This window comes from Erpetoichthys calabaricus, chromosome 11 (genome assembly GCF_900747795.2).
Source record: "Erpetoichthys calabaricus chromosome 11, fErpCal1.3, whole genome shotgun sequence".
Taxonomy (NCBI): Eukaryota; Metazoa; Chordata; class Cladistia; order Polypteriformes; family Polypteridae; genus Erpetoichthys; species Erpetoichthys calabaricus.
In genome coordinates this window covers 3,089,034-3,219,150 of record NC_041404.2, presented here as the reverse complement: position 1 = coordinate 3,219,150, position 130,117 = coordinate 3,089,034, and the positions used below count along the sequence as shown (strand labels likewise).

Here is a 130,117-nt window from a genome sequence, read left to right as displayed (position 1 = left end):
GTAAAAGTTGTATTTGATTTTAACTACAAGTTGTAAAATCCGAGAAGATTCACGGAGGTCATAAAACTGCCCTGGATCTTCCCATGGAGTATTGAATTTGTGAGCTTTCCCCATACAGGACACTATAAGGTGATGGAAGAGATGACTGAACTACTTAACTGATAACGTGACAAAGCAGCCCTACCGCATTTAACTAAAGAATTCAAATTTTTGCATATTTAGAAAAATGGATAAAAACTGCTAATAAACATCATACATTACCGTGAATAGCCTTTTTGTGCTCATCACGGTTGCTCTAAAACTTGTGGGTTTTTTTTCTTTGCCCCCTTCCCCATCCTGACCTATCATCTATGGGGGTGGAGCGAAAGCTTTACTTCGTAAAAAAAAAAATTCGATCTCCGGTTTTCGTCTGATCTTGACATTCTAGGGTTCCCCGATATCGAAAAACATTGATATCTCGATGATGGGTGTGTGTCTATCTGTCTGTACCTGTGTGTCACAGTTTCTTGAGAATAGCCTAGAGGGAAAAACGGCTGGATGGTTATGAGATAACGATATGCTGATTAGCTTTTAAGCCAAATCGTGCAAGAGGCAGAGACACCGCAAATATCGTAATTCTGCAATTAATTATGATAACAACTAGCAAAATACCCGCGCTTCGCAGCAGAGAAGTAGTGTGTTAAAGAGGTTATGAAAAAGTAAAGGAAACATTTTAAAAATAACGTAACATGATTGTCAATGTAATTGTGTTGTCATTGTTATGAGTGTTGCTGTCATATATATATATAATAATATACACACACACATTATATATATACATATATATATATATATATATATATATATATATATATATATATATATATATATATATATATATATATATAAATGAATTATTATTATTATTATTATATACACACACACACACATATACAGATATATCATATATATATATATATATATATATATATATATATATATATATATATATATATATATACACACACATACATACATACATACATATACACACATACATGCACTTATAATAACAGAAATCAATATAAACAACATTAACATCATTATCATATGAGAATATGAAGTAATATATAAGAAGCACATTTCATATAAATATAAATTATTAAACAGTAAAATCTTCTTCTATAATTTGGTACCGTGGCTATTCGTTGGTCTGTCCAGGATTTTAAATGACCTGTAGCTCGCAAACCGTTTCACCTATTGACTTGAAATCTGGTACACATATAGTACGTCACGTCTGCTATCCGCTTTATGGGTGATGATTGTATTACTCTTTTTATCTTAATTTTATTTTATTGTAGAATCAACTCCTATCTGCGCACACCAGGGCGGCCGTGGGCGGATGCGTATGGTGTATTCACTCGATGTTATCGTGCATTGCGCTGTCACTGGTATTTTGATAAAAGAATTTGAACAACATATAAGAAGCGTATAAATTATTAAACAGTAAAACATTAACATTTAAGAAGTAAAGTTACATTGAGTACTACTGCAGTGCCTTCGGGTATACCTCATTTTTTCTTTGCCCATTACATGCTTAAATGTATACATTTTTTGGTGTACCTACCCGAGAACACGCGACATATAACCGACCGTGGGAGAAGCATGGATTTTAAACACGCGTTGAGTTCATCTGCTGGTCTCCCTCGTGGAATAACTGGTAATGTTTGACTAAAATCTACAGCGAGTAAAACGACATTACCTCCTTTTTTTTTTTTTTTACGATCTCTGAGATGTTGCTTTTTTCGGTTCAAGGCTTCATAAGCTCTTTTATGTTGTATGGTGTACTTATCCCAAACCATCATCTTTGAATGTTGCAAGACTTTCGCCTTGTATGTAGATCGGGGTAATTACATTTATTGCATTCCTAGTCTGAATCACAATCTGATTGTATGGGTGGTTACCTGGCAGGTAACGCTTATGCTTGGTCATCAAGTCGTCTAACATCCGCTACGTGCCCTCTTTTAATTGCGAGAAGCAGATATATATAGCCAAATTCTCGCGCTTCGTTGCGGCGAAGTACTGCTTTTAATTTTTTATTAAGAAGAAACCTTTTTAAACGGATCGAAAATATACCAATAACAATTTGTTAAGGATCTGTTTTTTTGTGAAGCTCCCTTTTCACAGCTGTCGCGCTACGGCGTGTGTTTCGTTTATTTGACAGTATGTAGATCGTGGTAATTACATTCATGGCATTCGTTTTCTGAATCACAATCTGATTGTATGGGTGGTTACCTGCCAGGTCACGCTTGTGGTTTGTCAGCAAGTCGCCTTACGTCCGCCACGTGCCCTCTTTCTGTTCCCAGAAGCAGATCATAGAATGGTTTTAATAGTTTACTTTCAAATAATGCAAAGAGTATGCGACATGTGTTTCTCCCTAATTCTGGGCTCATCAGGCGTACACACTCACTGCATCCCCTCTCGGGAATCGAATCTCTATCGTCAGTGCCAGAGGTGAAGCCCCTAACGTTGCGCTACGGCGTGTGGTTCATTTATACCTCGTATCTTCTCATTAAACTTTTATCTCGCGAATATGTTATTGCAATCCGCAGCGGGAGCGTTTCTATAAACTTAATTAAAAACTTACGTTTTACACCGTGCTTTGTTTCCCTTATGAAGATGCTTGTATGGTTCACTCGCTCGCTTCTTATTGTTTCTCTCCCTTCTCAATTGTTTAATGAATTTTTTGTTCTTCGCTGTTTGCGGCGCCAGAGTTGAAGCCCCTAACGTTGCGGTCAGCAAGTTGGCTAACATCCGCCATGTGCCATCTTACAGTTGCGAGAAGCAGATCATAGAATGGTTTTAATTGTTTACTTTCAAATAATGCAAAGAGTATGTGACACGTGTTTCTCCCTAATTCTGGACTCATCAGGCGTACACACTCACTGCATCCGCTCTTGGGAATCAAATCTTGAACGTCAGCGCCAGAGGTGAAGCCCCTAACGTTGCGCTACGGCGTGTGGTTCGTTTATACCTCGTGTCTTCTCATTAAACTTTTATCTCGCGAATATGTTATTGCAATCCGCAGCGGGAGCGTTTCAATAAACTTAATTTAAACTTACGTTTTACACCGTGCTTTGTTTCCCTTATGAAGATGCTTGTATGCTTCACTCGCTCCCTTCTCAATTGTTTAATTAATTTTTTGTTCTTCGCTGTTTGCGGCTCTTCCTTCATTTCTCCTTACTCAGTTCACAGTCTTTTCACGTGATTACGTGGGAGGCGTGATGACATGACACTCAACTCCGCCTCCCACGGCCATCAAGCTGCCGTCCATTACAGTATATTGTCAAAAATGAGGTTCCAGTTATGACCATTACGCGTTGAATTTCGAAATGAAACCTGCCTAACTTTTGTAAGTAAGCTGTAAGGAATCAGCCTGCCAAATTTCAGCCTTCCACCTACACGGGAAGTTGCAGAATTAGTGATGAGTCAGTCAGTCAGTCAGTCAGTGAGGGCTTTGCCTTTTATTAATTAGTATAGATATAGATTCACAAGAAGAATTCATAGTGACCTACAGTATTTTATGATCAGAAAGATCAGCATCAGAGCGGTAAATAATCACTGAAATGTTACAGAATATTTTGGGTAACTTGGTTCCTAGGGCATAAAGTCTACTGACGCTCCCGTCCAAATTTTTTCTGCCTTCGAGAATTGCCGACACAGAACGTAGCGGAGCAATGGCAGTGACCCATCACAAGACATGCCACAAATATGGTGAATCGCGAGTCTGTTGGTCCAACAGTCGGCACCCATAGTTTACAAAGCTGTCTTACTGTATAAATTCCACATGTCTGAGCAAACACAGCTGGTTGTGAGTTTGACTTTAAACAGCTGTTAGCACACTCTTCATGTTTTAACCCTTTAAACTCAGCCTCATTCTGGTCACTTTTCTGCTTCATCGATTCAACTAGCTACAATAATTTCATCATCCTTCACTTAGCATTCGTCTGCTACCCCTCAAAATAAAGGTCAGACATGTCTCTTTCAGAATAATGTTGTACACTGATGATGCAGTACAATAAGTTGCAAATTTAAGTAATGTTTTACCAAAATAATAACTTTGAAAGTTATTCTTATTCCCAGAAGTGTTGGAATAAACTTCCGAACACTATAAAGTTGTCAGTGAACATGTTAGGAACACATAGAAAATTTTTACGAAATAGCTGCATATAATATGTCTAGTTTTTGCGGATTTATAAAAAACAGGATTCTTTTTCTCTGCTTTTACTGTTTGCTAATTAGTATTCATAGCATACATATCCATTATTGAAGACCCCATGGCCTGTGTACCATTTTGATGGGCAAAACATATACAGCTGGTGAAGAAATTACACTGTGTATCCAAATTACAAAACCAATAGTTGTAAGATTCAAATTTGTCTTTGCACAAAATAAATAAATAAATATAGAAAGTGGAAAACATGGTAAGTGGAGTGTGATGTCATTTTAAAATGTTGAAACACCCATTTTATTTAGTAGGTTATAGTCTGCCCATCAGAGTGTACACAGTTGAATCAGGATGTTCATGAAAGCCACACTGTACTTTGTGGTAGAAACATCTTAACATCTTAACTAAAGTATGCAACTTATCCTGTAATAAGACAAGTTGGATGAAAACCTTTTAGTCAGTGATGAGGTAGGAGAAAAGGCTGTCCATCTGCGTCATTTATTTCACATGCAGTACCAAGCTGAGAAGGGAGCTTCTCTCACAGCAGTTTGTTACAGCATGATGAGGTCAGGTTGGGGAGCATGCACTGGTACAGCACGTTGCCGCACCCACCACGCAATGAAACAGCTCAGCATCCCAGTAGGCAACCCCCCAGGGAGACACACAGTCCAGTCCCACCCAACCGAGAAATGACAATTTATCTGCTGCAGCCAGATGTTATGTGGGCCTCCCCTTGGCCTGGTCCAGCTGCTCAGGTCCTCAGCAATAAGAATCCTGTGAGCCAGCTCACCCTCTGGGAATCGCGCCACATGGCCGTAGTGCCGTAACTGACTCTCCCTCACAGTGCAGGTAATGTGGCTCATTCGGGACTCCGTGAGCAACTTTCATTTGACACAAAGTCAAAACAGCAGTACCCAAAGGTTCTCCAAAGAGACACCAGACTGAAGGAGTCCTTGATGAGAATGGTCCAGTATTAAAGGTGTAGGTTTTATAAGCAACTGAATTTACAGAACATCCATCCATCCATCCATTTTCCAACCCGCTGAATCCAAACACAGGGTCACGGGGGTCTGCTGGAGCCAATCCCAGCCAACACAGGGCACAAGGCAGGAAGCAATCCTGGGCAGGGTGCCAACCCACCACAGGACACACTCAAACACACCCACACACCAAGCACACACTAGGGCCAATTTAGAATCACCAATCCACCTAACCTGCATGTCTTTGGACTGTGGGAGGAAACCGGAGCACCCGGAGGAAACCCACGCAGACACGGGGAGAACATGCAATTTACAGAACAGTGTCGATCAATGCATACATTTACTCTGGTTGGTTCGTTGGTTTAAACCCAAATGATGTATATAAAAAAAAAAAGTGTATTATATTTATTATTTTTATTCCCTTTTGGTTGATCCACCACCCTTGAAATTTCTGTGCCTATGTTACTGGCCAAACCCGATTTTAGGACAAACTAGTTTAGACTAGGTCAAGCCAGTTTGTCCAAAGCGCAATAGGATGAATCAGTTTGGAATCTGAAAGTGCAATTGCAGGCCAAACTAGTTTAGACTGGGACAAATCAGTATGTCCTGGGAGCTCTACATTGATTTCAGGATAATCTAGCTCAGAGTAGGTTCATCCTATCTGCCTGAAGAGGCTCCTGACATGAATTAACCCTTTATGCTATTTCTCAAAAATTAATACTATATTGTAATATGGAAAGCATGTCAAAACACTTTATCCTATATGACTATGTGAACCTTAGGTCTATTTTTTCTTTCACAACTTTAAATAAGAGAATTAATGATTTTATGCATTTTTTTTAAATTTTGCATTATTTTTCAGTCCCACTGCTGGGTCCAAAGCAATGCTGAGCTTAAAGGGTTAAAGACAAAATGCAAAATATAATATTTGCAGGAAACATTTCTCTATATTAGTAACATGACGTGCATTTGTAAGTTGGTTTGTAGAACATTGGGAAATTAACAGCTCATCAGTTAATAAAAAAAGATCAAATAAAAAGTGGTACACAAATGACAGCTAATAAACATAATGGAAATTAAGCAAAATGGCATCAGCTTAGTTTAATAAAGAAAGAAATGTAAGCAACTCCAGAGAAAAATGCCAAGTATGATGAAGTGGAATTTCAAAGTACAACTTACTCAACCAGTGTGTTACTCTCTTTTCTTATAATAAATTAAGAATGAGATGCACATACTTAGAGTAATATACTAGACTTATTGGAAATGTATTTTTATTTTGAGTCCATCCCAATGAATTTATATTGGCTTGCACAGAATGCCTCTGTGTAATAAGTAGGCAGCATGTTCAGTTTTCACATTGTCTTCAAAGAGCATGAAAACTGATAAAGGCTGTGTGTATAAAGATTTTCCTGTGTCACGTGTTATTTTTCGAAGATCTTAGTTTAATATGCTTCCTACAAAATATTTTTTATATATATATATATATATATATAGTGTCATGGATGGCCACAGATCGTGCCCTACCGGGAGACCTGGAGGAGCACAGCGCCAGGAGGAGGGCAAATTATACTCCGGAACATGAGAGATGAGAGGGCAGCCCCCCTGGGTTGCATCAAGGTCACAAACTTGGGGCTTAGACGCTCAAACCTGTTGGGGTCCGTGGCCATCACCAGGGGACACCTGGACAGCTCTGGAAACAAGATCTACAGCACTTCCACCATACCCAGAAGTGCTGTCGGAGGTTAATCGGGAAGCACCTGGAGCACTTCCGGGTGCACTATAAAAGGGGCCGCCTCACTCCATTCAAGGAGCCGGAGTCGGGTGGAAGAGGATGGAGCTTGTGAGTGGAGGAGCGAGGGTGGCAGAGAAAAAGGAAAGAAAAGACTGTGAGCAATATTGCTGGTGGGTTGTGTACCGTGTGTGCTGTATAAAAGGGAAGAGGTTATTAAATGCATGTGTTCTGGACTTCTGGCTGTCTCAGTGTCCAGGCTTCTTTTACTGTATATATATATATATATATATATATATATATATATATATATACATATACATACATACATACATACATATATATATATATACACATACATACATACATACATACATATATATATATATATACATACAGTGCATCCGGAAAGTATTCACAGCGCATCACTTTTTCCACATTTTGTTGTTACAGCCTTATTCCAAATTGGATTAAATTCATTTTTTTCCTCAGAATTCTACAAACACCCCCCCATAATGACAATGTGAAAAAAGTTTACGTGAGGTTTTTGCAAATTTATTAAAAATAAAAAAACTGAGAAATCCCATGTCCATAAGTATTCACAGCCTTTGCTCAATACTTTGTCGATGCATCTTTTGCAGCAATTCCAGCCTCAAGTCTTTTTGAATATGATGCCACAAGCTTGGCACACCTATCCTTGGCCAGTTTGGCCCATTCCTCTTTGCAGCACCTCTCAAGCTCCATCAGGTTGGATGGGAAGCGTCGGTGCACAGCCATTTTAAGATCTCTCCAGAGATGTTCAATCAGATTCAAGTCTGGGCTCTGGCTGGGCCACTCAAGGACATTCACAGAGTTGTCCTGAAGCCACTCCTTTGATATCTTGGCTGTGTGCTTAGGGTCGTTGTCCTGCTGAAAGATGAACCGTCACCCCAGTCTGAGGTCAAGAGCACTCTGGAGCAGGTTTTCATCCAGGATGTCTCTGTACATTGCTGCAGTCATCTTTCCCTTTATCCTGACTAGTCTCCCAGTCCATGCCGCTGAAAAACATCCCCACAGTATGATGCTGCCACCACCATGCTTCACTGTAGGGATGGTGCCAGGTTTCCTCCAAACGTGACATCTGGCATTCACACCAAAGAGTTCAATCTTTGTCTCGTCAGACCAGAGAATTTTCTTTCTCATGGTCTGAGAGTTCTTCAGGTGCCTTTTGGCAAACTCCAGGCGGGCTGCCATGTGCCTTTTACTAAGGAGTGGCTTCCGTCTGGCCACTCTACCATACAGGCCTGATTGGTGGATTGCTACAGAGATGGTTGTCCTTCTGGAAGGTTCTCCTCTCTCCACAGAGGACCTCTGGAGCTCTGACAGAGTGACCATCAGGTTCTTGGTCACCTCCCTGACTAAGGCCCTTCTCCCCCGATCGCTCAGTTTAGATGGCCAGCCAGCTCTAGGAAGAGTCCTGGTGGTTTCGAACTTCTTCCACTTACGGATGATGGAGGCCACTGTGCTCATTGGGACCTTCAAAGCAGCAGAAATTTTTCTGTAACCTTCCTCAGTTTTGTGCCTCAAGACAATCCTGTCTCAGAGGTCTACAGACAATTCCTTTGACTTCATGCTTGGTTTGTGCTCTGACATGAACTGTCAACTGTGGGACCTTCTATAGACAGGTGTGTACCTTTCCAAATCATGTCCAATCAACTGAATTTACCACAGGTGGACTCCAATTAAGCTGCAGAAACATCTCAAGGATGATCAGGGGAAACAGGATGCACCTGAGCTCAATCTTGAGCTTCATGGCAAAGGCTGTGAATACTTATGTACATGTGCTTTCTGAAATTTTTTTATTTTTAATAAATTTGCAAAAACCTCAAGTAAACTTTTTTCATGCTGTCATTATGGGGTGTTGTGTGTAGAATTCTGAGGAAAAAAATGAATTTAATCCATTTTGGAATAATGCTGTAACATAACAAAATGTGGAAAAAGTGATGTGCTGTGAATACTTTCCGGATGCACTGTATGTATATATATATATATATATATATATATATACAGTAGAACCTCGGTTAGCGAACGCCTTTGATAATGAACAATTCGGATAACGACCAAAAATTTCACTAAAAATTTGCCTCCGATAGCGAACAAAATTTCGGATAGCGAACAGATTGCTACGTCATGCACACGTGACCAGCGGACAGCGGCCAGCTTCCCATCTTCCTTTGCGCTCGAGACACGGTTACGAACAGACGTTCATTATCTTTATCGGTGTGCATCCTTCTTATTTAGTGATTTTGTTGCTTTATTTAATAATATAGCCCTCAATCATGGCTCCAAAGAAGATTAAGAGAGCTGGTAGCAGTGCAGTAATAAGGCAGCAGCCAACAATTGAATTGAAAAAAGAAATTATTGCCAAGCATGCACGAGGCATGCGTGTGTTGGATATCGTAAGAGAATACGGCATGTCAAAGTCGACAATCTCGACGATTTTAAAGAAAAAGGAGCAGCTTAAAGAAGCTAATGTGTCAAAAGGAATGACTATTATAACAAAGCAAAGGCCTCAAATAATAGACGAAGTAGAAAAGTTGTTGCTTGTGTATATAAATGAAAAACAGTTAGAAGGTGCTAGCATCAGTGAGGCATTCATTAGTGAGAAGGCGCTGCAAATCTACGAAGATTTGAAGAAGAAAACCCCACAGACAAATGCTTTGAGTGATTTTGTTTTCAAAGCCAGTCGAGGCTGGTTTGAAAAATTTAAGCACAGAACAGGCATCCACAGCGTCATAAGGCATGGGGAAGCAGCTAATTCCGACAAGGCAGGGGCCGAGAAGTTCATCCTAGAATTCAAAAAAATCATAGAAGAAGAAAGTTACGTCCCGCAACAGGTATTTAATGCGGATGAAACAGGCCTGTTTTGGAAGAAGATGCCGAATAAAACGTACATAACGAAGGAAGAGAAAGCATTGCCAGGGCACAAGCCTATGAAAGATAGGCTAACTCTTCTATTGTGCGGTAACGCCAGTGGGGATTTTAAGCTGAAGCCGCTGTTAGTCTACCATTCGGACAATCCAAGAGTATTTAAGAAGCATAATGTAATAAAACAGAAATTGCCTGTTATGTGGAGGTCTAATTCTAAGGCCTGGGTGACCCGCCAATTTTTTGTCGAGTGGGTGACCGAAGTTTTTGCCCTGGCTGTGAAAGAATACCTAGAGAAGAACAACCTTCCCCTCAAATGCCTTCTCCTGCTGGATAATGCTCCAGCACATCCTCCAAACATCGACGAGTACTTAGAAGAAGAGTTCGACTTTATTCAAGTTCGTTATCTGCCACCGAACACAACCCCTTTGCTGCAGCCCATGGATCAACAGATCATTTCAAACTTCAAGAAATTGTACACGAAAGCCTTATTCAGAAAGTGCTTCGATATAACGAACGATACCAACTTAACTCTGAAGGAATTTTGGAAGAATCATTTCAACATTTTGAATTGTGTTCATCTTATTGATAATGCATGGAACCAAGTGACCTACCGTACTATGAATGCAGGATGGATGAAACTCTGGCCAGACTGTGTTCCAGAGCGAGATTTTGAAGGATTCGAACCAGAAATTGTTGATGAAATTGTTTCCCTGGGCCAAAACATGGGGTTGGAGGTGGATAATAACGATGTTGAAGAACTTGTGGAGGAGCACAGTAATGAACTCACTACTGAAGAGTTGCAGCACCTTCAGGCTGAGCAAGAAAAGAATTTGGCTGAGGATATGTCTTCGGAGGGGGAAGAGGAAGGGAAGGAGGAAGTCCCAAGTTCAGTGATTAAAGAAATGTGTGCTAAGTGGGGGGAATTGCAATTGTTTGTAGAAAAATCTTTCCCAAACAGTGCGGTAGGCAGTAGGAGCCTGAACATGTTCAATGATAATGTGATGTCGTATTATCGAAAAGTGCTACAAAAAAGGCAGAAGCAACAGACACTGGACAAGTTTTTTTCTTCAACCTCAAAGCGACAGAGGACATCCCCCGATGTTCTCATGGAGGGGGATTCCCCCTCTAAGCAGTAATTCCACCCCTTCCTCCCCACACCTCCATAAAAAAAAAAAGCATAAAAATAAAAAAAAAAGTGTTTTGTAAATTAGTTTCGTAAAATAAAGTTATGTACAGTAAACAGTAAAATGTGTTTACGTATTAAAGTTACCCAGTGCTATTGTTTTCTGCCATACGTAGCGTATCTGTCATATGCCCCCCCTCCTCTGCCGTGACCCTCCCTTTGCTGTCGTAATCGCCTCACTAGAAAGGTAAGATTCCACATTTTTTTTTTTTATTCCATGCTGTAGTGTCATTTCTTTAGTTTTTAGTTACAGAATTATGTTATGTGCTTATTCATAATGATTTTGTTCCTACACATTGCATTTTCAGTCGGTCATAGCCAAGCCTACCAATGCTACATGTCAGTCAAAACGATAAGTTTTCCTATGTTTTCTTATGTTTAAATGCTTTCTTTAATGTTTTTATTTTTATTTAACATCATTTGTACTGTATTATAACTGTTCCCATTTAAAAAACATACCTATATAGCCTGTAACTTTCATATATCAGCGAGTCAACAGGGGCTAGGAACCAATTATTTCTATTTCCTTTATTCCTTATGGGGAAAATTGTTTCGGATAGCGAACATTTCGGATAACGACCCACTTTTCGGAACGGATTGTGGTCGTTATCCGAGGTATTACTGTATATACTGTATATATATATATATATATATATACATACATACAACAGAGTTACTTTCTCAAATTGGAAGATTAAATGAATGCTCTAAAATTTGCAAATGTCAATGACTGATTTCAAAAATTTTAGAAGCTGGAAGATGCATTTTAATGTAAAACATTTCATAAACATCTCAGTGACACAGAGACATGTTGAATGTACTCCAAAAGTTTCTGCACTTTTTTTTTTAACTCTATTAAGAATTAGAAAAACAAATGACATCACTTTTCTACATAGTCACCTTTGTTTGTGATGCAATTTTCCCCAAAGTCATACCAACTTTTTAATGTCCAATATAAAAGTACAGAAACTTTCTGAATGTCTCTCGTGTGTTATATATATATGTCAGTGAAGGTCGCAACAACATTCAGTCACAAAAAAAAAAACAATCCTTGATGGCATAAACATTCAAACAAAAATCAATCAACATGTAAAGAAGGCCACTGCTTATTTATCCTGGTCTTCCATCAGGTTGATTGCTACTGTATGGGGCTCTGTCTTTTAGGTTGTCTCTCTATTAAGTAACGCCTCCTTCCAGGTAGTTGTCCTATTGTAGCCCAGACACCGGAGACGGCGGAGTCAGTTAGCCTCACTAGTTAGTTTCTCTGAACGGTGGAGTAAGAAAACAACAAGACAGTTAGTGGCAGCGTTCCCTCTTGGTCTGGGGTGGTATCACATACCTGGGAAAAGCTTGGATGGTGATTCTCAGGTACACACTAGTGACATTATATATTTATATATACAGTGGAACCACAGTTCATGACCATAATTCGTTCCAAAACTCGATTGGTCGTAAACCGAAGCAATTTCCCCCATAGGACTGTATGTAAATACAATTAATTAGTTCTAGATGGTACAAACTGTATGTAAATATATTTTTTTAAAAGATTTTTAAGCACAAATATAGTTAATCACACCATAGAATGCACATCGTAATAGTAAACTAAATGTAAAAACATTGAATAACACTGAGAAAACCTTGAACAACAGAGAAAACTAACATTGCAAGAGTTCGTGCTATAGCCTTATGACCCAATCGCTGTATAAACACTTTTTTAAAATGAGTTTTAAGCACAGGGGGGAAAAAAAAGGAACATTTGAACAAATCCGAACTTTATTTAAAAACCAACCACAAGCAACCAAGAAAGTAACATTGCAGCAGTTCACGCTATAGCCTTACAACCCGATCGCAGGGGAAAAAAATGAACATTTGAAAAATCCGTAACTTAATAAACAACCAAGAAAAGTAACACTGCAACAATTCATGCTACGAACCGAAAAATGAACATTTGAAAAATCCGTAATACAAAAACTAGCCATAAACCACCAAGAAAACTAACCTTGCATGAGTCAAGTTCTGGCATGAAGTGAGGAGGAACTGGGTGGAGAGGAGGTTACAGTGCTTAGAAGCCATGGTTAACTGCAAAAGCACATGAAATACTGTAGAGCACAAAGAGTTCACAGGTAAAGCACGCACGTCTGACTGAGAACAATGAACAGGGAGAGGCTGAACACGTGATTAAATACAGTAATCGGCGCGTACGAACTGGAAGGGAAATGAAATAGAGCACATAGAGTTCACAGCAAAAGCACGCACGCACGTCTGACCAAGAACAATGCAACACGTGCGGAAATCATCGGTGCGCACAAACCGAGAGGGAAACAGGCTTGTTCGTATACCAAGTGTGTGATCGTGAAAGTTTGGCGAACTTTTTGGTCATAAACCGATTTGTACGTGTACCGAGACATTCGTGAACTGTGGTTCCACTGTATATATAAACAAAAATATAAACGTATCATTCAATATCATGAAAAAAAAATAATAAAAAACAACAACACTAAGGGAAGAATCCTGGCAGAATACACAGGACATTTTTTCATGATCATTGCCTATTACAGCGTTTCTCAACCTTTAAGTATTTGTGACCCAAGTTTTCATAACAGTTTTAATCAAACCCCCCTAACGTTTTTTTGAAAGGAGCCCAGTAATACCAATTTGTTCTTTTTTAATTAATGATACATCATAGTTGCATATTTTATTATACCTGCTTAACTTTTATGCACATTTATCTAACTCAATATTTTTCTAGTATCAGAATGTAGTTTAAGTTAATTTGTTTTGGTTTCAATAGATGTATTTTTCATATTTTCGATTGTTTTCTTTTTTTCACATCTTCACACCCCCTTTTTTGTTACTTCGCGCCCCCCTAGGGGGGTCCGCCCCCCAGTTTGAGAACCACTGGCCTATCATTTAATTGGTACTCATACATTAAGACTTGTGTTGCTTGGGCATTTATTCTGATACATTCTGATTCTTGGAATACATTTTGTACCAAAATGAAATTAATAAACTGTCAATTATGAAATAACTACATGCAAAAGCACAGCGAAATTGAAAAATTAATCAATAAATTAAAAATGCATAAATAAAGTCTTCTAATTATTATGAAAAGTAATCTATTATGAAATACAAAATCCTTTTATTATTATAAGTTTTATTTCATGATGGCTTTAGTTTTAAAGACTGTTGTAGCAGGGTGAAATGATGATGCAGGACAAAAGCAGGCTGCTTGGAGTGCCAACTAGGCAAAAAAACAAAAACAAAAACATTTTATATCAAAATAAAAGGAATGAAAATTCAAGCACTCCAAAAGTGTATTCTTTGTCGATTTTAAGTCCTTTCAATCAGACATTCTATTTATAAGGAGATCATTTCCGGCTCGGATTAGCACAGCAGCCTGGTCACCATCAAAATGAGACACCATCCTCCTAGAAGGGTCTTCTTTTATATTCTGCGGACCGGGAGAGGCAGGGCTTCTTTTGTCTCGGTGCCTTGTGGGGTGGTTTTTCAAGGCTGTGAAATTTGGCCAAGATGCCAAGACTTGTCTTCATTTGTTTTACTGACAGTTTATTTAATTTTATCTAAAGAAAGAATCCTGCACATGTGAAAGGTTCAAGACTTGTGCATTATTTGGAGTTACCAGTGTGTGATTTTTGCAGAGGGAGGCCAGAAAGAACAGAGGTGTAAAGCCCCCATCAGTTCGGTTTTCTGAACACAGATTTGGAATGACAACATTCTGAGCACAAGTCACCAAAAAACCCAGCCTGCGTGACAGTGGCCTGGATTAACAGGGAGTATGGAAAATTGCTAAGGTACTGGAAGACTGACAGTTCACTCATAAACTACTTTGCGAGCCTAATCTTTTCATGCATAAAATATCTACACCAACAATTATACAATATTTTAAAAATGTGGGTGTAGGTCCCTGCTCAGTGCGAGTCACTGTGCCCCATAATACACTGAGGCTTCATTCAAGGTAGACGTTGGCCATGCATGGATATCATCTGAATTAAAAGGGTCCAATAAATGACTGGAAACAGGTCTGTGTACTAGTAATGCACTGTATTCAGACATGTCTGCATTCGTCAAAGACTTGCATTGACTTTTAAAGATTTACCTGTGTTTTAGTAATCAGCCATCCGCTTCACAATCACAGTCACTTTTTAATCCCGACAACTCTCCACACTCAATCCTGGGCACTTTGATCACTTGTTTCTCACTCTCCCCCATTTAAAATGTACTCCCATCCACTAAAGCACTTAACATGAGCACAGATGATTCAACTCCAGGCATCAAGAAATGATTTATTAACCAGTTTACAAAAGAAAATTTTTTACTACTGTTTACAATGAGATGTCAAGCAAAATTTTATTGGCTAACTGAACCGATTATAATAGGAAAGCTTTCGAGGCAACTTAGGCAACTTCTAAACCCCTGTAATCGGTTCAGTTAGCTAATAAAAGGTGTCATTTTGTTTGACTTCTCGTTGCATCCATTATGGCTGAAAGTGGTGACTTAGCGGATGTCCTTAATATCTGAGTGCAGTCTTACATTGGGGTGACTTTATTATTTCTACACCACCTGGAAGGGAAACGTGGTGTAGTGGAGGAAAATAATAGTGGCCACACAACAGATTGTGGCACCTGTCTTTAATGCCCCAACACCAGCGTGCTGTGCCGAGGCCAAGGGCTCACTTACAGAACCAATATTTACGTGGGTCAGAAACTAAGCGCTGTACTACTATTACTGACAAAGCAGGATGTGATCTCCACCTGTCATGGCATTTGATCTTCATGAACAGTCAAGTACATAATGGTGAAAGCAGGACTGGGCGTAGTTTGAAATTTTGTTTGTAAATACTAGAAAAGTTCCAGTTACTCAAAACACATCTAAGACGTTTCTTTCTCTGACCAGCCACATTTAATAGGGCCTTCAAAGCTTGTAAGAGATACAGTGGCATGCAAAAGCTTGGGAACCTGTGCAAAATGTCTGTTACTGTGAATAGTCAAGTGAGCAGTAGAAGAACTGATCACCAACAGGCATAACGCTCAAGATGACACATTTCTTTTCAGCGTTTTATGCAAAATTATTGTATTGGTTTTGTTTTGTACACTTATACAGTGAGAAAAGGGAAGGGGTGCCATGCAAATGTTTAGGTACCCCAGGTTATTTCAGGCCTCATACCTCTTCCCAAAGTGGTCTCAGACCCTTATTAGCTCATCAGGACTATGGCTTGTTCACAGTCAAGGGCTGCAAATTGCAAAGCTGTATAAATTCTTGGACTCGTCAAACCGTTCCAACAATCAACAGCCATAGGCTCCTCTAAACAGCTGCTAGCACTATGAAAAATATAAGAACTAATGCTCACAAAGCGGGAGAACGCCACAGTAAGATAGTAAAGCATTTTCAGGTAGCTCTTTCCTCAGTTTGTAATGTTATTAAGAAATGGCAGTTAACAGGAACGGTGGAGGCCATGGTGAGGTATGGTAGACCAAGAAAACTTTCTGAAAGAACTGCTCACTGGATTGACAGAAAGGCAAATAAATACCCCCATTTTACTGCAAAACATCTTCAGGAAGATTTAGGAGAGACTGGAGTGGTGGTGCACTGTTCTACTGTGAGGTGACACCTAAATAAAAATGACCTTCATGGTACAGTCAGCAGAAGAAAAACCTTTCCCGAGTCTTAGCCATAAAATGCAGAGCCTGTAGTCTGCAAATGAACATCTAAACAAGCCTGATGTATTTTGGAAGCAAATGCTGTGGACTGATGAAGACAACATAAAGGAATGCACACAATGCATAAAGGAACTGCATGTTTGGAGAAAAAAAGGGTTGCCGAATTCCAGGAAAAGAACACCTCTCCAACTATGAAGCATGGCAATGGATTGATCAGGCTTTGGGCTTGTGTTGCAGCCACTGGCACAGGTAACATTTCATTAGTAGAAGGAAGAAAGGATTCAGATAAATGCCAGCAATTCTGGAAGCAAACTTCACACCATCTGTAAAAAAGGTGAAGTTAAAAAGAGGATGGGTCCTACAAGATGACGCACACTTCAAAATCTACAACAGAATACCTCAAGAGGCGCCAGCTGAGTATTCTGCCATGGTCCTCACAGACCCCCGACCTATACATTATTGAAAATCTGTACACAGATCTCAAAAGAGCAGTGCATGCAAGATGGCCCAGGAATCATGCAAAATTAAAGCCTTTTGCAAGGATGATTGGGTGTAAACACCCTAAGCACGAGCTGAAAGACTCTTAGCTGGCTAGAAAAAGCACTTACAAGCTGTGATACTTGCCAAAGGGGGTCTTTATGAAATACTGACCATGTGAGATGCCCAAATTTTTGTTTCAGGCCCTTTTCATTTTTTTGGTATTTTGTACCTGTGAATGATTGAAATAAAAATGTAATCTTGCTTAAAATATTAAAGAAACATGTCAATCTTTAACTTTATGCCTTTTGGTGATCAGTTCATCTTCTGTTCACTTAACTATTCAAAGTAACAGACATTTAAGTAAGGGTGCCCAAACTTTTGCATGCCACTGTATGATTGCTGAAAATTGTGGTTTAACTGATACTTTCTTAAATGTGTCTCCAAGAATCAACAATCATATTCTTCATTGTTTGATTTTAACTGTAAACATTTAGATGCAGAAGATTAACTGAAGTGACAAAAATATACTCTTCCCTGTCATCATTAATGAAGCAACTACTAAACTTACAGTTTCCCTCTGAATGTATAGAAGAGTCAACAGCACTAAACTGATAATGTAATGAAGTAGGTGTATTTTACTAAAGAACTGAAAATTAAAGTTAAATACTGGATAAAAAGCATACACTACAAGAAAACATTTTATAGCTCATCACAGTGGTTCTCTTGCTGTAAATATTTGAAAAAGTCTAGTAACAACTGTGGGCTGACATTATATTAATGTGTTACTGCATATTGCACTTAATAAAGAGAAAATAATATTCAATATTTAAAAGGAACATTTCTTTATATTAGTAACATGAAATGCTTTTGCATGTTTGTTTATTGAACGCTAGAATATTCACAGCTCATCAGTGAACTAATACAAAAGATGTACAGAATATTAACTGCTACACAAAGAAAGTGGCAGCTAATAAACACAACAAAAATTAAACAAGCTGATGTCTGCTCGGTTTGAAACAACATAAATGTGAGGAGATCAAGTAAAAAATGCAGACAGAAATTTGAGCAACATATTCGACTGTCCATTTGTGTATTATGTCGTCAGAATGTGGACATTTGCTGCATGTTCAGTTTTTTGTGAAAGATTTCACATTGTCTTCAGAAAACAAAATGAAAAAACAAAACAGATAAATGCTCCGTGCACCAATCTTTTCCACTGTGCAACATTATTTTTCCAAAGCTTCAGTTTCCTCTGCTTCCTACAAAAAGATATAAAACATAACAGAAGTTTTACTTTAATTGATATAAATACTAAATGAATGAACAGTTTATACATGTCAATAATAACACAAGTAGGGAAGCTCTGATCAGGTTTTTTAAGGCTGATACCAATCACCGTTATTTTCCTCCTCTCATCCCTTTAAAATTTTTTTACACTAAGATCCTGCATAACCAGACACACAGAAGTCTTATGTCTATATTAGTGTATTTCTATAATTCTATTTCTTCTATTTCTATAATTAATTAGACCACAGGTGGTAACTGTTTATTTTTTTATTAACAAATTTAAGTTCTGTAGGCTTATTGTTCAGTAACCATAAAAATAATAAACCTTCCTTAAAATACACAATAAAATATGTGCAAAAATATATATACATAATACATATGGCATAAAAGAAAATAAAATGCATGATTTTATTTTCATAATTATAAGCTGTTATATATAGATTGTAGAAGACACAAGACTAACATGCTTAACAGGTTTATAAGTAAAAGACATTTTTCTGTTAAGTCAACAAAGCTTGTTTTTTATTAAGCAGCAATTTCAAATTCTTTGTTGCACTTAAATATAGCTCTATGTCCAAATTAAAGGACAAAATAAATTATCTATCTATAATAAAAAGGTCTAAATTCATTAGAGTACCGTGTTTCCCCAAAAATAAGCCCTAGTTATGATCCCGCGCAGGCGACTTTGGATGAGCGATAAACGCCTACCGCTACTGTATGTACACAGATGAATAGGAAATAATACCGGTATTTTGACCCCCCCCGACAAGATGAGTGCAAAAAGAAAGAGCTATTCTGTCGAGTACAAGAAAGGAATTGTGGAGGAGTCCCAGGGCAAAAATCTTACTGCTTTCTGCAAAGAGAATAAGTTGGATATCCGAATGCACTATGAGCAGGCTACATGGACAAGAGGTGCTTATTTAAGGAAAGCTCTATTGCTAGACATGAGAGATTGGGGCCAATTGTTCTAAAGGAAATAGAGTCGCAAGAAATTCATAATGGAATTCGGGGTTTAGAGAGTTATGATGATGTTCCAGAAGATGATGACATGACTGTATTTGAATAAATGTAGATTTCTGTTCCAGAATACTAGGGGGTTGTGGCCCCGGCTCACTTCACTCACCCATCCCCCGGGGCACGCTGCGCGCCAGCCACTTCGCGTCTCTGCTGCTCGCGTTGTGGAGGCGGGGCTGAACGCACGCTAAGGAGCCGCGGTTGGATCAGCCACTGTCTTACTGCTGTCGTGCTGCGTGTTGATCATTTAAAAGCCTGTGCAGCAGCTGTCCTTTTGTCTCACGGCCCTGTCTTGCGGGTCGTTAAAGTGTCTCAGAGAAAACCACGTATCGTCTCCTTCCAGGATTCTTTTTTGTATAATAATGAGAAATGTAGATTTTTGTTCGTGGAAAAACAAGACATCCCCTGAAAATAAGCCCTAGCGCATCTTTTGAAGGAAAAATTAATATAAGACCCTGTCTTATTTTCGGGGAAACACGGTAGCTTTTCCTGCCATTTGTGTAATTGCACAGTATAACTTCTGTGATTAATTTTTCTCAGTTTTATTATCAGTTTACCAGTCAAGTTTTCTTTTTTTTTGTGAAAATCTGATTTAGATTGGCGGTCAATCAATCGGAGCATCCTTAAATAAAATTATAAATAAATGAAGAGTTAAGGGTGAAACAAGAGGCAGTGACAAACACATCACTGTGTTCACAAGCTGATGTTCTTACTTTTATTCAGTTGTTTTTTCTGTTAACATGGTAATTACTGATGCACTATCATGTTTTCAAGAATGGTGTTTAATATACTCAAATATCTAAAAATATATATCAAGCAATACTAATCTGATGCCAATCAGTAAAATACACTAAGACCCCTACATATAAACATGTTTCATTTCAAGAGCACATTCGCAAGTCCAGCAAAGTCAGCCCTGGCCCCCAACGAACACAATTAAACTCCCAGCCCTCAACTCCTATAGAAACATGTACATGTACAGCTATTTGTCCATAACAAAATGCATTTAAAAGTTAATATTTGTATTTTGTTACAAATTTGTGTATTTTAACAATAAACAATGATAATTTTTGTTTCCATTGTTTTCTGTCAGCTGATATTGCTCTTTACGCTATCAGGTAGCCTATGTATGCAGATCTAACCTACCTCTCCTCAGTTCTTATAGAAAACATATTTGTACTGTAGATTACACAAGAAAGTGCTTTTAAAAGTTAATATTTCAATTTTTTGTTAGATTTCTAGTGCATTTCAACAAACAACTTATTTTTTTTATTTCCACTGTTTCCCCATCAGCTGATCTTGGTACAGTACATTCACAAAGTGATTCTTAAATTTACTTTGACTTTTATTTCATTCCAGACAGTATGGGACAAAAGAACACCCGAGATGCTTCATTACTTGGTATTCTCAGAGCCAAAACATCTTTTAAGTGTTGTGAGAAGGAATGAAGACATTACAAAGTGTTGGATGCTTTACTGTACCAACTTGAATGTGCTGCAGGCCTGAAATGCAGGAATGAACATATATTAACAAATAAAATGAAGTGGACCAGACAAAACATATAATATCTTGGGATCATACTGTCTGGAATTCAATAAAACTCAAAGTAATTTTAAGAATCACAGTGGTTTTTTTTTATTTGTATTTTACATACCCACCCAACTTTTTCTGATTTGGGGTTGTGTATAAATGTTTTTTAATTTGTGTTGAACTATACAATTGTGTGTGAGAATAGCTGCAATATTAAACTATATTTTGGATTATTATAATAGGAATCAGACTATTAATTAAGGTAATGTCTATATGCAAGCTACTATAGCTCTTGGATGTTTCTTTTATTCTTACCTTTACTTTTGCCCTGTGGGTCAAACTTGTGCAGTGCTTGACTTTTGCTGTATTCTCATTGGTGTAGAACAAATTGCAAAGTTTGCAGTAGTAACCAACAATCGAAATCACATAATTCACACCTGTAGTTAAAAGATGAAGTTATTTCATGGTTATCTTTTTCTACTTATCTTCTGTATATTTAAAAATAAACTTGTGATGTACCTTACAATGTTCATTCTTAAGAGAAAAATGTATTAATTCACTTTCAAACCTTGTCATTCTACTTTAGGAATACAGGATCCAGAACCTACCCAAAATCAAACCGGGTTGGGTGTTCATCACATGGCACACTCATGCTCACACTCACATCTATTCATACAGTACCAGTTTGGAGTCTCTAAGTAAGCTAACATGAATGCCTTTGGATATAGGAGGAGAAATGGAACAGAAATGGAGAATATGCAAGACCTACAAAGAGTGTCAATGTTTGATTTGAAATAAGCAGTGGGTTTGGGAATTATGAGACACCAGCAATAAACACAAATATAAGTATTTACTACTTAATCTATCCCATTTCATGTTTTATGTAAAATTATTAATTTCAAAAGCATTTTTATTCTTACCTACAGGCTCCTCAGAATTTTCACATATTTCATTCTGCTCATCTTCTTTCTCACTGGTGTTAGTAATCACAGATTCTGGTATAATATCTTCTAAAACAGTTCCTTGAATGATACTTGTTTCATTAAAATACCATTCAATTTTAACATTAAAATGTTATTTCACTTCCAAAACATACACTTTTAATTTGTACCTTTATCAGAGTGATCCATTAATGGCGAACTATCATTTTTGGATTCTACCAATTCATCAACCTGAAACATAAACATCCTGACTTTACAACTGATAACAACAAAATGATCAGCTCAGAATTTACAGTAATTATAATTTTAGAATAATAACAAAAAGGTGGACTATAAAACATATAGATTTGCAGTAGAAAATTCAAGTTCTATGTATTAAATTTAGATTGGAAAAAAATATTTTTACCCAGGATGTAAAAACTCTCAAAAAAAACAATTTTTTTGTTTTACACTTTGTTTCCACTTTAAATAATTTCTGCGTGTTTTACACTGCATCAGTTTGCCATTAAAACCTAGTTAAAATGTATGACTATAGGATTCTGAACTTAATTTTCTTACTATATGCGCATCTTTTTTAGTTTTGCTGATGGCAGATTCTTCTTTTTCTTTTGACAGTTTGCGTGGAGACCTCCGAGATCTGGATGTACACATTCTTTTTCCAGATGGTGTGGTTGTATCTTCTTTACTTCTACGACTATCCTTATGGCTCTCTGAATAATCCCTTTTAGAACGCTTAGGAAAATTGTCTCGTTCTAGAGGAGGAGACTGGGGCTTAAACCTGAAGGAAAAGGGAAGAAAAATTAGTGTAGTTAGTGTCTTTTTCATTATTAAATCATACCATTTTCAACAGGAACTCAGAAATGAACAACAAAAAGAAGGTAAAAAAGAGGAAAAAAACGATGACAAGTTACAAATAACACCGACTTCCAAGCCACCAAAGATAACAAATGACCAAAACAATGCTTCATATTTTAGTATCTGAAATCTGTACGTTTTACAGACATGCTACTTTAAAAATGACAATTAGCCTCCTGTCATTTTACTATGGCTCAAATTATATTAAACCATCAATTTCCGCCTAGAAATTTATTTTAAGAAGACATCAAACTTCAGACGTAACAATTTGAAAGTGATGGCTCCATTATGTATAGTGCTGATGTTTTTGCTACAACATGCAGTTTCTCTTAAACTTTTTTAAATACCTTGCTAGAATATTCCGTCCACATTCAGTCTCTTATTTTTTTGTGTTTAATTATTAATACACGGCATGTATATATTTATATTAGTACTTCCAACAAAGAAGACTAATATTGAGATTTTTAAAACTTTCAGCGCCACAATTAAACTTTCGTACCTCTACTGCAACAGAAATACAATTTGATTTTTTAAAATAAAAACTATTTACTACTTTATTTTTATTATGTACTTTGGAAGTGGTTGTGATCTCTGAACATGCTTCAATCGTTAAAGAATTTGAAGTAACCGACCAAACTTTTCTGGAACACTTGAGGTGCCTTTAGCCACTCCTACTAGAAGAGGAACTTCTTGGACTGTGAGACATTATTCTCAAAGTTCTTTAAATTAGACTAACTATAACACAGAGTTAGTCATAAAATGTATGTTTAGGTCAAATAATATTGAACTCCACAGAGATTTAAAAATAAAAACAAAAACAGAATTATTAAAAACAACTGACCACTTTAGGATAGTTAGTGAGGAATATATACCTACATACACCTTCAATCTTTACCAAAAAGCTCAAATTTCCAAAAGAGTTGCCACACACACACACTTATTCAAGACAGACTAAAACCTGAAACTATGGAATTTCTCCAATAGATCTTATACACTTGGTAATGGTTAATATGGATTAGTGTCAGAAGGCAATTTTGTCTGGTGTTGTTGAATATTCAGTTTACATTATTCACCCGGGCAGTTTGACAGTCCAGGGTGGCTCTGCAGTCCCTGGCACCTCTCCAACACAGAAAACGTCATAGTCAAAGCCAAGAATGAACCGGGCAAATAAGGACACTTACAGTCAAGAGGTAGGTGTGAAGTGTTTCATTCAATAAATAAATAAATAAATATTCAAATAAAACTGAGTGATAAGTGATGGTTAAGATGTCTATAAATAATCCATAACAATGAGGTTAAAAACACAGGCAGGGTCAAGTCTCTTAAATCCATCACTAGCCATGGTGCCTCTCTCTCTCTCTATATATATATATATATATATATATATATATATATATATATATATATATATATTGTTTCTGCAGCTCACTCATTAAATCTCTGCAGCAAGCAGAGACGCCTGCCAACAAACACAGTGGGGTGCTGAGCCTCATCTGTCCCCAATCCACCTCTACCTTCCAGACTAAAGGCGAAATCCAACTCAAGAGTACTCAGTCACTCCTAGTACTTGGGATATTCAGCAGAAGTCACCCCTCTATCCGACCTTGAGCACCGACCACATGCTCCTTCTCTAGGACTGTTTGACTACTCTCAAAGCACACTGACTCCACTTTCCTTTCTTTTGTTTAAACCTCCACTCCTTGTCTCTCCAATCTTTCTGTTCTCTCCTCAGGCTCCTTTTATATACATCTTCTAGGGATGCAGGTGCACTGGCACTGATTACAGCTTCCTACACATGAGGCAATCAAGTGATCTGCACAGGAATGCAAGGACAGCCAATCACCCTGTCAACCTACAGTGGCACTCTGTCATGCTACCATGCACCCCCGCATCCCATGTGAAGCTTGAGCGCTTTTATTAAAATGACCAACTATTTCTTTGCCAATCACTAAAATATATCCGAGACGATGCACTGGGATAGTACACTGCCATTCACTGCAAGCTTTAAAGTATGAGCCATACACGGAAAACTTGGGATCCTACATTCCTCCATAGTCTTTGCAATGTTATGTGCATTGTCTCGTACTACTGTACTACATGAACATTCTCTTTGGGTATTTTCCATGTTTCAAACATTCCTTTAAATGTCGCTGGGAGTGAGCACCTGTGTGTTATCCAGAGCATTCTTGGGCATGCAAGATTGCTTTCTGTAATTCAAAATTTTGTTCAGTCCACTGAGTAGTTAAACTAATAGGGCTTGAATCAGATGTCCATATATCAGTGGTAAAGCTTATGGCTGTAACATCATCAGCAAGGAGTTTGTGCATATGACTTTTCATAATATGATGTAGCTCTGGAAGCACTACATCAGAGAAACAACCCCAACTGGGTATCTAGAAATGGGGCTTGAGATGCTTAACCAGCCTCAGAAATCCCATATCTTCTACAACAGAAAACGGCTGATTGTCGAGAGCAAAAAATTTCATTATCTTTGCATTAACTGTTTTAGCATTAGGACTATCTTTATCAAATTTCTTTGATTTTTTTTAATTAACTGATCAACAGGCTGAGCAACTACAGTTTTTGATAATGTGCAAGGGGGTGCAGGATTTTCCTCTGAGGAATTCTATACATTTCTCAGGGTGGTCAGTGTCTTCAAGTGTGTAATTAAGATGGCGGAATTGAAATTTTATTCTTTGGTCCCTTCATGTAAGACATTAGTCAAACTTGTATTGCATCAAATGGCATGTTATGTTGCTCTCACTTACTATGAAAAACTTATACACAGTAGACAATTTTGCACAGTGGCTCAGCGTTGTCAAAATGTCTTGCTCATCCAGAACACAGTGAACGTGTCATCAAGTAACTGGGTTTGAATTATGGGTCAAATCTGGTCATCGATCTGATGCTGATAGTTATTTTAACCCTTTATGTGCAAATATAGATATTAATCTAATATTACTGCACAGCCGTGCTTTTAATAGAAAATCACAAAATGATTAATACTTCTGAAAATTCACCATCTGGACTTTATTCATTAAAATGAGATGAATAATTTGAAACATTTGAAAAAAAATCATGTAGAAGAATCTGAAAGACATTATTTCATAGCTAAGTCCTGATGTTGGATTTCATAAATGGCACAATAGTGGTTTTATATTTCTAACAAGTGAACCAGAAGGCTTTTCGCTAATAGCAAAGAATCCCTATATTGGATCTTTAAATAATTTGTGCCCGCTCAAGATTTTTAGTTTAATACAGTGTTACATTTAGAACACTAAATTTCAATTGTTGTGTTTGTAAAACCTTTGCAACTTATAAAACCAAATTATATTTTATTACAAGTAAATTTAAGATGTTTATATGAGAAATTAATATGAAAATGTGCCGAATTATATTTTATTATTTCAGTGTTTGATCTGGACATCATGTATTTATTTTTTTTAAAGTAAGGAGGACTCACTAATGTGCACACACCCACACTAACACATCTGTTGGGGAAATTTAGAATTGGTAGTCATTCTAACCTGAAATTTCTTGGAAATATTTGAGGAAAAGTATAGAAGCGAGAGAAAAAAAATGACATGGAGCAAATATGCAAATTTCTCACAGACAGCAGTCTGATGTAGGACTTGAACCAGTATTATGGATCCATGAAGCAGTACTGTTAACCGCTGCACAAACTTGCTGCCTATAGGTTATATATGCTACACACAGATTATGTTTAGAAATGATAACTATGTTTAAGGAAACTAAAGAAGAAGACAATCTGCCCAAAAAATACACTAGAATGTGCAACCTACAGGCCAGTTTCATTACTGAACGAGGATTATAACAATTTTGCAAAAAACAGATGACATCATTCCATCTATAATTTTCCAAGATCAAACATGATTTGTTAAAGGAAGGTGTTTACTTTCAAACCATTCACATGTAATACCGTGTTTCCCCGAAAATAAGACCTACTCCGAAAATAAGCCCTAGCATGATTTTCAGACTGCTCTGTAATATAAGCCCTACCCCAAAAATAAGCCCTAGTCAAGATTATCAGCTGAAAAGTAAGGCGCCTAAGGCTAAGTTTATACTTCACGCGATGCGATGCATGTGCCCGAAACATCCATTAAATTCCGAGGACACCTTGCCACAATATCTCTGAAAAGGGTGTTTAATGATTACATCCATCAATTCGGAGATGCGCCCATTCCAGCAGCATCAGCGCAAGACAGAAACCAAATTCTGTGGAAGGGGCATCAGCTCATCGCAAGGTGAACACAAGCACACACACATACACTGGTGTCATTGTAGCTTCACCAAATCACCAAACCTTTATGTCTTTGGATGGAAAACTGAGCACACTGTAGAAATCCACCAGGAAAACATGCAAACTCCAGGCAGGGATCACAAGGGACGTGACTCTCTGCGAGACAGCAGCGCTACCGCTCTGCCACCCCATATGTGTAACTATTAACAGTATTCACTATTTAAACAAAGTTAACGATTTATCTGTAAAATGTAACATACATATTTTAATGCATTTCATCATGAAAGTGATATCAAGTATAAATCTAAGAATTGTAAATGTGCAGAGAGCTGGAATATCATAAATTTACTGTGTTCTGTGTGGCGATCTATTGCTGCTGTCAGGTCAGGAGGAAGCCCCAGAAGCGCGTAGCGATTTAACAACTGAGTCGGTTTTAAGATGACGTTTACGACAGTCTACTTTAATAATAAAGTAAACTACGAGGTTAAAGTGGACATTTCGAGGTTAAAGCCGAAATTTTTACTTTAATCACAAAATAGACATTTTCATTATGTTGTTATTTTTTTTCTCTGTGGCTCAAATATGCCGCCATACATTCTGATGGTATTTTGTAAAGGTGCAAAAAAAAAAAAAAAAAAAAAGACGGCACAGAAGACAGTATGTGAGACTTCAAAAATATATTGCGTCATTACTTTGGGGAATATGCGACGTTTGAATATAAAAGCACCACAAATGCATTTGTATGTCAGTACGACATCGAACCATTAATCAAACATCGAAGCGTGCACCTAAACGCGGCTGATGTTCCAAGAAATTCAGGCTGGAATTCAGGGTTTGCATGTGGAGAGTTATGACGATATTCCACAAGAAGATGACATGACTGTATTTGGATAAATATACAGTATATTGCTGTACATGAATAAATATAAGACATCCCCTGAAAATAAGCCCTAGTGCATCTTTTGGAGCAAAAATTAATATAAGAGCCTGTCTTAGTTTTGGGGAAACACGATATGTTCTTCAAGCTTCCTGAGGTACTGCTATCTCTTGATACAGGAAAAGTTTTTGGTAGAGCTGAATGGGATTATCTTTTTACTGTACAATATAAATTTAAATTTCAACCAATTCTTATACAAAAAAAATTTTAAAAAAGCAAATTACATAAAAAAAGGAAATTCTTACTGTTTATTATTCTTACATTTGGACAAAATTTTATGAATGACATAAAAATCTGGTCTCTAGGCACAACTTTGAACTATAAGCACTCAGTTTAAAAGACTTGTGAGTGAGAAAAATACTGAACACTGATCATTTCCAGATTTTAATTTTGTGAAAAATCTCAACACTAAGCAATGTAAAAACCTTTGTAAGACTTCAAGATAAAGTTTGTTTCGACTTCCATAGTGAAATTTATATGCCAGCACAGGCACATACATTCTTCCTGAAAACATGCCACTCACAGTGACTGCAGGTAGATTTGGTTACAGTTCAGTAACCAGAATAGGAAACTGGATGCACTCAAGATGAATTTGATGACCTACAACTTAACATGTCAATGTAAGTGCGTAAATTCCATAAAGTAAATACATTCCAAAAGCTACAATTTTATAAACAGTTACAAGTATTGCTAAGAAACTCATTTGGAATCTACCATTCAATTTCCAGTGGATCTGTGTATAAGTGGTTTGGAAATGTACAATCAAATCTGATGCTCTATATTCACTTGCTTGGGACAGTTAACATAATGCATTTTCAATGTACCCTAAGTTCTTGTCTATAAGCCGGACTCATGTATTAGCCGGAGACCAAAAATCATACGAATTTTTAAAATAAAATCGTATCATAGATAAGCCGGACTCATGGATAAGCCGAACGTACTATAACCTATAACTAATAGAAGGGAGGGAGGTCAGTGGTCTCACTCGCGCCCATTTAATTTCTTTAAGGGGGGAGAGAGTGTGAGATATTGCCGTCTCTCTCACTCCCCGCATGGCGCGGTTGGAGCGGCCGGAGCGCGTTCTTTCTGCTCTGGGCGTCGCCGAGTCAACACGAGCGCGTAGCGGTCATTTAAATTGTGATTTTATATGTAAGCATATTTAAATATATATCGCGGATTTCTGCGGACAATGGGTCTTTTAATTTCTGGTACATGCTTCCTCAGTTGGTTTGCCCAGTTGATTTCATACAAGGGACGCTATTGGCAGATGGCTGAGAAGCTATCCAGCTTACTTTCTCTCTCTCTCTCTCTCTCTCTTGCGCTGACGTAGGGGGGTGTGAGCAGGGGGGCTGTGTGCAGCTGCTTCCTGAAAGAAATGCTGCACGGAGCTTCGCATACTTAAAAGCTCAAAGGGCACGTATTGATTTTTTTTATCTGTCTCTCTCTGTCTCTCTCAATCTCTCTCTCTCTCTCTTCCTGCTCCTGACAGAGGGGGTGTGAGCTGCCGCCTTCAACAGCTTTGTACCGGCGGTGCTTCGCATACTTAAAAGCCAAAAACCCTATTGATTTTTTTTTTGACTGCTTGCTTTGCACTCCTTTGAAAAGGAAGATATGTTTGCATTCTTTTAATTGTGAGACAGAACTGTCATCTCTGTCTTGTCATGGAGCACAGTTTAAACTTTTGAAAAAGAGACAAATGTTTGTTTGCAGTGTTTGAATAACGTTCCTGTCTCTCTACAACCTCCTGTGTTTCTGCGCAAATCTGTGACCCAAGCATGACAATATAAAAATAACCATATAAACATATGGTTTCTACTTCGCGGATATTCTTATTTCGCGGGTGGCTCTGGAACGCAACCCCCGCGATGGATGTATAAGCCGGACTTATGTATAAGCCGATATTCTATTTTTTCATTTTCACAACTTTTTTCCTTAGATAAGCCGCGGCTTATTGACAAGAACTTAGGGTACAAGGGTCAATGATTCTGAAATGCCACTTACAAAAACAGGTTATCATAAAACTTTATAATCATGCAAACAGTCAAACCAAATAGACAGGAAATTCTTCAAGGTTGAGTGAAGAGTGTTAATGATTTAAAGCCTTTCGTTTTTACTGAAAACCCTCAACTAAAAAAGATTCCATGCATTTCTCATTCTATGTATAATAATACAAAGTAACAATATAAGAATTGCACAAAAACATTTTCTCACAGTATAGTGCTCAAGGTTTTCATCGTTTTAAGATATTAATGTACTGGGAACGAAAAGATCAATAATACTTGCATTAATAATACTTACATTATTATGAAACATCCCACAAAGAAAAGGGCTATTTCAACTATTTTGAAATAGCTGTCTTTATTATTTATAACTTACCCTTTGGAAAGTTTTGCATACTTCTTGCTTAAAGAAACATATAATATTTTTCCATTTAAAAGGGGAGGTTTCTCCCTGTAAGCCTGAAACATTTTAAAAGCTGCATCCCAGGATTCCATTTCAAGAAATGCCTAAAAAACAAAGCATCATTCAAAATTATGAAAAAAACAACTACCATCTTACCAAAATCATTATTTTACAAAAAAAAACTCTTACCAAGAGGAAAAATGCAGGGCAAACACACTGGAAAATAAAATAATGCAGCCCAGAAAAAAGGGCATTTTTTTATTATCATTGCACTGTACATCATTTTACTGTAAATTGTTCTCTCATTCTGTATGTCATTTAAGTACCACTCTTAACATTCTGATTTGTCTTTCTTTGGAGGTATATTCTTTTATATTATGTTTTCCAGTGTATTTTTTCTGCTTACTTACCTTACTTTCAATTAAAATTATGCTTCACTATTAAATTTTTATTACCACCACACATTTCAAAATACAAGTTATAGCATTTGACCTAATAAACAATGACAGTGAAGTATATGCTGTAATCTATAACCGTTACCCATCAAGAGGGTAATAAAGATGTAGAGAAAAAAACAGAAAAAGTACTATACCTCACCACGCATTCTGAGAAGAAAATAACATATCACTTTTCCAAATGGTTTAGCAAGCCTTAAAACTTCATTATCAGTGTACCATGATGAAGGCAGGTATGTCAAGCAAAGAACTCTCCCTGTAGACTGTAAAGGAATAAGGTACTTCATAGTATTAATTTTAATCTTTAAAAATCTGTAGATATAATTATTAAAATAATACAAATGAAAACAGTATACAGTAATCCCTCGCTATATCGCGCTTCATCTTTCGCGGCTTCACTCTATCGCGGATTTTATATGTAACCATATTTAAATATATATCGCGGATTTTTTGCTGGTTCATGGATTTCTGCGGACAATGGGTCTTTTAATTTCTGGTACATGCTTCCTCAGTTGGTTTGCCCAGTTTGATTTCATACAAGGGACGCTATTGGCAGATGGCTGAGAAGCTACCCAACTTACTTTTCTCTCTGTCTCTCTTGCGCTGACATTCTCTGATCCTGATGTAGGGGGATTGAGCAGGGGGGCTGTTCTCACACCTAGACGATACGGACGCTCATCTAAAAATGCCGAAAGATTATCTTCACGTTGCTCCCTTCTGTGCAGCTGCTTCGTGAAGCGACATGCTGCACGGTGCTTCGCATACTTAAAAGCTCGAAGGGCACGTATTGATTTTTGATTGTTTGTTTTTCTCTGTCTCTCTCTCTTTATCTGCTCCTGATGGAGGGGGTGTGAGCTGCCGCCTTCAACAGCTTTTTGCTGCGGTGCTTCGCATACTTAAAAGCCAAACAGCCCTATTGATTTGTTTGCTTTTCTCTCTCTTCCTGACGCACACTCCTTTGTAGAGGAAGATATGTTTGCATTCTTTTAATTGTGAGACGGAACTGTCATCTCTGTCTTGTTATGGAGCACAGTTTAAACTTTTGAAAAAGAGACAAATGTTTGTTTGCAGTGTTTGAATAAAGTTCCTGTCTCTCTACAACTTCCTGTGTTTCTGTGCAAATCTGTGACCCAAGCATGACAATATAAAAATAACCATATAAACATATGGGTTCTACTTCGCGGATTTTCATCTTTCGCTGGGGGTTCTGGAACGCAACCCCCACGATGGAGGAGGGATTACTGTACTGTTTTGCTGGAATCTACTTAATAGAAAAAACAACATTTTGCTATAGCAAGAAAACAAGCAGAATAAAATTCTGTCTCATACTTTAAGTTGTATATTTCAACAAGAATGGTTAATTCCAAATGGCCCTTTACCTTAACAAAATATAAGCAAACATAAAAGATATATTTTTATTTAATTGTATTTTTTTTTTCCATTTTTAAAGACAGACCATAATGCCTGAATGATAATGCAGTCCTTACATAAGTATTAACTTAAGGGGAAGCCATCCAATGTGTGAATGTAAAGATATAAGATATCCCATACTTTGTAAGGGCTTCTAACAAGTACCTTATATTTCTGTAAAAGAAGGCAACCCTTGGCTCCCAACCAAAATAGTGTTTTTAAAATAGCGTTTTTTGTCCCTGTACATTTATGAGGAACTTAAAAACCACAAACAGGATGGTAATACATACAATCAAACAATCCAGGACTCTCAATATCTAAAAAGTGTAACAAAACAACATGCTGAACCCAAAGGTAGTTTAAAAAATAATCAATTAGTAATCTTATGCAGCTATGAAAGAAACTAACAGCAAGAAATGTGTTGTACATATGTATGTACATACATAGATACATATATACAGTCATGCGCCAATTCACAAACAACTGAGCTTACAGTCAGGGGCCATAGAAAAACAGTAGCGTATTAATTTTCTAGATTTTGCCAAAAGAAGCTGCTAGAGGGCACAAAGGTCATATATCTTTTGTTTATCAAGTACTTGCATCAGCACTGTGAGACATAGAATGATGCACTATTTAGAAGCGGTGACAGAAGTGGTGGTAGAGCTGCAGAAGTAGCAGTCTCTTGGTTATCTGCCTTACTGTACTGATGCTATAATCAATATTATAGCAAAAAAAATCATTGACCTTGAAGAGTCTCACTCCACACAGTTGGCAAATCTTTTTTTTTTTTGTTTGCAATCTGTGCAGATGGTTCACACTTTTTTCTTCCATCAAGGAGATATAAATAGTAATAAGTCTCATTATTTTTATTATTTCACAGGGTCTCATGTGAACTCTTAGTGAGTTCTCTAAGGGTTTTTTTTGATTGGCACCTCCTCCATATAGTTAATTCCTATGCATTTGACTCGTATCGCCTTCCCTTAGAGACCAGGGGCCTCATGTATAAACGGTGCGTACGCACAGAAATGTTGCGTACGAACCTTTCCACGCTCAAATCGCGATGTATAAAACCTAAACTTGGCGTAAAGCCACGCACATTTCCACGGTAACTCATTCCTTGGCGTACGCAATTTATCCGCCCGGTTTTGCAGACTGGCGGCACCCAGCGTCAAAGCAGTGCTACTGTTCCTGTGTGATCACCCTTTCTTAGATCCACATCCATGGCGGCGGCTTTATCAAATACACTGAAATTAACCGCATATCGTTCATAAATTTAATGCATCTGATTGTAATTAACCTGTAACAATATAATGGTCCACAGAATGGTCAAACTACTGTTCCTGTGTGCTCATCCTTTTTTTCTTAGCTCCACATTCCTGACGCGGCTTTATAAATATACTGAAATTAACTGCATATTGTTTATTAGTGTAATACATCTGATTGTAATTAACCTGCTGCAATATAATGGGCCAGGGAATAGCCATAGTATTCCAAATACCAGAACTGCTTTAGCGTTGTTACGCTCACTGCATCTTGTTCTTCTTTTTGCTGTTCCCGTTAAGGGTTGCCACTGCGGATCATTTTTTTCCATATTACTCTCACTGCACCACTCGGAGTATTTATATCACTGTATCTGAGTGTGAATCACAGCAGCAGATGATCGGAAAGAGAATTATCGGTATACAGTTTCAAGTACACACTACCTCAACCACGGCAAAAAGCGTCAAAGCCTTTCCTGTACGGACCTCGCGTTTCAGAAACAGTTTCATCACAAGAACTATAAACGCACTCAATCACCTCACTGTAAACTTGCACTACAGTTATAATATTGCACAACCTGCGCCACTTTATAAAGCGCGTAGATAGATAGATAGATAGATAGATAGATAGATAGATAGATAGATAGATAGATAGATAGATAGATACTTTATTAATCCCGATGGGAAATTCACAGTATGATGACAATATCATTTTTAAGATGAAATGCAGCAAAATATGTTGCTTATAGTATACAGATAAAACTTTAACTTCATTTAAATAATCTGTATTGCTAATAATTAAACATGTGAGGACACGGTGCCGCAGCGCTAGCTAGTTCACGGATAGCTCCTGCCTTGCGCTGTATTCTTGCTGGTGCTGACGCGACACTGGAAGGATAGACGAATAGAATAATTAAACATGTACTACGAAGATATTTCAATGTTCCTTAAAAGTTTTGAAGAATCGGCGTTCTAAGCTTACAAATGGCTTCACGTCTATTACAGAGCTGATTGTGTGGCGATTGGAGAAAGAAAAGTATGGACAGGAATTGGAGGTTAGTACGTTTGAAAGAGACAGTACTTCTGTAATAAATTATTTCATCGAAGGTCACACATGGTGCAACAAGCCTCTTGCGTGAGATATGAACAATCACTGCGCCACCGTGTTCCCATGTTTAATAACATGCTTTCATTCCTATCATCATGAAAATGATATCACGTATACATCTCAGTATTTTAATTATTCAGAGAGCTGTAATATCTCGAATGTAATGCATTCTGTGTCCTGTCGGAGAAAGAGAAAGAACGGAAGCACGTAGTGATTCACACACACAGAGCACATAGAAGATCAAACACAGAAAAAAGCATTTAACATGCTACTTGAGAAACTAGTAAAATAAACGATTTTAAGAAATTTCGAGATTAAAGTTGACATTTCGTGCTTTTGTCCCACTGTGTGCCTATGTTTTTTGTTTGTACCCTAATACGCTTTCATATGACACTCAGACGGTGGGCTACGACTCGCCTTTTCATGGCGACTTTGATATGTGATTTCTTTTTTATTTCGGGCACTGTGCGACTTTGTGAAGTTGAGCCTTCGAGTTTCTCCGACACTCTGTCACTCGATCAACTTTCTTTTGTTGATTATACCACTGTTTAAACCAACAAATAGTACGTTTTTCCTTTGCCTCCACTTGGTATTCGCTGAAATTCTTATATTTTCCCCTGTGCTTTTCCCATTGTCTTTTCACAGAAGGCTATTTATATTGATTTGCATATTCAAAGAGGCGTAATTCTGGGAGGAGTTGGGGCGGGACAGAAGGCGCGTGCACGTGCGTTACTGTTCACGCAAATCGGGATTTATGTAGTGGAAGAACGTGAAAGTATGCGTGCGCACAGATTCCTGCATCTGGATTTTTCTGTGCGTACGCACAATCCCGCTTTTGTGCTTACGCCATGTTATAGTGTGAGTTCTACGCACGGCGTTATACATGAGGCCCCAGGTGTGCATCCGCTGACACTTGGAAATCAGTTTGTGCTACAATGTACCAGCAGTTAAAATATGCATACCACTGACCCATACCTGACCCACAGAACCTCTGCTGCAATGACATACACACTTTGTGACTAACATACGACCAAATGGCTGATCCCAATTACAGCCACATGACTGTATATATTTTGCTCAGGATAATTATAAATGAAACCTTGGTGTTACTATCAGCTATTTCCTTCAAGGGTTTTTTTTAGTTTTAAAAATAATGAGGTAAAATTAAATGGGATTTTTACAATCTGCAACAAATATATAACCAAAAAATAAACAATTACACTACTAAACAACGTAGAGTGCTTACCTTCACTTTTCTGTATGTTTGGGACAAATTAACTTTAACAGGCAGCCCACAAACAAGTCCTTCATTTTCCCTATAGTGATTCACCATTTTATTTGCTGCATCTGTAGAGTCCAATTCCAAGACAGACTTAAAAGCAAAAAGAAAATGGCGCAATTATTTCACTAAAAATAAAAGTTAACAACTTATCTGAAAGAAATTTAACGATAAGAAACAAAATATTGTATTAAATACTGACTGATATACAATGAATGATTCAAGTTTTGAGCCTGAACTATTAAGAGACAGAAAAAACAGTAATAAACTACGTTTTACAGAGGTTTTCTAGGGACAAGTAAAGTAGAAAAGTAACTTGGGCAATGGAATATTCCTCTCCTTAACATTTTGCAGTGTTTGCCAACTTCGGGCATTTATGGTTTGTTCAACTCCATTTGATCTGGAATGAAAAACTGTATCCAATGTATATGTGCCCTGTCCAGGGTTTGTTCCTGCCTTGTGACCTATGCTAGCTGGGATAGGCTTCAGCAGATCCCTGAGACCCTGTTCAGGAATAAGCAGGTTAGAAAATGACTCTCTGCATTATCCAAGGCAAACCTGTTAGTGTAATACACTACACTTTTCGTATACTTCATAAAAACTTTGTGAAATGTAATTAATCGTTTTGTTAGTTTCTTACCTCCTTAAACCTAATCATAAACTAAGTTATTTTTCTATTTTTCATTTTTTCTTCATACATATAAAATTACTGTTTTTTTTTCCCAAATATTGTCAGTTTATGTTTTCCTAAATGGGATGATAAAAGGAAGGCGCATATAGCTATACAGGGTACATACAGTTAGGTCCATAAATATTTGGACAGAGACAACTTTTTTCTAATTTTGGTTCTGTACATTGCCACAATGAATTTTAAATGAAACAACTCAGATTCAGTTGAAGTGCAGACTTTCACCTTTATTTCAGTGGGGTGAACAAAATGCATAAAAATGTGAGACAACTAAAGCATTTTTTAAACACAATCCCTTCATTTCAGGGGCTCAAAAGTAATTGGACAAATTAAATAACTGGAAATAAAATGTTCATTTCTAATACTTGGTTGAAAACCCTTTGCTGGCAATGACAGCCTGAAGTCTTCAACTCATGGACATCACCAGATGCTGGGTTTCCTCCTTTTTAAAGCTATGCCAGGCCATTACTGGAGCGGCTTTCAGTTGCTGTTTGTTTGTGGGCCTTTCTGTTCGAAGTTTAGTCTTCAACAAGTGAAATGCCTGCTCAATTGGGTTAAGATCAGGTGACTGACTTGGCCATTCAAGAATTTTCCACTTCTTTGCTTTAATAAACTCCTGGGTTGCTTTGGCTGTATGTTTTGGGTCATTGTCCATCTGTATCATGAAATGCCGCCCAATCAATTTGACTGCATTGAGCTGGATTTGAGCAGACAGTATGTCTCTGAACACCTCAGAATTCATTTGGCTGCTTCTGTCCTGTGTCACATCATCAATAAACACTAGTGTCCCAGTGCCACTGGCAGCCATGCACGCCCAAGCCATCACACTGCCTCCACCATGTTTTACAGATGATGTGGTATGCTTTGGATAATGAGCTGTTCCACGCCTTCTCCATACTTTTTTCTTGCCATCATTCTGGTAGAGGTTGATCTTGGTTTCATCTGTCCAAAGAATGTTTTTCCAGAACTGTGCTGGCTTTTTTTAAATGTTCTTTAGCAAAGTCCAATCTAGCCTTTCTATTCTTGAGGCTTATGAGTGGCTTGCACCTTGCAGTGCACCCTCTGTATTTACTTTCATGCAGTCTTCTCTTTATGGTAGACTTGGATATCGATACGCCTACCCCATGGAGAGTGTTGTTCACTTGGTTGGCTGTTGTGAAGGGGTTTCTCTTCACCATGGAAATGATTCTGCGGTCATCCACCACTGTTGTCTTCCGTGGACGTCCAGGTCTTTTTGCATTGCTGAGTTCACCAGTGCTTGCTTTCTTTCTCAGGATGTACCAAACTGTAGATTTTGCCACTCGTAATATTGTAACAATTTCTCGGATGGGTTTTTTCTGTGTTTGCAGCTTAAGGATGGCTTCTTTCACCTGCATGGAGAGCTCCTTTGACCGCATGTTGTCTTTTCACAGCAAAATCTTCCACATGCAAGCACCACACCTCAAATCAACTCCAGGCCTTTTATCTGCTTAACTGATAATGACATAACGACGGACTTGCCCACAACTGCCCATGAAAAAGCCTTTGAGTCAATTGTCCAATTACTTTTGAGCCCCTGAAAGGGATCGTGTTAAAAATGCTTTAGTTGCCTCACATTTTTATGCAATCGTTTTGTTCACCCCACTGAATTAAAGCTGAAAGTCTGCACTTCAACTGCATCTGAGTTGTTTCATTTAAAATTCATTGTGGTAATGCACAGAACCAAAATTAGAAAAAAGTTGTCCCTGTCCAAATATTTATGGATCTAACTGTATGTCTGCTGGTTTGGATGAAGGTTTTTTTCTGGTTTTGTGTTCAACTGTAATGACAGGTAATGCTTGATATACAATCTGTACTTTTAAAGAGTGCTGGATATTTTTTATACTTTATCTACTTGAAGCCCAATATAATTAATGATAGGACAAACATGTTTTTGGGAAATTTGCATTGAATAAAACACAAGGTGTTCAGATTTGGTCTGCAGTCCAACTGTTTATCTTAATTGAATTGCTACTATAATGTGACTGGCTGGGTCTCTCTCACAGAGTGGAAAATTAATCAACTGAAGAGAGGACAGTAACCTGAAAAACGCAGGCCACAAGTCAAGCATAGGGGGACACTTGCATAACATAATATAATTTTTGGTCGCTTACAAATTAAGCAAATGCCCTTTTTTGAGTTCAGCTTTAATACTGTTATCAAACACAAATCTAATTTTTTTATGGATTTCTGTAACTGATTGCATTGTTGTACATCTGTACATCATTTATAATCCATACAATGCCTGAAATGTTTTTCTTTTAAATGTGTTGTTTGATTACAATATAAATGACACAATCAATCAATAAATAAATAAATAAATAGCAAAGCTTAGGTATGCAATGACTGTATTTCATTATTTGCAGTAACATAGTTCAGCCTAATTTTTCAGTTGTATTTATTTTATAATGACATTTAGTGCACTAAATGGTCAGTCTATTCATCCAAAGTCACCCTATCCAAGGAAAGGATTTATTTCCACCAATAAATCAAATAAGGTAATAACTGAAGCCATGCTGATATTCTGAAAGTAATTACATTACATTTCTAGTTATAGAACACCTTTCTTTCTGTAAAGTTTGTAAAGTACATTAGACACCTGTTGTATTTCACACTTGACATTGTTCTCAAGGTGGTATGAAGGAAATTTCTTTTCTCACATTATTCTTACTGATAGAGAAAAAGAAACTGTTAGTTTTTCCCAGTTATGATTATTTTGGATCCTTGAGTTCAGAAGAATTGTGATCACACATCTCTTGTTTACTAAATGGAGCCACAGACAGCCTATATATGTTTTACAGTGAAACAACTAAATATTTAATGTTGTGTAATAATGGCCTTTAAATTAAATAAAAAATTCTGTAAAACTGAATTTGGGTGTTGCCACAAAATACTATTTAAACAATACAGCACAAAATTTAGGTGGTAGACAGGTACACTGGACATGGCTTAATATTTTCTAGAGTGGTGTGCCAGTTCAACAGACGTAACTAAACTTGGAGATTCTCTCTTTTGTTCCTCTTTTTCCCCTTTACAGATTCATTTTTTGTCTGCAACACACATGACCTGAATATAGAGAATGCAAAGATGAACAAAAATTTATCAAAAACATACTGTTCCCTGCACCCAAAACCAAGGTATGTATTTTAAGATTTCTGTATTATTATATCTTAGGTTCTGCAAAAGCAAGCTGTGCATCTCAAGTGTACAGTACTCTAATTTCTGAACTACATTAACAGTGCTTGAAAAATGGATGAATAGATGTTACTTGAATAACTTGATTATTGTTGCGATGTGATATTTTGCATATAAGTTGATAAAATATTTTGTATGTCTTTATTTGTAACTTAGTCAAAGCAATGTAATATTAGTGTTACATTAGTGAGAAGCATTCATGTTTACCCCCCCCCCCTTTTAGGAATGAGTGTCTCTGAATTTTATGACACAGTTGGGGGGAAATACCTCAGACAAGTTTGGCTAATGTTTCTCTGCTGCTTCTCAGTCAACCCCCATAGGAAAGCCAGACTGCCTAACTGTCAAGCTTTACCTTAATATATGGTTTTGGGGGATGGCAGGTGTGAAGGTGTTCTATTCCCCCATTGGTCTGAAATATGGCTTTTTGGAACTGGCTTATATCAGAAGACTTTAAGTACTATGATGCCCTATTGGCTCTAGGGGTTGGATAGAAAATCTATAAATTTGCTCACTTCCTCTCTCTTACCAAACTGATGCATGAACTGAAAAGGACAACACAATGAAGAACACAGCTCAGCAGCCATATTGATACAGGCATGCAGCCTGTTCTGAAGAAAGCTGACCACAAAATGATGCCTTAACTAGACACATTTTAAGTAACTAACAAGTCTGTGTGCCGCCTGAAACTACACATCACCATTTATCAGGTTGTATGGTTGCCAATATTCAAATGTACTTTGCATGTTTTTATTATTTATGAATATTATCAATAATACATTGTTTAAATTATAACTTAACTCCTGCTTGTCTTTTACTACACCTAATTGCCCGAGGTTATACATGTAGAAGGGAAGGTGGGGAGAAGTTATATGGGACAATACCTTATAAAAAGTGGTAAGTCTGTGAGATCTGAGACATTCTGAGAAAGGCTACATAATACTACAAAAGGGGAAAGTAGAGTAATATATTACTCTACCAAGACAAAACAATTATTAATGAGTTTTTGGGGTTAATTTGTCATCACTATAGAAAACTTGCATTAAATAGAACCTTCTTGTCATCTTAGTGGTAACTGAGAATATGTATTCACCTTTGTTCAACTACTTACCACTTTCTTTTCATGTAGCACCATATAATTCATCACTTTGCCAAATGGTTCAGCAAGCCTAAGAATCCCTGATGCATAATTGTTTAATCTTTCATAATGTGTTACAGTAACCACCCTTCCTCCCTGCAAAGTATTGGGAAACACCAATTAAGTTAATTTCATTTTGTAAAACATACAGAGAAAGATAAATTTCAGCAATGTTTCTGTAAAACAAAAGAAAATGATAGATGTTTTGAGGATCGTATTACAAAATGATGCAAAATACTCAAGCCTTATTATTATTTAAGCTATTAAATAATCACCTGATTTGACATGCAAAAATATAAGTATTTACATAAAGTCTAAACAGAGCTATGTCATTTTTAAGTTTTCATTCCTTAAACTAGAGTAGCTAAGTATTAAATAAGTCATAAAAATAAACAGCACACTAACTTGTTCTTGCCTCAGTGGGTCCCCTGGAAAAAATACAAAGGAATAATTACCTTTTAATACTGAACAACAGGGTACTTAAAATTAAATACATACAAAACTAATATATCTTCTGATGTCTGCTTAAGAGAGAAGCATAAGGATCCAAAGGCTATATGTATGGTATATTATTCATCAAGCAATGTAGAACTGCCAATAATTATTCAAGATATACAGTAAATGAACTCACGTTCCGCTCATAATATATCACATTTTAAAACTATATTAGATTTAAGCTAGACACAGGTAGTACCCATATCTGCAGTGTTTCCCATTAAAGGAACATGCACATTAGAAACAACTTTCAAATGGCATTACACTTTCCTAACAGTAACACAATTATATATTTTTATCTGATCCTAGTGAATAATGATTAGATTCATATGACAGTTAAAAGTATTTTCTGTGTGAGCATCTAGTATGTGGCAAAATGCAACCAAGCACAAAAGGTACGGCTGAGAATGCAGGTAAGCTGGTTAGACTGACTCCTATGACTCAAAACACATCCTATGGGCAGACTTTTATTATCAACATGCATAAATAACAGGACCAAAACAAATTATGGTTTAGTTATGGAATATACATGAATTTCTATTGGTTTCATTTAAAAGCTGTGGAAGGTAGGGAGAAAAGAGCAAAAAGTAGCTATGTACAAAAACCTTACAAAACATTTACTGTATATGAGGAGTTGATTACAGACTCACTGGTTCTAGCTATTAAAAAATAAAAAGTATATCAATTAAACCCTTTCATATTTATTAATTTCAGTCAGTCTGGGACACATTTTGCAAGCTGGATAACTTCCAATGGACTTGACTGACTTCCTAAACACCCATTTACTCAACCTATTGTAGCCCAACCTGCCTTAACACTAGAATTATCAGAGTCTATGAAAAAACTCAGATCCGGCCCACCTTAAAACCATTTTCACTTCTCTTTTGTCTTCTAAATGTGCCGATTAAGACGAGCAGCAAAAAGCCGGCTATTCCATCCCTCACCATTGCAAAACGTTCCCTAAGTTTTCCCAGTTCATGGCTTGTTTGATTATCTGGGAGTGACTGAACTGGAGTTTTAGAGTGGAAATAATAGATCGTTATTTGGAACACACACATTTCATGTGTGCTCCGTTTCTACAGTAATCTGTGTAAACACATTGTTAAAACAGAAACTTTTTCATATTTTAGCAATAAATGTTACAAAATGTAGGCATAAACTATAGAATGTGTGAAGCCTGACGGCCAAACATCAAATAAACACCTTCCGTGGCATAACGCTGAGATTTGCTGACTCAGAGCACGGCAGCCCTGCCGCGCCGTAGAGACCAGAGTTCGATTCCCCGCTGGGGAGGAAGTTTTTTTTTTCTTTGTAGCCTCAAACGGATATAAAATTTATAAATTGGTATGCACTGTAAATCGTTTCTAAGTTTAAAATGTAAATCACAGTTATTTCTGTTGATTAATTCATGCTTTTTTACTTAGTCAGAACAGAAGCTTATTCAGCTTCTGATCTAACTCTAAGTAACAGCGCCAGTATAAATCACACTGAATCTGATGCTCTTCGTTTTCAAATAATATTGCATTACTTCGACAATGTTTTCTGATTGGCACTATTCGCATCATAAAATGATTTCTTCAAAACGTCACATATATTTGTTTTGAGATAATGAATAAAGCTGCAAATTACAGGTGCTTGTTCAGTGTAATAGGAACCATAGCACAGAGAGGTGTGTACACTGCAACAAGTACACATGTCGTAAAATGTAGGAAGGGCGCTCCTTGGGTGAGCTATAGCGCGCCTTTATGTGAAAACAGCAGTGTCAGATGGGGAGTGTCTGATGATTGCATATAGCACTGAAGTTACTGATCTTTACTATGCTTTCCTCTGCATGTCCTGGAGTACAAAAGAAACAGCATACAGCAAAATGTGGGGACTGGCAAGATTGGGGGAAAAAAAACACGTGGTCGTATGTATCGTGATACACTGCAGAGCTATAGCGCGTCTTTATGTGAAAACAGCAGTGTCAGATGGGGTAGGGAAGGCTCCTGAACGCAACTGAGAGAATGAAAAGTGAATAAAAAAAAACAAAACAAAAACAAAGCTAACCTTTACAAATATCAAATTACACCGGCTGTTACAGACTGAAATCAACTGTATCTTTTTACTCTAAAATAGTAAAAATAAGAGCAGTTCACTTCTCAAATGGGGAGTCGTGCAGGATGGAACTCGTGACCTTTTGATTCCCAGTCAGCAACTGATACTGTTGCGCCACGGGGCCGTCGTAGTAAATGAGTGTCAATGTCGCACACTAAGGCGGCTTTTGTTTTTTTCTGCAGTTATATATTTGAATAAAAGCGCACTTGTTCTGTTATATTTGTACCTTTCGTGAAAGTGTTTCTTTGATATTTGGACTTCAGGCTTCATACATTATATAGTTTATGCCTACATTTTGTCATTTACTACTAGAATATGAAAAACATTTCTGTTTTAAAAATGTGTTTACACAGATTACTGTAGAAACGGAACACACATGAAATGCGTGTGTTCCAAATAACGATCTATTAGTTCCACTCTAAAACTCCACTTCACTCCCAGATAATCAATCAAGGCATGAGCTGGGAGAAGTTCCTGCATGTTCTAAGTCGGTGGGGGGATGGAATAGTCGGCTGTTTTCAGCTTGTCTTTATCTGCACATTTAGAAGACAAAAGACAATGGCGGAGAAGTGCGAATGGATTTAAGAAGTGATTTAAGGTGGGACAGATCTATGAGTTTTTTTGTAGGCTCTGGCAATTCTAGTGTTGATATGTAATGTAATAATCAGTCACTTCCAAATGGTGCAAAAAATGCCAAAGAAAACAACTCCCCAAAACAATTTCCACCCTACAATATTTCTTCTTAACATTTAGCAAAGTAAAATGCAGGTTGTGATGACATTGTTGATTCCCTTCCCATTAGTGATCCAAAGCAGTGTTTGTGACAAGTTATCACCATTTATGACAAAAAGATAAAAAACTGGTAACCTTGTGAAAATCAGCATATTTCTTGCTCCAGCCATCTTAATCCAGAAGGTCTCACTGCCACCCATTAACCTGCACATTACTGTAAAGTGAAGTCTTGTCTTGTCTCTGAGTCTTGTACCCAGCTTTTTTTTTTTTTTTTTTTAATTTTGTGAAAAATAAGAACATGGTAACCCTAATTTTGGTAGTTTCAAGATCTCCACTGACTTTTTTTTTACTTTAATAACAAACTTACTAGAAGATGAATGTTTCATTCTCTCCTCCTCATCACCAACTTCGTCTAATGTTACTAAATCCTCTATGGTATCTGGAAAATCTGGATCAAGAAATTCTTCCTATGAAGTAAAGTTGGTACAAAGCAAAGATAGTTACAAGTCAATTTTGATTACTAAGAGCTTTTCAGGTCTATAATGAGGCAGCTACATATTGCACTAACTTGCTAATATGTCTTAATTCTACCCCATACAATAATGTTCATTTTCCACTTTTGAATATTCCATATTCCAGAAAAATATTATGGTGTAACCATATAAACTATGATAGAGCAGTAATTTTGCAGAGGATATACCAGGTACTAATTTAAATAAAAACACAATAGTAATCTAATTCAACAAGTCATATGGTTCTACAGAATGTATAACATTTCAAAACAAAAACAGCATAAGCTGTATTTTGGGTAAAATAAAAACACTGGTTAACAATGTACAGTCAAAGTAAAAAGTATGTGAACCCCTAGGAATTATCTATATTTATGTCTAATTCCCATGTAAAACATGGTTGTATCTTCATGTCAGTCACAATAATGAACAAACACAGTCTCCTATAACTAAAGATACACATATTTTCAGAGAATTTTGACCATACTGAATAAATCATTCAAACTGTGAAACTGAAGGTTGGAAAAAGTAAGTTAACCCTAAGCTAATGACTTTTTAAAAAGCTCATTGCAGTCAGAATTTAGCACACCTAGAGTCCATTTAATGAAGCAAGTTCAGAGGTGTGGCCTAGAATTACTTTGATTGATAAAAAACACTATAAAGTTTGAGTTTGAGCTTTTGACAAGAAGCATATCCAGATGGGAGTCATGCCTCGCACAAAAGAGCTATCTGAAGAGCTACAATCGAGAATTGTTAATCTACATAAGGCTTGAAAGGGTTACAAAGTCATCTCAAAGATTTTAGATATTCATCAGTCTACTGTTAGGCAAGTTTCTATAAATGAAGACAATCTGATATTGTGGCTACTCCACCTAGAAGTGGGCACCCTGCCAAGATGACCCCAAGAGCACAACGCAAAGTCAGCAATGAAGTAAAGAAGAACCCTAGAGTGACAGCAAAGGACTTGAAGAAGTCATTAGAACTGGCTAACATCTCTGTTCATGAGTCAACTATACGCAAAACATTGAACAAGAAAGGAGTCCATGGCAGGACACCAAGAAGGAAGCCACTGCTATCAAAAAAGAACAATGCTGAACGCCTGAAGTTTGTGAAAGAGCACTTGGACACTCCACAACAGTACTGGGAAAATGTTTGTGGAGTGATGAAACCAAAATTGAACAATTTGGGAGGAACAAGCAGAACTTCATTTGACGTAAAAAGGACACTGCATATCAACATCAAAACATCATCCCTACAGTAAAATATGGTGGAGGGAACAACATGATTTGGGCTTGCTTTGCTGCATCAGGGCCTGGACAGCTTGCCATCATTGAGGGGAAAATTAATTCACAAGTTAATCAATAAATTCTCCAGGATAATGTGAGGGGGTCTGTCCATCAACTTAAGCTCAGAAGAGGCTGGGTGATGCAACAGGACAATGACCCCAAACATCGCAGCAAATCCACAGCACAGTGGCTTCAGAAGAACAAACTCCGCCTTTTGGAGTGGCCCAGTCAGAGCCCAGATCTCAATCCTATTGAGATGCTGTGGAATGACTTGAAGAGAGCCATATACAGAAGGCAACCAAAGAATACGGAAGAGTTAAGGCAGTTCTGTAGGGAAGAATGGGCTAAAATTCCCCTCGCACAATGTACAGGTCTGATCTGCAGTTACAGGAAGTGCCTGGTTGAGGTCATTGCTGCCAAAGGAGGGTCAACCAGTTATTAAATACCAAAGTTCACTTACTATTTCCACTTCCACTGTGAACATTGAATGCGTTTGCAAAATAAAGACATGAAAGGAATTTTGTGTGTGTCATTGGCTTAAGCTCTTATCAGTACCTGTGACTTAGATGAAGATCAGATCACTTTTTATGACCAATTCATGCAGTAAACCAGATAATTCCAAAGGGTTCACATACTTTTTACTTTGACTGTATTTAGCTCTATAGTGAAATGTTATTTTTGTGTGAGTATGTGAAATTTTCTATTAAAAGTATCCCTTGGCTCATCTGCCTCACGACACTGAGTCATCGACTTTTTCCAGTGACACCTACTGATCCTAAATATAACTAAGCAACAGCAGGTGTTTCAGAGTAAAAATGGTCAATTCTCAAAAAACAGAGAGGAAAGTTTAAAAACACATAGGCATACATCGGGATAAGTACTGATTCAGGATTCATGTATATTTTTATATCATTAAATGATACTCAATTGTAATTTAATCATTATATCACCTTTGATGGTACAGATATTGAGTGCAGCTCCCTATTTACACATTTAGGTTAGGTTTAAACCTAACCAAACTGTGTACCAGTTATATAAACTGAATCTGCTAGAGATTTCCTGGGAAAGCAAACATTATACCAATCAGGATTTTATTGTACTGATCCTCTGTAACCTAAGAGCTACAATGGAGTCAAGACACAAAAACTGTAAAATTTGCTTCTGCTAATTTATTTTTTCAAACAGTTAAATGTAAGTGTCACAGTGCTTTCGTTCATTTTTATTTTTAAAGTTACATAATCAGCAGAGCAAACTTTTTTTAACCACTGATGTTTTCAAATGTATTTTCTACAGAGTAAATCAAGTGAAACCCATATAGATAGTGCTTGGACTCAAAATATACCTGTCTAGTACAATTATTACCAAATAAAATTAGTCCATAGACTGCTAACCAGGATGCAAATACTGTATCTGTTCCAACTAATTCCTGACTTTTATTAGATTTCTACCTTGAAAGCATTTATTTCTCACTTTCCATTTGTTTCTGGTGCTATACATTGCATATAATGACCCTTTACCAGCTGCGCACATTTTTCTTCCACTTACATGTCACTGCATTCTGTTGTTGGTGTTATCATGCCACCCTTAGGATCAGCTATTTCAGTGACATTTCTGTGCATGCCTTGCTTATTCAAGTCATCGCTTGTAAATGAAGACATTTAAGATGACAATGCTGAAACACTCTTATGTAGTGAATACACCATTATGAATTTCTGGATAACAGCCTGAGTAAAAATAGTAATTGGCTGAAAGAAAAATTGTAGCCACTTCAGCCTTATTTACATTGAATAGTGTAAGTAGGGTTTAGACATCTGCTATTAATGAAGAATAGTATTTATATAAAAAAAAAACTGCTTTCTGAAATTTCTGACAAATGCATACATATTATGTAAATTGAGATGCAAACATAGACCTACCATAAAAAAACAGCATACTAAAAACATCTAACAAAATGATAAAAGGAAACATTTCTTAGGTTTGTTTGCATGTTAAAAAGATAATTTATGTAAAATCTTATGTAAAGGAAACTGCCTTACTTCATTGGGCACATTCATCTCTTCTAATTTTATTTCCTCTGACTGAATTGCTGACTCCACCGGCTTCGTTGTACTTAAAGACTTTACACAGTCTGTTTCATCCTTATTTTCCAAAGTATCGTCAACTGTAAGTTCCATCTTCACTTCTGTATCTTTCAGTAAAATGTCTTTGGATTTATTAGTCTTTTCTCCTTCCTTACTCTGGGGTTCTGCATTTAGTTCAGTCTCTTTGAAGACTTCAGAGTGTGTTTCATTTTTTTCTGATTTACACAGTGTTTCTTCAAGGCAGACATCCTCTGACTGATCCGACGTAGCTGCCACTTGTTTATCTGGACAGACAGTATGCTGTGAGATTTTATCTTTGAGGTTTTCTGAAACTGTTTCTTGCTTCTCCAAAACTTTATTTTCCAAGATTTTTACATCATCACCTACATTTTTGTTAGCCTTTAATTCCTTCTTCTGAGAAACATCCCTTTTGTTCCTTGTCACTCGTTCTTGTGTTCTGGATCTTTCTTTACCTCGACTCCTGGATTTACTTTTTCTTTGCCTGCTACTAATTTCCCTACTTCTTTGTAAGACTGGGTACACTCTGTTACGGATACAAATAAAACATACTAGTTTTATGAAATAAAAACTTTAATTATGCTAGCAATTTATAACTCCCTTTCTACTGACAGTTTTGCAAGAATATTTGTTCATCATTTACATGATTAATCACAGGAAAAGAAAGCTTATATGAGAGGTTTTTCTATCATAATCCCAGAGAGCTGTTAGTGACTGTACATTATGAATACAGTCTATTACTTAATTAGAAACCCATTACAGCTGCAAGTACAACCTAATTTTTGGGATGAATTTTAGTTACTTTGCTTGTTTTTAAAACAGCCCTGAAATACAAGCAAATTAGTTAAGAACCTAAAAACATCTATCAGACTACTCCACCCATATCCAACTTTCACCATCGAAGATGATTCCCAGAAAAACATGGGAAATAAGTGGAGAATGCAGAATTTCTACCCAAGTTTTTATTACCATTGAAAGAAATACCATGGTCACCCTGTAGAAATCTTGAGCTAATAGCTTGATAACACTGCACAAAATGGGCCAAAGTCACTCTTTCCACATCCTAAAAATCAGTGACCAAGACTTTTCCTGTTGAAAGGGTAAGCTTTAACACTTTTTTCAAATGTAAGCTGGATCCACAGAATGTCTTTCGGTCTCCAAAATGCTGAATTTATGTTTCATCCTCAGTAATAACTCATTATAAATAGATTTCAACCTTAGCCATATGATGGGAGAGCAATACAGAACACACAACTTTGCACACCGCTTTGAGGTAGACGGTTAGGCTTCATAGATTCCAACACGTAAACAAAAATTAATAAAGCTATACAATCTTGACTTGGATACTAATTTTCTGGCCTTTACCAGAAGACACAGTAAAATAGCTCAATAACTAAGAAACTTTTTATAAACAACATGGTTTGAGTATACATTTTTTTAAACTACCGTGAAAGAGAAGGCATCAAAAACAACCTATTAGTGGTAATTCAATAACATACTGTTTAAAGTGTAAATTATTAAACCATACCATTTTGAAGATCAAATATTCATGCACTTGTAAAATGTTTGGTCTGTGTGCCAAAGTAGTAAATGGGAAATTTCGAACTACAACATAAGTTGAAGACATCTCCTACTTTATAGTCATTTAAATATTGCACAACAATAACTAGTGCAACGTTTTACTGAGTCAATCTCTACAGTCCGTTCACATCACATGGACAAACTACCTCACTCCATTTTTCAACTTCATTCAGATTCTCTATGTTCCTATCTTTAAATGAAGCTACATATAACTACAATCATCAGAACAATCCTTAGTCATTTGAGCATTCATAGAAATATCTTTTTTTTTTTGAACCACCACACAAGTATATGTCAGTTAAAAAAAAAAATAAAAAAAACATGAAGCATATATAAAGGTGATGAAAAAAGTATTCACAATAAAAGTTTGTGATGGAAAGTAATGGTACCACTCATACCTGAGCCTCTTGTATTTGTAGCATAGCTTTACATTAATCCTGACATCCTTAATCTTGAGGACATTGTGTGTATAGTATTTTGCCATCATTTCAGCATCTGCACAGTGAACCATTTCCACAAAAGCCTACAGAAAAACAAAAAACTGCAATTCAGGTGTATTTGTAATCCACAAACAGTACTAAAAGATTTAAACAAGAGCTACATTAATTTATAAGAAAAAAGAGTGCTGTCTTATGTTTTATATGGTTATGAAGCCTATTTAAACTCATGATGTAGAAAAGTAAATAATTATATTTATGTAACACCTGTATATACTTGAATCACCAAGGGCTGAACAATAAACAATGATACCACCAATATAAATTACAACACAACTGAATAATAAAAGCCTACAATTTTAAAATCAAGAAAAAAACAAACAAAAGTAACTAACTTTAAACTTAAAACTATTAAGAGCAAGAAAAATTCTTAGCTGCTGTATCAAAGTATATTCTATTTTGTCTGTGCACAGTATGCAAATGCAGTCTTGCCTCTCCCATTTTAAATTAACAGATGGAATACAGTATGCCATATAAATGAGCATACACCATTTGAACATAAATTTATTATCTCTAAATTGTGACTATTTAAATTCACAGAAAGATAGCAATATTTACGTTTATTAAAAAAGCTTAACGTTAAAAATTAAAGACATGTCATCAATAACTGTAATAAAAGTAAACCAAGTAACATTGTGTAAATCGGGGAGTAGAGAAATTATACAAATACTAGCTGTGCTACCCTAAGTAATCAACTTAGACTTCAGCATTAATGTTTGCAGTGCACCAATCAACACAAACCTTGCCTTCCACAATGTTTGGGACAAAAAATATTTTTCTTTCATTTACCCCTCTGCTCTGCAGTTTAAAATTATAAATCAAATAATTCAGACATGATTATAATTCAGACATGATTAAAGTGCACAATGCAGTCTTTAATCTAAGGGTATTTGCATATATTTCAAACACAGCATGTAGACATTACACTTTTTATACATGGTCCCCACCATTTCAGGGAAAAATAATGCTTTGGACAATTGGTATCACAGGTGTTTTATGATTATTCAGGTGTGTTTCATTGCTTCATTCATACAGGCATAAAACTTTAGGCTTTCTTAAGCCTACAGGACTACTTTTGGAGTCTTTCATTGCCATTGTTCAACATGATGACAAGAGCTAAACCAATAAAAGTCAAAGAAGCCACTATGATGCTTAAAAATAAGAATAAAACCATTAGAGACATTGGGAAAACCTGAGGAATACCTAAATCATACTGTCTGGAATATCACTAAAAAGAAAGAATGCACTGGTGAGCTCAGTAATTGCAAAGAGACTGACAGGTCAACTGCCGATGACAGAAGAATCCTTACTATGGTACTCCTTATTATTAAGTCTGGGACTCCTTTAATGGATTAAATACCCCTCTCAACTGAAGGTGAAATTATCACACCTATTCCGAGTGTGATGGCTCAACAGACTCATCTGCTGATTAATGCTGACATGTTTGATTGGTATCTGATAAACCAGTGATGCTGACACACTGTCATCATATAATAGCCTCAAATGTTTACTTTAAAGAGATACAGCTAAATTTGTTATCTTTTAGAGTTTGTTTACTCAGTTATACTGAATACTATAAATAGAAAAACTAGAATAAAGATCCATTTAGGCTAATTTGGTGTTAGGCAGTCATTAATATATTTATGAAATAAACCATGTATGGCCTTACAAACTAATAAAGGAACCTTTAAATCAATTCTAAAAATCTACAGAATGCAATTTTGTAATGACAGGGATGATATGCACTCTTTTATTTGACCTTGTCAACATTTGCACTGCTGTATTGTGAACAATATTTAAAACTTTTGGGAATGCCTGCATAGAGAGCATTGCAACATTCCGTTGAACCTGCTCTGCATCTGAAAGTAAAGTAAAAGTAAATAGTCAAAATGATTTATGGAAGATTGAGGAATGAAAATAACATTCACAAACTCATTTAATGTAATCCAGTAATAGGCATCAGGCCCAATTAAGTAAGCAAGCAAGCCTGTATGAAGTGTCTGCCCACTCTCTCACAGAGCCAAATTAAACCAATAAGGAATAGTCGATTAAACTGACATGCATATCTTTGGAATGCAGCTCTAGAAAAATCCACAAAGACAAGGGCAATCATGCATCTGAACCAAGGATAATGTATCCTTGAGATACCTGTTCTAACCACTCAGTCATTGCTCTGCCCTAGTGAGTAACATTATAGTTTAGCTTTTTCTTACCCCATTTCTTAATATCAGAGTATTCCTGACAGGACCAAAACACTCAGCTACTTCTTTTAGTGCAGCTTCTGCATCATTTACAGGTGGAAGATTGCTGAAATATACCACTGCATAATCCTGGGGCCTGGGCTGAAGAAAAAACATTGGAATCAGAGAAATGTACACTGATTGCTTTAGCTGAAAATGACTTTGCAAGCTAGCACACTAGGCTAGTTTAATTTGTGCCAACTCTTATCTCAATATAGAATGGGTGTCCTGAAACATAAAGCTACATAAGATGAATTCAACATGAAAGATACACATATTTTAGAATTTCATAGAATAAGAGAGAAAAAAAAAAAAAAACTATGCATTAACCTCCTTGGCATTAACAATGAGCGTGTCTCAGGCATGGAATTCCATGCAATTATTGTTAAACTTGCATCAGGTACGGGGTGATGTATAATGATACACTTTATAGTGTTAAGCCTGAATAACTCTCAGGACAGTATTCTGCTCCCATCTAGTGGACGAAATAACATCTTCTTGCAAAAATACATGAATGTTTGGGTGCAGTCTGTGACTTTCTGATTTCTAAAGTAAATCATGATTATTCAAAGTGGGGCAGAGTCTCCAAGGAAAAACACTATGGCAAACAAAAAGCTATAAAGGCAGTTTTAAAATAAAAAAAAAACTGAAATATAAGAGTGATGACAATGTGAATTGGTCATCAAACGTTGACACTGAAAGTGAAACTAATGCATGATACAACATGTTATGAATGAACCGTGATATGCCTGATGAATTCAGTTGCATGATGTTTCACCATGGTGTGGCAGTAGCTGCGTAACAAAAGGCAAAATAACTGATCTAGTGCAAGGACAAGCAAGACATTAGCACCCCCGAGCACTGTTCAATGTTTGAGTCAGGAGAAATGTGGAAACCACTAAGCCCTACACTGTAGTAGCCTGCAGTATCACAAGGAGCACATCGATCATTTAGGTAATGGAAAAAAGACAAGCAGGTTACATGATTTTGGTGATGCTAAATTGACGCTTGTGCTTGCATTCATCCTGTGATGAGCTGGCGCCTCAACTAAGGATTTTTCTTTCCTCAGCCCCATTCTTGCTAGGACAGGCGAGACCCTGGATGGATGGGTGGTATAATTAAACATGTATAACAAATATTTTTCAATGTTCCTTGAAGTTTTGAAGAACCAATATTCTAACCTTACGGCTTGTTTTACATTCATGAAGACATTAATTTTGTGGCAATTGGTTATGCAGAGAAAGAAAACAGAAGGTTAGGAATTAGAGGTTGGTACATTTGATTGGGATAGCACATAGCAATTAACGACTGGGTCAAGGAGTGCCTAGAATGCGAAGCATTTAACATGCTACTGTAGTTACGATGGAATTTGAGAAACATCAATTTAAGATGACGTTTACAACATTCTACTTTAATGAAGAAATAAACTATGATATTAAAGTGGAAATTCCATTACAAAAAACTTATTTTTAACGTTGAAATTTTGACTTTAACCAAGAAATAAACCTTTATCTTCACTGAGTCCCTAATACTCTTCCATAAAAAAAAGCTATTTAAATCACATACAATTTTTTTTTTTTTTTTATTAAAGTTTATCTAGTAGTGGAGCAAACTAGATCTGTTCAAAATGGTGAAACCAACACTTAATTCTAGAGTTGAGATAAAAAAAAAAAAAAAAAAATGTTTCAACCGGTTATAAATCTAAAGCAATTGCACTAGGATTTAGTATCTTGCTCTAGTGTTGCCTTCTTTTAACATATCCAAAAGTCTACAGATAAATACCTTTACCATAAATATTTAAAGCAGCAACAGGAAGGTAGTATCAATTATACATAAAATTGTAAAGAAGTGAATTGCTTACATTTGTAAATGTAATCTTCCGAGATGCAATGCTTTAACAGGTCAGGTTTCGATAAAATAATGTACATGCAGATATCCTAGGGTGTCTAGTGTTCCTGGATCACCATTAGGTAATCAGCTTTAAGGCTGGCCTCTGATATCATAAAGGAGATTTTCAACAATGGATAAAAATTTTTTTATTTTCTTAAGAATTAAAAAAATGTGTTTTCTTTTTCTTCCATGCACAAGACTCTCTCCATTTTTGCAAATGAGAATGGAAGGATTTTTTTTATATACAAAGATCTAGCATTCTTTTTTCTTGTACTTCCAGGTTCCTGATGTTACAGGTTGAGTTTAAAGCCGATTAGTTAAGGAAGGTGAATAATTTTATTGATACATCAGAAACCCGTGATATCAAATTCAGCAATGCGTTCCTGTGACAGTCCAGGTTTGCTCCACAGTCTTCAGCAACTTGAACCTCGAGCCATTGACAATATGTCCTAGGATGAGCTGGGCAAATAAGGACACACACAGCCAAGCAAGAGGTGCTTGATTTACTAACAATAAAGTGCAAAATAGTACAGTGCTTTTCACTCAATAAATAAACAGATAATCCATAAAAAATGATAAGCAGAGGTTAAACAGTCAATAAATAATCCATTAAAACAAAGTTAATTTTTAAACGGCCACGAGCTTCAATGCAACTCTCTAAATCTGCTGCCTCCTCTGCTTATGTCATAAAGGGAATTGCAGCATGAGGTGTTGTCCACTGACATTTGCAGTCAACAATCAAAAACCAGGCCTATGTATTTCACTGCCATTCCCCAGCCCTGCACAGGGAACCCTGCTCCTACTTTTGCCACCTACTCCAAGCATTTGGATTATTCCAGCTAGATAAATTGCTCAGTAGGAGTGATCTTCTTTAGCCCCATTGAGCCCTGGACACAAGCTTCTCTCTCGAGCACTTGTACTTGATCGTCTGCCTACATTCCAAACAATACAGAACCCAATCCTTACTCTCACTTCTTCTTGTCTTTAACCTCCATTCCTTTTTGCTCTTCTTTTGTCTCTAACAGTTGCTACATCCAGGCTCCATTTTAAGCACTGATCGGGTGCAGATGCTGCAATTACCTTCTCCGAGGTGAGAATGAAGCACTTCACCGATCCATTCACATTTGCACAAGAATGCACAGTCAGCCAAGCACTCCAATCAACCTTGGAGAGGTGTGTGCAAGTTCTCACCTTCAAATGCTCCAGTCTGGAGCGTGCACATTCTGGGACTTCAGTTTATTTATATAAAACGCACAATGCCATGAACTTCTCTCATCACAATTCTGTTTTGTTAGTAATACACACACAGAGAAAATCCATACAGAAACTGAGTAATTTTTTCACATTGGCTGCTTTGATTTCAGAGTTAACGCCTTACAATTCACATGAATGATGAAGTGTGCCTTTTATTGCTTGTGTGCAAGTGTTTAGGGGTTGGGAAAGCTGTTTTTTGGTTTGTCAGTATTGCCTGGACTTGACCAAAAAGTGTTTGCTCAGTGAGAATTCTGTGGCACCAGATCAATCTATTTGAAGTCCCTGACATACCCTGTTGGGACAAATTTTTATTTTACCAATAACAGGCATTTTTTCCACTTCAATTTGTAACTATAAACATAAAAAATGCATTTTAAACCTAGGTAAGAAGACTTCTAGTAGGCACTACTGTAAACATTGTTACATATTTTATAATAGCTTTCATGTGAGTAATAAATTTATACTTACAGGTGCATTCTTAGGCCTGTGCCTTGAAGAAGGGATTGAAGATTCATCTAAATGAAAAATAAACATGCAAAGTTTACTTAAGTTCTATTACAATTCCCTTTTCAGGTTTTGGGAGATATCAAAATGGCAATGTCATAAAGTTTCTAATTCTAATATTAACTATATTCTATTCATACACATTCATGTTCAAAGATTTTTTTTAAGAAAAGTTGAGTAACCTGTACTCCAATCACGATTTATTCTTTCTCTTCGAGATGGTGATGATGCAAAGCCCACTGAAGATGATCTATACAATCTTGAATCTGAATCAGAACTCTCCAACGAACAGCCCGGCCTAAAATAAATAATATGAATCTGAATGAAATCATTTTTATATGATAAATCCTGAAATTAAACAAAAATTTCATTCTTTTTGTAACCAAGTGTGAAACATCTGGGTTGTGGATCAAAACCTCCAAGTCAGAGTTCACTGTACTTAGCCGCAAAATGATGCAGTGCTCTCTCTAGTTTGGGAATGAAGTACTATCTCAAGCAGAGAAGTTTAAGTATCTTGCAATCTTGTTTATAAGTGGGGGAAGAAGAGAACAGCAGATTGACAGGTTGATCGAAAGGGCATCCACAGTCATGCAGACGTTGTACCGGTCAGCTGTGGTGAACAGTGAGCTGAGCTGAAAGGAAAAGCTCTAAAGTTACTGGTCAATCTATGTTCCTACCCTCACATATGATCATAACCAGTGGGTAGTGACAAAAGAACTAGATGTCAGATACAAGTGACAGATATAAGTTTCTTTTGCAGCACACCTGAGCTCAGCCTTAGTGATAAGGTAAGGAGCCCAGACATTTGGAAGGAGCTAAAAGTAGAGCTGCTTCTCCTTTGCAATGTTGAGGTGGTTCAGCATCTGATTAGGATACCTCCTGGGGAGGTGTTTCAGGCACATCTAACTGGAAGGAGGCCTCAGGGGGCATGTTAGACAGATTCTCTCTTTTGGCTGAGCTAGGAACACCTCAGTATCCCCGGAGGAGTTGGGAGTTGCCCAGGAAAAGGGATTTCTGGGCATTTACGCTTAGACTGGTGCCCCCCACAACCCCAACCTGGATAAGTGGCAGAAAATGGATTGATTTTTAAACTAAAATGTATACAGATGTTTATTTATAGATATGAACAAAGCTGCAGTATTTTTCCCTTACTCCAAGAAGGCTGACTCAGGTATGGATATTTGGCTTAACATGGCATAATAATGTTTGCAAACCATAAATGATACCAACTGAAAGCATGCTACAGGGAACAGCAATTCAAATCTCAAAAAGAGAAGGCTATGTAAAGCCAATATGCTATATTTTTCAGTCCCAGTGTATTAAATAATTATATAATGAAAAACTATTTTTGCATTACCAACTTAGGTACAATTTTTGTGTTGTGTTCCGAACGAGCCTTGTCTGTAGAGGAAGATTTTTTTTTTTTTTTTATTTTCTTTGTTTGTTACTGCCATCACCACATTTAACCATGTGTGTATTGTAGACCAACTGTTTCAGTGCAACCTCTATATATTGTTTCTTTACAAAATTACTCAATGTTTGATTTATTACTATTTCACACTACTAATTATAAAAAACAGCAGGGCAAGGCTGACAATACACACATAAATCAGTTTATCTTTAAATTATTGATGTTCTTTGCCAATGTTTTGTCTTTTTTGGAAAGCTTACTTAATGTCTGTGTTAATACAGAGTAACATGAATACTATTAAACCATCAAAAAAACCTGTGTTATTCACTATTATAGCAAAAAGAGTTTTGTACTATATGTAAATAATTTCACTCAGAACAGTTCTGCTAAAAATGCCCTCACTGTTTTAGGCATGAAGGATGGAGGGATAAAGTGGGAGAAAACCTTTACGCTACACAACACTTAATTGGCTACATTAAATATAACTCAATGTTTTGGCCTCCCAGGACACTACTTTCCTGGAGGACATGAGCAGTAGGATTGTCATCCATACCAACTTAAGACAGAAGGCTGAAAGACCGCAGAAACATTTAATTTCAAAACTGCTGATGTTTAGACTTTAAAGTGAGAACCAAGTTTGCACTGAAGTATGCGGTCCGCGTAGTTGATTCAAGCCAAACTGCAATAGAAAATGTGTTTATTTTCAAAAATAGCCAGGTCCTCAGGAGTGGCTCGCTTGTAGATGGTGCACTGTGTGGTGCTCTGCTGCAAACATTCTTTCAGATCAACTTAGACAACTGCAGTATATTTAAAAGTATATCTTCCTAGTCACCCTGATCATTTATTAAATGTGATTTACTTAGAATTTAGCCACCTGAAAAAATACCTAATAACCACCTAATAAATCTGTCATATGTTTACACAGGATTTTATCACTGAGATATACTTTTCCTCCAGATCCACAGTATGACAGTTAAAGTTGTCACAAGTTGTCTGTTATGGAATAAATATCTGGCAAAGGGTGAATGTGTAAGTATACTGTACAGGTTGATACAATTCTTTTAAATGAATGATATTTGCAAACTTATAACCTGTGATTTGGTCATACTATACAATCAGGTTTATGTTGATAAATGAAAAAACTAGTTTTATGTCACAGATGCTTTAAAACAATCCTACCTAAAATTATTACAGGGTATTTTCTACACAATAGCAAATTCTTCTTAAATATAAAGCATAATTTTTTCCTCCATCCAAACATAATAATGGAACAAGCAAGCAAGTTTTGCTGGTCAGGCATGTCATTTGAATAGAAATTTAATCTAAATAAAACTATAACTAATTATTTCTTCTACTAATCTAAGAACCAGAGCACCAACAAATTACCAAGTGAGATATTACAGTATTGCAAATAAATTAACATAATGTAGACTATTTATTACAGTAGAGATGCTACAAATCTTATGTAATATTTCAAGGAAGCTAAACAGCTACAAAAACTAAAGATTTGTTAAGAGTGTATTTAGGCCATAAAAAAACATTTTCTCATTATATATGCATATATGATACTTGGAACAAAAGCAGGTTTTCTTACAATAGCCTGTTTTATCTAATGTTGTAACATAATTAGAAATAAACACTAGTATTAAATGGAAAAAGTGGAGGAAAAAAAGAAAACCATGCTGTTGCAAGTTCACATTATCAGATATCAAAAGGACATTATTTAAAGGTATAAAGCTGCTCATCTACTCTAGTAAATGAGAATTCTATAAAGATGACTACAGTGGTTGGTGTTAGGCTGTGAAACTATAGCAAGCGTAGAGGATTAGTGAAGTATGAACCAGCAGTGTGTAATAGAAACATGGGTAACAGCTACTGACTGCCACAATAGTGAGTGCATATTTAGTACTGTATGTTAAAGAGCAATGGGTGAAGGATTGGAAAGGGAGAATAGTCAGGTGTATGGAGGCAAGCAGAGAGATGGTAACCATCAGTCTACACAATACATTCAACCTCTGTTGTATTTATATGTTAAATAGAACCTGGAAATGTTTACATATGGTTCACACGGAAAAAGACTTTTATACTATTAACCTGACTGAAAATTAGTAGCACAATTTTTTATTTAAAAACACTAAAATACTAAAGTTATTAAAATACTGAAGAGACATCTTTAAGTTTCTTTGCTGAAATGGACAAACTGGCCTGTCAAAGTTATAAACATGGAAAATAAAGCTACAAGATAAAAAGATCCTCTTGCAAAATAAAAGACAACTATTAACATTTTGTGTGTCTTATTACTATGTAATGATTTGTGATATTGATATTTAGTCTAAATAAAAACCTGAAATGACATGAATAACAAAGATTCTGTTTGATTTTTAAAGGCAATTTTGCTTTGATTTGCACTTTGCCATTATTATGAAAGTCTGTTTTAATTCGCAGGCCACATAATTTTTAGCAGCAATACAGGACAGCAGTATTGTCATACTATCCGGTGTGGTTGTTTCTACCTTACGGGCTGCACTGAATCAAAATCCACATTACTAACCGAGAATGCTAAACCGGATGGACGCAGGGACATCCGGCAATGGGCCGTGGACGCAAAAGACGTTCTGCGCAGGCGCCCCACAAAACCTATTAACCGTTCAACCGCAGAAAAGGCTCCATATTAACAGTGAGTGCGATCCTCCTTATTACTTATCCATATTTCTAGAAGAAAAAAATGTCTCGGCTCCAAAAACGCAAAGCTCAACTAATTCAGTTACAGAAACGAACCCAAATGGACAGACACACTGAACGTAGACGCATGCAGGGCGCGTCTCACAGTGCTGCATCGAAACAGGCACGGCTTCAAAACGAAACACCTCCCGTCTCAGACATACAGAAACGGCAGCGAGGGGACAAAATAAATAAACGCAGACGTCTACACCGCGCATCTCAAATGCCGGAAAACAAGCAGGCAAGGCTCCAAAAAGAGAAAGCTCAACTGACCGACATACAAAAACGGGCAAGGCTCAATACAAACAATGCACGCCGTAAACTACAACGGGCTTCTCACACAGCACAGGCAAATCGATTACAGCTCCAAAACAACACGTCCCAAATACTGCACATACAACGACGCGCCTCTCAAACGGCACAAACAAAACATACACGTCACGGACATCAACGGCAGACACCTGCTAAACGCTTGCGTTAGCTGACAACGCGTTCAATAATAAGTCCACTATTCAGGAAAATTCATTGGGATTAATGAATGTCATTTGGAATCATTGTCATTTACTTAACTTCCCTGAAGAAACAACTAGCAATACAAGTAATGAATTTACACATTGTTCTCAAATGGGTCAAATTAGGCTGCCTCCTTTACATTCATATCCTGAATATCCACAGAACCTTCTAACTAACGATGTACCTGAAAGTAAAAACTTTATGAACTGCATTAGATCCTACAAATCGCTATCCACTATGAACATAAACAGTAGCACTGCACGTGACATCCGTCTTGCAAAACTGTTAATTATTGATGAATGTACAATGTCATCCAGTCACTTACTCAACACCATTCATAAACTTCTACAAACGTTGATGAATAATAATATTCCCTGCCATGCGCTCAGCTATTGTTCAGTGCACCTTAAAATACGCAGACAATTGGCATTGCTTTCAAAAGATACAGTTAGTACAAAACATGCGATGTCCAGATCCAGATCATAACAATTGGTTATTACAACTGGGAGATGGTACACTAACCAATACAGATAGACTTCACCCAGATATTATTACAATTCCTCAAGCCTTTATCTGCGACGACTTAGTTACAGAGAAGCAATCTCATTAGACCAAATGCCCCTTTTAACACAACGCACTATATTATGTCCAAAAAATATTAATGTGGAAAACATAAATACCCAAGTCACTCCATTACTTCCTGGAGAGACACAACTCTTTCTAAGCTCTGACAAAGTTGACTCTGATCACGACAATGACCATCTTCATTGACCTTACAAGTTCTGACCTAGAATTACCTTTTACACTTAAACGGCGTGTACAAAGAAATTTTCCAATAAACCTTTACACTATGCCACACACTTTGTTTGCTTTCTATTTGCATCATCTACACCTTCACACTATTCTATATCTCATTCATACATCACGCTCTTTGTCATTTCCCAACACCAGGGGTTGGCGAGCGAAGCCCCCTAGTACTACAGAACAGAACAGAACAAAACAAAACAATCTCATTTAAAAATAAAAGAATGATGTATTTTCTGGTATCTTTCTGTAGCTGTTGGTTTATACAAAATAAACATACATTTAAATCAATAGTCCATTCTTATAATAGCAAAGTCTATATATAAAAAGTATTCAATCAATACTTTTCTGGGCTATATTCAACAGTTTTCCAGTATCAGGGTTAAGTAAGACGATAATACTTTGGAGATTCACATTCATGCACAATTTATAAGTTTGAATTATAAAAAAAAAAAAGTTCAGTCTTTAATGCAACTTACATTCTGCCTGGGATCCAGTCTGGATACCTACAAATGTAAACATGAATTGTTATTTATTAGTAAAAAAAAATAAATAAATAAATAAAAAAAGATTACCAATGCTGACATTTTACCTGCAAAAAGGTAAATACTGTTTATATATGAAAACACACAAAACAACTAAACATGATCAAATGAAAGTATCCTTTATAAACCCATACTACAACTTTTCAATTATGATTGAGAATAATCCTTTGGCATCCAAAGTGAACCTCAGCTGCAGAGTTGCACAATTTAACTGAAATCTATTAGTAGAACAAAACACATGAAAATACACTTTAATGTTCAAATTGTTTATACATCCAAATGGTGATCACAACTTTTCAAGCTTTAAAGTTATTGATAAGATCTAAATACTGTGTTTCCCCGAAAATAAGCCCTAGCATGATTTTCAGGCTGCTCTGTAATGTAAGCCCTACCCCAAAAATAAGACCTAGTCATGCTCATCAACTGAAAAGTAAGGCGCCTAAGGCCAGGTTCATACTTCACGCAATGTGACGTGTGTGCCCAAAATATCCATTAAATTTCGAGGACACTTTTCCACAATATCTCTGAAATGAGTGTTTAATGATTATATCCATCAATTCCAGCAGCATCAGTGCATAGCAAGGTGAATACAAGCACACACACATACACTGGTGTCATTGTAGCTTCACCAAATCCCCAAACCTTCATGTCTTTGGATGGAAAACTGAGCACACTGTGGAAACCCACCAGGAAAACATGCAAACTCCAGGCAGGGATCACTAGGGATGCGACTCCCTGCGAGACAGCAGCGCTACCGCTCTGCCACCGTGCCATCCCATACGTGTAACTATTAACAGTATTCATTATTTAAACAAAGTTAACGATTTATCTGTAAAATGTAACATACATATTTTAATGCATTTCATCATGAAAGTGATATCAAGTATAAATCTAAGAATTGTAAATGTACACACAGCTGGAATATTATAAATTTAATGTGTTCTGTGTGGCGATCTATTGCTGCTGTCAGGTCAGGAGGAAGCCCCAGAAGCGCTTAGCGATTTAACAACCGAGTCAGTTTAAGGGTGACGTTTACGACAGTCTACTTTAATGATAAAGTAAACTACGAGGTTAAAGTGGACGTTTCGAGGTTAAAGCCAAAATGTTTACTTTAATCACAAAATAGGCATTTTCATTATGTCCTTATTTTTTTCTCTCTGTAGCTCAAATACGCCGCCATACATTATGACAGTACTGTAAAGGTGCAAAAAAAAAAATAAAAAAAAAGAGCACAGAAGATGGTTTAAAAATATATCGCGTCATTACTTTGGGGAATATGCGACGCTTGAATATAAAAGCACCACAAATGCATTTGTATGTTGGCATTTTGCTTCACCACATCAAACCATTAATCAAACATCGAAGCGCACACCTCGATTGCGGCTGATGTAGCAAGAAATTCAGGCTGGAATTCAGGGTTTGAACGTGAAGAGTTATGACAATATTCCAGAAGAAGATGACATGACTGTACTTGGATAAATGTATATTGTTGTACATGAATAAATATAAGACATCCCCTGAAAATAAGCCCTAGTGCATCTTTTGGAGCAAAAATTAATATAAGACCCTGTCTTATTTTCAGGGAAACACGGCTGAACAATGACAAAAAAAGCTTCAAGTAGTATTCAGCTAATGAAAAATTTCATAATAGCCCTCACCAAACAACATACTGTAACTGATGAAAATGTCACAACGGAGAGAACAACATAAGTTTGGTAATCCTGTACCATACCCTTACTTTTAAAGCAAGGATTCAAATTAACTGAAAACAAAATGGTAGTATATTTTAATATTTACTCAACATTAAAATAAATAAATAAAAAAAGTACACCCCAGCACTTCTTTAATTTAGACTATAAATATAGTAGAACCCTGGTTTCACCATTTCATGTTTGATGTTTTACAACATTTAATGCTTGTTTCATACTAGGTAGGTAAGAGCAAAGTGTGGAGATGAAATGGAACTGCCCAAGATCCAAAGAATACAACCTAATCTGTTAAACATGGTGGTGTGGATGTAATGGTTTGGGGAAGTATGGCTGCTACAATGGCACACTTATCTTCATTGATGATGTAACTGCTGATGGTAGCTGCACAAAATCCTGAGCGTCAAAAAACAACATTTGAGAACCTGCATTATTCACTTATATGTTAAACTCCTTAAATCAAGTTCAACTATTAAACACAGTATTAATGTACTTTTATGGGTTTACATTTTATAGTATTTGTTTTTACAGAAAATGTAAAAAACTGATATGAATACTGATGCTATAGTAGTTCACCAGCTGCCTTAGCACCTTTGGTTTCCATAAAGTCTGCATGCTTTTTTTTTTTTTTATTTTGTTCTTTATTTCGCCTTATACAATTTCTTGTATTACGAATTTGGTAGTTTTCGCATACCCCTTGGGGTCAGAGCGCAGGGTCAGCCATTGTACAGTGCCCCTGGAGCAATTACAGGTTAAGGGCCTTGCTCAAGGGCCCAGCAGAGCAGTGGCCTTTTGGCAGTGACGGGGATTCGAACACGCAACCTTCGGGATACCAGCGCAGCTCCTTAGCCTCAGAGCCACCACTCTGCATGATCTCAAAGCTAACCCCGAGTTTCTCCCAGTGTTCAAAGCCAGTAGACTAGCGATACTAATTGTGAGCATGCTCGTTTTGTCTTCATAGTGCCAACTAATGTGTGAACTTAGCAAGAGATGTGCAAGCTTCATAATCAGTATGTAATGGAATTGGATCAACATTATATACCCAGGTGGGGGAGATTCAGTCCCATCCAATCCTGGCTGTTACAGCTGCTGGGGGTGTCGCACTGGCCTCGCAAAGCATTATGGGGCGTTGAAAAAAAAAAAGTTCTCCTAAACTAGCTGAATTATCAGTAAATAACAAAAAAAAAAAAAAAACAAAGGCAAAGAAAGGAAATTCGCTACAAATAACATTTTGGCAAAATTTGCTGATAAGCACTAATAAAGAGGAAAAACAAGATGGCAAAAATGAAAAAATGGAAGCTGAGTAACAATAAGAACAGAAGTGTTTCCTGATTTCTGTGAAGCAATCTGTTATTTAGAAACTTTAAAAGAATATTTATAAGTAAACACTAGTGAAAAATAATCGTTACTGGAGCTTCCCAAAACAGAAAATATGGAAAAAAGTACAAGCTGAAAAAGAAAATTACAATTTTTTTTAATAAACCTTTGATAATCCATTGTTTTAGCTGATGAATTCCAAAAAACACAACATTTTTGTCATTTAAAAAAAGACTAGTAAACACTTTTTTTTTTTTTAAATAAGAAGTCCATATCAAAAAAATGTATATATTCTTACATATCCAGCAGGATTTGGCATGACTCTGTATGTAATGCTCCATCAAGGTGTCTACTCCAAACCTATCATGAAAGAGAAAGGGAGACATTAAATAAGCACATTTCTTAAACTTTAAAATAATTTCTTTCTCACATATAATACAGCTGCTCCTAAATTATACCAGACAGTATTTTGTTAAAAAGATTACATATATTATACAAATCACTTTATATTTTACTCTTGTCTTAAACAGCTCCAAATGTTTTTTTTGCACAAGACTACCACAGGAAGGCCCTGATCACTCACTTTATAAAATATTGAATATAATACATAGAATAAATATTGAAATGTAGCAAAGATGAAATTGAAATAAAGTCTTTAGAGAAATGCTTTCACAAAATAATTCAAAAATAAAATTCAATGTAATTTAAGAGTACACATATACATACAGTATATATAGTATATTGTTTTGTATTGTTTTTATACAATTAATAACCCTAATGATTGATGTTAAGCACACTTAGGCCTTTTAGATGTTAGCATTAAAAACCAAATGAAGAAAACACTTTTTGCAAATGAATTGCATTGTAAGATATGCCTCAAATGTCAAGACAACATTTGTAAGTGAGCCACTGTAGCATATTCCATGAATTTTAGTAAATATACTTACCTGTTTCTGAGCAGCAGGGATTATTCATTAAAAGTGTCAAACACATCCCCTAAGGTACGGATTCATTATCAATAATCATTACATTGAAATGATCATATGACTATAATATAGACCCATTATAACAGGATGGCGAATGAAAAACAGTATGCACTTGTAAAGCATTTTTTCCCCTAGCAGGCTTCATAAATGCTAAACACTTTCTGACTGCTACACAGCAACATTCACAGCATGAATTATAAAAGATTTCAAAAATATGAAAGACAAAGTCACATCTCCCTTTCAATAAAGAATGTATTATAATAAACATCCAGCATCCCACACTCACTGTGTTCAATTAGAAATTATTCTAGATGCATTTTCTCTGATGCTTCTACAATAAATTACAGATTAAATAAACCATGACCTCTCAAACATCTGTGCTCAAAAACGCAATATTCTTCTGGAAACAATCATGCAAGCACAAAGAGTAACAAGTTAAAAAACATACAGTCTTAACATTCAGATAAGTTCACGGATAAAGTTAACCGATTTAACAGTTGCCGCAGCTTACATTTTTAGTTACTTTATCAAAGAGTTAGATATCACATTATTGTTTATTGAACTTTTTGTACAATAGGTCACATTCATAAAATACATGCAATAACTAGAATTAGTAGACTACATTAAATTCATGACTTTTAACAGCACTTTACAAAATCTTAGTTAAAAACTGCCCAGATATGCTTGTGGTGGATCAATAGCTTTCATAGAAAACAAAATTCAAGCAATATAAACACTGCATGCATCGACTAATGTGCTACTGTTAGTTGTGGAGGGTCCATGAATAACTGTTGTTCAAATTTCTTAAACATAACATTTTTAAAAGGAGTACCCAAAGAAGAATTAAACTCTTTAGGATTGCTCTGATCAGGTGTTTTAAGGCTGATACTGATCATCGATTTCATGTAATTGAATTAGCTATTTTAAATTATTTATTCATTATCACTTTAAAAAAAAATTATACTAAGCTCCTGCATAACATGATGCATGGAAAACTTGTGGTCTATTTTAAAGTGTTAACTTTAATTATAAAAGAATACAAAACTATAAACCATAGGTGTTACCTTTTCATTTTAATGACAAAATGAAATCCTATAGGCTTATTGTTCAGTGACAATAAACATACTAAAATAAATAAAATTCCCTTAAAATACATACTTTAAATTAAAAAATGTCCACAGAAAATAATTTATCCATAATACATAAAGCATAAAAAAGTAAAATACAGCTGTCATTATTATTTCATGTCTTCTGTAATATACATATCTGAAACAAAGCCTAATTTAAAAAAATAAAGCAGTTTCTACCTTTGGTCTAACACTGTATATGTTACCGGCAATGTATGAAAGGCAGGCATTGTATAGAATGCCTAGGCAATACAGTAGACTGTATATAGAATCAGTCATTCGCGGATTTTTCCTTAGAACCTATCTAATAATTATTAGCGGAAACCACAAATATCCTCCGCAATTTTTATGGCTTTTGTCGTGGCAATACTGTAATGTAGAGAGAACAGGAAGCAACTGTAGCAGAAACATGGCTTGGGATGGTGAAAGCAGCCAATAGAATTTGAAACTGCAACTCCCAGCAGTCCCTGCAGTGGCTCTGATTGGTCTTCTGCTGAGGGTGCTGTGGCTACTGGGGTCATAGGATGTCAGCGTGGCTTTTACAAAGGGGGCCGGTGACCCAAAGGCAAAAAAAAAAAAAAAAAAGTTTTTGTAATTTGTGTTTCAAGTTCCTTTCTCTATGCCTGCCTTCTGTTGGGTTACCTGTACTTATTTATTTTGTCCTGGATCATTTCGTGTTTGGCGTTTGCATTGTCTGCCATCTGACTGTGTACATGAGGACTGAAAGTGGATTCATGGCCATCCTGCAAAGAAAGAAGCACTCCTGAACTCGTCTTCACCATTTCAGGAACTAGCGGTAGGACTATCTTTACATTCCCATTCAACGTGCGGATCTCTGGACTATCTATTTTATTATTTTCATGATTTACTGTGTGTGTGTTGTTGGTGCTTTGTTGTATTTAATGTGTAATCGCTGTAAGGGGAACAGGGGTGGTATCGTTGTTTTCAATTATTTCATTTGTTTTCATTACATTCTTTATTTGCTGTTTGATTACTGGATTGCTTTGTTTTTGTCTCTGTTTGTGAGTGTGTGTGGGTCAGGTCAAGGCTGGATGCGTCCCTGGAATCTACACCATAAAAATAAATAAATCTGCGTATTCTCGACGGTGTGAATCTTAGCGGCACCGGACCGCTATAGCATTATTCATTTCTCCTTGCTGCCGATTGACTGTGATGCATCTCCAGCTGAGTGTTCTTGTGTTTTCCGTTTTGTTCCTCTTAACTCTTAAACTGCCACAACCAGCTATAGTCGTTTCCCAGTGCCATTTGCGAGCACGCAGGAGCTGACTTAAAAGTCAGAACAGCACCTGTCCTTTTTAGCTGATTGCTTTGTTTCTCTCTCCTCCCCCAGATATCCTCTGCTCCTGTTGGGGGTTGTGCTCCCCTATGATGTTTGTCTATTCTTTAATCGATAACTACCTGCATACTGAGCTCGTTTTACTTCTGAAAGAGACATGTTTGTTTGTTTGAAGTGTTTGAATAAAGTTCCTGTCTCTACAATCTCCTGTGTTTCTGTGCAATTCTGTGACCCAAGCGTGACACACTGCAGCCTCACTGTCTCTGGGATTGAGACAGCATCAACGTTTACCTGTGTGTTTGCATGCTGCCAGTTCAAGCGCAGTTGGCTCAGTGATTTACTTAATTTCTTCCATGGTGTCAGTTGCATTTTGTACATATTGTTCCAGTAGTTTTTTTTAAAATAGTTTTTACAGTTCATTAGCAGTGTGTAAAATTATCAGTGTTGCAGCAATTGTGATGCTCTTTGCATGGAAAAATAGTGTTCTATTAAAATTTCACTTTTTCTTTGTGAATTGTGACATTTACTTAAAGTGCAGCAAAAAAGTATTTGCCGTCCAGGGATGCATTAACCCTCAAGTATGTAGCAGTTTAAGGGTTAAAACCCCAAGATGCTCTCGAAACGCCCTGCACCTTCTAAGGCTTCTGACGATGAAAACGTGCACGCATGAACTACAGTACATACAGCGGTAACATTGGCATTTTACATTCTAGCACTGCGGGAGACATAGCAGTACAGTATACAGGTTTACCTTTACATTCTTTTTTTTAGGTAATGTATTAAGCCGAGTTTGAAATTAAATTAAAGTGTTTTGGGGGCATATTTAGGGTTTAAACTATAAAAATAAGCATTTTTTTTTAACCACATCCAAAATTTGCGGTTTTTCACAATTCACGGGTGCTCTAGGAACATAACCCTTGCGAATTTTGGGTGTGTACTGTATATAGAATGCCAAAAACTGGACGGCAAAGTATGAAACAATTAATATGTCACACATTTCCTAGGCATTCTATGTGTGCTGCTACAGCAGCCCGTGTTAATATTGTTATTCAACTGTTTGGTACATTCCTACCTCCACCCCCATTTAAGTAATACATTTGGTATGTCCCTACCTCCCTTTTTGCTATTGGCGCTGCTTTTGTTTTTACTTTAGTTCCCACCATATTGTATTTAGGTTAAGGAAATTATCGTCCTTTTACCTTCAAGTTATCAATGGTTCTATGTCCTAATACTTGTATTACTTCTGGCAAGAAATCTACATTAAAGTATACGGATTCACAGCCTTGACTTCTTGGTGAGTAAACTATCTGTCCACGTTCACTACAAACAGTGGGGCGACACACACTCCGTACAGACTGGGTCTTGGAAGAGAAGCCTTGCTAATACGGCGTTCGGGGACAGAATACTATGCAATGCCAAAAGACAAGCCGGCAAAGTATAAAATACTCCTGCTAATGACGTTTCTAATGTCATGTGGCAACAGTAGGTTCATATTTTATATTCTCTTGTTCTCTTCAATAAGAATTTAATTCTTCTTTATCTCAATAAACACCCCAGCAATTAAATACCCTCTCTCAACTATAGCAATACTATGCCACTCAGTTACCTACTAAATGTCAATGTATCAACCAAGGTTATTCTAGTTTTGCGTTATTTTATTAGTTTTTATTTCTATATTTTTTCTGACCTTACTTGGAAATTCAGTTTAGTTTTAGTTTTCCTTCATCATGTATTTTTAGTTTAGTTTTAATTTCACAAAGACATTTCTATTTTTATATCTATTAGTTTCAGTTTTAGTTTTAGTAATTATGGCATGGAGCTCCTACAGAGTTTAGTTTTGTGTCACAATCAGACAGAACTTTACACTTAATAGATTTGGATACGAGTTTAATGTTAGTTGAAGCTTACTGCACTACATGGTTTACTATCTGGTTTTGTTGTTGTCTGATAAAAACAAGCATAATCAAAACTAGATACAGAATAGGAACAATTTTACACAATTTTATAATTTTTAAAATATGTTCTCATGAAAATCACGGGGGCTTAGGAAGAACTTGAATCAGTGTGCAGACTCCCCTAGCTGAGGGAAACAAAGAAAAACAAGCATGTAGTGTCAAGGTTAGGGGAAGTGAGACTTGAATAGCCCAACATAAAGGACAGTAAACCCATAATGAGCAGAGCAAGAGCAGGTAATAGGAGTACGGACAGGCATAAAACAACAGAGACAGTATCTGAGATTAAGAACAATATATACATTATCTAAACCTGTTTATCCAGAGCATGGTCACAGGAAACCTGTAGCCTAACCAAGTAGGTTTGGATGTAAGGCAGGAAAAATCCCTGGTATGCAATATGCATGATAAGGCTGATGTTAAGAACACAAAGAATATGGTATTTCAACTATCTATTTTGAGAGAGAGAGAAAAACATTGAAAAAAGGAGACAAATATTTTAAAATATAAATTCTGCTAATGGATTACTTTCACAATATCAGGCATTTTGAGTTGTGAATAGGAACTAAAAAAGATAGATAAATATAGAATAAATACAAAAACCCATTAGTATGTTTAGTTTTTCATCACTTGGTAGACTCTCTTCACCTGCCTAATTTATTTATTTATATAGCACATATTAAAAAAACACCCTAGTAATGCTGTGGCCAAAGTGCTTTACAATAATAGAATAAAAGAAAAACAAACACAAATTAACATAAAACATAAATAGAAATAAAATATATGAACACTAGGGGGCTCCGCCCCCTGCTCGCTTTGCTCGCCAACCCCTGGCGTTGGGGCATGACAAAGAGTGAGATGTATGAATTAGATATAGAATAGTGTGCAGGTTTGGATGATGCCTATATAAATACAAAATAGAGTGTTTGGCATAGAGTAATGTTTTATTGGAATATTTCTCTGTATACAACATTAGTAGTAAAGATGGTGTCTTGTCTTTGAATGAGTCTTCCTTGGCATGGATCATTTTTAATTTTAACTTTATTGTGAGATGAACGTCGAACACATGAGAAGGCAAAATAAAGTTGTGCATGTCCAAAAACGGGTTCAGAGAGGTAGATGCCAACCTTGTCCATGGTTTGTTCTTGTGATTTTTTGCTGGTCATGGCAAATGCAGGTTTAATGGGGAACTGTCGGTGTTTCAATGTAAAAGGTAATTCTAGGTCAGAACTCGTAAGGTCAATTCCAAGAATGAGAACAGTATTGTTAGCATGTGAATCTGAAAGAACTGTTGCTTGAATAACATCGTGTGTTATGGTGTTGACGACTAACCGTGTGCCATTGCATAAACCCTGTTTAGTGTTAAGGTTTCTTAATAGCATGATTATTGTTCCGTTTTTAAGGGTAAGGTTGTGTTGTGGTCATCCATCCGGGTTAATAGTGATCAAATATTCTAATGGGAAATTCAGATGTTCATTGTCGTCATCAGAGTCAACTTTGTCAGAGCTTAGAAAGAGCCGTGTCTCTCCAGGAAGTAATGAAATGACCTGGTTAATAATGTGATTAACATTAATATTTTTTGGACATAATATAGTGCGTTGTGTTAACCACATATGCGAAAGCAGTATGGGCCATTGCCTTTTGGTGTCCTGTTATGTTCTCTGGTAGATGCAAAAGCAAATGAACTATTGTAGGATCTAATGTAGTTCATAAAGTTTTTACTTTCAGGCACATCCTTAGTTAGAAGCTTCTGTAGATATTCCGGATATGAATGTAAAGGAGGCAGTCTAATCTGCCTCCTTTTGACAACAACGTGTAAATTCATTATTTGTATTGCCAGTTGTTTCTTCTGTGAAGTTAAGTGAATGACAATGATTGCAAATGACATTCATTAATCCCAATGAATTTTCCTCAATAGTGGACTCATTATTGAAAGCGTTGTCAGCCAACTGGCGTAAGAGTTTAGCAGACGTCTGGTGTTGATGTCTGCGACGGGCATGTTTTGCTTGTGGTGTTTGAGTGCCGCGTTGTTGCATGTCCATTATTTGTGACGCGCTATTTTTGAGTTTTAATTGATCCGCCTCCGCTTTGCGCAAAGTCCGTTTCACTCTACGTCGTGCATTGTTTGTATCGTGCCTTGTCCGTTTTTGTATGTCGGTCAGTTGAGCTTTCTGCTTTTTGAGTCCTGCTTGCTTGTTTTCTGGCCGGTCATATGCGCGTTGCTTTGCTCCCTTTTTTGTATGTCTGAGACGCAAGCTCTTTCTTTTGAAATCGTGCTTGTTTTGATGCAGCACTTTGAGACGCGCGCTGTATGCATCTACGTTCAATGTGTCTGTTCATTTGGGCACGTCTCTGTAACGGGGTTACTTGAGCTTTGCGTTTTTTGATCCGAGACATTTTTTCTCACGTATTTTCCGAAGCGCATTGTATGCGCCGCCGTGTATTCTTTTTGTTTCATTCATGTTCGTGTGTTTTGTTCCGTTATCCGATCCGAATAGTTTTGTACCCGTGACCGTGTATGCATGACTTGTTTGTTCCTCAGCGTGCGAAATATGGATAAGTATTTAGTAGGATCGTACTCACTGTTAATATGGAGCCTTTTCTCCAGTTGAACGGTTAATAGTGCTTTATTTTAATGAGATCCACCTATGCTGCCTAGTGTGAAGGTTTTGAGATGACGTATGTTTAATATGGACGTTTCCTTTAGATATGTGGCTTTGGGTGTCACTTCTTATTGATTGGGGGGGGGTGTGTGGGTGAGGATTGTTGTTGAGCGAGCGTCTTGTTTCGTTTTGTGTTCCAGGGGCTTGTTGAATCCCCCTCTTTGTGTGTGTCCCGTCCGTTGCTTGTAGGGTGTGTGGGGCGGTTTTGTGTTCTTTTTTTTTGTGTTCCAAGGGCTTGTTAAATCCCCCTCTTGGTGTGTATCCCGTCCGCCCTTTCTTGCGCCTGCGCAGTACGTCTTTTTGCAGCTACGGCCCATGGCCGGATGTGCCTGCGTCCATCATCCGGTTTAGCATTCTCGGTTAGTAATATGGATAAAATAAAATACATAATAAATAGAAGTAATGTTATATACATTAAAAAATAGAAGTAATATTATATAATCACAAAGAGGAAACCATCAGTATTACTGAAGGTCACGGAATGCAAGTGAATAGAAATGAGTCTTTAGTCTAGTTTTGAACAGTTCAATTGTAGACGACTCCTTTATGTGATGAGGTAAAGCATTCCACAGGCGAGGCGCAGCAGCTGCAAAAGCTCTGTTCCCCTTAGTTTTACACTTGGTACGAGGGACAACCAGAGACAGCTGACCAGAAGATCTAAGCACTCTAGATGGCTGATGTAAAACACACAGTTCACATAAATAGGCGGGAGCAAGCCCATGTAAAGATTTAAAAACTAGCAGCAAGATTTTAAAATCAATTCGGAAACTGACAGGTAGCCAGTGTAAAGAAGCTAATATTGGAGAAACAGAGTCATACTTTCTTGCCCCAACCAGAAAGCAAGCGGCAGCATTTTGGACCAACTGTAACCTGTGTATCAGGGATTTATTAATCCCAGAATACAGCGAGTTGCAGTAATCGAGGCGAGAAAAAATAAACGCATGAGTAGCTATCTCAAGATCCCTACAAGATAAAAAAGGCTTTATCTTACCTAATAGACGAAGTTGGGAAAAGCAACTCTTGACTACAGAATTTACTTGTTTCTCAAAAGAGAGGTTACTATCAAAGGTAACACCAAGATTGCGGACTTGAGGTTTGGAAAAGACAGAGAAAGAGCCGAGAAGTCCAAGACCAATTTGGGCTTTAGCTGATGGACCCACTATAAGCACCTCCGTTTTATTTTGATTTAGATCAAGAAAATGATTAGCCATCCAGGATCTTAGTTCAGATAGACAGTTGTGGAGTTGATTTGTTGTAGAGTTGCAGACAGGAATATAAACCTGAGTATCATCAGCATAGCAGTGAGAAGAAATGTTAAATTTCCTAAAAATAGCTCCAATAGGGTGAAGGTATATGGAGAATAAAATTATTATAAAAGTAAAGTTGAATAAATCGGACTCTGCAGCTGAATGAAGAAAAAAAAAAAAAAAAAATCGAGTGCGTTCAGATAAAGTACCACTTCTGGGTGACGGATTTGGGCCAAAAGTTAATACAGATCTACAACTGTGGTGTAACAATCACATGTCGAATTTCATCCATCTATCCAGTTGCGTTTTTGAGTTATCGTGTTTACACACACACGCATACAATTCCAAAAAATGGTATTTTTGGACTCTGGGAGGTCTATAACGTCAAGATTCATCAAAATCGTGGTCGAATTTTTTCATGATATACTTCGTATATGAGAAAGTAAAAACGATTTCTCCTGTGTGAAGTGACAGGTGAATTGCTGTCAACAAAAAGCAGTCACCTGAGAAATAAACTGAGACGTTACTCACTCATGATTTTTCTGTCCATATAATAAACATTTTGTTGACCAGCACATTTTGATTTCAGCCGTCTGAATTACATCTTGATATACAAGAAAAGGTGGCATGTAATTCGCTTTCTATTTCACATGCTTTACGCACCCGCATTCAGCTTGCTCTGTCACCGCAAATGCTGTGTGAACACCCGCCCTCCATCACCAACCGCCGTTCAGGGGATGAATATGTGCGGGCGGCTCGTGGTTGATGAATTTCTGTTTTAGAGTTAAAACTTACAAGAGTTAAAGACTAACGGCAAGAATATTCATTCAAAAACGAAAACTAAAAATATTTTAGTAAATTATTATTTTATTTCAGTTAGTCTTTCCAGCTGCTTTAATAGTTTCGTTTAGTTTTTCATTTCGGTTTCGTTCATTATTTTATTTCAGTTTACGAAAATGTTTTTTTAATAATAGTTTCAGTTTTGATTTTAGTTTTTGTTAACTAGAATAACCTTGGTATCAACAATAAAATTAAATTACCAAAAGAAATTAAACTATAAATGCAAAATGACAAATGCTAGCATAAAATCACAATCAAAATTACTCCATGAAATGAGAAAAGCAACACGATGTTTCGCATCTAGCTATAAATATTAGTAAAAACTCAGTAATTCCTTATCAAGTTATCCAAATAACTAAGAACTTGGAAAGAACTAGTTTACTTTATAATGAGAATACCAAACAGGACACTACCATTAAAGATATTTGTCTCAAGATAAACAGAAGCAAAAAAGCTAGGAACAGCTACAGTTACAGTATGGCCGAAATTATTGGCACCCCTGGAATTTTCCTTGAAAATGCACCATTTCTCCCAGAAAATTGTTGCAATTACAAACGTTTTGGTATACACATGTTTATTTCTTTTATGTGCATTGGAACATGCACATAAGCACAAAAAAAACAGAAAAAAAGCCAAATCTGACATCATTTCACACAAAACTCAAAAACCGGGCTGGACAAAATTATTGGCACCCTCAACTTAATATTTGGTTGCACGCCCTTTGGAAAAAATAACTGAAATCAAGCGCTTCCTCTACCATCAACAAGTTTGTTACACCTCTCAACTGGAATTTCCAACCACTCTTCTTTTGCAAACTGCTCAAGGTTTCTCAGATTTGAAGGGCGCCTTCTCCCAACAGCAATTTTGAGATCTCTCCATAAGTGTTCAATCAGATTTAGATCCGGACTCATTGCTGGCCACTTCAGAACTCTCCAGCGCTTTGTCTTCAACCATTTCTGAGTGCTTTTAGAGGTATATTTGGGGTCATTGTTCTGCTGGAACACGCATGACCTCTGACGCAGACCCAGCTTTCTGACACTGGGATTTACATTGCGCCCCAATATCTTTTGGTAGTCTTCAGATTTCATGATGCCTTGCACATAGTCAAGGCATCCAGTGCCAGAGGCAGCAAAACATCTCCAAAACATCTTAGAACCTCCACCATGTTTGACTGTAGGTACTGTGTTCTTTTCTTCGTAGGCCTCATTCTGTTTTCTGTAATCAGTAGAATGATGAGCTTTACTAAAAAGCTTCTACCTTGGTCTCATCTGTCCACAAGACGTTCGTCCAGAAGGATTTTGGCTTCCTCAAGTACATTTGGCAAACTCCAGTCTGGCTTTTTTATGTTTCTGTGTCAGCAGTGGGGTCCTCCTGGCTCTCCTGCCATAGCGTTTCATTTCATTCAGATGTCGACGGATAGTTCCAGCTGACACTGTTGCACCCTGAGTCTGCAGAACAGCTTGAATATGTTTTGAAGTTGATTGGGGCTGTTTATCCACCATTCAGACTATCCTTCGTTGCAGTCTTTTATCAATTTTTCTCTTTTGTCCAAGTCCAGGGAGATTAGCTACAGTACCATGTGTTGTGAACTTCTTGATTATGTTGCCCACAGTGGACAAAGGAACATGAAGATCTCTGGAGATGGACTTGTAGCCTTGAGATTGTTGATATTTTTCCACAGTTTTTGTTCTCAAGTCCTCAGACAATTTTCTGCTCTTCTTTCTGTTCTCCATGCCTAGTGTGGCACTCAGACACACAACAGAAAGTTTGAGTCAACTTTTCTCCATTTTAACTGGCTTCAGGTGTGATTGCTATACTGCCAGCACCTGTTTCTTGCCACAGGTGAGTTCAAACGAGCATCATATGCTTGAAATAAAACAATTTACCCACAATTTTGAAAGGGTGCCAATAATTTTGTCCGGCCTATTATTGGAGTTCTGTGTGACATGATGTCAGAGTTGGCTTTTTTTCTCTGTTTTTTTGTGTTGTTCCAATGCACATAAAAGGAAATAAACTTGTATATACAAAAACATTTGTAATTGCAATAATTTTCTGAGAGAAATGGTGCATTTTCTGGGAAAATTCCAAGGGTGCCGATAATTTCGGCCATAACTATATACCCTAAACCCCAACTCTGTTTCTGTCATACATTTTACCACTATGCAACTCTCAGTGTGGAATAAACTGTAGTTTTGCCAAATACTTGCAATTTATGGCACAGTCAACTTCTCTGTGGACCACAGAAACTGAGCACACCAACTATAGTTCGCTTTCTATATCCATTCTATTTTTTGTATTAAATTAAGGTGAGCTGCACATTTCCCACTTTTGTTTTAAAGTTCAGCCAATCTAAGTCACTTTAAAAGCACTTGTTATCACAACAGTGAGTCATATTCAAAAATAAGAGTAACAATAGAGCTGTACATCTACTAGTAGTGTACATGAAACATTAAATTGCCATTTCAAAATATCATGTGGCTGAAATTGTTTTCATAAGTCAGCAGACAGGAACTGATCTGATGAAAAGATTCACGTGCTACATGCAGGATAGGTGGATTGGCGATTCTAAATTGGCCCTAGTGTGTGCTTGGTGTGTGGGTGTGTTTGTGTGTGTCCTGCGGTGGGTTGGCACCCTGCCCAGGATTGTTTCCTGCCTTGTGCCCTGTGTTGGCTGGGTTTGGCTCCAGCAGACCCCCGTGACCCTGTGTTCGGATTCAGCGGGTTGGAAAATGGATGGATGGATGCTTAGTTGTTGGATGTGGAGGATTTGTGGCTAAATGTTGCTTAAATTTCTTAAGCATAAATAGAATATAAAATTTGTGCTGATGTCTTGAGATAAAATTGTTGAATGCATCTGAACAGGAGATACTGGATCACTGTGGTGCTCTGCCGATAAATTACAATATCAGAGATATACTGTATCATAATTTTTAGATAATTTAGCCATTAGGTTAGTGTAAAAGAAATTCTGAGTACATGTTTAATCACTCTAGCATAAAGTGTCACCGAGCCATCTTTCATACATTTCTACATATGCAAGCTGCTCTTATCTTTTTTCTTCTTTTTCAGACATAAATGTCATGTCACTTACTCTTTACCTGCTTCAATTTCCAGAAGTGGAAGAAATGATCTGCTATGATTGAGTTTTCACAAGACACCACAAAGCAGCAGAGTCTAAATCAGGATGGGGGTAAGTCAGAAGCCAGACTGTTGGCACAGACTTACCCCTGCATTCTCGTATAGTATGGGATGATACTTACCTTGTATAGTTATGAATAAAGAATATCATTACTACCATATTTAACTGAATAAATAAATCCACATTTAAAGTATCTTTCTTATATGGTAATACTCAGTCATCTAACCCTACCTACATCTGACCCCATACCACTATTTTGCCATCAAAAGTGGTTGTCGAACAAACAAAACATAAAAAAATACTAGTTGAAGTAATCACTTTCAATGTAAAACTGAAACAGTAAACCAGTTTGTTGTTGTTGTTGCACAGAATGTTTCTGTTTTAAGATAGATGAGTTGCCTATTTGCCAATGATTTTCAATAGGATATTTAGAAATTTCAAAAATGTGTACAGTGTGCTGTTTTTAAGATATCTCAACAAAAATTGAACTGTCACAACAAATTGTCTTGAAGAATAATTGTGCCATATTTCGACAAAATTGGACTACCTGTTACCAAGTTGTTTCTTGGGGACTGAAGGGCAGACAGACACGCATCACAGTAGGTAATTTTTGCATTATATGAAATTGCACCTAGAAAGGCTGCCATTATTGACACTTTTATCTCATTATAGATTCATCAGAAAAAATAAAAACACACAATACGTCCATACTTTGACAGTTGCAACTGCTTTAATATGTAGTATAACTTATTTGAAGAAGTTTAAATGATGGGGAAATGAATTTCTTTTTAATACAGCACCATACATAGGAAGAGAGGCTTTGAATTCATTATCTGACTGGCTTTAGTCATCCTTCCAACCATCCATCAACCATCCAACAAATTGCTGGGAGGAGCAAGGGTCTATCCATGCTGTACGGGTCATAAGGCAGTAAACAACCATGTGAAAGGTGCCAGCCTTGTACACACCTACACATTCATGCATCTTGATTTTTGTTTTGTACGTGTAATTGAAGCATTGGAATAGCGCAAAACTTGGACTCCAAGCCAGCAGAGATAGATGACCTTTCTTGAAAAGAAAAAAAAAAAAAAAAAAAAGCATTTACAATTGAACTCTGATTTAACTAGGGATGCTCCAATCAGGGCGACAACCAAACAGTACAAATCTTTTTTAAAAAAAGTCTATTGTTTACCAAGCAGCAATTTCAAATTTATCAAAAATTCAGAATCAATGTCACCATGACCGGACAGTTAACTTTGTAAGCTGGAATGTTAAAGGCCTGAATCCCAAATTAAAGAGAAAGAAAGTGTTCTCTCACCTAACAGGTCTAAACGTTAAAATAGTATTTTTACAGGAGACCCACTTATTAAGAAAGGATCAGTTGCAGCTGCATAAAGACCGGTCCATTCCAGCTTTACAAAGAAAAATAGAGGCATGGGAATTCTTATACATAGAACAGTCTCATTTGTAGTATCAGATGTAGTATCAGATGTAGTATCTGATCCTGAAGGGAGATATGTGATTGTCATGGGTAATTTATTTAACTGTAAAGTGATTTTGATAAATGTTTATGCTAGTGCTGGGCGGTATACCGGTTCATACCGAAAACCGTTTTTTATTTTTGTTATGATATGGATTTTTCTTATACCACAACACCGGTTTAAATTGCCTAAACGACATTCGGAACGTGGCGCAGCGGGAAACTGTTCAAGTGGGGACCTTTTTCACTGCTACACCGCTAAATAGGTGTGGTAGTGTAGGTATTGCGCGGTGAAAATGGACAGAGAACATTCTAAAACTGAAGCTGTAGCTGACGGTAAAGTTGAACGTGATGACACAGAAGAACTTCTGCCAAAAAAAAAGGAGTCACGTCCGTTGTCTGGAGATACTTTGGTTTTAAAAGGTCAGATGTGGACCATTATGTTCAAATGTGTGAATACTGTTTCTATACTACTGGATAATACTGCAAGCCAAGTTGTACTTGTTTTATTTGTTTTCAATACAGTGTAATGTACCTGGGTACTGTGTAATAGTGTGACGACATGTTGACTTTATTCTCGACATTTCTACTTTATTCTCGCCATTTATGTCAAGATTAAAGTCGACATGTTGACTTTATTCTCATACTTTGTCATTAAAGTAGAACATCGTAAACTAAACTTCATCGTAAAATGAATATTTAATTTACTAGATTTTCTCAAACCCCGTCATAAGTTATATAGCACATTAAATGCTTTGTGTTAAGTGTTCCCCGAGCTTCTTAAACTGACTTCCTCTTGTACTAAGAGGAGGCGCCGACAGCGATCGCCGCACAGAATACATTCACTTCATGATATTCCTGCTCTCTGAACATTTAGAATGCTAAGATAAATACTTGATATAATTTTCATGGTGAAATGCATTAAAGCATGTATTAATCATGTGAGGGCACCGCGGCGTGGAGGTTGCACTGCTGCCTCTCAGCAATGGGGTCCCAGGTGTACCCTGCCTTGCATTTGCATGTTTTTCTGGTGGGTTTACTCGGCGTGCTTCCGTTTCCTTTCAAACTCATGTAGAATGTGGGGTTTTGTTATGCTATATTGACCCTGCTAGTGTATGTACTGCTCGTATTCACCCTGCGATGTGCTGGTGACTCGTTCAGGGATGGGTGCCACCCTGAATGGATGGTATAATTAAACATGTATAACGAAGATATTTTTAAAGTTCTGAACACTTCGTGGGCTAAGTTTATAACTACTTTTAATTTCACAAAGAAGTTTATCGTGTGGTGATTGGTTATGTGGAGAAAGAAAAAGGAAGGATAGGAATTGGGGTTTTGCTACGTCAGATAGAGACAGCACGCGTGGAATAAAGAAAGCCTGCTCAGAAGAACATCCATTGAATTCTGTGTTCGTGTCTCCGACCACCAGATCACAAACCCAACATTTACACAATATTTAAGTTAAACCTGTGCGATACCCATTCATGCATCCAGTTTTTTGGAGCCTCGTCACACCTGCCATAAAGTTCTCTACACTGAACATACACCTGGGGACCCCTTACTGCAAGGGAGCAGCACTACCGCCTCACTACCGTGCATGTTTAATACCTGCTTTAATGCATTTTATCCTGAAAATGATATCAAGTATTTATCTTAGCATTGTAAATTTTCAGAGAGCAGGAATATCATGAAGTGAATAGATTCTGTGCGGTGATCGCTGTCTCCTCTTAGTGCGGGAGAAGTCAGTTTAAGAAGCGTAGTGATTAACAACTGGGTCGGGGAACACTTAACACAAACCATTTAATGTGCTACATTAACTTCTGATGGGGTTTGAGAAAATCTACAATGATTTTTGGATGAAGTTTAGTTTACGATATTCTACTTTAATTATAAAGTAAACTATGAGAATAAAGTGGAAATGTCGACTTTATTCTCGACATAGTTTGTTTTTTTTTCTTCCCTGTTTCCGTATTTTTTTTCTTCACCGTGGTCCTAATGCGATTCCGTAGGGCTATACCACAAATAGCATTATAAATGAAAGTTTTAGTTTTATTATTTATGCATATAGCTTAGCTTGAAGCAAGGTCCAGTCATCACCAAGATTGCACTTGTTTTACTTTATTTTAATTTGGTGAATACTGTGTAATGCACCTGGGCTTGAAGCCTTGAAGTAATAGTACAACTATCAGTAATAATACTATTATTTATTTTATTGTCATTATTTATTAGTTTAAATATTATGCAGTTTAATGATGGTAAAGTTGTTTAAAAAGTCACTTTAACGTGTCACTGGACAGAGATTGTTAACATTAACAGAAAATGTAGTTGTTTTACAAAAAATATTTACTATTTATTCCTTTTCTAAGACATGTTCAGTGCAATACAACTTTTGACAAGCACGTCTGGATATTTTACTAAGTCTAATTGCCTCTTTGGATGGTTGAAAATATGTTGTCAAAATTATAGTTTAAGTTTTTGCAAAATTTGTTCAATAAAAAGGTTCTATATTTTGACTGCATCTGTCATGCAGTGTGATTCCTTCTCTTCATTAGTGCCACTCCCTTGAAAACTATCACTTTATGGGGCCATGCAAACCTGTATTAATACTTGTGTGCACATTAAAATGCTCTTGACAGTGGAATAGGTTATTCTTAGCCAGTCTACTGCAGTGGAAAACGTGGTTAACATCCACTCATGCATGGGAAAAAATACCGTCAAATACCGTGAAACTGGGATAATTTAGAAAAATACCGTGATATAGAATTTTGGTCATACCGCCCACCCCTAGTTTATGCACCCAAAGTGGATTATAGGGACTTCATCCAGAATGTATTTGCATCCATTCCCAATGTGAACACTCATAAAATTATAATGGCTGGGGACTTTGTGTTTTAAATCCAGACCTAGATAGGTCTTCTGTCACAGGGGTGATGACATCTAACACTGCAAAGACAACTATACAGTTTGTGAACTGACCACAACTTATCAGACCCCTGGAGATTTCTAAACCCAAACTCAAGAGCATATTCATTCTACTCACCAGTGCCTCATTGTTACTCAAGAATTGATTATTTCTTTGTAGATAACAATTTCTTGCCTACAATTAAATCTCACAAGTACGACGCTATTGTTACTTCCGGCCATGTCCCTTTGATCTTGGAGCTAAAATCATTACACCTCACATACTCATCTCGCAGATGGGGTCTTAATCCACTTTTATTAGCAGACGAGAACTGTACAGAATTTATATCCAAACAAATCAGTTTTTTTCTAGAGACAAATACATCCTCAGAGGTTTCTGCAGGAATACTGTGGGAAACCTTGAAGGCCTTCTTAAGAGGACAGATTCTCTCATATCTTTCCCACAGAAATAAATTGGAAACCAAGAAGGTATCAGGACTAATCAGCAAAATTACTAGAATAGATCAAGAACTTGCCAAGTGTCCAAGTGAGGCTCTTTATAGGAAAAGGCAGGCTCTGCATTCAGAACTCAACCTCTTAACAACTAAAGAAACTGAACAACTCATTTTTAAATCAAGACATCATCACTATGACCATGGAAAGAAAGCTAATAAGATCTTAGCTCAACAAATCCACAAGCAAGAAGTAAGCAATGCAATCCCAGCAAACACCAAAAGAAACGGAGACAAAATCATTGACCATAAAAATATAATGCACACATTTAGAGGCTACTACAAGTCCTTATATTCTACTTAGTTTAAAGAAGACAAGACACAATCTAATGCATTACTGATACCACAAATAGATTCACTCAGTGCAGAGGAATTGGATAAACCTTTGGCACTATCAGAATTACTAGATGCTGTAAAGTCACTACAGAGTGGGAAAGCAGCAGGCCCCGCCGAATTTTATAAAAAAAATTCTCCACTCAGCTAGCTCCCCTTTTATTACAGAAGCCAGAGACAATAAAATTCTACCTCAAACTTTTTGCGAAGCATTAATCACCGTCTTTCCTAAGCAAAATAAGGACTTATTACAATGTGCATCATACAGACCAATTCACTTCTGAATAATGATGTTAAGATACTCTCCAAAGTTCTAGCTAGAAGGATGGAGAAAGTGCTGCCTTTGGTAATATCACAAGGTCAAACTGGATTTATTAAAAGCCGACACTTAGCTTCCAATCTTCGACGCCTGTTTAATGTAATATATTCACCCGCAAAGTCAAACACCCCAGAAATGATATTATTGTTGGATGCAGAAAAAGCATTTGATATGATTGAATGGAACTACCTTTTCACTACACTGGAGAAATTTGGGTTTGACCCGAACATTTATGCATGGATCAAACTACTGTATACCAATCCAGAAGCTTCAGTTTGTATTAACAACATTAACTCAGACTAATTTAAACCAGAACGTGGTACCAGACAAGGATGCCCCTTTTCACCACTGCTTTTTGCAATCACCATTAAGCCACTTTCAAAATGCTTATGAGATAAAGGGGATTATCAGAGAAGGACTTGGAACAGAAAATTTCTCTATATGCAAATGATATGGTACTGTATGTATCAGATCCACAAAATACTGTGCCTGCAGTCCTAACAGAATTTCAAAAGATTTCTGGTCTCTGGCCTTAATTTGAATAAAAGTGTGCTCTTTCCAGTGAATTCTCAAGCACACAATATTAGATTGGACATCTTACATTTTATCATCGCAGATCAGTTTAAATACCTGGGGGTAAACATCACAAGTAAACATAAAGCTCTTTATCAACAAAATGTCGCAGTCTGTATGGAAAAAATTAAGCAAGACTTGCATACAAGGTCAACCCTTCATCTCACTTTAGCTGGAAGAATTAACATTAGGAAGGATATTCATCTTAACAAGCTTCTCTTTTTATTTCAAAACATTCCAATATACATCAATAAATCTTTTTTAAGAAATTAGATTCAACCATAACCTCATTTATTTGGAATTCAAAACATCCACGTATCCAAAGAGTGACCCTACAAAGACCTAAGGCAGAAGGTGACATGGCTGCACCTAATTTTCAATTTTATTACTGGGCAGCAAACATACAAACTATAAAAACCTGGACATGGACACAAATATATGAACATACACAGACTTGGTCCGCATCCTCACCTCACACCTCCCTCTATGCTAGAAAAAATATTGCTCAGTCTTGAAGACTCAGACAGCATTTCTGCAATATATAAAACAATATTTACAAAGATCCAAGAGGACAGTGGGAAAAGGATCTCTTACTCAATATCTCAGAAAAGGAGTGGAAGGTAGCAATGCAGGGAATTCACTCGAGCTCCATATGTGCAAAGCATACAATAATTCAACTCAAAATTATATATCGAGCACATCTCTCGTTTAAAATTGTCCAAAATGTTTCCACGACAAGATCCAACCTGCGAACGCTGCAATCAGGTTCCAGCCTCACTGGGCCCCAAGTTTTGGGCCTGCACCAAATTAACATCATTCTGGACCAACATTTTTAAATGCCTATCAGACAGCCTTGGTGTCACAACCCCTCCTAACCCATTAACTGCTGTGTTTGGTGTACTCCCAGATGGGCTAAAAGTGGAGAAGGAGAAACAAACTGTAATTGCCTTTACTACACTATTGGCACATAGACTTATCTTGCTCAACTGGAAGAATCCTAACTGTCCTATTCTAAGTCAGTGGGTAACTGATGTTATATACTATTTAAAATTGGAAAAAATCAAATTCTCACTTAGAAGATCTGTGCAGAACTTTTTCAAAACCTGGCAGGATCTAATCAACATTTTAGAATAAGCTTTTAACTCTTTTAGGGCGGATGTCGACTTTTGTCGACAGGAGGGGTTGAAGGCGAATGTCGACAAAAGTCGACATCCAGGGATAAAGGGCGACAATCAGCTGTTAATGGCGACAAATCTCACTGTCACGTCACAGGCATTCCCTCTGTGCTTGGAGGAATGCTAGACTCGTTGACTCGGCAAATAAACATTGCGTGTGCGTGAGTTGCGAAATGTAAACAAAGGCAAGATGGCACTGACATGTGAAAAGGCAGCGAAGCAAGTGCAGAAAAGAAAACACTTGGCAGACGTTGTTTTGCGCATTACCGCGGAGTCGGACTCTTGATTTTTCAGAATCGGACTTTATTGGCAGTGATCAGGAGATCGAGCAAGAGAGTTAGAAGCAGGGATCAGCTGATCAGACACCAGCCGATGCCGCGCGAGCGGATCTGCTGCCAGTTGAGTGCCTTCGCGCAGCCGATGCATGTACGGCAAGGTTCGCATGGGATAAATACACATACATTGATCCGTTGAGAGCCGATATGGCTACCGGAGTTTACAAGACGGCATGGCTTGCTTTTGGACACGACAGATCACCAGCTGCTGTACTTCAGGCTGCTCTCTCCTGATGCTGCTTTTCAGCTACTGTCAGACGAGACAAACAGGTAGGCAGAGATTTTTTTTGAATCGCGGGCTGCGTTTGCATCGCATTCTCGTTATTCAAAGTGGAAACCCACAACGAAAGACGAGATGAAGCGCGCTGTGGCATTACAAATAGAGATGGGACAGAACTGGTGATATAACTTCAGGGAGCATTGGTCCAAATGTGTTTTGTCCCCTGGTGGCTTAGGTACGTGCTGCTGCAAAGTTTTATTCACTTCTGTAATAAACAGAAACAAATCCCATGGGGTGAGCCAGGCTATAATGCCATACATAAAGTTCATAAAGTTTCAGAAGATGAAAAGAGGTGACAATACGGTTTTCATGCAGGCAGAAAACTTGGTGGCAGTGGCATGACACGATGGCAAATGGGTGACTTGTCTCTCTACAGTACACACTAACAATATATGTTAGAAAGTGCAGCAACAGACAATTGAAAAATAGGCATCAAAACAACACATAGAGAATTCAGGCTCATACAACATGCAAGACAGTAACATTTCTCAAAAGTAAATATTTTTTGTTGATTTGATATGTTAAACAATTGCTTTGTGTTCTTTTTTAAAAAATGTTAGTTTTTGGAAAAATATTCAGCCCTGGGAGAAAAGAAACAAAAAGAAAAATTAGCCCTAAAAGAGTTAAAGCACTGAGGAAGCAGATTCTCTCCCCTTTTCTTTTTCTTTTCATTTTACCTTTACTCACTTATTCATCTATTTACTTATTTTACTAGCTTTAAGTTTTACTCTGCCAGCCATGCTCTCTTTCTCAGGGGTGGGGGTTGATTTGTTTTCTATTCTATTTTTGTAAACAATTAATCTGTTTGTATGGAATGTTGTGTGATTTCAATAAAATTAATAAAATAAAAAGAGTACCTTATTGGAAAAGATATTCTGCCATGAACAACTACAATTATGAATGATACTGTGCATTCACTATATATATATGTACTTTATATAAACACCACCAGTAATTGAATGTACTATAGAATTAAATCATTTAAACAAGGGTAAAAAAGATGGGAATCTATTCCACCACAACTAAATAAAACACACTTTGTAAATGAAAGTGAGACAATAAGTTCATAAGCGTGCACCACAACACTTCAGTTCAGTAGTAATCTGAATGCAATCAGATGCAATATTTAATAAGACAGTACAATTAACTTTGGAAAAATGCAGAAAAAGGAGGATACACATTGAGTCCTCAAAGTACTAAGGCAAATTCCAAATGAATGCAAGATTGTCCAAATCAGAAAAGAGAATGTTACAGTTAAACTTTGAAAAGAAACATGATGAATATGTTAGAATCATGCTGTCTCTCTTAATATGAGGCTGGATCCCAAAAAATAAAACACACTATATATCTGTTACTGTCTAAGAGAAAAAATAGGTACTCACCTTTTTGGAAAGCACCTCAAAATCACAAAGGGAACATATATGGGGAAAAGTACATGGCATCTTCCCATGATAATCCTCAATCATGTATAAGGATGGTGACCCTTTCCTTCTCTCTACCTTTGACCGAAGAGAATCATATTTGGGACCCATCTGATCATAGTCCAACCTGCCATATGCTTGAGATGGTTCGGAAGAACGGTTGTTAGAGCTGCCATCTATCCACTCATCTGAATCAAGTCTATCATAGGTTTGAGAACGTATTTCATCAACTGGATCATAACGCCTCTTTGTTACATCATCAAAACCAGGTGACTTGTAATAATTATCAATTCTTCTGTGCCTGACAGTCTTCCAATCTTCACCTGGGCCCCTGTGAGGTATGGCATGAGAAGACTGGTCATCAGTTAAATGGTCTGTGAAGTCACTTTTCTCAGCTTTACGAGCCTTGATTTGCATTATGAGGTGAGTCAACCTCTCGGAACTCAGGTTATCTTTGGAAATATCTGCAAGATCAGCAAAATTCTCTGGAGAAATACCGAGGTTGGCAGAAAGACTTCTGCTTTTATTGGCAGGGAACTCTGGTGCCATTTGGCCTCTATTTCCAACATCATATGATGTTATGCTGCGAGATATGCCAGCAGAGAAAAGTCTGGAGGGCTCTTCCATGTGCAGACCTGAAGTCATTCCCAAGTTAAGCCTTTCCATCTGAACACTGCTTTGAGAGGTGGAAGCTTGTGTTGTAGTGGTGTTTAAATTCACTGCCGCATTTAACAGACCAAGTCCTGATAACATGTCCATCACACCACCATCAAAAGAGATTGGTCTTGACATAATAAGAATAATACTTCTATTCAGTTTGATAAAAAAGCAATGCTTGGAAAGTTGAAATGGAAAGACTTCTATCTTCTAATAAATTCTCCACAGGCGAAAACTAAGCATTAAAGTATAAATGCACAAAGTGGAGGATTCCTCTTCTGAGATGGTTATCAAATGTCTGTTGAAACACAATTAGTTAAAAATTAGAAAAACCTGCCTACACTGCAGCCTTTTTTGAGATGGGGAGAAATGCCCCGTAAACCATATACACATGTTAAGTGTATTTATTAGTGAAATCGTGCCAAACATTCAATAATAATGTATAAAATGCACGCATTACTTACAGTACTATAGCTGAAAAATTGGTTTGTGTTCACCTTAAAGTCAAATTTATAAAGAGGAACCATAGCAGTTACACTCTGCAACTGCTACTGTAACAAAACAAAAAAAAAATCCATAAGGACCGTTACATAATTTATATTATCAGCTGCACGTACGAACCACAGACGACATGGTACTTAACTTAATCTTTAAGGAATAGTGAATTCCTTACCACTTTATTATGCACACATATTTGCAAAGTAGCAAAACCAAGTGCTATATATTAGATACACCAGACTTCTCGCTGATTGCTCCTTTAAAGAGATGCACAACTACTGTAACAAACAAACTAATAAATTTTAAACATTTTTTTCAATACGAAAGTTGCTGACAACAAGATTCAAAAACCTTAAGATTTATATTTTGCTTCTAAAAAAGGTAGGTCATCAAACAACACACTTCTGCCTTAATTAAAACACAGTATAATACAAGTATCTTAATTTTTAAAATTCTTACAACACTTACTACAATTGAATGCAGCAAACTAGAAGACCAAGTTTCAATGTTACCACTGACACATGTTTAATCTACTTGCAGTCAAATAATTCTTATCCACATTAATCACAAAGCAGAGATCTTGCCTGTCCACCATTCAGCTTCATCAATGTCAAAATAAAGTTTCACAACTGGGATCTTAAAATGAAAAAGAAAAAAAAAACCCAACTATTGTTGTTCCACAACCCTAAATTGCGATGTGTGGGTGACAAAATAAATGGAGTGTGGGGAGCTGGAAACTCAAAAAACAGCAACATACAATGCCCAGAAAAACTCATGCTGCCAAACTTAGAGATCATGTAATATAAACATAACAAAGATGCCCAAGAGAAAATTTACACCTAGTGATTTTTTGGGTGTAATATCCCTAACTAGAACCTATATAGGCAGAGATTCCCATGCTAGTAGACACAAGTCAACTGTTATGGGATTAAAATGCGGACAGCTTTTTCTTTCCTTCATTGTCTTAATAACCTGAAACAAGTAAACAATGAGAACACTATAAGCTATTCTGGCCAACTACTTGATTTCTACATTAAATAAAATACTATGAATAAAAGCAAAGCTACTGCTTGCATGTACTGCTCAATTTAGAAATGACCTTCCCAGCACATGAAAATGTACCTCTTTAATTAATCTTAAATATGCAAAAGCAACTATCAACAAAATTCAGTCAGCATTCAAATATCATTTTGAACTATACTGACATTTTAGAATATTAATTTATGTCATCATTGTTTTATGTTCATGTTTGCTTTAAGCAACTACACACAAAACATACACTACAGCTGCTGATTAATCACCGTTAACAGTTGCCATTCACCCCTTATAATACATAATCTTCCTGTATCAGAACATAAAATACACTGTACCATATTAAATGAGTAAGGGACATGATTTTGACCCATATTTTCATGCACATCATTTCAAATACAACATGCACTAGCTCTTCAAAGTACAGAGAATAACAGGTTATACAAGTGCAGTGAATGAGTTTCACTTTCATGTCATGCCAATACTGCAGGCGGACAAGCACTGCACGCTGAGTGAGATTGCACATCGGTGTCGCACTCGCCATTATGATTTGTCACATCGGATGAAAATAACATTGCACAGTATAGAGGAACATCAAGAAAAGAAAACTACATGTAGTCAAGTCTGCTGATGCAAGTTTGCCCTTGACACACAAGAGGCTTTCAAGGTATCGGTCTGAGTGTAAGACAGAATGTCAGTGGGTCAGCACTGTTCCTGACGATGAATTACCGTGCCATGGAGCATTTCCAGTCACACATGGAGGGATATTTGACCTGAAACAGCATAGTGCAGGTGCTATCCATGCCCAAGCAGCTAAAGAGTAGATGACACACAGTAGAATTGCTCCATTACTTACACCTTACTCACACTTCCCCCAACACAGACGTGGTATGTTTTTGTTGTTTAATTAACTGTATGTCACTTACTGTAGCCTATATCATAACCTATACAGCCCACTGTAACCAATAAAGGTAAGCAATAATGAGTACAAATTGATAATGCTAACATTTCCATCCACTGGGGCTGAAAGTTAAGAGAGTTAAGACTTATTGTATGATGCATAAATGATACATTCTATGACAATGTGCAATTTAAAACATCTTAATAAATAACCTTATCACATGACATATTAAGAAGTTTTTTTCAATCAATCCCTTGCTATTTAAAAGGCTAGTCCGGGGTTGTTTAGTGGTCATTGGGCATTGTTTCTGTTACACAAAACCGCCCAATAAACTAATTGAAATAATTTAAGATGCATAAGCAAGCGATTATTAAAACTTCATTAGAAATATATCATTGAGACATTTGTTTATAAAAATTATTAATATTATTGAAATTCAATAAATCACAATTAATATAAAGTTAATTTCCGATTTAAAATTTTAATCTTACAATTAGTTGTGATTATATATATATATATATATTTTTTTTTAATTAAACAGCAGCCCTGATATACACACAAAACACGTGAGAGAAAATGAAATACTATTAACAAAATCAAAGTCCCTGTTCACACTCATTCATCTGGGTGTTCCAAAAAAATCAATTCAAAGAAAAGAAAAATGTAACCAAAGACTATATGTATATAGTGTACACATATATATTCATGCATACACACATACATATACACACACACACACACACACACACTTTCGTTACTGTACTTGAGCAAACTTTGCAGGAAATTGTATCTTATAAAGTATTTTTATATATATTGCTATTATTTTTACTCTTTAAATATACAGTATTTAAATTAGCAACAATGCTACTTACTTTCATTTTCATAGTGGATTAATACAAAGTACAATTAATTTCTTATGTTAAAAATGCAAAGTTCTGTTGAAATAAGCTGCAAGTCATGAGTGTGGTTTAGTAAACAAAACAATGGCCATGCAGCTTTCTCCAGCTGTGTCAGTGGGGGCACCTCAGTATATCACATTATTATAACAGTTTAACATATTTGCCAACAACTGAGAATGCACTTGTTAAATCTTGTGTGCTGTAAATTTATGAATTCTGCACGTGGAGAAACCTGAACAATGGAGGGCATGGCAGAAAGCTCTCAATATGCAAGATACAGTACTGTATATGCATATACAATACTGGCAACATTCTTTATACAGACGATATGTCCATGGCCAGACTTAACAGACTCGTTCAGTCTCTTGGACATAAAACAAAGCAGCTTTATTATGTGCTGTGAACTGTGCTTCTCAAAAACCTTGAAGTTATACTGTTATATATATATATATATATATATATATGTGAACTCTTCCTCGAACATATGAAAAAACATGGAAGTAAGTTGGTTTTATAAACTAGAAGGATATTTTAAATAATTTAGCATAAATTAAAATCATAGTTGTTGGAATTTGAAAGATACACCATTTGTTTCTGTAAGAATTTGAATGGTGTATGTGTTAGTTGTAGCAGTCAATGTCAATTTATTTATATAGCACCAGGGGTGTGGAAATCAAATTTTTTTCTACTTGTCCACAGAAAATCCACTTGCCCGCCAGCTAAATTCACTTGCCCATAAACAAATAACAAAAGTGAAAAATAGTTTATTTTTTCTGATCTCTTTTATTGATACCAAAACTGCCTTCCATTTTAAAACAGAAAAAAGTTCTTTCAGGAAGTAGTATTTTGCCACCTTGCTCTAGAACATTTTATAAAAGATTCCCTTATCATTTTAACTCACTAATAAACAATGCCTTCATTATAGTTACACTAGTTCTGTTTCACATACTACAGTTACAGTGAAGACTTTTATAGATATTTCATAACCTTTGGAAACCGTTAGAATGTGTTCTTCTTTATTTTTAATAAACTGACAGCACGAAACCAACTTGTTTTATATGAAATATTCGCTAATCAAAAACGATCTATTGACAGCTCATCAAAATTGATTTTGTCACACAATAAATTTCTTAACTCCTCAATATATCACAACCTACACGAAATCACAAATTTCAGGAAAGATTAACTGCCTAACAAGCTTTGTTATGTGGTGAAAACAACTGTATTGTAAGTAAAATGACTGCATTTTTATGTAGAAACAATGAATTTTATCAATCTTCTTCTATAATACGCTACCGTGGCTGTTTGTTTGTCTGTCCAGGATTTTAAATCACCTGTAGCTCGCAAACCATTTCACCTTTTGACTTGAAATTTGGTACACATACAGTATACTACGTGACGTCTAATATCAGCTTTCAGGGTGATGATTTGTATTACTCTTTATTTTTATTTTATTTTATTGTTGAATCAACTCTTGGCAGTGTGCAGCAGGGCAGTGCATGCGTATGGGAGCCGTTCTCATTCCCCACCACCTTCGCTAATCATTCTTGAGGCAGATTGAAGACTTAAGTGCCAGTTTAAGTGAAAAATTAAAGAAAACGTACTAAGTAATTGCAACACAAAAACTAACTTAATCGGTTTTAACGCGAAAAGATGCCAACGAAAGAAGAGAAGCAGCGGGCCGCTAGGGTGGAGAAAAGAAGGGCTGCTCAGGAAGCAACAACCACATCAACCTCTGAGCAAATGTATGCTAAACGAGCATTCATAGTTTTCATCCTCTTTCTCTGTACATGTCAAGTGTATTTATTCTCTGCATGTTATCGTGCAGTACACCGTTACTGGTAATATATAAAAGTTATTGATTATAATGAAAACTCATCAGATTACATCGTAATGTCGGCATGAAAAAAATGACCGCATCTCCAAGCGTGTAAGTATTAGGGTAAAATACTTATGTAAGACCATAAGAGTGCTTCCCCTTTGAAAAATCAGCTGTCATTTTGTACACAATATTGAAGACCAATTTGAGACATGAAGAACATGCCTAAGTAGACTGTTTCCGCACAAAGTACATACCCAAATGTTTGAAATGTGAAAGTAGTGGTAAAATGTGCCCTGCACAGCACATATAATATTTTTTCTCCAGAAAATTGCACTTGTCCGCAGACAACTGAAACAGAAAAACACGCTTGTCCGACGGTCAATTTACCCATGGTCGGACGAGTCGGGCGTTGGATTTCCACATCCCTGAGCACATTTAAAACAACATAGGAATGCTGTGGCCAAAGTGCTTTACAATAATAGAAGAAAAAAAACATACAATTAACATAAATAGAAATAAAATAAATGAACATTAATAAAACAAATGATAAATAGAAGTAAGATTACATAATCACAATGAGGAAACCATCAGTATTACTAAAGGTCACGGAATGCAAGTGAATAGAAATGAGTCATTAATTTTATTTTAAACAGTTCAATTGTAGACAACTCCTTTATGTAATGAGGTAAAGAGTTCCACAGGTGAGGAGCAGCAGCTGCAAAAGCCCTGACCCCTTAGTTTTACACTTGGTACGAGTTACAACAAGAGACAACTGACCAGAAGATCTAAGCACTCTGGATGGCTGGTGTAAAACACACAATTCGGATAAATAGGCAGGAGCAAGCCCATGTAAAGATTTAAAAACTAGCAAGATTTTACAATCAATTTGAAAACTGACAGGCAGCCAGTGTAAAGAAGCTAATATTGGAGAAACAGAATCAGACTTTCTTACCCCAACCAGAAAGCGAGCGACAGCATTCTGGACCAATTGTAACCTGTGTATCAGGGATTTGCTAGCAGTGTTGATTTATGTAAAAAGGACGAGACAGCCCACTATCATTATTAAAAAGGAAGGCTGTTCAATGCACTTGCAGAAGAAAAAAAAAAAAGGCAAAAACTTAATTAGGTTTCTCAATAACTCACCAATATTTGTCAAGTTCACTGATTTGAGCTACCAAGTGCTTTGAACTGCACAATACCTTTGACAAAGTAGTCAACAGCTAAAATGCAAGGAGTATGTACAGAAATTCCAACTTCCAGCTCAAATGGAATTCAGCACAACTCCAATTACGAGCCTGTGAGTGACAGTAAAGTTCTCTTACTCACGCCAGAAGTTCTTAATGTGTGTTAGGGGGGGTTGTTGTTTGTTAGTTATATATAATTATTGTTATATACTGATATAAACAAAAATATTTTTTTTTTCTCGAGTTTCTGTAAAATTTTTGTTTCCTCTTGGGGACAAATAAAATATATCCATCTATCTAGAAATATCAAAGTCGTCCATGCTTCTTACCTTTATTTTTTTTTTGAAGGTTTAATGACTGGCAGTTCAGGTGTCAGTAAAATAACTGTTAAATTACAGTGGTTTTTTTTACTATAGTAATGTAAACTGTACATTTCACTTGGAATTAAGGTAACATTGTTACATTCCAATGCTCTTATATAGTCTGTTAAAATCAGTTTACATTTTTTGGGTTAAAGAAAATGCATGGCCAACCATGACTTGTAAATTCGCCACCATATCCAAGCAAGTATTGTTGTGATTGAATTAGTGCCCAGTTGACAACAGCTGGCATCATTTAAAAGAGAAGATGCACTATGCACTAATGGAGAACTTTAGTGAGGTGTACTTAGGGGTAAATTAGATTAGCATTAGTCAACAACCCTTTTTGTTTTGTTTTTGTATGTTCTTCCTTTTCAATGCTTTTATGTATTTGTGGAAGTGGGGCACAACCCCATGAATCTGAGTTTTTAAAATTTGCTTCTATCTGCTGTCGCTGTACTGATTTTAATTGCTTTATGACATGTCAACACTATTATAAGTCTTTTGCTGTTTGAATGTAAAAACTGGCTTTATTTTTATTTATTTTATTTTTTTTATCTCTGACAGCAAAACATTTTACAAAACTCTTCAACGTTTTTGTTTTTCTCCACTGTCTCAAATGCTGGTTAGTAATTGATAACTACGAACTATGTTGTCAACTTACTGTATATTAAGGATAATTATAATTAGTTGCTTACTACACCTTTACTAGGAATGCACATAATTACAGTTTGAAATTACAGAACACTTTCCAGTTGTGTGTATGTCATGAATAGGACTTTTGATAAATAAAATCAACCATATTGCTATGTATATTCTGCTTATGCTTTCCAAAGTAAAATATGTATAGTTAGGGATACTTACTAATTTAGGTTAATGTTTTCCTAAAGTAATTGAACTGTCCGTTTTTACTTTTACATGAGTAGTTTCAATGACAGTTACTTTTACATAAGTAGCTTTTTGTCCAAGTAGCAATACTTCTACTTCAGTAGTTTTTTAGTACTCTTTCCACATTAGGCCCACAAAATCCCAACCACAATGAAAAGTTAATTTAATCACAAATTTAAAAAAAATCTAGAGCAGAGGAAAATGGAATTAATTTAAACATTGCCAAAATGAGCAATCATAGTGCCGGTCTACAGAAGCTGCAGAAGTCAACAAGTCCAACTGCATGTCAAATGAATTGTGGTTCAAACTCAAACTGTGTGGTTTTTATTATTCTTAATATTTATGTTTCATGTTCATAAATATTTGTAAATAATATCAAATATTAACTTTACTATACAATTATCTCATTGTAGAAAAAAATCTTGCATTATTCTGAAAACATAAGATATTCGCACCATTCAGTCTGTTCTTTTTTATGAAGCCGTGCACTTGTATTATTTTACAACCTGGAAGCATAACATCTTTTGATTTCCTATTACCATCTTCATCTTCCACAATTTAAACTGTTTACATTACTTATGTTTCTTAAGAAATCAGAATCTTTGCAGTCTACAGCTAAACTGAATTGTTATTAGTTCATGTCCAATTTGTTCCTGCACAATTAGTTAGCTAAGGAGTCTAAAATTATGATCAAACTTTATCAGTATGTTACTAGCAATCTCTACATTGATTTGTTCCAAACTGTATTCCCAAGCCACAATCAAAATGAAATGACCTGCAGAATGGAGGTCTTCATCGGGACTAGGGTCCTAGCCTGTACTATCTCCCAAATTTCAAGAGATTTTTTTTTATTCATCAAATTTACTTTGTTAACATGGTTCTAGTGAGGGCAAAACAAAAAAAAAAGGTAGATTTTGTAACATTGTGGAAGAAAGTATTTTTAAATGTAATTATTTTTTGGGATGTATTTACACAATATTGTATTGGTTTGATTTTTGATTATTTATACACAAATTATCTCTCTCTCTCTCTCTCTATATATATATATATATATATATACACACACACACACACATACTTAATTAATCCTCTTCCGTTAAGATGCTTACTGGAGTTAAAATTTCCTTCAATGATAAAGATGTTTTGCTCTTTTATAACGGGAATGTGGAACATAAAAGTCTGAATATCCTAACCTTAATTATGGTAAACATCACATTTATAATTGTAAGTGGCCCAAGAAGAAGAAGCCTAATTTTATACAGTTTACAACATTATATTATTACATTTGAAAGAATACAATATAAGTGTAAAAATTATACACTACTATAAAGCATTGAACTTCAATTTACTTTAACCTTTTAATATTATTCCTTTATAACATTCACAAAATACTTTATTGTGTATATGTACAAAGTTTGCAATTTTTATTAGACTTTTTTCATATATTTTCATATTAAATATTGCATCAATACAGGTTTATTTAAAAAAAAAATGAATGTGTGTCTGTCACAGACAAGACATGACCCCACGGATTTGTAAAATAAATCTCTCGATCATTTCCTGGTCGCATTTAACACAATCATACATAGAAAAAGCAAGCGAAAAAAATGACAGTTCATACTTGTATATTACTGAACGTAAGAGCTGTAACCCTGTTGTAACAGTCTCCATAAAGAATTTACCTAAATTGGATGCATAAATATGTCAATGCACAGAGTTACGCGATATCTCACCATAGCTTTAAAATTATACAGGAAATTAATCAGCAAACTGGGATGCAACACCTTAAAAACAGGATGCCCTACACTGACGTGTTTAACAAAGTTTTACGTATGTACAGTATATACACACATAGGCCTACACCCACTTACATATGTAAGCGAAATATTACAAAAATGGCGGGCGAACCCAAACAAAACAGTAACACATTACCTCAGCGACATCCAGTAAACGTTTTAAAGCAAGCAGTCCAGGAACCTTAACATTAAGTACTATGTGTTTGTATCAATGACCGCTACCGAATCACATCAACTTACTACAGCCAGCGGTGTTAAAGAACCGACAAGCAGCCCAGCACGCCTTCACAGCAGCCGCTGCGGCAGTAAACCAAGTCAGCCACACTAAACTTCCGGTTTCAGTTAGTCCTTCCGGTGTGACCTCCGAGACTCTTTGGACGATGCTCAGCTTCAGCGTGACTCTTCTGCAGCGAGACTCTTTTTACCTTAGAAGTGGCCACTTAATACTTTTATTTTTACAGATCGCCATTTAAGTTGAGATAGGAAAATGGCGTTTAAAAATGAAGGAAAAGTGAAAAATATATATGCGTTTAGTCATGCAAATTAAAGATGCTGATATAATTATACAGTCATGGTCTATAGCTTAATTGTTTATTTGTATTTGGACTGCTCATTATGCTGAAAACGTTTATAAACAGTAATGGATTAGTACTTATGTACTGATAAATGTAATATATGTTTTCTTTGCAATTTGGCAGTTTTCTTTTTTAATATTTTTACAACTTATCTATCCATCTTAAGAAGAGGATAAGTGTGTGTACCTGTGTGTCCATCTACATCATTCTAACAGATGGCGCATCACAAACATTTGTAGTAATCAAATGCATTGCCTGTGTCATTCCAATAGGTGGAGCATCAAAAACAACACTACTTTTAGGAATCACATAAAGCAGAGACATACACATTGCATTTGTCATTCCAACAGATGGCGCATCACAAACATTTGTAGTAATGCATTTTAGTACTACAAATGTTTGTGATACACCATTGTTGGAATGACAAAGCAATCCATTTTATTACACCATGCATTACAAATTGCATTCCAATAGATGGTGCACTGCACTCATTAATGCTGAGGTCTACGTTGATTATTCAACCTGTCTTAGACATTTAGCACAGCTAGTCCACCATAATAAAAAGGATAAGTGTTTGTGTGTCCATCCTATTGTGATGTCTCTGTCATCCCAAAACATGTCACATTATACACATTTTTGTAATTAAATGCATTGCTTTTGTCATCTCAATATATGGTACATCAAAAACATTAACACAGCTTTTACAAATTTCATACCAAATTGCACATGACAGAGACATGGTGCACTGCAAAAGTTAATGCTAATCTCTATGTAGATGTCAACCAATCTTAGATGAGTAGCACAATCAGTATATATGTGTAGCTAGTAATCCACAGAGGGAGAAATGAATCATGTATCTTAAAATATTTTTTTTTATTCCTAAGCTTTTAACAGCCTACCAGGTGTCATCATCAGAGGAAAATGATTAGACATATAGGAATCAAAGGCAAAATATAGCTATATAGCAAATGGGGGGGGGGGGGGGGGGGTGAACCCAGCATATGCCATCTTCAAAAGAAGAACAGCTAAATAGTAAAAAAAAGATGTTTATGATCTTGAATCTCCACCCCCTCGAGGCGATCATCTGCCCTGGATGTAACAATATTTTAGAACGTGTTAAACTGACCACATTAATCGCAAACATTAACACATTAACTTTCCCAAGCCTGTGGCATCTGTGCCCTTGCCCACGTGTAATGTCTTCTGGCCTCCTCAAGATTGCGGGAATGTCCGATGAACAAAGGAAAGTGGCTGGAAGATAGTAAACTGTGCAGTATACTGTTATGTCATCTAAAACAGGGTTGGTATGTCTGACAAAGAAAGGCAACAAGAAGCACAAAGAAAGAGGGATGTAACAGCAAGAATGTCTGATGAAAAAAGGTAACAAAGCAAGGTTCTTAAATACACAACATGATAAAACCAGACAGACTTACCACTGTACCTTTCAGCCTGTTGTAATAAACAAGTGTTTTACTATTCTAATAAGTATTGTGATGGACGACCGGCTACAGACTCCGGTCGCCACCCCCAGGCCGCTAGGAGGAGCCCTCCGGACAGCATGATGGTGCCCCGAGTTCCAGCAGGGCCTCATGGACTATGTAGTTTGTATACACAGCCCTGCTGGATACCTTGGGGGCCACCGGGAGTCGCTGTAGGGGGGCTAGTGGGCTCTTATGTGCCCTATAACCCGGGAGTGCGTCATCATCACGTGACAGGAAGGAACGACGTGCTCCCGGGCTGAAGAAAGGACTGTTTACCCTGACCCGGAGGGAATAAGGACTTGTGGGTTTGACCAGGAACCACTTCCGGGTCAGGGCATATAAAAGGACCGTGGGAAAGCCCAGACACTGAGCTGAGCTGGGAGGTAGGGTGGCGAAGTGTCTGGGCGAGGAGGAGAGAGTATTGTTTATAGAGAATTGTGTAGTATATGAGTAGTGTGGTGTGGAGAGTGCTTTGTGCACATGACAACAAAATAAAGAGTTGTTATACTTTTACCTGGTGTTTAGAGTGGTACCTGAGGGTTCAAGAGGTGGACCACGCCTCTACTGCTACAGTATATATTTGATACAAAGGAGTCATAACCAATAACAGCTTAGAATAGGTATCATCATTCCAGTTTACCTCCCAGAATCTGATTAATCCTCTGACTCTGACCACCATACCAAACCACCGGTGGTCCAAGATTAGAAACAGTTTTAACATATTGGATATTGTTATTTGTATTAAAGTGTTTGCTAACAATGCTACAAAATTTCCTTGTAAATTAATTAGGAAAAATTATTACAAAAATGGAATTGGATTTTAAACTGCAACGTTATTGGTCAGTTTCTGCCTCAGACACACTGTGCGGCACTAAACAAGTCACTAAACCTGCCTGTGCTCCATCATTAAAAGTATCTGTAAATAGTGATAAGATTACTCAAGAGCCATGAATAAACTTCCATATACAGTATTTGTGCTGATTTTAATGCCCAGTTACAATTTATTTACTTAATTTAACAGATAAAAATAAAGTATAAGTACATGTGCAACATTTGTTCATCTTGTCAAATCACAGCCTTCAAACATGACTTGTATCTAGCCAACATGCTGGCCTGTGGCAGAGGCTGCAGAAGAACCTTCAGTCCAATAGATAGATAGATAGATAGATAGATAGATAGATAGATAGATAGATAGATAGATAGATAGATAGATAGATAGATAGATAGATAGATAGATAGATAGATACTTTATTAATCCCAAGGGGAAATTCACATTCTCCAGCAGCACCTTACTGATACAAAAAACAATATTAAATTAAAGATTGATAATAATGCAGGTAAAAAACAGACAATAACTTTGTATAATGTTAACGTTTACCCCCCCGGGTGGAATTGAAGAGTCGCATAGTTTGGGGGAGGAACGATCTTCTCAGTCTGTCAGTGGAGCAGGACGGTGACAGCAGTCTGTCGCTGAAGCTGCTCTTCTGTCTGGAGATGATCCTGTTTAGTGGATGCAGTGGATTCTCCATAATTGACAGGAGCCTGCTGAGCGCCCTTCGCTCTGCCACAGATGTTAAACTGTCCAGCTCCATGCCAACAATAGAGCCTGCCTTCCTCACCAGTTTGTCCAGGCGTGAGGCATCTTTCTTCTTAATGCTGCCTCCCCAGCACACCACCACGTAGAAGAGGGCGCTCACCACAACCGTCTGATAGAACATCTGTAGCATCTTATTGCAGATGTTGAAGGACGCCAGCCTTCTAAGGAAGTATAACCGGCTCTGTCCCTTCTTATACAGAGCATCAGTATTGGCAGTCCAGTCTAATTTATCATCCAACTGCACTCCCAGATATTTATAGGTCTGCACAAAGTCACCTCTGATGATCATGGGGTCCATGAGGGGTCTGGGTCTCCTAAAATCCACCACCAGCTCCTTGGTTTTGCTGGTGTTCAGGTGTAGGTGGTTTGAGTCGCACCATTTAACAAAGTCATTGATTAGGTCCCTATACTCATCCTCCTGCCCACTCCTGATGCAGCCCACAATAGCAGTGTCATCAGCGAACTTTTGCACGTGGCAGGACTCCGAGTTGTATTGGAAGTCCGATGTATATAGGCTGAACAGGACCGGAGAAAGTACAGTCCCTTGTGATGCTCCTGTGTTGCTGACCACAATGTCAGACGTGCAGTTCCCAAGACGCACATACTGAGGCCTGTCTTTAAGATAGTCCACGATCCATGCCACCAGGTATGAATCTATTCCCATCTCTGTTAGCTTGTCCCTAAGGAGCAGAGGTTGGATTCTGTTGAAGGCGCTAGAGAAGTCTAGAAAGATAATTCTTACTGCACCACTGCCTCTTTCCAAGTGGGAGAGGGATCGATGTAGCATATAGATAATGGCATCCTCCACTCCCACCTTCTCCTGATATGCAAACTGTAGAGGGTCGAGGGCGTGTTGAACCTGTGGTCTCAGGTGGTGAAGCAGCAGCTTCTCCATGGTTTTCTTCACATGTGATGTCAGAGCAACAGGTCACAGCTGAAGACATTCAGCTCACTAGGACGTGATACCTTTGGGACTGGGGTGATGCAAGATGTTTTCCAAAGCCTCGGGACTCTCCCGAAATTGGAAAAGGCAAATCCAGAGAAGAATTTCAGAGGAAGGCACTGCTGACTACTCTGTGCAACCATAGTTCATCTGAGCCATCTGAATCGCTTTTGTACATTGTTGATTGTGGAGAGTCATGAGTCCACTGGTATTACCAAGTTTTTCATATGTGCTGTACTTTCAGATTTCCCACTATGTAGGTACGTACATGCAGAGTGTCCCATAGGTCTAGATTCATAAGGAAAATAAGCAAATCACTAATATTTCTCTTTTCAGATGCCAAAAGTCTTTGTGCCCATACAGTTCTTACAGAAAATCAGCATCACAGAGAGGTGGTTGCATTATTTAACACACTGAAACTTGACCGAGATTGAGATAGACAGTAGCCGTTTCATATTTTTCCAGGCTTACAGGAAACTGTGCAGAATTTCTTTGGAAAAACTTAAAAATTTACATGTACTTACTTTAAACTTCATCTGCCACATTCTGTTCTCTTTAAACTGATAGGGCATTCACCATAATACTTAGTATAGTGTATTTTGAAATACAAACAGTCGATAAATTACGTACCTTCTTATCGAGGTAGATTTTATCCATTAAAAAGGTTAGCATCTCCATCACTGACCCTAAGTGACACGACTTTTAACTCCGCCTAGTGTGGAAAAAAACATTGTTTGAACCAATTTTGCACTTAATTAAACATCACAACAGAAGTTTCACTTGCTTCTCATGTAGTATCTTATCAAATGCTTTTTGAAAATGGAGCCAATTGCTTTATTAATATCTTTCATCTCTCTGATGAAATGCTATTTTGGTCCCTCAAAGAATTCCAGCATATCTGTGAAATGTGACCTCTCTGTACAAGTGATGCGGGCTGCTTGCCAATAAACCTGTGCTTAACACGCGTTTGTCACTTTTACTTTTAATAATTGCTTGCATTGTTTTATAAATGATACACACAGCGAAAACTGGTACAGTATATGACTACAAGAACTGGTTCATTTACAACGCGCAAAGCACCTATTTCTAAAGCCCATCTGTCTGTCTGTATGTCCGCATGAAAGAAATCACTCACCCATGGACCAATGTTGTTGTGATGCGGCACACGTATTCTTTAAAGAAATTTGTCGAGACAGCTCAGTTTTCATTCAGATATCTCAATCAGATCACAGTGTACAAAGTTTTAAAATTTCCCAATGAAAAGCACTGGCGAATTTGCAAATTCGTCCATCTTAAAAAAGGGTGACGTTCTATGATGCCTTAACTAGGAATTAGTTTACCGATTCAATTTTACCGTGTGAGCAATTGTTTGAATTTGTATATTTTCCTGTTTTACTTGTCTGACAGCCTCTTGGTTGCCCAATGCAAGTGATTAGATGTTGGGGGAAATCACACAGCACAGCAGCACCCTCCACCAGCTGCTTTAGGTAAGTTAGCTAATAGATCACAAAAAAAGACACTTCTCTGGAAATAAATGGAAAGGGAAAGAAATAATGTAGGCATATACAAGACTGAATTGATTGAACAATATTATCTGCAGATTATTATAGTAAGCAACCAACGCTATCAAACTGCAGCTAAATGGTGTTTGAACCAATTAATAACACAGGAAAGGCGTAGCTGCCCTAACTGATATACAGTAAACATAGGAGGAGTTTAAAAATGGACAGTTCCTTAAGAGCTTGACCTTGGACACCCAGCTCCCCTTGTGATATATATGAACAACCACAGCAAGCCCCCGATCTTCTTGCCTATATCATATACCATTCATATTCCTGTTACTCAAAAAAATAAGTTCCTTTCTCTCTTATTTATATACAGTGGTGTTTGAAAGTTAGTGAACCCTTGACAATTGTCCATATTCCTTCATAAACGAGACCTTGCACATCGTCAAATTTTCACAGAAGTCCTAAAACACAACTGAACAAAAGGAACAAAACAATATCATACTTGGCCATTTATTTATTGAGGAAAATGATCCAATGTCACCAATCTGTGACTGGCAAAATTATGTGAACTTTTGCTTTAAGAATTTGGTCTGACTCACTTTTGCAGCAATAACTGCAACTAAACATTTCTGGTAGGTCTTGATCAGTCCTGCATATCGGCTTGGAGGAATTTTAGGCCATTCCTCCATCCAGAATTTCCTCAACTCAGGGATGTTGCTGGATTTTCTCAAATGAACTGCACACTTCAGGTTCTTCCACAACATTTCGGGTTAAGATCAGGAATTTGACTTGGCCATTCCATAACCTTTGTTTTATTCTTGTTCAACCTCACTTTGGTAGCATGACTTGTGTGCTTGGGGTCATTGTCTTGCTTCTTGACCCAGTGTCTCTTGTGATGCAGTCCATGGACACATGTCCTGAGCTGGTATAATTCACAATTCCTTGTTCCGCCCACAATGTCAAGCTGTCCTGGCCCAGACATAGAAAAACAAGCCAAAAGTATGATACTACCGCCACTATGTTTCACAGATGGGATGAGGTTCTCATGCTGTAATGCAGTTTTTTTTTTTCTCCAAACATAATGCTTCTCAATTGAACCAAAAAGTTCTATTTTGGCCTCATCTGTCCATAAAACATTACTCCAATGACTTTCACTTTTATCCATATACTCTTCAGCAAACTCTACACAGGAAGCAATGTTTTTATTTTTAGAAAGCAGTGGCTTTCTCCTTGCAACCCTGCCATGAACACCACTGTTGTTCCGGGATCTCTTGATGATGGACTCATGAACATTAACTAATGAGAGAGGCCTCCTACATTTGTACACAAGCTGGCTGTGGACTGGTGCTGTCCAAACTCTTTAGAGATGGTTTTGTAGCCTTTCCCAGCACAATAAGCACCAACATTTTTTTTCTGATGTCCTCTTAAATGTTCTTTATCTGCGGTATGATACACTGATACTGCAGAAACGTGTTTGAAATGAAGCCCTTGATAAAACCCTGTTTTTTAATATAAAGAGGATGCCCATTCACACCTGATTGTCATCACATTGATTGGCAACACCCGACTGTAATCTCACCTTCAAACTACCTGCTCAGTTCACCATTAATGCGAAGTAATTTTCCTCAATAAATAGATGACCAAGCATATTTTGTTTAGCTAGGTTCTCCATGGGTGTATTTTTCGTACGTGGATTACTCGTTTAGCTGGATGTAATTGTTGATGATTTGGCCTGATCCTGGATCTGTCGGTTTTTCGAAACTCTTGCTGGATGTGTTGTCATAGCAGCACCTCCAAATCCTCAAACCTGCTCGGAGCAGGTTTGTTCGATGTAAACAAGGATTAGCTCACACACTTAATCAGTGTCCGTGCGTAGAATTCATTCAGTCATGGCTTCACCGTTCATGAATGAGCGACCAATTGATATCGGTGCGTAAATTATAAGAAGAAAAGTTCATATAGAGAGGGTTTTGCGCGATCGGCAAGATCCTTTATTGCTCCCGGAGGAAATTCTTTTCGAAAGATACCGCTTTAGCCGAGGGGGAATATTGTACCTCAAAGATTTATTAGCACCTTATATTCGAAGTCAAACTCGGCGAAGTCGGGCTCTCACAACCACACAGACAGTAGGCATTGCTTTGAGGTTTTTTGCAAGCGGCACTTTTTTTATATACTGTAGGCGATGCAGAAAATCTATCTAAAAGTGCAGTTTGCCAGGCAATTCATAAAGTCTGTTTGGCTCTGAAATATTTCCTTCGGTTTTTCATAGTGTTTCCTGGACACCTGCGTGTGCAGACAATAAAAGAGACGTTTCATGCCATTGCAGGTAGGTAAAACACAGGCAAAAACACCCACAGTTCCATAAAGAATTTCACAATCAGCCTAACATTCTCATTACCCAGGATTTCCAAATGTGATTGGGGCACATGGGACTGATCAGAGTGGAGTTTGATTTGGAAAATGTACCTCTCCTCCTTATGAATAATTAGACACAGTGTCTTCATCAAATATTTGACCTTTGTCAATATCTCGTTGGTTAGACACAGGTTCTAGGGATATGACATTCCCTGTAACTGACCCAACAAAAAAGAGGGCTGTATGGAACATACCTATGGCACACATGGAGGACAAATATATGCAATGACCATCCTTTACCTGAAATGAAGTGACCACTGCATCCTGCCACTGGCTCGGAGGAGGAGCTTCCCCCTGGAATGCCATCAGAAACAGGGCGATGGGCATTTTGCTGGAGAGCCAACTCTTCTGCAGGGGTTAGGTCTGGACCGCGTGGACCTCCACCTGTTTTTTTTACTTGTCTGCCTTCTTATTAGCTTTAAAATTAATGTACTTTACATTATATATGATTCTTTATGTCAACAATTCTTTAAATAGTTATATACCAATATTTACCAGTTTGAAGTATATTCTCGTACTTCACTTTAACCTGTTCCCGTGTTCTCCTTCTGCTCACGTTTGATCTGGAATTATGATATATTAAATAATAATTAATCTGACACAGGAAATGAAACACTGCTTTCAGTAAGTACAATGCACACTACTTAGCGTTTAATTTGTCGGCCACTTTTTGCCAGCCGTCTTTTCTGGTTTGAGCTGCTTTTGCAGTGTTACCCCTTGTGCATATTAAATCTTGAAATCCTTCGAGTAACTAACTAACTAATTAACTAACTAACACCCCCCCCCCCCCCCCAGCTTTTGTGAAAAAAATGTGCCCGTTCTTTCGTCATTTTGTTACAGCCTATCAAAGACTTGCTGATCATGTTTTCTAGACTCATTATATATGGGTTTTTCACTCAGAGCGGGCGCGCGCATTCATCTCGGATGATTAGATCCAGCTAGACTAATCTACTACGCGACTGCGTTTGAAAAACCGACTTATCCCGGATGAGTTTCACCGGCATTAACTCATCCAAGATCAGGCATCTGATCTCGGATGATTTAAGCGACGAACGGAAAATACACCCCATGTCTACTGTTTGGAGTTGAGTGAAAATGTGATTATGTTTTAAGTCATATTTATGCAGGAATAATGAAGTCTCAAGGGTTCATTAACTTTCAAGCCCCACTATAATTTCAACAAATTACTGAGTTTTAACTAATATTAATTGCTGGATGAGGAACTTACACAAGTAATATTTATAGTGATTTTATGCTAGTTCATTTTGTATTAACAGATACTTTAATTACTAGTTATTGGACACTACTCTATTGGGTATGCAGTACTTTCAGAAATGTTTTAACAAAACTGAACAATTAGTCACAGACCCTCCACCAATAACACACATCAATCAATGCCATTTTCACATCACTTGAATTGAAATCTTCTGTGTATGAAAGCTATTGAGCTACCACAACCCTATTTTTGCCATTTTTTTTACTCCTATTTAAAGTGTTATTAAAAAAATCCTTTATTGTTTTTTTTAATTTAATGTAGTCTACTAACACTTAAAATTGCATTCTATTATCACTATTACTTTTGAGTATGTACAACTCATTGTTACAAAACTAATATAACCAAAATGTATTGTGACTCAAGTGAAATACATAATAAATATGAAATGCTGCAACTTTAATATCAGTTATCCTAGCTGCTGAAAGCACCTGAATGTCACGCCATGTTTGCAATGTCTAACTTATTACAGTATATAATGTGAATACATTTTCTAGTTCTGGGGCCTCATGTATAATGCCGTGCGTAGAACTTGCTGTGCCATGTGCGACCTTCGATGAAATAATTTATTACAAAAGTACTGTCTCTTTCAAACGTACTAACCTCCAATTCCTGTCCTTACTTTTCTTTCTCCAAATACCCAATCGCCACACAATCAGCTCTGTAATAGACGTGAAGCCATCTGTAAGCTTAGAACGCCGATTCTTCAGAACTTTTAAGGAACATTGAAATATCTTTGTAGTACGTTTAATTATTCTATCCATCTATCCTTCAAGTGTTGCGTCAGCACCAGCAAGAATACAACGCAATGCAGGAACAATCCATGAACTAACTAGTGCTGCAGCACCGTGTCCTCACGTTTAATTAACTTCATTTAAATAATCTGTATTGTTAATAAAGTTTTATCTGTATAATATAATCAGCATATTTTGCTGCATCATTAAAAATGATATTGTCATCATATGTAAATACGAGCTTTATAAAGTGGCTCAGGTTGTGCAATATTATAACTGTAGTGCAAGTTTACAGTGGGGTAATTGTACTTATAAGCACAAACAGTTCTACAAGGAGCACTTGATGGACTGATTGAGTTAGTTTATAGTTCTTGGGATGAAATGTTTTCTGAACCGCGAGTTGATACAGGAAAGGCTTTGATGCGTATTGCCATGGCTGAGGCAGCGTCTGCTTCATGCTGTATACCGATAATTCTCTTTCCAATCAGCTGCTGCTGTGATTCCCCACTCAGATACAGTGATATAAATACTCTGAGTGGTGCAATGACAGTAATATGGAAAAAGATGATCTGCTGTGGCAACCCTTAACGGGAGCAGCTGAAAGAAGATGCAGTGAGAGTAACAATGCTAAAGCAGATATGGTATTTGGAATACTATGGCTATTCCCTGGACCATTATATTGCTACAGGTTAATTACAATCAGATGCATTACACTAATAAACAATATGCAGTTAGTTTCAGTGTATTTATAAAGCCGCGTCAGGAATGCGGATCTAAGAAAGAAAGGGTGACCACACAGGAACAGTAGCACTGCTTTGACGCTGGGTGCCCCCAGTCTGCAAAACCGAGCGGAGAAATTGCGTACGCCAGGGTATGAGGTACTGTGGAAATGTGCGTGGCTTTACGCCAAGTTTAGGTTTTATACATCGCGATTTGAGCGTGGAAACGTTCATACGCAACATTGCTTATGCACCGTTTATACATGAGGCCCCAGGTCTTTACAAATTTTCTGATATGTAGTAATTTCTGGGAAAAAAAAAATAATGGAAAGCTTTGTGTATCTAAATACAACCATTTTTAGAAATGTACCCAATTTCAGCCCTTCCAATTTTAACAGTACTCTGCGATTTCCAAAATGTTTAATATTTGAATACTATTCCTTGTACCTAGCAGAAAATGCCTAAGTTCATCACAGATGGAAATCCCACAGATATGAACTGAGGAAACTAGATGTTTGAGACAGTCTTTCTTTCCCTGGCAAAAGTCTTTAATTTCTTTATCCCTCATTTATTCAATGTATTCCAAATCACAATAATCATGATGGGTTTATTTTTGGTAAAGAGCACAAATATGCCTCTGAAGAATCAATCAGCTTTATAAAAGGTATGAAAAAGTCAAACTGAGAGATGTGACATGGCTTATTATAAGCCAACATGGAGTCGAAGGGCCTGGCTCTGCTGGAGATCGATGAGGCCAGGTGTGAAATCTCTTCATATTCATACCAACTAAGTATGACACACCCCCAGAACTTCTGGAATAGTTTAGTTATCACCTGGTTGTGGGGCCTTCAAGATAGAAATAGATCAAGGTTAAGTGAAGCTGCCTCAGCAGTGCTCTTTTCAGAGGCAACTCTTAGGAACAGTTGCAGTTACCAAACTTAAATACACAGTACAGTGATCCCTCGCTATATCGCGCTTCGCCTTTTGCGGCTTCACTCTAACGCGGATTTTATATATAAGCATATTTAAATATATATCGCGGATTTTTTGCTGGTTCGCGGATTTCTGAGGACAACGGGTCTTTTAATTTCTGGTACATGCTTCCTCAGTTAGTTTGCCCAGTTGATTTCATACAAGGGACGCTATTGGCAGATGGCTGAGAAGCTACCCAACTTACTTTTCTCTTTCTCTCTCTTGCGCTTTCTCTGATCCTGACGTAGGGGGTGTGAGCAGGGGGGCTGTTCGCACACCTAGACGATACGGACGCTTGTCTAAAAATGCTGAAAGATTATCTTCACGTTGCTACCTTCTGTGCAGCTGCTTAGTGACGTGACATGCTGCACGGTGCTTCGCATACTTAAAAGCTCGAAGGGCACGTATTGATTTTTGCATGTTTGTTTTTCTCGGTCTCTCTCTCTCTCACTCTCTCCCTGCTCCTGACGGAGGGGGTGTGAGCTGCCGCCTTCAACAGCTTTGTGCCGCGGTGCTTCGCATACTAAAAAGCCAAACAGCCCTATTGATTTGTTTGCTTACTCTGTCTTTATGACAGTCTCTGCTCCTGACGCACACTCCTTTGAAGAGGAAGATATGTTTGCATTCTTTTAATTGTGAGACAGAACTGTCATCTCTGTCTTGTCATGGAGCACAGTTTAAACTTTTGAAAAAGAGACAAATGTTTGTTTGCAGTGTTTGAATAACATTCCTGTCTCTCTACAACCTCCTGTGTTTCTGCGCAAATCTGTGACCCAAGCATGACAATATAAAAATAACCATATAAACATATGGTTTCTACTTTGCGGATTTTCTTATTTCACGGGTGGCTCTGGAACGCAACCCCCGCGATGGAGGAGGGATTACTGTACATAGACTGAATATTAAATAATGAAACAATTTTATTCAAACATGGTGCCATAGGGAGATGGAGCCTACAAGTCAGTCAATTACCCACTGTTGAGAGAGAGAGAGAGAGAGAGAGAGAGAACCAGGCTAAATCAAAAATAAACTTGAGTCACTCTTACCAGATAATAAAAGAAAAAGTTTAAATTTGAATTGCAAACAGAAATTCTCTTGTTCTAAAGAAAAATTAAATTCCCATATAACAACTTGTGTACAAAGTTCTACCATGCAAAAGTTAAAAATAAAAAAGTAACAGCCTATGTATTTTGGGATTTTTCTTAATTTCTTACTTGGGGCAAACTGAAAAAATATACATGTTATTGGATCAATTTCCCCATAAATAAAGTATTATTCAAGAAACAAATACTTACTTGCAAAAGAAGCAGTAGAAAACCCAGAAGAACCATCTCACTCAAAGGGAAAAGCACTGATGTTTTTGACAAGGGACCTCTGTCATAAACAAGATTCCCTAAACCACTCAAATAATATTACACCAGGAACACCTGTTTGGATGTATAGACTTTTAAAAGGGCTTTTCTTAATGCTTTGAGCATTTAATGCTCTTAGTATGATCTAAATATATCTGTGTGTGCAAAGATACACAGCTAAAATCAGCATAAAAATGTGCTAAATATATTTTATCAAAAATAAAACAAATGTCTACACATCAATATACGTATACAGTAAACCCGATAAGGTGTTGACCTTTTCTTACTGTTCACTATACTGTAATGTTCAATTGGTGTATTAACATTTTGAAATGACACATTCAGTTTACCTGCTTTAAAAATGACTGGAATAGTTTTCAAATTTAGCTTCATACAAACATCTCCTACTTGGAGGTGCAAATACCAAAATATACTCAGCAAAAAGTAGTCACTTAAGTAGAACATTGTTTATTTGAGCGTATTTTTCCCCAAATACAATCAAGACCTATAAACCACAGGAAAATAAGCATATTTTTATACAATAACATACACTATGTATAAATTAGCTTGGAAATCCCAACTTCCTGCAAGTAAGACATGGACTAATCCAAAAAAACAAAAAAACAGTAAACAAAGTTAATAATAATGAAAACAATGTATTTACTTAATGTTAATTTAAGCAGCTAAGGTAAGCACTACCAAATAGTCTGGAAGGATATCTCTTTTCACCTTTGTGTAAATGGTACTTTTAAGCACATTATATGTAACAAAATAAAAGGTGCAATGTAATTCTAAAAATACTGTACATAGAATTACAATTTCACTTTCATAACAATTTCCAAAAAAACATTTATAGAACCATGAATAACAAATATTAAGAACATCAATTTTAGAAAAGTATCTTGTCTAAATTTGTCAAACATGAGTTTCAACTGCACTTTCGAACACTTCTTGGATGTCATAAAATAATCCACCAAAAATAAAAATGAAATCTTTTCTATATTCTTACTAGAATAACTAATAAATACATAATTTATTTAATTGTAGAATGTTAAGCATAATTTATTGCTAATAAACAATCGATGAGAGGTGGTAAAAGGTCTTGAATATTATTTGATATATATACACACACATGCGCGCACACAGAAACACACACACCCTTCTTCCACTGTTAACAATATGCCTGCATGCATCTAGAGTCTTTAGGAATGATGCTGTGAGGTGCATATTTTATAACTCACTTCACATGGCAAACAGAGCACTGTGCATTAAATTTCAAATGGCATTTCTCACCATTCTTTTTCTGGATTCTTCATTCCAACACAAGGTCCTAAACCGGTTGTCAATCCACTAAGTGTCACACCCATGACCACTAATTCAATTTAGAGTCGCACATCACTCTAATGTCAATGTTTTTGGGAGGAAACCAGATTACACAAAAAGGGGTGAGCATGCAAACTCCACAGACTGTACCTGGGCTGGGACTTGTAGGGAGCTAACCAATGCACTACCATATGTATATCTTTATTATAAACAGGAGAAAGGACTTGATGTGCAAACAAAAGCAATTAAGGTCAAAGGAACATTTTTTTTCATATAATACCTACAAATATTTACTGCAATGATGCACACAAACACTTAAAAGTTATTTTTGAATTTAATGTCACTTGAGGAATGACTTATGGTGTATTCAACAAAACACAGTTCTTTATATTTAAAACAACAAATAAAAAGTCTTAAAACAAAAGATATCATAACTATTTAATTTTAAACTAAATACAGAACATTGGGGCAATTAGTAGAAAGAATACATATGTATTTTAAAAATAAGAAAAAAAAAAGTAAACTGAAATACACCAGCAGTTTAAATGAGCTTACATTGGTCCACAAAAAATATTAAACTGACAGAACAATGTTCTCCTAGTGCATATAAAGTATCGTTATGTTAGGGGAAGCCCATTATAAAATTTTCTGATGAACACACAAAATATTAGCATGTAAGAAATGCTTTAATACTTTACAAACAAACAGAACTCAAAAATGTCATTCATTAAAAATGATTTGAAAATCTTATATATATATTTTATACAGAGATGCTCACACTGCTTCATATACAGAAGGTTCCCCATGAACAAATACAAGTAGAAAACCTCTTCTCTTCATATTTCTAAAGTCTGCATTCACATTTTTTCCTGCTGATGTTTACTTTTCAGCAGCCTTACTTTTTTGCAGCATCTCCTAAAAACAAATTAAAAGAACAAATATAAATAACCAAAGTAGGAATTCCTATTACACTTTTGTTTCATGAAGGAATGTATGTCAAGAGTGCTTTTGAAGAGAAAAGAAAGTTGAACAGACTGATAATTATGAAGCTAGAAAATGAAGGTGTGATGATGAAATTTGTTAGTGCATAAGCCTTGAAAGTTGGGTGTACAATGGATGAGAAAGAAGATATATGAAGAGAGTTGGATGAAGTGGTGGGAGAGCGGTGGTTGGAGAGAATTGCAATGGACATGTTGATGAATGGAACAGAGGGGATGAGGAGGTGATTGGGTAGGTATAGAGTCAAGGAGAGTAATGCAGAGAGTCACGTAATAATGGATTTTGAGAAAAGGATGGACATGGTTGTGGTAAATACGTATTTTAAGAAAAGGGAGGAACACAAGGTGACGTATAAGAGTGGAGGAAGATGCACAAAGGTGGATTATATGCAGAAGAGTCAGTCTGAAGGAGACTGCAGAGTGGTGGCAGGGGAAAGTGTAGTTAGGCAGCATAAGAATGTGATCTCTAACATCATCCTACAGACCAAGGAGAGGAGGAGAGTGAGGGGAGAGCCAAGGATAAAATGGGATGAATTGAAAAAGATGTGTGACAAGGATGAAAAAGATTAGAAATGAGTACATTAGAGGGTCAGATTGGATGGTTTGGAGACAAAGCCAGAGAAACAAGACTGAGCTGGTTTTTATTCTTCTTTTCTTCATTATGTAAAGCACTTTGAGCTACTTTTTGTATGAAAATGTGCTATATAAATAAATGTTGTTGTTGTTGACTTGTGCAAATGAGAGATGCAGGGTATACTGGAAGAAGGATGTTAAGGATAGGACTGCCAGGAAAGAGGGAAAAGAGGAAGGCCTAATATGGAGTACCTGGAGAAAAATTGTGCTAAAATGCAAAGGTATTGCAGACTCCACAAAGACTGTGACCAGGCTTGTACTGTAACTCAGTTTTCTGAAGTTGAGGCACCACCATTAAAAACTATGCCATGGCACAGGACAATTAAAATTGTCAACAAATAAGAGATACTGTTATAAAGTTGAAAAATGAAGACTTGACAATGAACCTCTATAAAGCAGTAAAAACTGCACAGAGAAATTGCCTCTCACTGTCTACAAGTAATTCTCTTTAGTTTTGTCAAGTTAACAAATTACTTTAAATTGGCCCTTAAAAGGATGTATGGTGCTGGTTCTTGCCTTCCATCCAATGCCACCTGTATAAGTAGCAGTACACCTTGATCTTGGATGAACCTGGATGAAGTAATTCAGTCATGGATAGATGCATGATGATAAATGAAAAATAACACATACTCCAAAGAAAATAAACAGATCACTTTGAAAAAGTTACACAAAGAAACAAAACAAACAAAAAAAAAAACCAACAACTTTACTTTAACTTTGCTGTAATGGCCCAAAGTGCTGCAATGGGTTGTTTTTGCCATTTCCTCGTTGCTATAAAACAGAGAGCAGAGTCTGCAGAAGTACCCAGTCTTAGGAATTACATACTCAACCCCTAAAACAGAAAACAAATTAGATTGTAAAAACACTTTATGCTTCTAATATTTTGTTAATCCTACAGAATTACAAATTACATATTTAAATAAGATGAATATTAATATGTTATACATTTATCAGCATCAATACATTTAGTTGAAATATTTCAACAATTTATTAAGCACTAAGTGTTTTTTTGTGAAATTTACAAAATTTTCACTAAAGACACTAACACAAATGGTCAAAAACTTTGTAACACCCCCTTTTTCTTGAAATTTAAGCAGTTAAAGTCGAGCAAATAACCTGAAATGATACAAAGGTAAATGGTAGGCTGTCAAAGATTATTAAAAAAAAATTACCAAAAAAAAAAAAATCAGTAATACAAAAAGGTCTTTTTTTCAGCGAACAAGTAATGGTTTAACAACTTACAATTTTCTATAGCAATGTAAGTAAATTAGGCCTTACAAGTTGATGCAAACAACTCCTATAGGTGTCTTACCTTGTGCTGACTGTGTGTATAAAAGCAGTGTTGCTAATCCCTCTGAAGCATTATTTGGAAAATATTGCACTGTATATTGCTACCATAATGGTGAGAAAAAGGCAGTTAACAAAGGAAGACAGTCATACCATTATAATCCTTAAAATTACAGGCGGGGGTGGCCAAGAGAGCCACAGTGGGTGCAGGTTTTTGTTCTAACCAAGTGGCTTAATTAGAAGCCAATCCTCACCAATAACGGATCTTATTTAATTATATAGCTTGTTAGTGTTTTAAATCTACCATGTTAGCTCATTCTTAAATCATAGATTTTTTCCCTCTCTAATGATATCATTCAAGTATCATGTATCCTCCAAGTCATTTGAAGCTTAAAGCGGTTGAGTAATTTTAAGTTCTTACTTAATTAAACCAAATAGTAAATAATGATGAATACACATGTGTGGAAATGGAGACAAGCTAGATGTAGAACTGCTGGTTCTTTTGTTATTTGCATCTTATTGCTAAGAAGGAACAGTTAAAACATTGAATACAGCTGTTTAAGACTAAAATAAGCAATTAAGGGTTCAAAATCTTAACAAGAAAGAGAACTGAAATGAAACAGAAAAATGTCACTTGAACAATAAGTGCTTCATCAACAATAAATGATTTCTCATGATGCAATAATTGGGTTGGAACAAAAACCTGAAGCCGCTACAGCCATCCAGGACTTAAGTTGCTCAGCACTGAAATAAAACTAGTCATTAAGAAAATAGAATGAAAACCTGTAGCCTCTGAGGCTCTCCAGGATCAGAGTTAGCGACCCCTGGTATAGGTCTTACCTTAAGGAAAGAAACCCAAAGTGTCAGTGAATAGTCTTTCTACACCATCAAAAGGAACTTGGAAATGAAGAAAACTCTGAGGAACAGGCCTGGAGAGCCAAAGCCACATCAGAATCAGAAGACAACTTTCTGAGAGGCAATAGCTTGTGTGATAGATGCCTCACATGACAACAGCTTTAAGCAAAATCAATAATGCTTCAAGTGTGTAGCAACACAATTTGTTTGAGTACTGCTTCTATACAGATATAAGTGTGTGTAAAAAAATGAATACTTTGACTAGACAATCAATGCATGGATTTAAGAGTGAGTTCCTGCAGTAGAAGAATTTTTGAGGGATAGACTATGACCATTATTAATCTACTTGTAAGGCAGATAAAATATATGCTGCCTAATAAAAATAAATCATACCAAAAATATTAATTAAATGGCAACTTAAAAAAAATCTGACTAGATAATATATTCTAAAATCATTATTAATTATGCCTCCCAAAAACAAATTACCTTATCTCACTTTACTGCACTCTTAGTTTACTACTATACTGAACAATCCATTTAATATTTTATACATTTACAATAAGGATTTGCCAAACTGTCTTACCAACAGGTTGTGAAGGTTGGTATGGACCCAGTGTCTCAAGAGTGCATTCTGGACCGCTGAAATCAGCCTTTTCATCTGTTGTTATTTCGGTGTCTTCCTCAATCTTTATGAATTCTGAAATCTTAATGTCCAGATTATTTTCTTCTTTTTTAGTATTATTGATATCACCACACTTTAAAAGGAAAAAAGCTTAATTAAAACAATCTACATCACCAAGAAAAAGTGAAAGAGGAAGATAAAAAAATAATACAATGTTAACAGGGTAAACTGAGAGCTTTTGATTATTAGGGCTGCTGCGTGATTAATCAATGTAATTGACTGATCAAATAAATAAAATAATCCGGAAACCCACCACACACACCCATGTTGCGCACCGGCATGCTATGTCACCCTGCATTGTTTGAGTAGACTAATCATGGCAGCAGCTGCACCACATTCAGTGGAAGAAAGCTCCTCCAAACATCAGTAAAAGCCAAAAATCTGAGAAAAAGGTTGATTGTTTATTTTTTAAAAAACAGATGGTGTTCCAATGCAGCACCAGTTCAATACAAGGAAACCTGAAAAAGCATGCTGGAAGTATAGCACAGGACAACAATACCATAAGTAACCTACTTACACTTGCTTAGTCATTTGACAATAGTTTTTTTCAGTGTTGTGAGGCTGGTTAACTTGAGATGGTGATTACTGAGTAGGCTCCTATCAATTATGGAGAATCCACTGCATCCACTAAAGTGTCATCTCCAGACAGAGGAGCAGCTTCAGCGACAGACTGCTGTCACTGTCCTGCTCCACTGACAGACTGAGGAGATCGTTCCTCCCCCAAACAATGCGACTCTTCAGTTCCACCCTGGGGGGTAAACGTTAACATTAATCAAAGTTATTGTCTGTTTTTACCTGCATTTTTATTACTCTTTAATTTAATATTGTTTTTGTATCAGTATGCTGCTGCTGGAGTATGTAGGATTAATAAAGTATCTATCTATTAACATTGGGAGGAAAGTTATAGAACAGATAAATGGTCTGTTAAACGCATTTGCCGCCATTATCACTCACAAGTGCACTGAAGTAATGTTGCCGTAAAACAATGCACTTGGCTAGGTATATTTCTGGCAGAATCACATTCTTCACTGTTTTCCAGATAGTTATGCAAGGGATGGCACCTTGTAATTCTTTAAATGTTATCTTGTGGATCCAAAAAGAAAACCACCTATTACCAGTCAAAACCGAGTAGCAATGACATCCTATACAAACAAGGACAGCATTAAGTATTTTTTGGTATTCTCTTCAGTCACGGCTCAGGCCGACTCCAGAAGATTTTTTTTTTTTTTTAAATTTTTTATTTAAATCTAGCGTAGTTGACATAGTTGATCCAAACTGAAAGACACCTAGTCGCACATGGTGCCCCACCGAGAGTGGAGTTGCTGCTGGGAAGCTGTCTGTTTGGTGGAGAAACACCATTGTTACTGCAGTTTAGATCGCTAAATGTACAGACTGTACAGCTCAGCAAAATACCGTTTTTAATGTTAACAGGTATGAAAATAAGCACTTCTGAAATGAAATGGTTCTGGGCTCTTTCCACATTCTCTTGTATGTTGATGTGAATGGGGTGATGACTGATAAAGGATAACGTGAGAGTTATGCTGAATGCTGCTTATGAAGTGTTTGGAAGTGTTAAGGTTGTTTTCTACTTCTTCACTTCCCTTCCTATGTCTGAAGCATAATAATACTTTTTAACATAAGAACTGTTCAGAGTGAATTCATAAACCTCTTGCCCAGGATTTTGATTGATTGTTAATACTCATGTTAAACGTACAAGGTAACCTATTAATATATGTAGTGGGTTGCTTTTGAGAAAGGGAAAAATTCCTGATAAACACCAAGAATTTAAAATGAATATTTTTATATTTCATACTAGACATTAAGCCCGTTACAATAATGGGCGCTAGAACAGTCTATATTAAATGGCAAGGGACTGTCTATTGTCTACTGTCTAGGCGGAGTGGTGGCTCTGAGACTAAGGATCTGTGCTGGTATCCAGAAGGTTGCCGGTTCGAATCCCCGTCACTGCCAAAAGAGATCCTACTCTGCTGGGCCCTTGAGCAAGACCCTTAACCTGTAATTGCTCCAGGGGCGCTGTACAATGGCTGACCCTGCGCTCTGACCCCCAAGGGGTATGCGAAAACTAACAAATTTCTAATACGAGAAATCGTATAAGACGAAAAAAAAAAATTTTCTGTTACAGTAATACTGGATTGTATGTGGCTGTAATATGCGTCACTGTATTGTGTGCCTTTAATTTTCTCTCGCAGTAATACTGGTTTGTATTTCCGTAATATGCGTTTAATTTTCTGTCACAACAGTGGCCAATCAGCAGAGTCTCCCCAGCAACTAATGTAATGTGTAGCGTGCAGCTGATAATCGTGACCATGGCATCTCTCCAGCAAGTACTGTGCAGCTCTTTAGCAAGTATTTTAATCTGTGCTGACGTGCAGCCGATTATTGTATGTGTGGCATCTCCCCAGAAACGGATTTTATGTGCGCGAAAATAAATCTACTTTTAAAACTCATCCTATTGTAATATCATGAAAATTTGTATATTTAGGAAAACTCCTTCAACGACTGACACTTTACCGGGCCAAGCTTCTTTATCGCAAATCTGACATCCTCAGAGTGAACACTTGCACAACAACAAACACTAATCCCACCTCTTTGGGGAAGCTGGTCTCCGCATCTCAGTACCTGATTGGATTTTTCGTGCCTTACCTCATTTATCGAAATCCAATTGGATCGGCTGCGCGATATTTTATAGGTCCTGCCCTCTCTGTCTTGTGTTACGCATCAGGCGGCCTTTTTTTGGGGAAGCTGGTCTCCACGTCTCAGTACCCGATTGGATTTTTCGTGCCTTATGTTTTAGGTCTTGCCTCATTTACCAAAATCCGATTGGATCGGCCGCGCGATATTTTATAGGTCTCACCCTCTCTGTCTTGTGTGAAGCGTCAGGTGGCCTTTAAAGCATCTGCTTTGAAGCATTGCACTGTGCCCCGCGCATGCGCACTTCACCAGAAGACACACACACACGGACACATGGACGCACACAGGGATTTTATTAAAGAGGATGTGACACATATGATATGTGATTTTTGAGACACCACACACAATTCTAAATATACCTTTCACAAATGTATCTCCTCTCTCTTAGTAAAAAAAAAAAAAAACTTCCTCCTAAGGAACAATACTTGCACACCACTGGTTGAAGCAGCTCTGACAACAGTGTGCTCAACATGCTAAATAAAGACATGAGACCTCTGGCAATGGTGGAGGATGACGAATTCCAGGCTATGACTAAAACCTTCTGACCTGGCTATGTTCTCCCCAAACGCACCTGGCTTCAATAACATGATGGAAAAGAAACAGGAGAACACATTCCACAAAGTCAAACTTGCCCTCCCTTCTTCCTAGTGCAGTGTAGTCCAACAATGGATGCAAGGACAAGTACAGAGGCATATCTGGGCATTACCTTCCATTTCATTAATGACAACTGGGAGCTTTGCAGCTACAGTTTGATGACTATGCCTCTTGAAGAACAACATACTACTGAAAATATCCCAAACTGGATTGAAAGGGCAGCTGAAAAGTTTGGGATTCCTATAAACATGGCTGTGGTTCATGATAATGCTGCTAATGTGGTAGCAGCGCTTAGTGTTTTGGAAGAGACGCATGGGATATCTTCAATATGCTTTGCTGGCCACAATTTACAAATTGTAGTGAATCAAGCCTTGAAGAATCTCCGGATCACAAAAACAACTCAAGAGTGAACTCGCCAGCTCTAAGCTCAAAACCAAGCAAAACCATTTTGGCACCCCTGAACACAAACTAATTCAATATGTTACTGTTAGATGGGACAGCATATATTACATGATCAATCCACTTTTTGGAGCAGATCTGGCCAGTTACAACAGTTCTTTCAGACCCAGGAGTGACACAGAAAGGGAAGCATTTCCTAGCTGTTAAAGGTGGACCATGCTTGAGGAACTAGAACAAGATCTTAAAACTGTTCGAGTGTGCCGTTGTATATCTGACTGGTGAATCATATGCAACAATTTTTGCTTTACCTGCACTCATCAACGGACTCCTCAATTCCACATAGAATGCAACCTTAGATGCCACTCCTATGGGGACATTCCAGATGACGGTTTCACAAGGAATTATCAAAAGATGGGTGCTAGAGATGACCTATAGAGGTGATGCTGGAAACAAATGTAATTGCTGCTGCCCTTGAACCCAGATTTCGTAAATTCAATTTTTTTTAAATTTTCTTTCCAGAAAAAGAATTAAATGTTCAGTTGAAAGTGCGAGACCTTGCACTAGAAGCAAAGAAAGGAATGAGGGAAGAGGAAGCAGCAACAGTTCACCAATGAGATCAAAATCTCAGCTCATGCTAAGGAGAAGAGGCAAGTGTCTTTACTGGACTCACTAAGGCCTGACTAAGAACCACATGACAGTGAGCATGACGACGATGCACAAGAAAGCACAGTTAGCCAAATGGTGAGAAAGGAGTTTCTAACCTATTTTGGAGAACATCCTCTTCCCAAAAGTGAAAACCCACTCTAGTGGTGGAAAGATAATAAGGCAACATTTCCCACATTGGGTATTTTGGCAAAAATCACATGTATGTATCTGCCTCATCTACTGCTTCCGAATGGCTGTTTTTCCATTTTCCAAAAGCCTATTTTTTTTGGTCCGGTTTAAGTTGGATTGCTGACATGAAGTTAAGTCCATTATTAATCAAAAATATTTTTTGACTTAAATTTAATTGTTAACAATGCTTCTTGTTGGAGTTATTTTAGTTTTGATCCCGATCCCCCCCCCATTTCCTGATGTTTTCAAATTCTATATACCTGTAAAAATGTATTAATTAAATATTCACATACAGCACTGACATGCCTACTTGAATTATTTGGACAAAATTAAGCATCAGATTAATTAATAAAATAGTTGAACAATTAATCATTTACAAAATAATCGTCTGTGGCAGCCCTAGTGTACAGAGTAATGATCAGGTACCAATGAAACACCACTTTCAAGTCCTTTATTATTTTCAGAAGAACCAGTAATAATAAAACTAAAACATTATTTTCTATATGTTTCAAACTATAGCATCTGCTACAAGGTCATAAAGATATTAAGAGCCCTTATCTTTACAACCTGTTCTTATTGTTAAATTATTTCTTTACCTGGCAAGACAATCGAAATGTGGCATTAGAAATCTTAATTAAGCATGGGAGTTTCTGCTTAGGGTAATGTATGCCTCAGCAATTTATGCAGATCATCTTGAAGAAAAGGTGAAACTAGTACATAAAGGCTTAAAGCATTAGTGAAGAAAAATTCAAACCATCATATACATGTAAAAGTATAGGCAACAGATCAATTTTATGGGAAACAATTTGATGGTTTGCATTGTGGGATGCCAGAGTGCTACAGATGGGTGCAGGTAGTCAAGGATTGCCATACAGAATTAACTAAACTCCATCCCCAACTACAGTTGCAGCAAAAATATAATAGAAAATAAATATTATTTTAAATCAACGTCATAAAAAGGCAGATTGTGGAAGTGGTGCACAAAAATAGATCTGTAAAATACTGCAGAACTGCACAGCTTTTCTAGATCAGCACAATGATGAAATTACTGAGAAGTAAAACAAGCAACCATTCTTTAACATTTGAATGTTAGTTCTGGCTTGGAATAAAACTTTCTAAAGATTAATTTGAATTATATTCAAATAGTGACATTCGATCTCACAGCACCAAAGTCAATATCAGATTTTTTTGCACTATTATCTGAATTGTACAGATATTTGTTACGAGAGGCTGTTAAGACTTAGTGAAACTCACACAATTTGGGAATCTTGAGGCATCTTAATGGAACAACTAATTTTAAATTATACTAAACTATTTCCTAGCTCTCAGTCCAGAATTAGTTCCTGCCTGGTCTCATATGCTAGCTGGAATAGGCTGCAGCACCCCTGGCAACCCCGATCTTAGTTGAGCGGGTTGGAAAATGACATGACTAAACCATTTCAAAACTGAGATTGCATTGCAATTGTCAGATCTTAAAAGGTGTTAATTACAACTTTAATTGGTGTTGTCCAATGCAGAAACGTGGAAATAAAATTTTGTTTCAAATGAATTAGACATCTCAATTTAATTTAATTGGCTTACCTCATCAATATTACTAGTTTCCATACTTATGTTGCAGGAGTCATTTTCTTTTCTGAATTTCTCTTCAGTATCAATTGCTGGACATTCCAGGGATTGAATGGGCAGATCTTCAACCACTGCAGAAGTAGGTTCTTCTTTTATATCTTTTAACTTTTTAACAGCTGGACCTGCATCATCGTCACTACTTATTCCTTTTGGGGACCTTGTTAACTCATGAACTCTTTTCCCAGCTGGTTCTTTTGTTTTTGATTTTTCCTTCTGATTGTCTGCTCGAGAAGATACTTCATGATCAGGTGATGGTGAAGGTGGTTTCAAACTGCAAATTCAAGAGGAGAAGATGCTGATACACCTTTTGCAGGTATAAGAAAACATAGGTTATACATGCTGAGCATTACCACCACTACTGAATGGTATACAGCAGTAACTTATATTTAATCTTTGTACTGTATAAATATCTAACTGTAAAAACTCTTCCCTACTCAAATTATTATAACTACTGCACAGACTAAATTAGGGGAAGCAGTGAAAGCAGAGTATCATTACAAGATAGATGATACAACTACAATTGTAATACCGAGTATCTGTGGCATGAATCAACCAGTGTCACTAACTCTGTGCAGTCAGAAATGTTCCCCTTATTAAGAAACTATGCATGCTGTTACCTGGCATAATCCACAAAAATCATGGTCTCTGAAACCTGATAATAATCAAGCAACTTCAATTTAACATTTAATTTATGGTGCTTTTGCTTTGATCAACAACCTTAAAATGATAATCATATGATATGTCTGTGACAGACTACAGTATATCATATAAACCAGGAGAACAAGCAGCATGACAATGTAATAATTCCATTTCAACAGAAACAGACTGGGTGAGTTGTCAAAGTATTTCAATTTACTATGAAGAATCTTATATATAAAGCAGACTAACAATCTTGCTGTCTTGTATGTATGTTATCATCCAGTTGACGCTTGGGACGTTTCTTATGTGCTCCGTAAAAATAACCGACAGTTTTATCATGAAAAATCCGTAGTATTAATTTGTTTGTTGTTTAATATTTGTATTTGTTAACTATATTTTCATCTTGCATTATTCTTATTGTAACAATGTTGTAGTGGTAATAGAATTAAATCAGCTTAATAATAATGATATTAATTTAATTGACTTTTTTTCGTCATCATAAATTCTGTATGTAAAAACGTATTACTACACCACAAAACAAAAATTAATCTGTCAAATTGTGAATTTTTTTAATTATATTTTTCTCAAACAATTAAACAAAAAAACCCCCTTTATTTTCCTTCCGGACATCGCCAAGTATTTCAGCTAGATCATTTTTGCCATTTATAACTTAAGGTTCCAAGGTGTCATACATATAGACTGGAAATCATATATTGCAAATCAAATCTGTTTGGGTATTTGAAGAACATATCTTGAAACAGTAGTTAGTTTCATTAAATTTTAAAGTTTTTTTGTTTAACAATGTTCTATTATGTTTTAAACCCTCTTTCAATGCTATTATTTTAAACATCAGGACATCTCAGAATTATCTAGACTTAATTAGAGAAATTTAAGCTCAAGAGGCAAACAACATAATAGATTTTACTTTGCCCTTTATTTTTAAATAACCTAATATACTGTGCACAGTATGTAAGCATACAAATTAAAAGTATATGCCAACATGCAGAAGCCATGTATGACATACATCCAATGATTCAGTAGTTTGAAGGACCACCTTTAGCAGTAAGTTATCTCTTGGGGGAATTTTTGCATGCTCCTAACAACACTACTTCAGGGCTTATATATGACAGAATTCTTTGAATTTTTATACAGAATTTCTTCCATTGCATCTCAATGGGGTGAAGTTGTGTACTTTGACATTCAAAACCTTGTTTGACTCTTAAGTTATTCCACTGTAGATTTGCTTGTGTGCTTGAAATCACCTTCGTGTTACACAACTCAGCTTTGGCGAAGCTTTAGATGCAAGATAGATAACTTCATGTTTTCCTCAAGAATATTTTGACATAAAGAAAACTCAGGGAGGTGTCCTGTAGCTACAAAATAACCCCGAATCACTCATCCGTCACCATGGTTGACAGTTGGTATGAGGTTCTTGTGGAGATGGTCTTCATTAAACCTGGTATTTTGTGCAACAACAAAAAAGTCCATATTGGTCTCCTCCACGCAGAGAAAACAATAGTTTAGAAGGCTTGTAGTTCATTATGATGCAAGTTTGCAATCCTAAACAATGCCATCATGTTCTTTTTAGAGAGAAGCTTTTATCAGTGTACACTTTAAACAAAGACAGGCAAAGTCAATTAGAACATCTGCGAGAAACCTACAAATCCCTAGATGTGGCTTTTGTGATCTTTACAATTTTTTGGGAACACCATGCAATCTAAGTTTTTGGCAAATATGAAATCTCGGAAGACCGTCAATTGTCTTGAATGTTCCTCATTTCTAATTATACAACAGTTGACCTTATAACTTTTCCCAGAAATATAACCATGCTTCTCACAGGAAACTCCTGAGGATCTTTTGTTTTTGGCATGGTGTTGCCACAAACTTGAAGGATTTAAACAAAAAACTCTCAATGATTCTGCTTTCATACAGAGATGTTTTTACTTCCTGATCATTAACTAAACGAGTATACCTAGACCAGAGTCACACTACACAATTTAATACAGTGATTTTTAGGCATACCCTTTATTTACTGTATATAATCTTGGTGAGTTATGGATAGTCACAACACACATTTTGATCACCAATAATTTAGAGTGACATCCCCAGTCATTCAGTTATAGTGCTCTGTAATAAACCATAACAAAATGAAATGGTCGTAAAGTTGACTCATATGTTTGCCACATTACCACAGGCCAAAATTTTGGTTGAATTCACCATTTTGAAAAACATTCATGCAACACTGGTGCTGTTGGACAGGATGTTAATTGGCATTCAAAATGTAGTGAGCTCATGATATTTTGGAAATTTGAAACTGTGCTCAAAGTCATGTAGAGCAATGGCAGTATTAATCAGCTGCACCTAGCTCCAGCTACCTTCATAATGGACTTGAAAGCAAGGGTGGTGTAGATGGGACCAATTTGGGGCCACAAACTAGAGTGACTAGCAGATCGTTGGGAATGTGCCTGGAAAAATAGAGTACCTGCAGGAAATCTAAATAAGACATATGGTGAACATGTAAATTCCAAACAGATGGGTATGGATTCAAACCAAGCGACCTGGATCTGTAAGGTGGTAGCATTATACACTTTGTCTCAGTACTGTCCTGAAGCAAAACCTTTTATGCATCAAGTACAGATTTGTTTACATTTCTGCACTTTTCAATTAAAAAAAAAAAAAAAAAAAAAAAGACTATATACTGTACTTAATTTCTAGAATCACTGTATTGAAAAGTAAGCAGTCTGTTAAAAAGTGAATCAGAAATCATTCCAAGTATGTGAAACAGTAATAGCAGCAAAAGTAACAAACTGGAAAAACAATTAAGATTTAGCTTACCCCCTTGAAAGCCTCTTATACTTTCTGCACAAATTAACTTCCATCTTCCTACCATTTAACAGAGGTGGATTTGCAAGAAGCTCTTGTGACATTCGTAAAGCATCATCTGAAGTTTCCATCTCAATAAAAGCCTATTGAAAATAAGCAGAAAAAAAGATGCTTCAAAACTGAAAAAACTGAAGTAGTGACAAAAGCATATTGCACCACATATAATACAGGGTGAAAAACTCTAGTAAATTGTTGGAGTAAATAATTTTGATGATTACATTAGTGTTGGCTTGCAAAATTACTTCCTAAATCTTAAACTCTTAACAGGTATGAAATACCTTTGATTAAAAAAATGCTCTAGTCTAAAATATAATTTTTTTAAAAATACAATTTAATACAGAGCCCTAAAATTCAGGAGTCACTGGAGTCAACAGTTCATAAAAAATGAATAATTACAAACCAAACTACATACAAGACATATCACCCACTTACGAAAGGTAGATTATTCCTGAAAACCTCTTTGTAAGACGAAGGTTCGTAATGCAAACACAATTACCAAGAACTTTCATAGAAAAAAATGTTAATAATTCTCTGGCACCAAAACATTACCTACACAAAAATATGTGAAAATGAACAGAATTAATTTTAACATCATCATCAAAACAATTCATTAATACGATTTCCTTTCATTAAATACTATTTAATACAGCCATTTATACCCATGTTTATCACTTCACATTTCATACCCAGACTGGCCTAGTGTTCTCTCTTTGGCCTTTTCTTCTCCTTCAGTATTTTTTTTTTTAACACCATAATGCTCAAAATAATAGAAGATACTTGAGCACCACACAATAGGCTGATGTGAACGCAACATCAGCTGTGAGAATGACAGACTATGATTATGCGTGAACAATACATCCGGTGCTGATCCCTAGAGCAGGATACAGTGATATGTACTCTTGCGATTTTGATAATCCCCCAGACTCTGTCTTCGTAACCATACAGCTTCAATGCAGTTTATATTCTTATACTTGAATTTTAGTAAAGTTGATGCTTCTAATTTGTATTGTTAAAATGAAAATTCTGAATCAAAATGCTAATATTGCTCAAGATAATTTGTCATTTTGAAAATGTTTCTGGGAAATAAAGAAATCAGAACAACAAAATCTTGTAAATACCCATACCTCAAATCGATTCCTAAGTATGATATAGCATCTCACTTTCCCAAAAGGTTTGGCAAGCTTCAAGACAGCATTATCTGTATATCTTGTGAATGGAAGATGCTTCAGGTAAACTACTCGTTCAGTATTCTACAACAAAAACAAGAGAAGCTTGAATATTCAGATCTAACCCTAGAATAAGTATTAGTTTGCTTAAACGCACACTGAAGTCATTTTTTTGTTGTATGCAAATAAAAAACTTTAGAATTTAATCATATTACATAAACCAAAATTGAACATTGTGGCTTGGTTTGCCTTTAACAAGTTACTATAGCAAACTCACTGTATGACACTTATGGGAAGCTAACTGATGACTTCATTAATGTGGTTTATACAGAGTTATAACTAAGCTAAACTTTACTTTTAGATTAATCAGTGCCTCTGAATTGGCCCCAAATAAAAGTATTGATATATATGTAAATACAGTGATCCCTCGCTATATCGCGCTTCGCCTTTCGCGGCTTCACTCTATCGCAGATTTTATATGTAAGCATATTTAAATATATATCGCGGATTTTTTGCTGGTTCGCGGATTTCTGAGGACAATGGGTCTTTTAATTTCTGGTACATGCTTCCTCAGTTGGTTTGCCCAGTTGATTTCATACAAGGGATGCTATTGGCAGATGGCTGAGAAGCTACCCAACTTACTTTTCTCTTTCTCTCTCTTGCGCTTTCTATGATCCTGACGTAGGGGGTGTGAGCAGGGGGGCTGTTCGCACACCTAGAAGATACTGACGCTCGTCTAAAAATGCTGAAAGATTATCTTCACGTTGCTACCTTCTGTGCAGCTGCTTAGTGAAGCGACATGCTGCACAGTGCTTCGCATACTTAAAAGCTCAAAGGGCACGTATTGATTTTTGCATGTTTGTTTTTCTCTGTCTCGCTCTCTCTCTCTCTCTCTCTCCCCCTGCTCCTGACGGAGGGGGTGTGAGCTGCCGCCTTCAACAGCTTTGTGCCGCGGTGCTTCGCATACTTAAAAGCTAAACAGCCCTATTGATTTGTTTGCTAGAGATTGTTTTCTCTATCTATGTGACAGTCTGTGCTCCTGACACGCACTCCTTTGAAGAGGAAGATATGTTTGCATTCTTTTAATTGTGAGACAGAACTGTCATCTCTGTCTTGTCATGGAGCACAGTTTAAACTTTTGAAAAAGAGACAAATGTTTGTTTGCAGTGTTTGAATAACATTCCTGTCTCTCTACAACCTCCTGTGTTTCTGCGCAAATCTGTGACCCAAGCATGACAATATAAAAATAACCATATAAACATATGGTTTCTACTTCGCGGATTTTCTTATTTCGCGGGTGGCTCTGGAACGCAACCCCCGCGATGGAGGAGGGATTACTGTATGCCCAATGATAGGCTGGTCATGCCACATAATGCTGGACAAAGCTAGACTATATGGGTAATCCAGTTATATAAATATTATTGGAAGGTAACAAAAAAATGCAAAATGTTTGCTTCTGGGTTTCTGATCTTACAGCCCACTGAAGAAACTTTCAAAAAAAAAAAAAGCACTACTGACAAATATTTTTTTTACTTTGTCCTGATGCAATATTCCTCTATAATACAACAGGGAAATAAGTATTAAATGAGTCAACATTTTTCTCAGTAAATATATTTCTAATGGGGCTATTGATTTGAAATTTTCACCAGATGTTGGTAACAGCCCAAGTAATCCACACATACAAAGACATTAAGAAAAGGAGGTGCAAAAAGACATGGAAAGCCAAGAAACCAGCTGAAATCTGTCAGTATTCTGAAAGCAATCCTGCCCCCCATCAATGCAAATTAATATCAGCTGGTTTAGTTCCTAATTGATGGCCTATAAAAAGGTTTCTCATTACCAAGGTGTCACACAAGAAGCATCTCATGATGGGTAAAAGCAAAGAGCTCTCTCAAGACCTTTGCAGCCTTATTGTTGCAAAATATACTGATGGCAATGGTTACAGACGTACTTCTAAACTTCTGAATGTTCCAGTGAGCTCCGTTGAGGCCAAAAAGAACATCAATTCATCATAAACTGGCCATGACAAGGTGTTCCTCACAAGATTTCTGACAGAGGAGTCAAAAGAACAATCAGAAGACTTATCCAAGAGCCAAAGATCACTTGTGGAGAGCTTCAGAAAGACCTGGAATTAGCAGGTACAGTTATTTCAAAGAAA

The 130,117-nt window shown here is 36.8% G+C and overlaps 3 protein-coding genes across 7 annotated transcripts in view; 1 reads left to right on the top strand and 2 right to left on the bottom strand.

Annotated features, from left to right (window-relative positions):
• Positions 1-9,234: 9,234 nt before the first annotated feature.
• LOC114660116 (tigger transposable element-derived protein 1-like) lies at positions 9,235-10,962 on the top strand. The gene has a single exon (XM_028812613.1). The coding sequence runs from the start codon at positions 9,235-9,237 to the stop codon at positions 10,960-10,962; it is 1,728 nt and encodes a 575-aa protein (XP_028668446.1).
• A 7,030-nt stretch (positions 10,963-17,992) lies between these two features.
• LOC114660142 (matrin-3-like) lies at positions 17,993-98,081 on the bottom strand. 3 transcript variants are annotated; one of them, XM_051933822.1, is made up of 21 exons: positions 97,896-98,053; positions 87,685-88,678; positions 65,442-65,503; positions 62,055-62,081; positions 56,309-56,424; positions 56,091-56,137; positions 52,452-52,580; positions 50,140-50,264; positions 48,526-48,686; positions 48,098-48,426; positions 44,634-44,733; positions 41,348-41,370; positions 40,916-41,038; positions 35,874-35,999; positions 30,988-31,113; positions 30,369-30,499; positions 22,498-22,717; positions 22,110-22,170; positions 21,919-22,020; positions 21,314-21,435; positions 17,993-18,426 (listed from the first exon to the last, which is right to left on the bottom strand). In XM_051933822.1, the coding sequence occupies exons 2-21, from the start codon at positions 88,513-88,515 to the stop codon at positions 18,394-18,396; spliced, it is 2,994 nt and encodes a 997-aa protein (XP_051789782.1). In that variant the 5' UTR covers positions 88,516-88,678; positions 97,896-98,053; the 3' UTR covers positions 17,993-18,393. The 3 variants fall into 3 exon arrangements, with proteins under 3 accessions (XP_051789782.1, XP_028668475.1, XP_028668474.1); XM_028812642.2 differs by having other exon boundaries at positions 48,098-48,686; positions 98,000-98,081; XM_028812641.2 differs by having other exon boundaries at positions 48,098-48,686.
• Positions 98,082-111,781: 13,700 nt separating this feature from the next.
• LOC114660140 (matrin-3-like) overlaps positions 111,782-130,117 on the bottom strand; it is a 62,881-nt gene continuing 44,545 nt past the window's right edge. For all 3 annotated transcript variants that reach the window (XM_028812637.2, XM_028812640.2, XM_028812638.2), the window contains exons 16-21: positions 127,918-128,043; positions 126,746-126,876; positions 123,227-123,542; positions 117,008-117,179; positions 114,993-115,114; positions 111,782-113,566 (exon numbers count right to left, since the gene is read on the bottom strand). In XM_028812637.2, the coding sequence (XP_028668470.1) occupies positions 113,531-113,566; positions 114,993-115,114; positions 117,008-117,179; positions 123,227-123,542; positions 126,746-126,876; positions 127,918-128,043 (903 nt within the window). In that variant the 3' untranslated portion in view covers positions 111,782-113,530. The remainder of the gene's footprint in view (positions 113,567-114,992; positions 115,115-117,007; positions 117,180-123,226; positions 123,543-126,745; positions 126,877-127,917; positions 128,044-130,117) is intronic.

Bases quoted from the DNA above. Each gene is read 5' to 3' on its own strand.
- LOC114660116 (XM_028812613.1), top strand. From the start codon at position 9,235: ATGGCTCCAAAGAAGATTAAGAGAGCTGGTAGCAGTGCAGTAATAAGG.
- LOC114660142 (XM_028812642.2), bottom strand. From the start codon at position 88,515: ATGTCAAGACCAATCTCTTTTGATGGTGGTGTGATGGACATGTTATCA. The intron at 62,082-65,441 runs GTAAGAATATAT...TTACATTTGTAG, and splicing joins TGCCAAATCCTGCTGGATAT to GTATCCAGACTGGATCCCAG. The intron at 22,171-22,497 runs GTAAGAAAATTA...TTTATGTTTCAG, and splicing joins CTAAAAAAGATGCGCATATA to GTTGATGAATTGGTAGAATC.